This window comes from Arvicanthis niloticus, chromosome 2, assembly GCF_011762505.2.
Source record: "Arvicanthis niloticus isolate mArvNil1 chromosome 2, mArvNil1.pat.X, whole genome shotgun sequence".
NCBI classification, from domain to species: domain Eukaryota; kingdom Metazoa; phylum Chordata; class Mammalia; order Rodentia; family Muridae; genus Arvicanthis; species Arvicanthis niloticus.
In genome coordinates this window covers 122,240,160-122,365,334 of record NC_047659.1, presented here as the reverse complement: position 1 = coordinate 122,365,334, position 125,175 = coordinate 122,240,160, and the positions used below count along the sequence as shown (strand labels likewise).

Genomic DNA, 125,175 nt, shown 5'->3' with positions numbered 1-125,175 from the left:
AGATCACTGCCCTGGTGGTCTAGCAGAGGGCTTTATGTGACTGTTTAAGAGGCACACTGTGATTGGCCCAAATACCTCTCCTCTGGCCTTATACACAAGGTGCCAGAGCTCAGTGAGTGGGCCGGAAGGTCCTCCCTGCACTGCCTGTTGTAACTGTAGGCATTTCTTGCAGCCTTTCCTCATCTACCTTCAGTGGTGTAGGCTGAGCTGGAAACACAGGGATTGAAGCAGCTGAGACAGAATCATGGCAGCAACAACAGAGGTGGTGGGCACAATGACACAGTGGGGTGGCAGTGGCAGCAACGGGCTGAACAGGCCAGCTGTAAATGTGGTTAGGCTGCTAGCTGCTCACCAGCTGAAGCAACTGAGCAGTTCAAGAGTCACCTGTTAATGTAAGCAGTAGGGATGTGGAGATAAGAGGATCAGGGGTTCAAGACCAGCGTCTAATGCATAGTGAGTTTGAGTTCTGTCTGGGGTATTTGAAACCTTGCCTTAAACAAAGACATCATCAGAAGGAGCATGCAGGAAAGGACAAAGAAGGGTAGTAACCACAGAGAGACAGCAGGGGAGGGACAAGAGCGAGAGGAGAGACTGCAGGCTCTGCTTGCTGGAAGAGTTCCAGAGAGCAGTGAAGTCTTTGGAGCCAAATGTCTCAGACCCCCGAGGCAAGAGCTGTGGCCAGTGTCAAGGGCTAATACGGAGTCTCGATTTGCTAGACCTGCAGAGCTACAACACCCTATACTGTCAAGGACCTAGCAATCTATACAGTTCAGGCCTGCCTGGAAGCTGTAATGCCAGCCATAACAAAGGGCTAAGGTATCATTTTTTTCCTAGGATGTCACAAGCCTGTAACATTTGTACAGATGAGGCCTTACAGAAGGCCTGAGTGAGAACAGTGACACTGGAGGGCACCACTTGCCACTGCTCCTGTCTGCCCCTGCCATGCACATACACTATGTGGGTAAAATACTTCCATGTAACAAACAGAAATCAGAATGTACAAGTTTTAAATACAAGAAAAAGAACCTGTGGAAGGTAGAGAGATGGCTTCTTCCTGCTAGGACCCGAGTTTGACTACCAGCACCTATGTTGGTAGCTTATGACCGACCACCTGTAACACCAAGGAATCTGAAACCTTGGCAGAAAGACATACAGACACATGGTTTGTGTTGTTGTTTGTTTTTGAGACAGGGTTTTTCTGTGTAGCTCTGATGTTTCTAGAACTGACTATGTAGACAAAGTTGGCCTTAAACACACAGAGATCTGCCTACCTCTGCCTCCCAAGTGCTGGGATTTAAAGGCATGCACCACTGTGCCCAGCCATGGGGATTTAAAAAATAAAATAAAAATAATTTGTGTGACACAGGACAAAACTTAACAGGAAAAAAAAAAAGTGAAAACAGGCAGTTCTCAGGAGAATATCTTCATGACATCAAAGACATTTAAAAAGCCTGGCATGGTGGCACTCTCCTATAGTCCCAGTTCTCAGGAGCTTAAGGTAGGCCTGTGTGTCCCAGGCCAGTTTGGGCAGCACAGCAAGACCCTGCCTCTGTCTACTGAGTACCGAGTGTATAGGCACGCTCAGTATAAGAATGAGATTTTGTCCAGGGCTAATTGTTAGGTCTCAAACCCATGACAAAAGGCTGAGATACCTATTAACATATCAAGGTGGACACTGGCCACCAGTCTACCTGTCACAGGGTCCTCCTAGCTGGCAAACCCCACCCACTATTCAAAACTCTCTAGCCCAGTAACTGGGCTGGGTTTTCCTTCCCCCAGCTCCTCTGAATCCTATATAAGTCAGTTATTTGGGCTGAGCTGGCCCCTGGGCCTCTTTGCTCTTGACAGCCACTCTTGGTTCATGGTCTCCTGGTCTCTTGGCTTCTGGCTCTCCACTGCCACTCTTCTCACATGGCTCCATTCAGTCTGCTGGTCACTAATAGTAGTAGAAGGGCTGGAGGGATGGCTCAGTGGTTAAAGCACTTGTGGCTCTTCCAAAGGACTGGAATCTTTGCACCCATATCCAGAGGCACATGGTCGCTGTAACTCCAATTCCAGGAGATTTGATGCCCTCTTCTGACCTCCTCAGACATAGACTCAAAGAGACACATACAAATACATTAAACATTAAAAATACATCTAACGTCAACACATTTTTTAAAGTAGTGGTAGAGGCTGCAGAGGTGGCTTAGTAATCGGTAGCACTCACTGCTCTTCCAGAGGCCATGGGTTTGATACCTAGCATCCACATGGAAGCACATGAAATTACTAACTGTAACTCCACTTCCATGAGATCTGATGCTCTCTTCTGGCTTCTGCAGGCACCAGGCTCTCTCATGGTACATAGCTAAGCATGTAGGTAAAACACCTATACACATAATAAAATAAAATTAAATAAACAAAAAAAAATCACTTTTAGCCAAGTTGTGGTGGTGCATACCTTTGACCCTACCATTCAGGCCAGGGCAAGTGAATCTCTGTGAGTTTTAGGCCAGCCTGGTCTATAGAGAACAGCTAAGGCTAAACAGAGAAACCCTGTCTCAAAAAACCAAAAATGTAAGTAGTGGTAGAATTTGGGGGTGGGCAGGAAAAGTGTAGTCCTCCCCTCCTGTACAATAAAGCCTTTAAATTCATTGTAATAAATAGATGATTAGGTAGCTAGGTAGATAGATAGATAGATAGATAGATAGATAGATAGATAGATAGATAGAGTGAGTAGTGGAGAGACAGGTTTAGCTATTTTACAGGGAAATTGTCATGTACTAAAAGACCAGCCATAAGCTGGGCAGTGGTACATGCCTTTAATTCCAGTCCAGGGAGACAGGAAGATGAATCTCTGTGAGTTACCAGCCATTCTGGTCTACATAGTGAGAGGGTCTCTCTATTTGGTCTTGGCTGTCCCAGAACTCAATGTATAGACTGTGCTGGCCTCAAATTCTTAAGAGATCCTCCTGCCTCTACCTCTGTAGTGCTGGGATTAGAGATGTGCCACCAAGTCCAGTTTTATTTCCTATTTCTTTTATTCTTAGACAAGAATAAGTGTTTCTTCACAGGGGTGGGGGTAGGGGTGGTAAGGAGGAGACAAAAAAGAAAGAAAGGGAAACCCCCAATCTCTGTCCTTATGGTGCTGACATTCCAGTGAGAAGATAGATCTCATACATGAGAAATAAGTAATTGTAAGGGATGAAGTAACTTAGGAGGTGAGCTATGCAGCACACGCTGTTTTGGCCTGAAGGATGTTAGTCAAGATGAAGAAACTGATTGGGTTGGGTACAGGCAGTAGGCAAGAAAGGGCAAGGTCTGCCTAGGCCATGGCTGCCCATGGACATGCAGCACTGAACCAGCAGGTACATGCAAGGCTGGGAACAAAGGGAACCTTTGTTTTTTTTGTTTTTGGGGTTTTTTTGTTTGTTTGTTTTTTTTTTTTTTTTTTTGGTTTTTCAAGACAGGGTTTCTCTGTGTAGCCCTGGTTGTCCTGGAACTCACTCTGTAGACCAGGCTGGCCTCAAACTCAGAAATCCGCCTGCCTCTGCTTCCCAAGTGCTGGGATTAAAGGCGTGCGCCACCACCGCCCAGCAAAAGGAACCTTTGTTAACAGGGAAGGTGCAACAGATCTGTGCGTTCAGGACGTTCAATACTCAGCAAAAGGTGACTGATGGAAAGAATGAAGGGAGGAAGGAATGAATGAAACCATTCATTTGTTCATACGGGAAGGCCCAAGTTCTTCCAAATTAAGAAATAAGCCAGGCCCAGGGGACTCATTCTTCCATGTCCACTGAGTTCTAGAACTCAGCTCAAATGCTCTTCCTGGATGATCAGGAGGCAAGGAGGTCTGGAATCACGGAAGCAGAGTTTTAGTGCTGGCAAGAAACAGGGGGCACATCTGGGCCACCTCATCTGCAATCTTAGCATCACTAAGGGGGGCAAGAGCAGAAATAAGGAAATCAGTGGCCAGGCTGCTGCATTATACAGTAGTTTGTTTCAAAATTGGAAACCACCTAAATCTTCATAAGGGAATATTTCATGAAACTGCCTAGAATGCAAGAGTAGGTAGCACTTAAAGTCTTCTGTGAGAAGCCGGGTGGTGGTGGTGGTGGTGGTGGTGGTGGAGGAGGAGGTGGTGGCCGAACATGACTTTGATCCCAGCACTTGGGAAGCAGAGACAGGCAGATCTCTGTGAGTTTGAGGCCAGCTAGGTCTACAGAGTTTTAGAGCAGCCAGAGATACACAGAGAAACCTTGTTTCAAAAAACCAAATAAAGTAAAAATAAATAATAAAATAAAATAAAAACACACCCCCGCCCCCGACATTTTCAAGTTAAAACATTAATTGAAGGTACAGGCGTTTCCTGCCGACCCTCACAGCCTGGATTTCATGTCTGGGACCCACAGAGTGGAAGGAGAGGACCAGCTTCTACAAACTGTCCTCTGATCTCCATATGTGGACACACACACACACACACACACATTTGGTTTTTTTGTTTTTGTTTTTTTTTGTTTTGTTTTTTGTTATTTTTTAATTTTTTTATTTTTTGTTTGTTTTTTTTTTCAAGGCAGGGTTTCTCTGTGCAACCCTGGCTGTCCCAGAACTCACTCTGTAGACCAGACTGACCTGAACTTACAAAGATCTGCCTGCCTCCACCTCCCAAGTGCTGGGCTTAAAGACGCGCATCAGCCGTCACTGTCCAGCAGCAAATAAATCCTTAAAAAGGTAAGAAAAAGAAGTTGGCTGGGCAGTGGTGGCGCATGCCTTTAATCCCAGCACTTGGGAGGCAGAGGCAGGCGGATTTCTGAGTTCCAGGCCAGCCTGGTCTACAAAGTCAGTTCCAGGACAGCCAGGGCTACACAGAGAAACCCTGTCTTGAAAAAAACCAAAAAACCAAAAAAAAAAAAAAAAAAAAAAAAAAGTTAAATAGAAAGACCAACTAAAAAACAAGCAATATAAGAGCATTTACCACAACTAAAAGTATAATAAATTGTTCAATTTCACTCACAGTAACAGTCAATGAAAGGTTGCTTTTCTGTTGTGTTTTGTTATTATTGTTTTGTGTTGCTAATATTTTAAGGGTTGCTGATTAATAGTCGCAGGGTTTCTTGTAGTGCTCGCTGGACTGGAACATCCTTTGCCAGAGGATGACCTTGAACTTCTGAGATTACAGGCCCAGATGCCTTTCAGTTTTAACCTATCCCACTGGCCAGGAATGAAACAAAATAAAACTGGGCAAGGCTGGGGCACAGTGATGAAGAGACAATCCGCTGTGTGGGACCCTGGGACCCCACGTGTGTACACATCATAACACACTATGACCCGTCATGTGGCAAGCGAGACAACTCATATTTTACTAACGAAGCTAAGGGAGTACAGTTGCCACATGGAACACTTTGCTAATATTTATTAAGGTCAAAACAGATTAATCTGCTCACACACTGATAATTGGACTTCTAGGAATTTTTATCTTACAAATGCCAACATATGCAGAACACAGATTAGACAAATTATAGTATTATCTGTAACGGGAAAAGATTGGAAACTACCTAAATGTTCCCAAAGGCGGGAAATGGGTGATCAAATATGTATTCTTACAAAGTTAATGTTTTTATGTTTCTAGCTTTTTGATTTGTTTTATTTTTCAAGACATGGTCTCACTCTGTTGACCAGGCTGGCCTCAAACACACAGAGATCCAGCCTCGTCTTCCTCTCAAGCGCTCAGACCAAAGGTGTGCGCCACTGGAGCTCACCATGTTCTGTGGGGTTTGTTTGGTTTTCGTTTGTTTGTTTGTTTTTAAGAATTTAGAAAAACAGGCCAGTGAGACAGCCCAGCACGTAATAACACTCAACCGTGATACCCTAAATTTGATCCCCAGAACCCACGTTCAAGCCAGATGTGGCCATTTACATGTGTAATCCCAGCCAGAACTTTGAGAACAGCCACAGAACAAGAGAGACCTTGCCTCAGAAACAAAGAAAACAAGCAAGGTGAGGAAAACCCTACTCTCTAAATGTTGTTCTCCTATCTCCACGTCATCAACATTCTCTTTTCTTTAGATTTTATATGTATGAGTGTTTTGCCTGCATGCCTGTGGTGTACCACATGTGTGCCTGTGCAATGAACCTCAAAAGAGGATGTCACATCTCCTGGGACTGGAGCTACAGATGGTTGTGAGCCACCATGTAGATGTTGGGAACTGAACCTGGGTCCTCTGAAAGAACAAAATAAGTGTTCTAAACCACTGAGCCATCTCTCCTGTCCCACATAATATCCAACGATCAAATAAAATGAGTCACCAGAGAATCACTGGTTGTAATGTGCTAAACATTTGTACAAGTTCCTTTTTTAAAAATACAATTAAGGGCTGAAGAGATGGCTCCACGGTTAAGAGCACTGACTGCTGCTCTTCCAGAGGTCCTGAGTTCAATTCCCAACAACCACATGGTGATTCACAACCATCTGTAATGGGACCCAATGTGTCTGAGACAGCTATAGTGTACTCACATACATAAAATAAATAATTATTTAAAAAATACACTTACTTGCCAGGTGGTGTGGCACGCGCCTGTAATCCCAGCACATGGGAGGCAGAGGCAGGCCGATGTCTATGAGTTCAAGGCCAGTGCTAGACAGACCTTGTCTGGAAAAAACAAAAAACAAACCAAAAGAAAAAACCCTATCTATTTGTTAAGAAGACAAGATTATTAGTGGTCTGGTCTGGGGAAGGAGCTGATTCAGAATTCCTCTTCTGACAAAGAGCATTGTAGACGGTGGGCACACAAGCACCAGACCATGGTCAGGCCTTATAGTAGAAAAGCATTGAGAGAGCATTGAGGGTCATACTAGAGGCAGCGAGACAGTGCTGGGAGGCCAGCACAGAAATACTAAAACGTTAGCTTAAGGTAAATGGATAAAAGGGCCGCTCTGGAGGAGAGAGGGAGAATGAGAAAAACCGAGAACAAAACAGCCAGAGAAACCTTTACAAGGCTTCTCTAGAAGCTAAAGAACCAGGCTATGGCTCAAGGAAGAAATGCAATAGCATATTTATTTACAAATTCCTGTTGCAGCCTTACAATAGAGCAGCAGGAGGGGAAGGGAGTGGCAGATCAGGTCCCATGACTTAACACGTGTGCATGTGCGTGCGTGCCTGCTTGTGTGTATCTTACCAGGAGCTGGAGGGTGGGGGAACAATTTTGAGTTAGTTCTCTCCTTTCAATATGTGGGTTCCAAGATGGAAGTCCAGCTGTCAGGCTAAGGGGTGAGCATCTTTACAGGCCGAGTCACCAGCCCGTCCCTCATTTAACAACTTCAGGCCATTGCAGCAAAGCTGTTAGGCCTGCGACTGTGCTAACAGGAGACCATGTGAGGTTGACACAGGTGAAAGCAATGTGGGACACACAGGCCATTCAGATCCCATGAGAGATACAAGATCATCCAGTTGGTTAAGCCATGACTTTGGTTTTAGACCAGCCTGAGTCCACTCTGATCCACCTGACACTCCCCCCCCGCCACACACACACAGTCTTTCTTATTTCAGGTAATTTATTAATTTCTTTTAGTCTCTGCATCCTTTGGCTGGTTTAATCACACCCACCTGGGATCTGTACGTGGCTCAGAGACGATAATGAGTTTGAAACAATTCCGGTGCGTCCTTCTCCACACGGGCCCCGCTTTCTAGCACTCACCACGGCTCCAGTCAAGCTTCCCAAAAAGATAACATGAACTCTGTGGCGGCAGCATATTCTGCCACATCTTCTGTGAAAGACCACTGTCTCGGGACTGTCAGGTGATGTGCAGAGAAACAGCTTCTTCCTGATGCCATGTTGTTCCACAGCCAGGAATCAGCAGAAAAAGAGAGCTCCTGTGTTATGTTGTGGACAGTGGTCATCTGCACGCCAGGAGGCTGCAGAAGCTGAATGAATGCTATCAGTTCAGGACAAGCCTAAATTGTATAGTGAGCTCAAGTGAGCTCATATAAGGCCAAGGGCAGCCCACGTTAAACAGCTACATAAGGAGACCATGTATAAAAAGAAAGAACTTGCCTCACAAGCTGAGGATCTGAGTTCCACTCTTGAACAGAATTAACTTCTAAGAGTTGTCCTCGGACTTCCATATAAACATGGTGGCACATACACACCCACACTCAGGTGCACATACCCCCAAATAAAATAATAATAATTTTTGAAAGAGTTATATCTCATTTGGTAGAATGCCTGCCTACTATGCACAAAGCTCTGGGTTCGATCGCCAGCAACACATAGTTAAATAAATGTCTTTCTACTGTATTGGTCAGCGAGAGTCGGCGTTGGCATTTTTAAAAAGAGCACTCACCCTAAAGCAACTCACGTTTCACAGTCACCACAATGTCAAAATTTTTTTCCCAAAGCATTAAAGATTATCTTGTGTATTTTCCTACTTGGATACTGTCTCCGCCCCTAAGGTATAAGTCTTCATAACCGGTTGTCTTCAACAATCCGAACAAACTATTCTTTTCTATTCTTCAATCTTTTCGAGTAGTTATTGATACACAGCCAATGAAAGGTCAATACTTCTACCTATTTTTAAAGTGAGGGGAGAAATACACAAGTTGAGAAACCTATCCGATGTTGGACATCCAGGAAAAAAGCACTTTTTCTGTAGAATACAAAGGGATAGATGGATGAAGGAACTAGATTGAATGAATGTGAACGGTAAGCGTCCCATGCGCCTGCGGCTGCTCAAATCGCTCGCCAGGTGGCGCTGCTGCCCCACTCTCGACGCCAGTCCCTCCTGGCGCGCACTCCTTTTGCGTCTCGGGCTCGCGCGCGCTGCCGCGGCACCGGAAGTGACTGCGCTTGCAAGTTCCCCCGGTCTCTTCAAGGGAAACTGAGGCCGGCTTCTCCGGGAGATTCAGCACGAGCAGTCAGCCAGGTAGGCCGGCCCAAGTCCGCGGCGTACTTCCCAGCTGCAAAACGCCCTCGTGTCTAGAAGCCACCGGGCCGATGAAGGGGGGATGTGACCCCCCACGGCTCGCTGGGCTCGCAGGTGAGAGCGCCGCCTCCCCTGTGCCTGACGGGCGCTGCGCCCAATGGGAGCCTTTGCCGTCCCGCTTCCGTGCCGACTCGACCCGCGGATTGGCTAAGCTGAGGCGGGCCGCGGGGGCGAGACCCCTCCTTCCAGAGAGGTCTAGGGGGCGCCCCTGAGGGAGGGCGGTTGCCTAGCAACGGGGCGGTGGCTCGGCGGGTACCCGGCCTAGGGGAGCGCGAGCAGTAAGCGAGGCCTCAGCCCACCCACCCGGGGCTCCGGCGCGTAGCGGCCTCCGGCCCTCGAGCCCTGCAGGGGGCTCCAGGAGGCCGCCTTGGGCCCGGCCTCAGGAAAACGAGGTCTCCGCTGTGGGAGCCTCGACCTTTCTTCCTGGCCGGTGGCGGGGCTCAGCGCCTCCCTCTCACCCCGTCTTTGTGCGGGGTGCCGGCGGCCATTGTGTCCGGGCGCGGAATGGAGGACCTGGCAGTCCCCCAGTGCTATGTCCAGGGTCTTTGGGGAATTCAAAGACAACTAGCGGTGTTTGTGGGGGGTCTCCAGCATACGCCTCTCGGAAAAGCCCGGGAGTGGTCTTTCCGAAATCAGACCGCAGATCCGAAGCCGTCTCCCCCTCTCCGCGTCCCTGCGCGAAACCTTGAGATTCACTGAGAAGTCCCTTTAGGGTTTCGGAAGCCTCATCCAGGGCTGGTACTTAAATAGAAAGAAAGAAAGGAGGGGTGGGGGGGAAATTACACTAAACCCATACCTCCGGGAGAGTTCTTCTGACTCCCAGTAGGAGGCAGAGAGCCAAGGGGCGTGCTTGAGCGAGGGGGTTGGGCTGGGGTGGCTGGAGGCTTCGGAACAGAGAGGCAGAGAGGCAGAGAGGCCGCCCTCGATCCGGGCGATGGAGGAAGCAGGGAGCAGGTTCCTAAGCTTCGCAATTCCTCTGTAGCCTCCTGAGCTGCCTACCAGGTTGCATGGTTCCTCCGGCCGGGGGGGGGGGGGGGCTGGTTTTTTTGCTGAGTTACCGGCGACCCAGTCACCACCTCCTCACGACCTATGATACAAAAGACCTTCCGGGGACTGCACCTGCTTGCTGTCGCCGGAGATAGATTTGAATGTAGGTGGTGGTGGTGGGTATATGCCAGTGGGGGTGACTTTTGGAGAAAGGCATTTCGGAGAAAAAGGGGTGGGTGGTTGTAGTAATGATGAAACAATTCAAAGCTTGCTGGTCCTTTCAATTTGACTTCATTGAAGTCTCTTAGAACCCGGACTCAGACCTTCATAAGAGCCACAAAGAAACCAATTCTGGTACCCGGAGGAGGAATGGGGATATTTTAAGGTAAATGACATGCATATTAAATTTTTCTCCTGAAGCTCTTTCTCTCTCTCCAGAACCTTATCTTGCTTGGCTTTGGATCCTGGAAGAGAATCGCTAAACACAGAGCAGACCCAGTGAGTGAGCAGGTGTTTTGGACAATGGACTGGTTGAGCCCATCTCTATTATAAAAATGTCTCAGAGCAACCGGGAGCTGGTGGTTGACTTTCTCTCCTACAAGCTTTCCCAGAAAGGATACAGCTGGAGTCAGTTTAGTGATGTCGAAGAGAATAGGACTGAAGCCCGGGAAGAAACTGAACCAGAAAGGGAGACCCCCAGTGCCATCAATGGCAACCCATCCTGGCACCTGGCGGATAGCCCCGCGGTGAATGGAGCCACTGGCCACAGCAGCAGTTTGGATGCGCGGGAGGTAATCCCCATGGCAGCAGTGAAGCAAGCGCTGAGAGAGGCTGGTGATGAGTTTGAACTGCGGTACCGGAGAGCATTCAGTGATCTGACATCCCAGCTTCATATAACCCCAGGGACAGCATATCAGAGCTTTGAACAGGTAGTGAATGAACTCTTTCGGGATGGGGTAAACTGGGGTCGCATTGTGGCCTTTTTCTCCTTTGGCGGGGCACTATGCGTGGAAAGCGTAGACAAGGAGATGCAGGTATTGGTGAGTCGGATTGCAAGTTGGATGGCCACCTACTTGAATGACCACCTAGAGCCTTGGATCCAGGAGAACGGCGGCTGGGTAAGAACCACGCCCCTTGTGTGTACGCCCCTTGTGTGTCTTGTCTCTGTGGAGATCCCTAACTGCCCTTTTTGGTCTCTTTCTGTTGTATGGCATGGTTGTTGAAGATTGTTCAGGAGACCTTCCTGGCTTCATTTTAATAGAAGAGGTTAACTTTGGAATTATAAATGACCCAGTTTTTAAGGGACCTGTATCTTTCATTCTGGCTACCCTTGTGGCCCCACAGTTTCATAGTTTTGTTCCAATTTCTCAGCATAGAAAAATAGCCAGTGTGTTTACTTGGCTTAAAACCTATGAGAGTAGCAAGTTCTCCCTGTGCTCTGCTCACTCTCACGTAATGGGTCACCTTGGCTGGGGGTGATGAACATAATACCCAGAGAAACTGCAGAGCTGATAATCTCAGGCTCCTGTGGACTTGCATGCATGGTACTCAGACCATTTGGCCAGGCAGGAGCCCCCACTGGCTCCAGTGGCTGAGTATCATCTGATTTTAGAGGAGGGTGGTCTGGGCCAATTGTGTTTGTGCTGTGCCCCTAAGTTCATTTTCCCCAAAGTGTGCAGGTTTCTGCATGGTTGGCTTGTCTGTGGAGCCCTTGCTGTGCCATGTATTGAGCCCCAGGACTTTGCACCTCACTGCCCTGGAGCAGTTGGGGATCTCCAGCTGCTCTGCCCAGTGTTTTTCTGGTCAGGGCCCTGGGGCCTCTTTACTGAAGCACTGTTTGCTGTCTGAGCAAGAACCTGGTTTGTGAGGCTCCATAGGAAATTAAGATTTGGTGACAGACTGGATGTGGGTGTGAGTCCTGGCCCTGTCATTTAACTAGCCATGTGACCTTGGACAGGCTGGTTTACCTTCTGGAGCCTTAATTTCTAACAGACTATTGTGACTCTCAAAGTAAAGAGAGCAGAGGCTGACACCAGTGAGTGCCTGTTCTTCAGAGAACCCTTCTGCTCGCCACAGGCAGTCAGGTGAAACAGGCGAGAGTTCCCTTACTGATAGCTACTGTGGTAGGCAATTATTACTCTTCAGAGTGAACAGCATTCTGGAATAGGGGATACTGTGGCTTCTGAGATGTAGTCTATCCCCTTAGAACATGTAGAAAAAAGACAAACTGGAAAATAAGTCATCCATTGAAGGAAGTGAGGTGGAAAGGGCCATGCATCATGGACTACGGAATGTCAAGAATTTAGTTGTCCATAGGCTGGGCCTAGGGCGGGGCAAGAGACCTCCTGGGTTTGCCCTGGGACCCTGTCCTGTCTCTAGTTTCTCATTTCTTCAAAACTTCACCCCTCTTCCCTCCAGTAGCTCTTAAAAAGGCAAGGAGGTCACTTGTCAGTAGAGGTCAGATGACCAGAGTAGAGTTGGCTGAGGTAAAGGTGGGTCCCCTTGAGCTGGGGGTTGCCAGACTTGAAAGCCCATCTGTAAATGAACTCCCTGGGGAGATAAATGATTAAATAGTTCCTGTTGGTTTGTGCTGTGACCTCTTCTATTCATTCTCTTGCTTTGATTCTCTTTTGAGGCAAATATTTGTTCAGCTGATTACAGGAGGGACAGAATTCCAGCGCTTCAGACACACCCTCTGAAGCATCTCCTAGTAGATGTGAGCCCTTTGCCTTTATCACCTGCTGACTGTCTTTAGCTGACTGAGTGGTCCTAACAACTGGTAGGGTCTTGCCAGTTACAAACAGTAGGCAGGTAGAAGAGGTACCTTGCTGGGCCAGCCAGCCTCTTGTCTGCAGAGGCTACTGGGACCTGAGAATTGCCAGCTGCCCCACACTACAAGTCTTCTTTCAGTCACCTGGAAAAATGCTAAACCAACCTAAGGCAGCAGTTTGGGGGCAAATTCATTAGATCTCCACTGACTAAAATCTCACCTTCCAATGTCTCTTGACTCAAGAATCTCCAGAGCCTGTTGGGCAACATACCTGATAACTTGCCACTTCTGCTTGGTAAGCAGAGGGGGAATGTGTGCAGAAGAGCCGGTTATGGCAGAACCATTTCTCGATATGCATTCTTTCCGAGACCAATGGGTAAGGAACATTCCCCTTGGTGTTATTTGAGCCTTGGTGGAAAACGCCTGTCCGTGTCCTTTTAGGTACAGTCTCCTCTGAGGTACAGATGTTCCTGTAGTGACATCCCTTAACTTCCCTGGAGGCTGCAGCTATGAGGTTTTTTGTTGTTTGTTTGTTTGTTGGTTGGTTGGTTTTTTTGTTTTTTTGAGACAGGGTTTCTCTCTGTGTAGCCCTGGCTGTCCTGGAGCTCACTCTGTAGACCAGGCTGGCCTCGAACTCAGAAATCCACCTGCTTCTGCCTCCCAAGTGCTGGGATTAAAGGCGTGCACCACCACCGCCTGGCAGCTATGAGGTCTTTGAGTTCACGTAGTCAGGGTATGCCCCAAATTTAGCATCCTTTAGGAAAGGGGAAAGAACTTTGCCTTTCTTGTACCTTGAGTACCTTAGGTGTTTTATCCTTTACTTAATGAGGCAAATTTACTGAACAGCTACTATAAGACAGTGTGCTAGGTGGCTTAAGCTAGCCACTATCTTTCCCTCATGGAAATATGTAGTCATTCATATGTTCCATACAGTAACTTTCCAAGGTATATGAATTTATTCCCAGGTTGTATACAAAGCTCCCAGTGGCTAAATGACAGAGCTTAAATATTTCTCAGCCAACTTAGTGTCTTAAATTGAGGTTGGCCTAATTTCAGAGTCCAGACTCTTTCCATCTATGCCTTGTTCAGGAAGGAATAATCCAGACAGACTAGCATAGACACTCAGAGCTACTGTTGGGCTGAGAAAAGCATGCTTGTAGAAGGTACTCATTCCATGTTGCAACTGTAGTATTGTTGGGGTATCTGAGAACAGGGCTTTTATCATCAGTAGCAAGTTCCCAAATGTGTGGAAACCTCCAATTGTGGTACTAGTAAAACTCAGGCATGGCAAGTGTTGAGTGGCATCAGGAGTTTGCCCAGTCATGATGGGCTTCTTGTTAGTGTTTTTCTTGTTAAAATCTCAGCCTTGTCAATCATTGAGCATGTGTGCAAGGAGACAGATGACCTGCCCCAGAATCTCTGTTAATTGTAGGGTGATGTCGTAAGGATTGGAACTCCAGCCTCTGGCCATACTGCCTGCCTACCTGAGTCACCTGGAAGAATGTTGTACCTGTTTGTGTCTCTTGTCTTTTGTCTCTCCTACCTGTAAAATCGAATAATGATACCAGCTGCCAGAATAAAAGCCCTTCCCTAACCTTAATTGTAGGGTGGATGCATGGCCTCTCCAGAATGAGCTTCCTCCCTCAAGGCTCTGAACTTTACCCCCTGGCGCGTTACTCCATAAGAAACTAATCCTGTTCACTGAGACCTAGGCCCCATCAGATGAAACTCTTTTTTTTTTTTTTTTACTTTGAATGTGGGTGAGGCTCCAAGTGGGCTAGTCATTTTGGTATAACCAGCCCTGGAGATACCCTTTGCCCAGTGGAAACACCATTGTTAGGAGCAGTGAACGAGTGGTACTGGGGAGAGCACCTAGCTTGGCCTTCCCCAAGCTGCAGCTCTCCTCTTAGCTGTTGTGGTGTCTTCAGTGAAACACCAAGACAGACATGTGCTTAGTTGAAGCACCTCAGCTCCATTTGCAAATTCGGCAGTTCTGTGGTTTTCTTGGGGAAGCCCCATCAGAAACCCCAACACAGAAATTCTTAGTAATCTCATTCAGGTCTCCAAATGAAGTAAAGTGTCTCAGGGGCTCCCCCTTGGAACACCTACTTTTTTTCGGTGTCCTTTTTTTAGGTGGCTCTTAAAACTCCTTTGCCATCATAGGGTTTTCCAGACTCCCTAAAGCAACATCCCCAGCAACCACATGGAGCTCTTCATCTTCTGCTTGAAAATTACCCAGGTATTTTTAGGGGGCCCCAGTGGAACCTGGAGAGTTTGGCTTTCTTGTGGGCAACCACCAATTTTGTTTGGGCTGTGTGAAGCAGTATTATTAACTGAACCCTCTCCCAGCAGACTCCTGTCCTAAGGCCAGTGGGCTTGGGCATCCTCCTGTGCCCAGCCTCCTGGTTTTTCCCCAGCCCTCAGCCTCCCGCCACAGGTCTTGCTTTTTGCAGTTGCTGCCTTGTCTGGGTTAGTGTGCTTTGATTTAAAGGTAGTTCCCAGTGAGCTGCCTTTCACCAGAAACAACATCCTCAACAACCTAAGTCTATCAGGATTTCTACCCCCAACCCCAGCCTCCAACCAAAGTCTGCAGGGTCTTCCCTGTGACTCCTCTTTTCTTGAAGGAAACACTCTGGATCCTGTTGTCCCTGCAGGTCCAGTTTGTCTTCCCCACTCCCACTAGGCATCTAGTGATAAAGAGAGTCCTACTGGGTTTTTGTTTCACCTAGTGAGACAAATTGCCACCAGGTTGATATTCAACTTTTATATATTATTCCTCACACTTTGTATAAAGGAAAGAAGCTGTTAGTTTAAGTTACTGCAGAGAAGGCATTTCTAACGGCTCTATTCTGTCAGGAGTTGAGGCAGAGTCTGCATCTTACACTGGTTATCTCAGCCCAGAACATGGGTCTTGAGCATAGCAGTCACTGATGAGATACTCTACTCTGCTAGGCTCAATACTAAACAAACTAACAAATACTAAGCAGAACTAAGGTTTTGTCTCATGTAGCTCATTCTGATGGAGAGACAAAAAATACATAATGGAGGCTGAGGCTCAGTCTGTAAAATGCTTGCTGTGCCAGTATAAGAATCTGAGTTCAGGCTAGCCCATGCTTTTAATCCCAACACTTGGGAGGCAGAGGCAGGCTGGTTTACAGAGTGAGTTCTGGGACAGTCAAGGCTACAGAGAAAATCCATCTCAGCCCCCTGCCCTCCCCCCCGACTTCCAAAAAAAAGAATCTGAGTTTGATCATTAGAATCCAGAATCCATTTTTAAAAAAAAAAAAAAAAAAAAAAAAAAAAAAAAAAGGCTAGACACAGTGATGTGCACTTGTAATCCCAAAGCTGGAAGGTAGAGACAAGGGATCTCTGGGGCTTACTGGCCAGCCACTCTAGACTAATAGACTAATGTGTGAATGTGTGAGTTCTAGGCCAGTGAAGTAGATAGCTCCTGAGGAGTAATACCCAGGATTGACCTCCAATCTCTGTATGCATATGCATAGAAATGCAAGCTAAACTGAGTGTATACACACACACACACAATGTATCCACAGCAGTCCATTGATATTACAGCCTGGGAGCTAGAGAGATGGCTCAGAGCTCTTGCTGCTCTTCTAGAGGGCCCAAGTTTGATTAGCACACCCCTTTCTCTCTCTCTCTCTCTCTCTCTCTCTCTCTCTCTCTCTCTCTCTCTCATTCTGTGTATGTGTGTGTGTTTGAGAGAGACAGAGAGAGAGATGCATCAGCTGATACTAGGAACTCTGAAGAAAATAAGGGAAAAAGCAGATTGGTTCATATATAATGCCTAGCAAGGTAGGGTAGGGCAGCACTTTAGTGATAGTGATCAAAGGACCTATCAGGATAATTCAACTTGTAAAGGTGTATGCTATCAAGCCTGCTATCTTGAGTTACATCCCTCGTTCCCGCTTGGTGGAAGGGAAGAAATAATTGTGAGTTGTCTTCTGACCTCCATATGTGCCAATGGCATGGCCCTCCCCAGTGAGTGAGTGGATGGATGGATGGATGGATGGATGGATGGATGGATGGATGAAATTTAAAGAGTGATCAAAAAAGTGAACAACTAAGATACAGGGAAATGAAGAATAGCTCACCCCTCACCTGTTGGGTGGCTAGACTATGAATTAACTTGACATAAGACAAATTAACAAAAACCCCAAACATTTTGATAAGTCATCTGTGCACAAGAACCAAACTCAAAGAATGGCTAGATTCATGATTGAGCCTTATGTAGTATCCTGAACTACATAAAGGAATAGGAGACTGAGTGTGATGGCACACACCTCTAATCTCAGCACCCATCAGACAGGTAGATCTTGGAGTGGGAGGCCAGCTCTCACCAGGGCTACATGGTAAGACTCTGTCTCAAATCAATTAATCAATCAATAAATGGAAGGAAGGGATAGGATTTTGGGATTCATACAGTGACTTCAAGTTATGGGAAGCTTAGCTACGAATTATAGTGAGTAAATATTGTAAAGTGTCTCAGGTAATAAAAGTTGTAGAGCAACCTGACACAACTGATAGAAATAAATACTTTTGTGACAGATGTTTCTTTTATGAAAACAGCTTTTCTCCAGATCAGCTAAGGCTGCACAGGGGATCCCTATCTTCAAAAAACAAAACAAAACAAAAAAGAAAGAAAGAAAACCCAGCTTTTCAGGGTTACTTCTATGTGTCTCTGAGTATGTATTTCTCAGAATAACCAGCTTCCAATATGCCACATATTAAGTTCAGGTCTCCCAGGTCTGTTCTTAGACTATTGTATTTAGAACCCCTGAAGGTCGTATTTGAGCCAAGATCTGAAGAGGAGGAGGTTCACTGTGTGGGTCCATATAGAGAGCTTTTCAAACAGGGGTGGACTGAGGAGGAAAGATACTTGGCATTTTCAGGTATGGCAAGAAGTCAGTTTGGCTGAACAAACATCAAGGAACAGAATGTGTGGTAGGCAGTGTGGGTAAAGAAAGCTTGGGGAAGGATGGAGAGGAGGTTGGGGACCAGAGCGCACAGGGCATTGCAAGACAGGTAGGCTTTGGCTTGGAATGAGAGAGAAGCCAAAAGTAGGTTTGTAGCAGGGAGGTAATGCTCAGAATTCTGTAAAGGTGGAAGCAGGTTTTCACCTTTTGAAGAAGCTGGTGCCTAACAGATGAAAAGGCATCTTGGCTTTAAGTAGGTGTGCAAGTAGAGAGAGGAGAACAGCTTTGTACATGGTGTGTTGACTGGTCTGTCTAGCCACATTGGAAGCCATGGGGGTTTTTTTGTTTGTTTGGTTGGTTTGGTTTGGTTTTGGTTTTTTGGTGTTTTGTTTTGTTTTTTGGCTGTTTGGAGATTCTAGATGGACTAAGGACTGAATAAGCTGTTGGCTGGGTGTGGTGGTACATGGCTATAATCCTAGCACTTGGGAGGGTGAGGCAGAAAGATTGCTTTGAGTTTGAGGCCAACCCAGACTACATCGTGCATTCAAGGCCGATCTGGGCTATACAGAGAGCCCCTGTCTGATGCCAATAAATAACCTAACCCTAACTCTTCTTCAGAAATACTTGTCTCCAAATATACTTTACAAATCCTTTATTCTTCTGTTTCTGCCTGAAAAACTGCACCTTGTCTAAGTAAAAATCCTACTACCACCCCTATCACCCCCAAGCCCCCCCACCACCACAAGCTCTTTTCGCCTTCCTGAATCTTGAGCACAATGATAAAACATTGAAGTATGCCTGGGGTCTGGAGAGCCTGACAGCATGTTGCTGTCATTATTTTTATTATCTGTCCTATAGAACTCTTGACTCATTCACAAAGCATCCATTCTCCTTTTGTCTATAGTCATCCATTAGCACATGCCCATGGCAGCCTTCTGTCATGGTATGAATTCTAATATATATTTGCCCTGGTGGACCAAGCTCTCCCTGGTCTTAGGGTAAAGACCCAAAAATCCACTCTCTTAGCTCTCTATATTCAGTCTGTCAGCAGATCAGGTCGGCCCCAGACCTCAGTTTCTTCCTCATGATGGGATATTGAAGTTGACATCCTAAGATTCTCACAGGCCTCAGTTCTGTGGCAGATATCACCAAGGAGACTATTCCGCAGCAGTCTTTAGAGTGGCTTTCTTCTTTCCAACACAGTGTCATCATAGAGTCATTTGTCACTGGCTCCACAAGAGTAAGTCTCCATGCACATGGACCAACACATTCCAGGTTACAGAGCACTTGCATAGTTATCTTGTCTTTGTGATACCTTTAGCCATGCAGATGGGTGATGAGATTAGTGAGTTCACTGGTCACCCATGTGTTACCTGGGCTTGTTGGGAAGGCTCAGAAAGTCAATTCTTGGTCTACAGTGCTCAGAACCATGACAGCCATCCAGGCAGTACTGTCATGATCCTTGGGCCCTTCCACTCACTGTTTTGTAGAGAGAAGCCACCTTCGGGAACTTGTGCTGTTTGGTTTCATTCCCAATGAGTCTCAGGCCAGGCCTACATTGGTTCCAAGATATAGAATTCTCTGGGTAGAGAGCAGAGTTCCCCTCGGAACTAGAGCTTTTCTCGTGCTCTTCAGGAAATGCCATTGCAGTGACTTCCATAGACTGTTTCCTGTCCCGGCCCAGCAGCCGGATTCCTGCTACAGAGTGTGGAAACTGGAAAGTAATGTCCCGAGAGGCATGCCCCTACTTTTTTTGTATGCCCTTCCCTTTCCTCTTTCAGTCACTTTCTCTGCTCTCATTCCCTTCCCCTTCACCTAGTCTCTCCCTCCAACCTGCCCTCCTCCCTTTAGAACTGGGGATGGATGCCTTTCTAGTAGTTCTGCCTCTGATGCTAAACTGTGGGGTCAGTTGGAAAGAACTCCCAACTGGTCTCCCTGGCTCCACCATCATTATAAACTCTCCCCTAGAGGGGCATTAGACCTGTCACTTGGAGTGCCCTGTGTCATCCATGAACTAACTTCTCCCACAAGATCCTACCCATTGGGCATAGGACAGAAATTCCTAAGAGAGGTATCCAGGGTTCTGCACTTAAATCCTGCTTCTTGGAGATTGATGACTGGGTGGAGTGACAGAGCTTGCCACCCCTTCCCAAGTCACCTATCAGGAGGAAGCTGGAAGGTTGAACCTTGTTGGACAGTCATCTGAAGAATGGGAGCTGGCCTGGGAGGGGATTGGAATGCACTCAACTATGCCTCAGATCCTTTGTTCCAACTCTTGAAAGGGAAACATTCCCCTCCCTCCACCCTGGCCACACACATGTGCCTTTGTTCCCTAAGTCAGAGTCAGGCAGCGCCTGGAACACAACCGCTGGGAACACAGTGTCCCTTCAGAGGAACCTGACTTGCCTCCCCAGAGGCTGGCCCTTGGTCAGTGGGACTGGGACTTAGGAGCCCAGCTTCATGCCCTTTTTACAGGAGCGTCTCCCACAGGCTGAAAGCTTGCTTGCAGACACATGTCCAGGCACTTCTTTGGAATTATTCCATGGGATACCCATGTCCCAGGACTAAGCACCCCCTCCTCTTATTCCGCTTGGTGACTAATATTATTGTTAACATTGCTATTAATAGCACCTAACATTTATTGAATGCTTACTCTCTGCCAGGCATTGTCCAGTATGCACTACAAGTATTCACTGATTCCATTCTCACAGCAGCACTCTGTGAAGTCTTACTTGTGCTGTTGCCTGTCTCTCTTAAAACTGCATTCATTTAGTTTAAATTAGTAAATGCTAACGACGAATACCTTAGATGGGAAAACCATGGCTGTGGTGGTGAGTGAGACTACGTGCTTCCTGGTGGCTAGTGGCCTTGCCCTTTGAATCAGTCTGTGTGATCATCTGTCCCCTCAGCTTCTAGACATTTTAGCTCACTATTTCAGAGCTTTCAGATCATGGCCCTCGTCTCCATTGTCCTGATTTATGAGTGGTGAGGTAGAACTTTATGGCCCCACAAATGGTGAAACAGACAGAGTTGCTTACCTCATGGCAGCAAAGAAGCAAGTGGCACAAGAGAGGGAGCTAGGAAGAGAATGTGCCCATCACTTTATGTCCCTAGTGATTTACTTCCATGCACTAAAGCTCATTAAGTTATGAATTTGCTCTTTAATGATGAGAAGAGGTCTGGGATATCTGCCCTGCTGGTTGATAACAGGTTGAGCAGACCTTTTTAATCCCTCCCCACTTTCAAGTCTCTGAATAAAATGGTTTGATCCCAGTCAGTCAGTAAACCCATGACCGCTCTGGACTCAGCATCCAATTACCTTCTGAAGATCCTGTGTCAGAACACTGTTGCATTAGGGACCATGTCTTTAACACATGAGATTTGGGGGGGGTTGTTTTTGTTTTGAGACAGTCTCACTCTGTAGTCCAAGCTAACTCGAAACTTAATGCAGTCTTCCTGCCTGGAAAGTCCTGGGATCACATTCATATGTCAGTGTGCCTGGCTAACACATACATTTTTGAGGTATATTTCAAAGCCAGTGTTTATTAATCACTTTTAACAAATTTGTAGACAACTCACATGTGAAGCAACTTCCAATTCTCAAATCCATAAACCTGAAAAAATAATGCCAGCCTTACTGGAGTAAGCAAGGCATAAGTCAGAAAGTGAATGCCTGAGTGTTGTTAGGAATAATAGCAGGTGTTGTGTGTGGAGTGCTTGCTTGCTTTATGCCAGGTGCTGTGTTTATGCCCTTGACATAATCGTCTTATTCGGTCTCCACAACTGCTCTGGTGTGGAGAGGGTACACCTAGGACTCCGAGACCTCTGTAGTAACACATCTTCTAAGAGGCAGAGCACAGTCTGACAATATGCCTTGTGCCAAAATCTATCCTTATGCCACTATGTTGTTGGTTTTTCTGCAGACGTGGACTGGTTTATTTTATTCCGAGTGCCTGGCACAGAGCCCAGGCTTCGGCAGGGGATTGGCTAGGGTCTGTTCAGAGAACAGGAGGGTTGTTACTACTAGCTGTAGTAGTACACTGTCAATCCCTGAAGAAGCAAACACTTCTGAATCAGGAGTAGGCCCCAAACACTTGGTGAATGGCTTGTGCCAAATCTGTGGTGTAGACTCAAAAAGTGGAGGAGGCCAGACCACTGATTACATCCTACAGGTGGCCTGGGCCTCTGCCAGATGGTCTTGCTTCTACCACCACCACCACCCATTAGATTACCCATGAGAGGCCTCCACCCTCAGTCTGCATCGCCACCTTCCACCTGGCCCCTGGCCAGCTAGATTGCCAGTCTAGACTCTTCTGCACCTCAGTGGAAAGGGTCAGAGTGGGGAACGTCACTGGGAGCTTAAGTAACCATAGCTCTTTCAGCAGTGTGGCTTTGTATGCTGAGGTCTCCCATTTCCTCATCTGTATAATGAAGATAATGGTAATGGGTCTCTTCCTCAGAGGCCCCATGTTTTTCCTCTGCTGAGAGTCACTCTGCCTGCCTCTGGTCTGATTAGGACTCTCTTTTTTATCATTCAGGTCTCACTTCCCCAGAGGCTATCCATGTTTACATGTTTACTGTCTACTTCAGGGAAACTAAAGTGCCCAGAGTATTTGCTTTTGTCTTGAAAGTTTTCCTTTATTATCAGCGTCAAGCAGACTGTTTGGAATTTGGTAACATTTGGCCAATATTTTTTTTTGAGAGAGAATGACTGTGTACAGCTTTCTGCCTGACCTACAGTAGACTTGGTCAGTTTTCAGTGCTATCACCTGTTTGGAGGATGTGGAACATGAAGGCATCTTTGCTCCATCCTACCCTGTATGCTGGAGGTTGAACCCAGGGCATTAAGCACGCAGTGCAAGTGTTCTTCAGTCTATAGTCCCAACCATTTTGGCTTGTTTTGAAACAGGGTCTCTGTAGAGCCCATCTGGTCCTGACCTCAGTCCTCCTATGACACTTTCCTGGGGTTATGGGCTTGCACCACCACACCCAGCTCTCAAAGACTAAATAGGTGAAAGGAATGTGACTGGGACAGGCTAGATGGGTAAGAACCAGCCAGACAGATCTGAAGGGTGCATGTGAAACACTAGGAGATGGTGAGCTACCATGGCTTTTACTGGGTTGGGTAAAACTGGTCGGGCAGAAGGAAACAGAGACTGAGTAGGCCTGGGGGCACAGGGATGGGAGTATCTGATAGTAGTGTTGGACTCAGAGGGGAGAGTCCCAAAGCACCCATGGGATGCAGTCAAGTCTCCAGTAACCCCTAGGATAAAGGAACCCTTGCCAGGTGGGACTCAGCAGGCAGAGCTGCAAGGAAGGAAAGGCACCTGGGACCTGCAGACCAGGTAGACCGCCCTGGTTGTTATTTGGGGCTCAGAGCCAGGTGCAGACTCAAAAGATTGATTGAAGCCTTTTGGCAACTCTAGCCTTTGTAGGGTAAACATCACCTGTCTCCTGCCACCTGCTATGACTGTGCCAGCAAGGTACCCTGGCAGTCCCAAAGAGGCCCAGCTTTCTTGCTGCCCTGGTAGAGCAAAACTACCCTCCTGAGAGGCTGGTAGCCTCTGAAAGTCTCAGGTGACAATAAGGTGTCTCCTACTAAAGGGCCTTTCCACTGAGGAAGGCAGAGAGGGGCCCTGGGAGCCCAGACAGCTGGGCCAACTAGGGGGAGGGGTCAGGGCAAGAGCAGGTGCAGATTTCAAGGAGGTGTGGCCTGAGGGGAAGTAGGGATCTTGGTAGGCTACAAAACTTCCCTCCTCCTCCCCCAGGCACAGCTGGCTTCTCCAGGAACCTGATGACCTAGTTACAATGCTTAGAAAATAGTTAGCTTATAGTTCAGGGCTGTGCCAGTCTATCATCCTTGAGACTTCTTGGGTCCAAAAGGAACCCTGGAATTTCCCCAGAGTAGTTCCATGTAAAGAACATGCACCTTGTCACATGTGTGGGGTTGTTGCCCAAGGAAGGACACAGTCAATAAGGTTTCCTCTTTGCTGTGCCTCCTGCCAAGCCCAGGGAGAAGTCTCAGCAGCCCACTCCTTCCACCTCTCTCCAGGGGGTAGTGGATGGTCAGAAGAAGCCACAGACTCCCTGAGGCACACAGAGGGAGAAACTCCTGTTGCCTTGAACAGGAGTCCTTTTTGTTGTCTCCTCTCAGTAGGACGGTAAAAGCAACTACCTGGGAGGATGTGGCAAGACTGAGATCAGGACCAGCTGGACTCCACACACCCTCTTTCAAAACATGTAGGAAATGGTTGAGACTATAACTGGATGAGTGAGAGAGGTTCTGGGGGTCTCTGGAGGCCTTCACCCTCTCTGGTAGCAGCTGCTCCTGGTGTTTGTGATACTCACCTTGCCAGTGCCTCCTTGGGAGAAAATTGGTGATCACCGTTGAAAGGTACAGAAGGGTTAGGAGTATATCTAACTCATTTGGTAGAGTGTTTGCCTAGTATGCAGGAAGTCCTGGGTTCGAGTCCTAGCACTGCACTTACCCAGGCTTTGTAACCCAGACCTAAAACTCAGTATTCAGAAGGATCAGAAGTTCAAGATTGTCTTTGACTATATAAGGAGTTATAAACTAACCACCGAGCCCTGCCTCAAACTAACAAAAAGTAATTACTAATGAGTTGGATGTAGTAGCTGGGCACAGTAATTCCTGCCTGTAGCCCCAGTACTTGGGAGGCTAAGACAAAAAGAATGACATCAAGGCTAGCCTGCACTATAGAGTAAAACTTGTTTGAAGGGAATAAGGGGTAAGGGACAATATTAGGTGAGATGGCTCAGTGGATAGAGGCATTGCTATAAATCCTAATGACATGAGTTCAGACCCCAGAACCCACATGTAGAAGGAAAGAAGCCACTTCACCAAGTCCTCCTCTGACTTGTAATAGGCATGCCTCCCCCTTCCCATTGCACATAAGAAAGAAACAAATAAATAAATGGTTAAAAAAACAACAAGGAGATAATAACTTATAGTGCTTTTCTGGAAACACTCTGCTGAACTTGAAAACAACTATTAAGATGCCTGGAGCCTGGCATACAGTAACTACTCAGTGTGACAGCTACTGCTATTGCTGTCATCCTGTTGCTTTCACAGGTGGTCAAGTTGCTTTGATTGTTGTTGGAATTTCTTACTTTTCTTTCTTTTCTTTCTTTCTTTTTTTTTTTTTTTTTTAAAGACAAAGTTGTAGCCTTGGCTGTCCTGAAACTCATTGTATAGACCAGGCTGGCCTTGAACTCAGAGATCTGCCTGCCTTTACCTCCAGAGTGGTGGGATTAAAGGAGCTACTTTCTGAAAGCAAATGTTTGGGCTACAGAAGATGTGACTAGCCTTTGGCCCAAGAGTTAGGAAAACAGGGACCTTTGGCTTACAGCCTTGTGCCTGCCTCCCTCAACAGGGAGGGCCTCAGGTCAGAACTGGTACACAGCTGGACCACGTTGTTGACTAGATATTTGGCAACAGAGTGAATTCTCTCTAATCTTTGCCAGGGTTCTCCAAGATGGCAGACCCCTCCATATTTGATGACTGGAAGATTATGAGTTGAACATTTAAAGTGTATGGGAACATGCAGTGGGTGCCTCTACATCTGTGTACATAAACTGTGTGGGTACTGTGGAGTTTCTCTGGGGTGGCCTCATTTCTTGTTTGTTCAATAGCCATAAGCCTCTCGCCTAAGCTCTGCCTGTCGCCTCATATGCTGAAGAAAGATAACACCCACTTTGCCTCCCTCCTGTGCTAGCAGGGAAGCCCAAGGAGGAGATAAGTGAAAAAGCACTTTGAAAACTATAAATGTTTGGTCTTGTTGCTCCTCCTTGACTAAGGCCACAGCCATAGATATCTGTGTCATTCATTCATTCACTCATTCACTCATTCACTGAGCCAGTGACCAGAACAGAGAAAAGAAACAAACCTTGACTTATTTCTGTGAGTTAGGACAACTTATTTTTCCAAGCCTAGACATCATTAAGGAATAGTTCTTTCTAGACAGGCTGTTTCACAAGGGAGTTATTTGGTGGGGTTAGGGGGAAGCTAAGGTGGAAGCACTGTGTTGAGCATAGGATCACCTTATTCACTCTTACCAGTTACCATTGGTCCTACCACCTAGTGGCTAAGCATCTAGCAGCCAGGTCAGCAAGCATTGCTCATCATGGCTGGTGTATGTAGAATGCCCCATATACTCCCTTGTGGAGAATAAGCTCACCAAATTCTAGGTCTTTTCAGTTTCATTCTCTGTGTAGCTTGGTTACTCTCTCATTTGGCTATTGGTTGCCTTCTGCCATGAAATTACTAGGCAAGCTCAGACTGTTGAATATGACTCAAATGGGTATTAGCTACCCCAGGATGTTCTTGCCTGCCCAGCTACAGTATTATTGGGAGCTTGGGCCCCACCCAGAACAATCTCACTCACTTACAAAATCCATGCCACAACCCTCCTCACCCCACACTCACCTTTGGTTTGGAATAAGAATAGCCACCCCTTGTTCTACCAAGGCTCCATCTGCTCCCTTTACTCACAGCACTTAAATGCAGATGGAACCTTGGGGGTGCCATGCTAGAGAAGTCTTTAGGGAGTCACTCAGAAATGACCCTTGGAGGCAAGGCCTAGGGAGGAAGCCCAAGTCTAGGGTTCTGGGTCTCCTGGGACTGAGTCAGGCAGCAGGTGCAGCTATGAGACCCCAGGCTAGTGGCTTGAGTGTGAAACTGAAAGGTGTATAGGACCAGACAAAAGTCTGTCCTGCCTGCCTGTCCATGCAGGTGGTCTGCACCTGTAGCACTTTCTCAGTCTGATCTGGTCATAGGAGACAGGGGTCAATATTGGTACCTGAAGCCTCAATAAGAGAAGTATGTGGAAGCTCAGAGCAAAGCCTGCAGTTGACATCTGACCCTTTGGGCCCATTTCAGAGCCCTTCATGGTGAAAGTTCTCTCCTTTGGGCTTCTCGGTACCTGCCTTGGGAAGGGTCCAGAGATAATGACCTGATGACCAGGTCTTCCTTTGTGGGGTCTCTTTATCTTCTTTCTGTTTCACTTTATCATCATGGTTATGAGTATCATCATTATTCTTGTGTACCATAATAGCAAGTGTGTGGAGGACAGAGGGCACTTTTATGAAGTCAGTTCTCTCTGTTTGTTTGTTTGTTTGTTTGTTTTTTGTTTTTTCGAGACAGGGTTTCTCTGTATAGCCCTGGCTGTCCTGGAACTCACTCTGTAGACCAGGCTGGCCTCAAACTCAGAAATCCTCCTTCCTCTGCCTCCCAAGTGCTGGGATTAAAGGTGTGCACCACCACCACTGCCCCTATCTTTTTTTTTTTTTTTTTTTTTTTTTTTTTGTAATAGGGTTTTTCTATGCAACAGCCCTGGCTGTCCTGGAACTTGCTCTGTAGACCAGGCTGGCCTTGAACTCACAGAGATCTGCCTGCCTCTGCCTCCCGAGTAGTGGGCCTAAAGGCATGGACCACCATGCCTGGCTGTTCTTGCCTATCTTTTTGTGTGTTTGGAAGATGGAACACAGGTCTCATGAGATTTGATTGACAAGCACGTTTTGGTTTTGGACACAGGGTCTCACAATATCTCTGGCTGGCCTAGAACTTGCTTTTAGACCATGTTGACTTCAAACTCAAAGAGATCCACTAGCTTCTGCCTCCTGGGTGCTGGGATTTTACCTGACAAGCCGTCTCTCTGGTCTCTTGTGTTTGAGCTTTAAGAGAAAGAGATGACTTAGTTGAAAACATGGACTGTAGAATTGTAGCTATAGGTTTGAGTCTGGGCACTATCACATATTGCTGTTGGGCAGTAGCTGTGTTTCTTTTTTTTCTGTGTATGTTGTATTTGTGTGTGTTTTGTAGGTATGTATGTTTGTACTTGTCTATGTGTGCAGATGTTAAGGAAGCCAGAGATTGGTTTCAACTATCCTCCTCTGTCATTCTCCACTTTATTTTGAAACATGGTCTCTTGCTGCTCAAACAGCTGGCCACTGAGGCCTAGGGACCAGCCTGTCTCCATCTCTCAAGTCCTATTGTTACAGGTGCATACCACCACACCTGGCTTTTCACATGAATGTTAGGAATTGAACTCAGGTCATGAGACACTGTCTCAAAAAAACAAACTCAAACCAGGAAGAATTAGTCTTTTGATTTCATTTTACAGAGGAGAATGAAGGGACAGAGAAGAAAACATCACAGAAATGTAGCTAGTAAGTGGTAAAGTCATTCTTTGAACCCAAGCAGACTGCCTCAGAAGCCCTTTTGTCCTATTTGGGGGTGAGGTAAGGAGCACTAGCCAGTGTTGCTGTAGCTATTGTATCCAGCACTGTAGGTCTTTGATTTTGTTCTCTCTGCCGATTCTGAGCTCAGAAAAACAAAACAAACAAACAAAAAAAAACCCCACCAAAACTAGAAACCCACCCTAGTCACCCCAAATCCCCAGAGACCAACATAGGACTCATAGTACTTACTAATATTTGCTTAGTGGCAGAGAACACTCCCTTTCCTCATTAATTAGTCAGTAGCTCGTTATGGACCATTTCCTGTAGGCTACCTCTGAACACATCCTGGGAGGACTGCGAAGTACAGGTATGCTTCTGTGAGAGAAAGAGCATGAGTGCATGTATGCGTGCGTGCGTGCGTGCGTGCGTGTGTGTGTGTGTCCATGTATTGAGGGGGTTACATTCCAGAGCTTTGTGTCATTGGCAGAAATTACCACAAGGGAGGCAGATACAGTACAGGTGGCCAGGTGGCTTAGGGATACTTTCCAAGCATGGATTCTCACCCCTCCCTGAGTGGGCCACTCCTTCTTTCTAGAGAACAAGACACCACAGATTCCTTACCCTTTGACCAGGGCAGAAATCACTCCTATCTCCTCAGCGCTTCTGGAGGTTTTCTTATCTTTCTTGTTCAGTTTATGAGCATCTAGAAGGATAGGATAAAAGGCAGGAGAACAAGACCATAGAAAAATCACACCTGCCTCAATACTGCAGCCAGAGCGGCTTTTTAGAACCTAAGTTTAAAGTGAGGTATAGTGGACATGTACCTTATAATCTCAGTGTTTGGGAAGGAGTTCAACAGCATCCTCAGCTACACAGTGAGTTGAAACCCAACCTGGACAAAACCCTGTCAGTCTCAAAACAACAACTAAACTGAACCTACTGAGAACACGATTACTAGCATTCTTTCAACCTACCCTTGTTTATCTGGGTTGGTTGGTTTGGTTTGGTTTTTTTACAGAGTTTTTCTGTGTAGTCCTGGTGTCCTGGAACTTTCTCTTAGGCCTTTTGAATGCTCACTAAGTAGCAAGTGCTGTTCTCAGTAATTTATATGCATTCTTTTTGCCAGGTATCTCTAAATACTTGTTTAATGTGTATGTGCATTTGTGTGTGTATTCACTTGGATGCCTATGAAGGGCAAAAGACAGAACCTCAGGTGTCATCCCTAGGAATGTTATTTCCCTCCTTTGAGACAGGTTCTGTCATTTACCTGCAACTCTCCCCATCAGGCTTGGCAGACTGGCCAACAAGCTCCAAGTAAGAATGTCCTTGTCTCTGCTTCCCCAGCACTGTGTTAGAAGCATATACTTGAGCAGTAAGTGGCCCTACCTTCTTTCCAGTGAGTAAATGAGACCCAGAAAGATGAAATTACATGCTTAAGGTCCTCAGCTTGTATAAGATAAAACCTAGATTTGAACCTAGAGAGGTCCGTCCGCTCCAAAGCCAGGTTCTCTCTGTTGCTCTTCTCAGTGTGTTTGAGAATGTCCAGAAGGAGGGCTGGGGAAGCATCTTGGAATCCGAGGGATACCCACTGCCCAGCCAGCTGAGAAAGTTTGTCTGCAAGGGGATGCTCTAGGGCTTAGGGTTATTGTAGGATTTGCCACAGGCATGTTTGAACTTAGCCATTCAGTATCCTCTAATTTCCTGCTTTTACCCGCTCAGCTGCTAGTCAGGAGGTTTGTGAAGGTGACATCATGTAGCTGAATCAGCTGTTGCTGTTCTTACGGGAACTGAAAGTCATTGCCCCTTCCTGCTTTGCAAGTCTCTCCAGAATGAAGTTAGGGCATGGGAGTCTTCCACCTGTCTACAGGGTCATGGCTAAAACTCAAAATGCTCACTGTTTTAAGAACTACAAAGGTAGGTCAGGTGGCACTCACCTATAATCTCAGTGCTTGACAGGCAGAGGTAGGTAGATCTCTATGAGTTCCAGGCCAGCCTAGACTACATAACAAGTTTCAAAATAGCCAGAACAGCATAGTGAGACCATGTATACTTATTTATTTATTTTTGAGACAGGGTTCTCTATATCACCCTGGCTTTCCTGGAACTTGCTATGTATATGTAGACCAGGCTGGTCTCAAACTCAGTTGTCTCTGCTTTCCAAGTACCCGGTGAGACCCTGTTTATAAAATAAGATAAAGCAGAATGCCAAAGAATGCATTTCCTTTCTCCTCTTCCTCCAGACAGTCTTACTTTGTAGCCCTGGCTGGCTTCAAACTCATAGCCTTTTGTAGTGGGATTCTAGGTTTGTGCCACCATGCCAGGCTTAAAAGGTTCATTTCAGTGGGAAAGCAGTTTTTTGAGGGACTGAAGTATCAAGGTTTTCTTTTCTGCCTTCATTTAACCTTGTGACTCTTGATCCTTTTGTCTCTTTTTGCCTAAGTTCTAAGCTCAGGCCAGCACTGTAGATGGGCAAACAAAATTTATTTGTGGATTTTGATTTTGAATTTAAGCCTTTTAGAGTCTGATTAAGAGAATTCAAACAAACAAACAAACTTGTATACTTCAGAGTAGAGCAATGCCACAGTGTAATCTGTTGGAGCTAAGTTATGTATATTTTCTTCAGAAAGAAAGAAGTGGGAAGCTAGAGATGCTTCAGAAGTTAAAGAGTGCTTCTTGTTCTTGCAGAGGACCCCAGTTCACTCCCCAGCACCTCCTGTAAACTCCAGCTCCAGAAGATTCTACACCCTCTTCTGACCTCCACAGACACACACATGTAACTTAAAAATTTTTAAATTATTATTATTATTAACATTATCATCATGATTATTTTGGTGGCTCCTACCTGTAATATCATTACCTAGAAGACTGGGGAAGGAAGATTGTTGTAGAGAGAATCTATTGTGAACTATATGGAAGCATCACCTGTCAGTAACAAACCGCCTGTGACCAATGAGTTAAGGCAGGAAATAGGAGGTGGGAGTTCCAGCAAAGAGAAAGAGGAATTCTGGGAAAGGGTCAGGCACGTATGCTGGAGTAGACAGATTCATAAAACTAAGAAGGTAACCAGTCATGTGGCACTCAGAATAGAGTAAATGTGGAGATTCTGCCCAGATGCTGAAGGAGATAGTCACATGGAACTGAAGAGAGGTAACCAACCACATGGCAGGACTTAGATTAGAATGAATGGATAAATAAGTTACGAATCAGTCAGGAACAAGCCAAAGCTATTGGCCTAAGCATTTATTCATGAAATATTAAGTCTCAGAGTCATTATTTTGGGGAACTTGTACACAGAAGGAAAAGCCCTACATTATAGATTTGAAATTAGGCTGGGTTATGTAGTGAGTTGAATTCCAGGATAGCCTTAGCTGCATATTAAGACTATCAAAAACAAAACAAGTGAGGGAAGAGTTAGTTCTGTGACAGTAAGACATCATACAATTTTGCCTGTGACTTTGCCTCTCTCAGTCAGTGGCATATCACATGAGCTATCACATTTAGAGCTAGGTAAATAGGCAGTAAATAGGCAGATAGTCCTGGCTACTAGAGAGGCCCAGGCAGGAGGATTGCATGACCCATGACTTTGGGCAACAGAGAAGTGCACCCGGCACCTAAGGAACACTCGGTGGATGGTAGCCCCTTTGATATGTTCTTGACAGGGAACAGGCTATTGGATAAGTTTGGGTGAGACTTTTAGTGATAGATTGGCTTGGAACTAGACTTTGAAGCCTGGTTAGGATGTTGATAGGTGTAGCCTGTCAAGTAGATAAAGAGCACCACTGGAGGCTGCTGTTTACTGTGTAACTTTTTTTTAAATTAGCACACAGTATTAGATATCATTATGGAATTTTGAACAGTGGGTTGTAGTAGATTCTCCTTCCCTTGTCTAACCTTCTGCTTCCAGTCTCTTCTTTTTTCATGTCTCATGTGTTCTTCCACCCACCTCTGTTCTTCCTTACCACCTATATTATCTCCACTTGGTCTCCTTCCTAGATTTTTAGGCTTTACCCACATTTACACTCATTTATACACACATACACATTGGTATATTACAGCCTAGGATCCATTTATCAGAATGTGATTCTTTTGTCTTCCTGAGATTGTGTCATATTTTGTTTTTATTTATTATTTTTAATATTTTGTTTAATATTATATTTTGTTTAACATTATAATTCCTTGATTCATCCATTTCTTTTCAAAGCTCATAATTTCAGTTTTTATTATTATTGAACAAAATTCCATTCTGTGTGTATACACGCACACACAAATGTATGAGGGAGAGTATAGCATCTGGAAGAGTTCAGACTAAACTGGACAGTGACGGGGCAGGGAAGCAAGAGGAAGAGAAAAGAGGGGAACAAGAGCCAGGGACCAACAGAACACATGGCCCAAATGGCAGGTTCAAGTAGGAATGAGAAGCTAGGGAAGGGTATGAAGAGAGGGCTGGAGAGGTTTAGGGTAGGGGACCGGATGAGGAGTGCTGGGAGGAGCCACAAATTCTGAGTGAGCACACACTCGCATATACATGTACAATAAGACATACAGATATGTATATGCACACACGGAGTGTATTTGTGTGTACACATAAACACACCACATTTTCATTATCCACTCTTGTTGATGGACATATAGACTGGTTCCGAGTCCTTGTTAGTAGAGCAGCAGTGACTGTGGATATACAAGGACTTCAGTTGTAGGATATAGAGTCCTTTGGGCAGATGCCCAGAAATACTATATATAGCTGGGTCATATGTAGCTCTATTTTAAAATTTTTGAGAAACATCCTATGATTTCCATAATGGTTGTACTAGCTTCCATCCTTATCAGCAGGAAATAAGGGTTCTTCTCTCACTAGACTCGTGCCAGCATTTGTCAGATTTCTTGATGATTTACTGCATAATCTGTAATAGGTGACTTTGTGTCTCAGAGCTTCAGATTTCTTCTCTGTAAAATGTGGAGTCTGCTGACACCTCACCAGGGTGCTGGCAGAACAGACTGGGTGCCATGAGAGCAGCTGAATAGAAGCGCAGGATGTGCTTTCTGCAATGGAAATAGCCAGGCCAAGGCTAGGAATTAAACAGCTATTGCTCATTCTCTCTTTCACCAAGTCAAGGAAGTGACTTCCCATGGTCTCCCTGCTCTGCCCTGGCTCCCTTCACACAGCAAATGTGAACCTTTTAAAACTGTAGGTCAAGCTGTTATTCCTTGACTCAAAATCTTCCACTTTCTCTCCACCTCCACCCCCATCTTGGTATACAGCCCAGGCCGGCCTTGAACTCAGTCATCCTGCCTCAGCCTCCTGAATGCTGTGATTACAAGTGTGTATCAGCCCCCTCAACTGTCCAGTGACTTTTTATTCATGAAGATAAAAGCTGGAGTGTGTGTAGTATAGGGGCCTTTGCAGGGCGGCAATGACAAGATAGGTGCCCTAGAGTTCACTTTTCCTGGTCTCTAAGTGCCTATGCTCACTCCCCTCCTAGAACCAGTCTTGTGTTCCCGTTTCATGTCCCTGTGTGTGTACACATGCCCGGAAGCCCAAATGGATGACATGGTGATGATGGTATGTACCCAGGACATTTTGTAACAGGGAAGGACATTGACCACTGCTCTGGGGCTACCAAAGGTCACAAGGCTAAGAAAAAGCCAAGGGTATTTGGACAGCCTTCCTCTCTAAAGTGAGTCATTTCCTGAGGGATGTTGGTCATTCACTCATTTGTTCATTAACAAATACAGAGTTCCTGCTGTATGTCAGGCATTGAGCTAAAGGTTGAACAAATAGTGTGAGCACCATCTTGTCATTCAGCTGACATTCTAGTAAAAGAGAAAGTACTTAACATTCTAAGTACTTAGCATATCAGGTATTTAGGACCACAGGAAAAAAATACAAGAAAAGAGAATTTTCTGTTGCTAGCTAGTGTCGTCAAGAAGGCCTCTGATAAGGGCTTCCTTGGGCCTGACTGCAGAAAGGTGTGATCCATGCAAGTATTAGGAGAAAGAATGTTGAAATAGAGGGGACAGCAAGTCTGTAAAAGACTTCAAATATGTTAATATCAGAGAGGCAAAGAGTGTGTAGAAATTGAGCCTGAAGTAACCTGCAGATGCACATAGAACGTTACTTTTATTTTGACAGGCATAGAGGGCTTTTGAGCCAAGAAATGACCACACCCAATTGAAGCTTTAGGAGAATCTCCGCTCACTCTGGAGCTGGGGTCTCAGCCTGTGAGTTGCCACCCCTTTGGGGGTCGAACACCCCCTCTGTGTTTGCATATCAGATATTTACATTATAATTCATGGCAGCAAAATTACAGTTATGAGGTAGCAATACAAATGGTTGGGGGTCACCACAACATGAGGAACTGCATATTAAAAGGCTGCAGCGTTAGGAAGGGTGAGGACCACTGCTCTGGAGAATGAAGTACGCAGGCATGAGCAGGAACAAGATGGCGGTAGCTGCTTGTACCACACAGATTTATGGCAGACGTGGGGAGCAATGGTCATAGCTTGATAGACTGGTTTTGCTGCTGCTGCTTAGTGGAAAGAAGGAGGAAAGAGAGAGGGTCCAGCAACCAAGCCTGAACAACGAGGAGGTACTTGCTCCCATAAGGAGAATACACTATAGCAAATAATTGTTTTCTGCTGGGGCTGTGACCTTTTGTATTCAAGTGTTAGTTACTTGCTCTTTGACGCTGGACAAGTGTTTAACTTTACTAAGCTTCAGTTTCCTCAATTGTAAGACCCATGTCTAAGTTTTAAACAGTTGGGTGCTGTAAAGGCTAAATGGGAGTAACTCGTATGACAGACTATGGACCCTGCCTACTCTGAATAAGCTCTGACTAAAAGCACAGGCTGAAGTTGTTGGAAGGCAGGGAATCCCAAGGCTAAGCAGACTTCTGAAGAGCAGAGAGCAGGCTCCACCCCATTTCCACCATTCCCGCAAGAAGCCCACACTCCAGCAGACAGCTCAGACACCATCTGTCCAGCAGAGAAAAGCCACCGAGAGACAGGCTTTCAAGGGAGCATTAGATAGAAGAGCCCTTCCCAAGAAACCTAATCTCACTCTCAGCAGGTGATAATCCCTGTAGCCTCCCCTGGTATCTGAGCCCAGCCCACCCACTTCCTTCTCCTCCCCCACCCGCCACCTAGGCTCTCTCCCCCTTCTCAACATCTTCAGGGTGCCACCCGGAAGATTTAGCAGCTGGAAGAGCTCTAATGGAGGCCCGAATCTGATTGGATCCAACCCTTCACATAGATCAGGTCACCAGGGACTGTAGGTACCACCTGTCCAGACCCCTCCCCCAGGTGCCTGTTCCTGGGCGTGGAGCTTGATCCCTGCTGAAGCCAGCTGGAGCCAGGAACTCCCACTGTGGCCCAGCTGCTGCCTTCCCATCCTTTTGGCAGAGAAATTAGCTTAACCCTTCAGGTACCACACATGTAGTCGTTTATGGTCGCAGTTCTTCCTTGCAGTGTTTGTTGTAGTGGCCCTGTACACTCTGAGTTGTTTTGTAAAATTAATTTATTACAAATACAACAGAGAATTGTTTGGCTTTAGTCTTTTGAGACAGGATCTCATTGGTAGCCCAGTTTGGCCTGGAATTTACTATATGGCTCAGACTGGCCTTGAACTGGGGATAGTCTTCCTGCCTCAAACTTCCAAGTGCTGGGATTTGTATGATATGTACCACTTGCCTGGCAACAACAACAAAAAAAAAACAACAACAAAAAAAAAAACCAGCTAATGCATATGTGTACTTTCAAGAAGAGAAAATATGCATAAACAAACTTTACCCAGCTTTTAAAAAAAGTCAGAATATGGAGAGCTATACAGTGAGACCCTCTCAGGGAAAAATAAATAAATAAATAAATAAATAAATAAATAAATAAATTTTTAAGTCAGAATATGGCTTGGTGAGACATCTCAGATGGCACTTACCAGCAAGCCTGACAACTGGAGTTCCCCTCTCTGGAAACCACATGGAGGGAGAAGAGAGCTGACTTCCGAAATTCTAAGACCTCTACAGGTGCAACAGAGTGTGTGAGCTCTCTTCCTCTCCCTTTCCCCACCCCCACACTAAATAAATAGAAATAAAAAGCAGATTCTACCATTCAGGAGTAATCACCCACTGCCGGTTCTCCTGAGATTTATTGGGCTTTGTTTTGCATGGATCTATAGAGAAAGAAAAGCTTCCTCTATCCTCTGAGGGTCCTATAATTGAGTCTGAGATCAATCACAGTGGACAAGCTTAACAGATGAGATGGTATGTGGCTTTTACAAGTTCATTGCATATACAGGGTCATGCAAGATATGAAAGAAAGTGAATGCCCAACCCACTTCATAGGAAAAAGGTGTCGGGTATAGGCACCTGAGCCCTCATAGAATAAAAGAGAGGAGCCTGTGGTAGAATGTGTCTGGGCTGTGTTGTGGTCAGCTCTTCTTAGTTCAGTTTTTCCTGCTTGTGAGATTGCCAGGGACTAGGTTCATGACAGTTCTTTAACTTTTCCACAGGTCTGCCTTTAGGTTACGAGGGAAGGTAGAGAGCCCTCTTGCAGTCCTCTGCTATTCTCCCAAGTGCCCTCAGTTTGAGATATTAGCATGCTCCAGCAACATTTTGGAGTGGTAGTTCCTGAGCTTCAGTTTATATCCCCAAACAATATAAACTCTCCTTCTCCATGCCTTTAAACTTTAAGTAAAGCTTAAACATGTGTGTTCCTATGTAGTTTGCTTTTTTCATTCAGCATTGAGATTCATCTATGTTATATGTATAGATGTAGTTTATCCATTTTTTCTTTTGGAAGGTTGTTTTATTTTTAGAAGCATTTTTTTAAAAAAGATTTACTTATTTAGTTTATGTATGTAAGTACACTGTCGCTCTCTTCAGACACACCAGGAGCCGGCATCTGATCCCATTACAGATGTTGTGAGCCCACCATGTATGTAGTTGCTGGGAATTGAACTCAGGACCTCTGGAAGAGCGGTCAGTGCTCTTAACTGCTGAGCCATCTCTCCAGCCCTAGAAAAAAGTTTTTAAGGGACAGGGCCTTACTCTTCAGTCCAAGCTCCTAGAACTTATTCTGTAGTCCAAACTGGTCCCAAACTCATAGATGTCCTTCCTCCGCCCCTCAGTGCAGGGATTGTACAGGCATGAGCCACTTTCCCAGCTCCGCATCCTCACTTTGCATGACTAAGTCTCAAGGTATGTGCCCAGTGATCTGTTTAGTGGTTGTTCAGGCTGTTGGGTTCCTTGCTTTCACTATTTCTTTCTTTCTTTCTTTTTTTTTTTCTCTCTTTTTTTTTTTTTTTGGGGGGGGGGGGGAGTTCAAGACAGGGTTTCTCTGTGTAGTCCTGGCTGTCCTGGACTCACTCTGTAGACCAGGCTGGCCTCGAACTCAGAAATCTGCCTCCCAAGTGCTGGGATTAAAGGCGTGAGCCACCACTGCCCGGCGCTTTCACTATTTCAAACTTGTACTTGTGTGTGTCTTGTACTTACGTACATACACGTTTAAAAGCAGCAGTTCCCAAACTTTAGCCTGTCAGAATCACATGTAGGGTTTGCATAAGTCAGGCGGTGCTGGGCTCCTCCTTGTGAGTTTGATTGTGCCTGTTTGGTTTGGAGCCCTGAGTAGTTGTCAAGAATAGTCAGTGCTCTTAACTGCTGAGCCATCTCTCCAGCCCTCTATACAATATTTTTTATGCCTAGATTTTTTTTTAAGATTTATTTTTAGTAAATGTGTATGTTTATGTGTCTGTGTGTGTGTATCTGTACAGGTTTCAAATCCCCTAGAGCTGGAGTTACAATAGCTCTAAGCTACCTAATACTGGGGCTGGCAGCAGAGTTTAAGTCCTCTCTAAGAGTAGTAAGTGTTCCTAGCCATCAGTATTTCAGTGGAATTGAATCTTTTGTGGTTTATTTAGACTTTCCCTTTCTTCTCTTGTGATCCCTAAAGACATTGTCAATATATTCTTCTAAAATATTTCTTAACTTTTTAATTAAATTGGTTTGTTTTATGGATGTGTCTATGTGTTGTGTGCACATGTTCAGGTTCAAGGACAAAGTTCAGTAATCTGTTCTTTCTTCTTACCACATGGGTCCTAGTCAGGTCATCAAGCTTGGCCCAAAGTAGCTTCACCCCACAGCCTCCTCCAAAACAGCTCTCTTTTAAAAGTTTCAAAGCTTTGTTCTCCTCAGTTAAGTCTAATAAATCTGGAACACTCTGTCTCTCTTTCTGTCTGTCTGTCCGTGTGTCCTTCCTTCCCCTCCACCCCTGTCTTGTACTTTAGTGCTTTTTTAGGTGGGATGCCTTTATTCTAGTGGCTTTTAACTGGCTATAAATCTAAACTATTTATGACTTGAGTCATATATATACATACACATACATACACACACACACACACACACACACACACACACACACACACACACACACATATATATGCTCTGTCCTCCTCATGCTGAGCAAAGCTATCCTCTCTAGGAAAGTTTGATCACATTTAAAACTTATTTAAAACTTTCCAAGACTTTGGTTCTGGGGAAGGTTCAAATTTTAGTCATAAATTTTTTCCTGAATGTACCTTGCTTCTCAGAAATGTAAACTGAGTGCATCTGGAATTTGCCTCACAGTGCCACAGGGTAGAGAGCGAGCGGTTGAGGAACGGTTGGCACTGAATTAACAGTTATGGAACCTCAGTAGTGGGCTCATTTTGCCACTCTGTTTTGGTTTTGTTACTTAGAGAATTCTTCTAATTTCTGTAACCAAACCCCTCTAGCTAAGGTCTTACTAATACTGTGTGTTATCCTGTATAAATGGAAAGAATAGTTGACATTTATAGGCCAGTATTGCTATTAATTTCTGTATTGTTTTGGTTTTGGAGATGGGAGTCTTGCTGTGTTGTCCAGGCTGACCTCAAACTTGAAGCTCGGGTGATGCCCCTGTCCCCACTTGCTGAGTGCTAGGATTACAATGTATGCAGTTTCCTGCTTGACATCCCCTGGCACTCTCAGCGATTATGATGATGATTATGATTCTCTATAGTTAACAGCCCTCTGTGTTTCTTAGACCATCTGTGAATATAGTACACTTTTGGGAATAAATCACTACAAGTAGATTTGTTGGCATACAACTTTAAATCCAGCACTCAAGAGGCAGAGTAGGCGGATCTTTGAGTCTACACAGTGAGTTCTGGGACAGCCAGATCTAAGATGATTGTAAGCTGCTGGCTGCAGGTGCTGGGAACAAAGCGCTGGTCCTTTGGAGGAGCAGCAAGCATCTTTTCTTCTGTACATACATTCTCCTTTGGCGGTTTGTTTGGTACTACACATTTATAACAGGGATACAAAATAACCTTTTCCTGTATCAAGTGAAACTCCTGAGTGTCCAGCATAGTATTTTATATGTTGGTTCTCAACCAGCCAACAGAGATGTGTGAAAACTTAAAGGCAGAAGGGTTAAATATGTGGACCAGAGTCTCTGGCCCAGCTAGGTAAGTGATAGAGAGCCAAAACTAAACCCGGGTTAATTCTCATAAAATATCCCCCTTTTAAAGTTTTTCTTGTGCAGCGAAGTGTTGGTTGACAAATTCTCACTATGTAACTTTGGCTGGCCTGGAATTCACTATGTAGATCAGGGTGGCTTTGGACTCAATAGCCTTCTGTCTCAGCCTCCTAAATGCTGGAATTAAAGACGTGGACCACCAGGATTGCACTTACAGTCGTTATTGTTTTTTAAACTTAATTAATTAGTTAATTTGTTCCCTTGTTTGTTTGAGATGGTCTCACTATATAACCTTGACTGGCCTGTAACTTGCTATGTATACAAGGCTAGTTTCAAACTCACAGAGATATGCCTGTCTCAGCCTCTGTCTCTTGAGTCCTGGGATTAAAAGTGTGTGCCACTATGCCTGGCCAATACCCGTAGCACTTTTTAAAGTGTACTCTCTATGTTATCAGGAATAATAAAACGTGGCCAGGGAGTCTCATATTGATGAGGAATTAGGCTTTGAGAACACAGGTGAGCTCACAGCTAGGATCTATGGAGCTCCCAGGAGAAGGCCATATATGTCCTCTATGTCCTGCAGTGGTTATGCTGAGTTGCCAGCCTTCCCCATGGAAAGTTTCCAAATCTAATTAGGATTCTGTCGGTTTCTATATCCCAACTTTGTTGCTATGGAGACCTTCAAGTCATCTCTTTGCCATCAGAGGGTCTCTAGGAATGACATATCTATAATTAATATAACGATGACAGTGTAAATACTACTGTTATATGAATGTGCAGGATACTGTAGGTGCACTGTCAGTTTTAATCTCCACAATAGCCCTTCATGGGAAATGTGAAGTTCTTTTGAATGGTATATTTTTTGTGGGGTATGTTGTTTGTGTTGGGAGTGGATTCTAGGACCTTGTACGTGGCAGGTAAGCCATCTACACTAAAGTTATATTCTTCCTTTTCATTGTCTGTACTAGAACATGGGGAGTGAGCCAAATTAAATAATAGTTACAAGGTTTAATACTAATAAACACCAATAAAACTCAATCTAAATCCAGTCTGTTAGACTCAAAACATCATTCACTTTTTTCCAATTTTATTTATTTATTTATTTAATGTGTGTGAGCTTTCTGTCTTCATATATGTCTATGTACCATGTATTTCTGAAGTGCCCAGGAAGGCCAAAAGAGGATGTAGACCTCTTAGGACTGGATTAACAGATGGTTGTGAGCTTCCATGTAAGTGCTGGGACTTGAACCTAGGTTCTCTGGAAGAACAGCCAATGCTCTGTTACCCACTGAGCTCTCATCATCCACTCTTTCTCCGTTGCTGTGGTTCTGGGCTTCCCTCAGCTCTCCTTCTACCCCATGCACTTTTTCTTATTGTTTGATGTCCTTTCTGGTATGGGCATCTGGCTTTTGTCTTGGCTCCAGACCGTATGCCAGGTGCTTAGGACAGGCAGCAAAAGAATGGGCTCACAAGTGATGCCTGTGGCTCATCAGCTATGGATGGTCTATGCTGATACCACCATAGGACAGACACATCCCTCGGCCTGGCTCTTGGCAGGCTCTACAGTCAAACATATCTGGGTTTCAACACTAGCTCCTCATTTTGTGTCTGTGGAATCCTGAACAAGTGAATTCACTTAGTGACCTTCCACTTCCTCATCCGTAGATGTTAATTTTAAACACATATACGAGCCCAGCTCCTGCCATAAATTTCACAAATTTCATTGACATCAGAAGGAAGTTGGGGACCAGATACAATTCCACCCAGTTCCTGTATTACAGCCCATTCTCAAGGATGAGTAAGCTAGTAGGTAGAGGCGGCACAAGCCAAGAGCATTGGGGAGCCAATGATATGCTCATGGGTGAGCAGCATAAGGCAGGTGCAAGGGCTTCTTAAATGGCTTTCTCAGTCTTCTGTCAGCACTTTGGTTTATAAAGGAAGAAAATCAGATGGTTGCCACAATCTAGACCCTCACTGGGGTAATGAGGGGATGAATAAAAGACAGGAATACATTTAAAAAAGCTGGGATGGGGTGGGCCATCACTCTAATGGGACTCTTAGAGCTGCACTAGCAGCAGCCCAGAATCCAGTGTTAGTTTTCTACATCTGACATGGGTCTGTTGTATACAGCTGGGCTGTCAAGTTTAACTAATCTCAGTAGGAGGTCTCTACTGTGTGCTGTCTCACACTAAACATCCAAGAGCACAAAGCTATGGTCAGGATTTTCTGTACATGAAGGCTTGAGGTCCTTGATATGGCCATGCTCAAAAGCAACAATACATTCACTGAGTACATGATCCATTCCTCACAGCTGCCCCTAGAGGTGAAGGGACTTAAGGGGTCACACAGTAACTAAATAAATACCAGTACTGAGAGCTGAGCTAGAGCTTAGTAATAGAGAACTTACCAGGCCTAGTGAGGCCTGCCTTCCATATTCAGCACCACAGAAGAAAAGACACCGCTGATATTCAAACTTACTTTCTAGTCAGCAAGATGGCTCATCAAGTGCACGCACATGCCATGCAGATGTTGTAACCTGAGTTCCACCTTTGGAGCCCACATAAAAGTGAAGGAGAAAAATCAACTCCACAAGATACACTCTGACACACACATACAAAGGCAGAGGGTGGGGCTGGAGAGATGGCTCAGTAGTTAAGAGCATTGACTGTTCTTCCAGAGGTCCTGAGTTCAATTCCCAGCAACCACATGGTGGTTCACAACCATCTGTAATGGGATCCGATGCCCTCTTCTGGTGTGTCTGAAGACAGCAACAGTGTACTCATACATAAACTAAATAAATCTTTTTTTTTTTTTTTTTTTTTTTTTTTTGGTTTTTCGAGACCTAAATAAATCTTAAGAGAAAAAAAAAAACAAAGGCAGAGGGTGATTTTTTTTTTTCAGTGTTGAAAAGTTTTTGCAATTAAAAAAAATTGTTTTATTTATGTATGTGCACTTGGGTGTATGTATGTGTACCATATGCACAGAAGAGCCTGTGGAGGTCAGAAGAGGCGTGGGTTCCCTGGAGCTGGAGTTACAGGCAGCTAGAAGCCACCATGTGGGTACTGGGAATCAAACCTAGGTCTTCCATAAGAGAAGCAAATCCTTTTAACCACAGGTCATCTTTCCAGCCCCGCCCCACCCCCAATTTTTAAATTAAAATATAATTACATCATTTTCTCCTTTTTCTTCCACCAACCTCTCACTCCCTTGCAAATTCATGGCCTCTTTTTTAAAATTATTGTTACATATATATATATATATATGATATATACATAACAATATGATTTCAAGGTGACCACTTAGTACTGGATAACCAAGTAGGGGACACCTCCCTGGAGAAGAACAGTTCTCTTTACCTCACCAGTGTTTTCCCATGGTCCTTTTTTTAGGGTTGGATTTCTCCCTTCCATGTCAGCATGTGCATTGGTGTTGATGTTGTTCAGATCTTGTTTAGGCAGCCATATTGTTAAGGTATCATAAGTATAGCTTTCCTGTTGTTTCTAGGAGACACACTTTCAAGATTGACTTCTTCATCTTCTGCCTCTTAAAATCTTTCCACATCCTCTTCCACAGTGTATCCTAGGTCTTAGATGTGGGGGTTTGATTTTTGGATGTATCTTTTGAGGCTATGTATCCCAGTGGTCAGTTTCGCCACATTTTCACCAGCTTTGGCTTTCTGTAATGGTTTCCATCCTCTCCAAAGAGAAGTTTCTGTGATGAGGGGTGTTATGCTGTGGTGTGCCAGTGGGTAAAGGATAACTGTTTAGAATGCAGTTAGGGACTGTGCTGATTTAGTAAAGTGGAGGCAGTGTGTTAGTTCTTCTCTAAGATTCATGAGTTCATTGGTTCCAGATAGAATCTTTTCTTCTAACGTAAAACCTCAATCACTTTCCTTACATCCCACCACTCCCTTGAGGGAAGCAAAATTCCCAGGAAAGGGTCCTAGGGCTTTGGAACCAGAGAGAGAGAGCTCTACTGATGTAAGGATGTAAATAGAGCCCACCTCATTGAGATGATGGTGCCTGGGAGTATCCTGTCTCCTGACTAGGTCCTTTCCACGAACCAGAGTCTTACACAGCCCCGGCTAGCCTCTAATTTGCTATGTAGCTGAGAATGATCTTCAGCTTCTGGTCTTCTGCTTCCACCTTCCATGTGCTGGGCTCATAGATGTACTTGCCACTCCTAGCCAGAACTTTTAAATTGTTGGGGTTGGTTTGTTTGTTTGTTTCTCTGTGTGTGGATTTTTTTGTTACTGTTGTTGTTGTGCCCCTCCTCCAAAAAAACTAAAGCCGCTTTTAAGTGCCAGTGGTTTGTAAGAAAAGCAACTGTTCAGTTTGGGAAGTTTTTTTCCAAGTAAATCATTGAGTACTTCCCCCTCCCACCCCCCATCCCCACCGTGTGTGTGTGTGTGTGTGTGTGTGTGTGTGTGTGTGTGTGTGTGTATGTGTGTGTGTGTGTGTTTTCTTAATAAGGATAATATATTAGAAAAATAAGAAAGCTTTAGTGGGAACCTTGGTAGAAGGAAGATTGTAATCTCTGAACTCTACAGAGGTCCCCAAAGCCAGGTCATACTTTGGAGGCCAGCCATCTTGCCCTAGTCTTGACAGGCCTTCAAAAGGCTCAGACTTCCCTGAACCAGCTGCATCTAGTGAGCACTAACGGAAAGCCCTGGTATTTTCTTTCATGCAACCAAGCATGGAGATGTAGGTCAGGCACTGCTGGCCTGGCAGTTACAGCAATTCTGACTGTGCCCCTGCACCTGCAGCCATGTTCTCAGAGAGCCAACGGGTAGGGAAGGGATGTCACTCTCTAAACAGGGATAGGATCTTCATGAGCTTGTGGGTGGAGCTGGCTAGATCAAGCAGAGGGTCAGAAAAGACCATCTGGAATATGGGGCCTGAGAAGATGGCTCTGCCCAGGCGTGTCTGTGGCTTCTGTTCAGCTTAGTGTCATCATCATTGATGGAGGAGACTGGGGAGGTCCCATCCTCCTGCTGAGCTCAGCTGGGTCCCCAGACCTGCACCTGAACCCTCCTCTGCTTCTCTGGTGTTTACAGAGTTGAAACTGCTGCCCTTTGGGACCCAGCCTGTTTTCATTTTTGCTCTCAGCTGTCTGATCTCCATGGACCTCACCTACACGTTTGTGCGTGCCCGTCTTCCACGATGCTGCCTCACTAGGCCCCTCAAGCCTGGCACACTCTGGCCTTTGTTCTCTATAGAACTGCCAGCTCTGTGCCTGGCACTGGGGTGTCTTTTCTGGCCTGAAGCAGGCTCCACTGCTCTGCCTAGCCACACCTTTCCTGAGACTACTTCTTTCTTTAGCTGCATTCTGGGGGCAAAGCTTGGCCACAAGGCTGCCCTTGTATATCATCTGTACTTATTGGGTTTTGTATGTTTGGTTGGTTTTTTTTGGGTTTTGGTTTGTTTGGGTTTTGGGGTTGTTTTTGTTTTATTGTTGTTTGGTTTGGTTGTTGTTGTTTTGGTTTGGGTTTGTTTGTTGAGACAGGGTTTCCCTGTGTAGACCAGGCTGTCCTTGAACTCACAGAAATCCACTTACCTCTGCCTAGGTACTAGGATTAAAGTCATGTGCCACTACAACTGACACCTCTAGTTATCTTAAAGCCCACGCACAACCTTGGTTCAGCATCTTTCCTATGGAGATATGTTAGGCCTAGTCAGAAGAAGCTCAGGGCTCAGGCCCAGGGAACTTTGACTGGCCCACTGCTCTGTCCCCAGCTCATCCGTGCTTACCACCTGCTACTGTACAGACTGGATAAATGAAAGCCCACTTGTCTGGACCTTCCTGCTACTAACTCCAGGCAGCCTAACTTACAAAGAGGTCCATACAGATGGATGATGGGTGGTGGGTAGGCAAATTGGAACAGAACAATCACTATGTCCTTTCTTTACTCTCTCTTGAGATGTGGAGGGAACCAGAGGATATATAATATCTCGTCATCAAAATCATCTCCAACTTCCAAGCCTAAGAGCATTGGGTGTGGAAAAGGGCAATAAAAGGAAGAACTTACTTCACGCTTGTTCTCTGAGCACTTGAGAGGGAATAGAATCATTGGAGTTCAAGGCCAGCTTACAAAATGAATTCAACTCCACCTGGATTATATAACAAGACTTCTGGGAGGGGTACTAGCTGTTATAAGTAAAGTTAAAACTAACAGACTGTGGGAAGTGCCAGTCATCTTTAGCTGGAGTCAAAGTGTTTATTGGGCATATACCATGGACCATATGATTCTGCTTCCATGCCCGCGGAGTGGGTGCAGCTGTTCTTGTACCCTAGCACACCAGGCTCAGCAAAATCTTTGCCCCAGGAGTTGGGAGACCTAAGACCAGGCTTTGACTTATATCTGGTGGTCTTTGGGCATGTACCTGGATTTCAGTGTCCATCTTTTTGAGACAAATTGATCTAGGCAGGAGCCACACATCATGACACTAAGATTTCTGAGGAGTCCATATACCTAAGCAGATAGTTAGCTGTTCTGGACTAGTTGCTTGGATAGCACACCTTTGGGTGGCACTTCCCTGAGTGTCTGCAGCCTGCAGCTCTGCACTGTGAAGGGCTGATGAACCTGGGCTGTTTGATGTGGCCCACAAGAACCTCTAAGGTTTCAGATATTTGGAGGGTGGGGTGCAGTCATATGTAGCAGAGGGGAAAGAGCAGAAGGGAAGGGCATTCTAGAGATTTGCACCCATTGCATAATCCTCCAGATTGCTTGCCTTCAGCCAGTGGAATTCCAAATATTTCTAATCAGATAAAGGTGGCTGAAAATACCCAGGACTTGTCCAGACTAGTTGGAGGCAGTGCTAGGGTGAAGAGGTCGAGGCTACAGTGCTTGAGCAAGATCTGACCACTTGAAAGCTTGCCCTGGCTTATAGAAGAGCCACTGTCCTCTTCCCCTCAATTCCTCAGGATGGAGAGCAGAGCCATTGGGCTTTTAGGTAGAGGAGGTACAGGCTCTTTTGCAGCAACACATCCTCCTGGAATGTTGGGTCTCCACCTTCACACATCTGGTACTTAGCCTTTTGGATGCCTCTGAAAGGACCCAAATGAGTTACTTTCTTCTTTTTTCCAGTATCCCTTGCAGAATTTCTGTGATGGGATCACTTTCACTTATTTGTTTGAGGTTTATTTATTTTTAAGTGTATGAGTGTTTTGCATGCATGTATGTCTATGCATTCACTATGTATGTGTCTGGTACCCTTGGGGATCAGAGGAGAACATTGGATTTGGAGTCTCTGGTACTAGAGTTATGAATTGCTGTGAGCCACCATGTGGGTGCTGGGAACTGAGCCATCTCTTTAGCCCCTCCTTCACTTTATAGGTAGGGAAACACCAGACAGGGGAGTGGATTTATCTCATGCAAACTAGCAATGGAGCTGGGAAGAAAAACCCACCCTGCCCAGTGTTTTTCACCAGCAGCCGAGACTGAGCACCTCCAGGAGAGCGGCTGAGCATGACTGAGGGGAAAGAGGAGAGGCTGCTGTGGACCCCAGTTGTCTCAACACAGTGCAGAAGATGCTGCTGCTATTATTATCATTATTGTTGTTGTTGTTGTTGTTGTTGTTGTTGTTGTTGTTTACATGTATTTATCTGGTGGGTGCACAGGTGCTACAGCACATTTATGGAAGTTGGCTCTCTCCCACTGTGTAGGTTCTGGGAATCAAACTTGTCAGATTTGGGCAACAAGCACCTTTACCTGCAATGCTATCTCACTGGCCCCCAGAATGTGGTTGTTGATTTGTGTGCTTGTGTGCTTGCTTGCTTGCTTGTTTTGATTTTTTTGTTTTTGTTTGTTTGGTTGGTTAGTTTTTCGAGATAGGGTTGCTCTGTGTAGCCCTGGCTGTCCTGGAACTCACTCTGTAGACCAGGCTGGCCTCGAACTCAGAAATTCGCCTGCCTCTGCCTCCCAAGTGCTGGGATTAAAGGCGTGTGCCACCACCTCCCAGCTGCTTGCTTGTTTTGAGACAGGCGTCTTACTATCATCTTGGCTGGCCTGGAACTCAGTATATAGATTAGGCTGGTCTCCAGCTCAAGGATCTCCTGCTTCTTCCTCCCATGTGCTGAGACTGATGGTGTGTGCTCAGAGATGTCTTTTCTAGTACTTTCCCATACACTTCCCAGCCTTCTGCATGAGCCACTGAGGACTTGGTGTCTGGAGAATGCCAGGTTTCTGCCTAGTTGCTCGATATTGCAAGGCCTTCTTGTGGTATTGCCAAGAAGATGAGAATGAAGAGGGAGCCAACTCTACTGGCCTCTATTCTTTTCAGCACCTTCTCTGGGCCAAGCACCAGCCTAGGCCCAGAACTTATGGATAAATGGAAAAAGTAAGCAGATGGCTTCCTTGAAGATGGTCCCTGTGAAACTAAGAGTAGGAGAAAGCTGAGCTGGAAGACCAACATGCCAAAGAACCTGAGGAAGAAAATATGGCACATTAGGAGAGAAGCAGACTGGCCATGGTTGAGGATAAGGAAACACACACACACACACACACACACACACACACACACACGTCATGGGGCATTCAATCTGTGCCTTGGCTAGTAATGAATCTATTACTAGTAGTTCCTAACATTTCCTCAAAGTTGACTGTGTGTCATGATTTGCATGTGTGGTGGTGAATCCTTGTAGTAATCTGAATTGAGGTCATTTTTTTATCCCATTCGTAGATATGATGTTCAGAATTAAACATCTTAGTCTACTTGCCAGACTTGCTGGCTATGTATGTAATCTGCACTGACAGCCTAGCTTGGTGGGGAGTAAGTCAGCCTTATTCTTAGCCAGGAAGCACCTCCAGTTCACACGTGAAGAAGCACTCAGACAGGAAGCTGGCCCAGGCCCACAGCTACCTTTCTTGGTAGCTGGAACAGCAAAGATGAGAACTGATCCAGATCTTTGCATAAATGCTCGCTCCCTAAACGCCATTTTCCAGCCAGTGTACAGTGTTCTACACAGAAAGGAGAGACTGCCATGGAATGACTGTAATCTCCTACTTGATATATTGATATATTGTATTGTATATGATGTAGATCATATACATCGGACAAACTCTGTGTGACCATGGCAGTTTATCTCTTACTCTGTCAGAGAGATGGTAATGTTGGGGGACCTCATGCAAAGGTGGATAGAAATGTTAATTCTAAGGCTGGATCGATGGCTCATCTCATCAGAGGACCACATTCTGTTCTCAGCACCCAAATCAGGCTGCTCACAGATCCAGGGACTCAGTGCTCTTTTCTTTCCTTAGCAGGTACTTGCATGTGTACACACACAGTCACACACAAGTCACTCTTGACTCTGAGTGTCCTTCTGGCCTGGAAGACTGGGAGACAGATCGCTGTTATCACATACTTGAGAGTGGATAGGAAGTCACCATGCTTGAGATGAGAGGACTGAGTTGAGAAAAGAGGCCTCACAAAGCATGCTGTACTGCCCAGAGCAATGATTTTCTGGGCTCTAGAACCAGGCTACTAGAATTCGGCTTCACCCCAGATGAGTGACATGACATTGGGGACATTGTGCTTCTTTACTCCTGTGTCACTGTCTTGACATTAAGAGTAAAAACAGCATTTACTCTTCAGGATTTTGTTTGGTTTTATTGTCGAGAATGTCATATGCAGTCCTGGCTAACCCGGAGCTCATTATATAGACCATGCTGTCCTCAAACTCATGGCAGTCCTGACTCAGCCTCCATTGAGTGCTGGGATTACAACAGGCCTTGTACTCCTTGTAGCTGTTGTGAGGTCTGGGTGATTTCTTAAACTCCAGACACTGGTCTAATGCACACTGGTTGTCATGTCACCGCCCCTCTGGGAGCCGGTGGTTGCAAACTCTGTTGAGCAGGTCTGCCCCAGAGAGTGCTTGTGATGCTCTCCTGATGCCCAGCTGAGTAGCCTGTTTCAAAGCTGGCCAGATGGATGGCCTCCCTTGCTCTGCAGGATACTTCTCGATTCCCCAGCGAGGTGTTATCTCCTCCCTGCACAGCCGCTTCCTGTTCTGAGAAATGAGCACATCTGTTAGGCTCCTCTTCTTAGAACTAATGGTGGGGGAAGGGGAAGGAGAAAAGAGGCTGACAGATGACCAACAGAGTTAGAGGAAGATGTGAAAATGATTCCCCAAAGATTCCCTGGAGCTCACATGGCCTCAGCCACATAGACCCTCAACCAGGAAACCATCAAAAGATCACCTTGTTTCACTGAGCATTTGCAATCCTGTGTCAACACTGCCCAGCACACCAGAGCCAGCTGCCTCTGCCCCACTCCACCCCACTTACCTGCCTGTCTAGAGCACCCACATCCAGGTCTCTGTTCCCCAGAGTACAGGAGAGCTTATTTCCCTCCCATCACACAGGTCAACAGCTCCCACAGAAATGCCAAGGGAAGTGGATTCCAGCCACAAGCCTCACTCCTACCAAGAGAGAGATAAGGCCTCTGTGTGCTACCCCTCCCCCACTGCCTCCCAGGGATCTTCTAACAAGGCTTGTTTGTCTGCTCAGCTAGCATGTTTTCTGCTTCTCTCTGGGAGAAACTGAGGCTAGGAGCAGAAGGTGACTCAGCAAGTGACTCACAACCTATCCACATGGGACATGCCAAGGCCAGGGAGAGGCACACTGCCACTGTTTCTTGTGAGGTGTCACTTTGCAGAGCCCCTTCCTCTTCTCCACCCACATCTTTCCTGAAATAACTGAACAGGAAGGAAGCAGTGGGCACAGGTCTGGTGGCTTTCCAGAGTCACCCAGGAGGAAGGAAGCACTGTCTGGCACAGGAGCTTGCTTGTTCCTCACTGAAGCCAGGATTGAAGGGTTTCACTTTCCCTGGTTTTCGTCATGTCCTCTCCCTGTGGCTCCTCTCAACTGATTAGATGGGACTCATTCATTTGGCTGATAGCTTTAAACCACCTTACTCTCTTTGAAGGACCCAGACCCTGACCGTGGCCTTGAATATGGGTCTTGCTGCCTGACACATTGGGCTTAAACTCCCTTACCCACTTTGGCAAGGTCTCATAATGACTCTGAGCCACAGTTTACTTACTACTTTCCTTCACAGATGTGCACGGCCCATTATCAGGGCAGCAGAAGGTCTGTTGTTTGGAAATTGAGAAAAGGCCAGCCTAATTGTTGCTACAGATCTGTAGGCCTCAAGTGGGCAACAGTGGTACCCAGTGGCAGTATGTGGGACAGCTGATGAGCTAACCCATAGAAAGGGCAAATCAGAGCACCTTACAAGGGACATCAGAATGAATAAAAATCCCAAACCCATCACCACTTATATATGGATCTTGAATGACCTAGAGCTTCCACGTTAACATTTGCAAGGGTTATTAAGAAATGCCCTGAACATTAAACAGAAGTTTTCATTCATTTATCTATAGTAAGGTCCTTTATAGCACCTGCTGCATTCCAGATGCAGTGCCAGGCTCTAGAGATAACAGGTGAGAAGCTGCTGGGGGAGACAGGACAAAGAATCATCTTTCAAGTGAATGGGAGTGTAGATGGTTGGGGAATATGGGCTACCAGGGGTAAAGTGCTTTAGCTCAGAGTGGCATATACACAATAAAGGACTAGAACTAGTGACACAGGTCTGCAATTCCAGCTATTTGAAAGGCTGAGGCAGGAGTATCTCAAGCTCCTGGCTAGCCTTTGCTGCAGGTAAAGTTCAAGGCCACCCCAGGCAGCGCAGTGAGACCCCATCTCTTAAACAGAAAGTAAAGCTGCAGTGGTGGAGCACGCCTTTAATCCCAGCACTTGGGAGGCAGAGGCAGGCTGATTTCTGAGTTCGAGGCCAGCCTGATCTACAGAGTGAGTTTCAGGACAGCCAGGACTACACAGAGAAACCCTGCCTCGAAAAACCAAAAAAAAAAAAAAAAAAAAGTAAAAAGTGCTGGGGAAGTACAAGTCTGTGGGGAGCACTTGTCTAGCATGTACTAGGCTCTGCGTTCAGTCCTGAGTACTTCAGCCAGCTGTCACATATGGCTTTATTCTTACCTGTTAACAAAGGAGGACACCAGAAACCCGAGAGTTGGATAACTTTGCTCATAATCACATTTTGGAAGAAGGAAGCATGTATATAGGTGAGAGAGAAAAGGGAAGAGAGGTCTATTCAAATTGGGACTGTAGTCAGCCTCTGGTGAGACCCTGCCCTCCAGACATCATGTCACCATGACATCCTTGGTATTGTAGTTAGTTGTAGAGGGAAGTTGAGTCATTCAGTTAGCTGCCTTTGGACAGAAATCTGTCTAAAAGTCAGTCTACACCTGATTCAAGGTCTGGTTTAGGCTTGGTCCTGCTTACACTCTTCCCTAAGACTGATAGGAGAGACCAGCACAGAGATAGGGGGCTTCCCTTTTCCATCCTGCCAAGATCTTTGTGCCTTTAGAATTTCTGGTGGAACCTGATTTTTTTTTTTTTCTTGGTGCTACCCATAAAATTGAAGACATTAAGTATGCCAGGCAAGTGCTCTGTCACTGAGCAGTGTCCAAGGCCCTGGGAGCATGTTCTATTGCACCTAAGGCATTTTAATCCTCCCATGGCTGGCACTGGCATCATCGGGGCCTCCTCGGCTTTCCTGATGGTTCTACCCACAGCAGGTACACTCACTCTTGTCTTCTAAGCCTCACGGTCTATACAGTGACCTTACTTACTGGGTTGTTGTTTTGTTTGCTTGTTTGTTTTGGTTTTTTTTGTGGTACTTTCTCTTCTTGTTTTTCTTTTCCTTTTTCTTAGTTTTTTTATATTATTTCATGTGTATGGGTGTTTTGCTTGAACTGTTTGTGTGCCACATGCATGTAGTACCAGCAGAGGCCAGAGAGAGCATCAGATTCTCTGGACCTAGAGTTACTTGCATATGGTTGTGAGGCACCATGTGGCTGCTAGAAATGGTAGGCTCAGGACCTTTTGGAGAGCACTCAGTGCTCTTAACCACTAAGTCATCTCTCCAGCCTCCACTCCACCCTCCTCCCTTTTCTTTCAAACCTTTCCTCAAGAATCTCTTGGGGCTGGAGAGATGGCTCAGCAGTTAAGAGTACTGACTGTTCTTCCAGAGGCCCTGAGTTCAATTCCCAGCAAACACATAGTGGCTCACAACCATCTGTAAAGGGATCCAGTGCCCTCTCTTGGTGTATCTGAAGACAGTGACAGTGTACTCATACATAAAATAAATAAGTAAATAAATCTTAAAAGGAAAAAAAGTCTCTTTAGATACTTCCCATGAAATTGGGTTTTTTGTTTGTTTGTTTGTTTGTTTGTTTGTGTTTTTGTTTTTTTGTTTCTCGAGACAGGGTTTCTCTGTGTAGCCCTGGTTGTCCTGGAACTCACTCTGTAGACCAGGCTGGCCTCGAACTCAGAAATCCGCCTGTTTCTGCCTCCCAAGTGCTGGGATTAAAGGCGTGCGCCACCACCGCCCGGCTTCCCATGAAATTGGAATAGCACAGTGAAACGCTGTTTTTATGCACTATGTAAAACCACAAACAATTAGAATATCTATGAATTTTTTACAGGGTCCCTTTGGAGGTAATCTCACTACTGCCAAGAATGTACTAGAACATAAAACATCTGGAAGCCCTGTTTACTCCCTATCTCCAGGGCTGGACTTGAAGCATGGTAGTTGCTTTGTGAACATTAGTAATGTAACTAACTGAAAGTGCAAAGATGCTGGAACACAGAGAGAAGTTGGTTGCAGAGTTGGGAAGCGATGAGCAGGGAAGAGGGGACCACACAGTGGGGTCTTGTAGACTGGTTGAGGAAGAAAGTTTTAAAAAGAGAGTGAAGACTACAATGTCAGGCCCCTTTGTGTGTGTGACCATAGCTACTGGAAACCCTGTAATGTTGGAGGGAAACACCTTTAAACTGGTCCTAGACTGGACTACTCCTGGAGTGAAAGTTAGAAAAACTGGAGTCTTAGTCTGAGCTCTGCTCCAAACCTGCTGTGGGTTGAGCCTCTGGATTTGTGAATTTGTTGTGCTTGGATGGGAGTCTGACTGTGGTATAGGTCATTAGCTTTTGTGTCCCCCGTTACACTAAGACTCCCACACATCTCCAAGGCAGCAGTCAACTCCTAGGAATTTCGCTCACTTCACTCTTCCAGTAGACCTCAGGCCTGGGTTTCCTGGGAGTATCTTTGACTTCAGTCCCTTGTCTACTGGGTAGTAAAATCGGTGGGAGCCCTGAGGTGTGGTGGGATCTTATCTTTGCTTTTCCAGACCTAATAGCTCAACAGTCCTGTTTATTTACCCAGAGCAGCCGCCCACTGAGAAAATGGCTGTTTGTTTCCAAGTATGTGTGTGAACTTGGGCTAAATATACCCACACCACAGCCTCCCCAGCCCCCACCTCGGGAACAGCATGCCCCATTCTGTCCGCTCTCTGCAAAAGCCACTACCAGGATCCACGCCCTTGAAAGCCCTGCTCCCCTTAGGAGAAGGAGCTCTGGAGCAAGATCACCCTGGCCAAAAATGCAGCTTAGGAATTAGAGACAGGAGTGGTCAGTGCCTTGTTCTCTGTGTCCCCTCCTCCCTGCAATGACTGTTCCTGGACAGTGAACGCTTTGTGCCTTCATGGGGACAAGGCCTGTTTACTCCAGCCCAGCCCCAGAGCCGAAAATTTCCTGTGGCTGTCAGCCCTTTACTTCAGGAAAGTTCCAGGGCAGGAGCCAGGCTCAGTGTTTGGGCAACCACCCCAGTGTCCCTGATTCCCTGTGGCCCCTTGAGATAACCAAAACTTCTTTCTCTTCTCTAGCTGTGGCCTCTTTTCTTCCCATAGCCCAGTACTCTATTCATACTTTTTGTTGCTTTACCTGGGCCTACTTAATTGACTGGCCTCAAACTCTGCATGTATCTAAGGATGACCTTGAACTTCTAATCTTCTTGCCTCCATCTTCCTCATGCTGGAGTTATATGCATGTGCCACCAGACCAATTATATGTAGAGTATCAGGGACTTAAGGCTGCATGCATACTAGCCAGACACTCTACCAACTATGCTACATCCTTAGTCTTCATAACTCACCAGGACAGATGAAACAGAAAGGCACAGCCAGCCACTGCTGTGCTGGAATCCCCTTAGTTCTGCTGCCACAGTTCCTTTGCCTTAAAACCCTATGGCACTGTGAAAGGTCTTCCATTTCCAACAGATGGAAACTGGAACAGAATTTACTAATGATAGATCTTAGGGCTTCATACGTGCCGCATATTGTGTGGGATGCAGCAACCCCGCCCTGTGAAGGCAGGCCATCCCTGCAGTCTGGCGCTGTTCTGCTACCTGTTAGTTAATGTGTTCCAAGCCTCAAGCACCAGACGCCTTACCTCGGTTGGGAAATGAGACTCTCACATACCTCTGAGGGCCCTACAGGAAAATGGAGCAATACCCGGGGCTTAGCAGACGTGCACTGTGTTTGTTCTCCTCATATGCAGTCATATGTTGCTTAACTTCTCAGGGATGAACTCGGAAATATGTCATCAGGCCACTTTGTTGTGAAGATCAGAGTGTACTTAACAAACCTGGAGGCTAATCCAAGAGAATACGATACAGCAAAGAGCTGTATCTACCAGCCTAACTTACCATCTGTGTGTAGTGAGCCTTCTCTGTGCCAAACTGTTTCCTAAGCACAAGACAAGATCTCAGCCCTCAACTAGACATATCTAGTATAGAAGGCAAATTGTAGCAATATAACGTATGGTGTGGTCCTGAGAAGTGCTGAGGAGATGGGTGTGGCCACCTGTAACCTTAGTGCTCCCAATACTCTGGAGGCTGAGGCAGGAGGATTGAGAATTCAAGGGCCCTGTCTCTGGAAAAGGGGTAGGAGAGGAGAGGAGAGAGGAAAGAAGATGTATGCTGAGAAAAAGACCTACAGCAAGATTGGGGTGGACACAAGTGTGGATGCTCTAAACAGTGTGGTCACAAAGACATCAGATAGCCAGAGTAGGGGCCAGAGAGTGTTAGAGGATATTTGAACCTGTTTCTAGTTAGGGTGTGGCTCGGCCCTTGGCACACACCTTTTAATCCCTTTCCCTGGAATACAGACATACCCTTAGTTTGAACCTTTAATACCAAATAATGATAGTAAAGTTAGTTTGTAGAAGGAAGCAGCCATATTTGAAAGTGATGTCTAGCCAGGCAGTGGTGGTGCACACCTTTAATCCCAGCACCTGGGAGGCAGAGGCAGATGGATTTCTGAGTTCGAGGCCAGCCTGGTCTACAGAGTGAGTTCCAGGACAGCCAGGGCTACACAGAGAAACCCTGTCTTGGGAGAGAGAGAGAGAGAGAGAGAGAGAGAGAGAGAGAGAGAGAGAGAGAGAGAGAGAGAGAGAGAGAGAGAGAGAGAGAAAGTGATGTCTAGGTGAGTGGCAGACACAGTGACAAATCAAATAAAGATTTGACAGAAGAAGATATGCCCAACTCTCACGAGATGAAAGGAAAGGGAAGCCATTTAAGGGGGAGACAGTACAGGAGAATACAGTAGAGTTCCTGGAGAGCAGGACAGTAGAGTTGAGAGGGAGGAGGCTGCTAGAGTTAGTTTGAGGCCAAGCAGAGCAATTCAGAGGCCAAGAGAAAAGCTGTATTGAATCAGTCAGCTGGGAGAGGAGTTTGAGCCAAAACAGCTGAGTTGAACCAGCCAGCCAGAGTTCAGAAAGAACAAGAAAGGGTGAGCTTATTCAGCAGCAAATCTCAGAGAATGAAAACATTCTAGGCCTAGATTAGATGGCATGGAGACTAGAATCTTCCAGGATTAGGCCTAAATTAGCAGACAGGAGCAGTAAGCCTCCCAGACAACAATTACAAGTGAATAAAAGTTACTTTTACAAGAGAGATTCACTCACTGGTCTACAGATATGGGGAAAGAGGCATATGGCTCTAGTGTGAGGACACCTTGAGAAGATGAAGAGTTTGGAGAGCTGCATGCATTGTGATCAGAAAGGACTTCCCATCTGCTTGCTGCTTCTGGTTCTTTTCTCTTAAGTGGATGAGGAGAAGCTTTGCCACAAGGGCTCATGGTTCACTGTTGCCTCTTCAAAAGCATCATAAATATTGATCTTTCCGAGTCAATCTGCTCAGAGGTTGTGACATCCTACTGCTAGGTACCAGGATGCAAAGATGTCCCCCTAAGTATAAAGGAAGCTGCTAGAGCAGAGAACTGTGTGCAGTGTACAGTAATCTGATCAGTGTTCTTAAGCAGTCTTCTCTGCAGTGCGTGATGAAATAAGAAATGGACCAGGCTGCATCCTGAGTGAATGCACTGGGAGGTGGGGCCCAGAGCCACTTGAAGTCTTATTGGGGAGCCTCCACTCAGCCAACTGGGACCAGGTGGAGACTGACAGACCCCCATAGAAGCAATAGTAGGGCTCTAATGTCAGCATTCAATTCCACAGAAACACAGTAAACACTTATTTCTGGGAGCCAAGTACCAAGTTTGGATTCTGTTTGTATCAGTGACCTGGTAGGGTGACCTTAATCAGGTTCCTTGCTTCTCAGAGTCCTAGCTGCCTGAGGAAGAGAGGCCTGCTGGCTGCAAAGCTATGATGTCCATGTGTTGACTGGGCCACTGAGTCATGTGCTCTCCTTATAACTAAGCTTCATGGCAGAGATCTCTCCTCCTCCTGGTTCAAGACTGACAGCCCTGGGGTGGGGATAGGAATGGCCTCTCTATGTCCATGTTAAGTCTTCTGCTATGCTACCCCACCTACCAGCCAGCTCTGGCTGAGGCCCCCTTTACAGGGGGAAGAATCTTCTGTCTGAAAGCCGCAGTACCACTAACTGAATGCCTCAGGGAAACTGCTCTGAGAACCTCACCTCCCTAGCAATGAGCAAGCCAGAGCCTGACATTCCTCTTGGCCTCCACTTAGCCTCTAGTACTATGTGATGATACCCCATGTGCCCTGTCCCACCTCCTGTACTCCCCTGTCTCCTTGTAGTCCTTGCTAGTGTTCTCCAAGCTGTCTGTTGCATCTTAAGGCAAAATTCACTCTCTCTGCACTTGAGTTCTCAGCAGTAGGCTGGATTGGTCTTCCCCCAGCTGGGGTTCAGAAGGGCAGCCTTTAACCTTTTCTCTGGCCATGATGGGCACAAGTGCTATAGCTTTTCAACTCACCAAGGCATGGAGATGCCCCGTTCTGCCCATTCTGTGCAAAGATTCATACAGTGTCTATCTTTACTTCTCTGTCCCTACAGGACACTTTCGTGGAACTCTATGGGAACAATGCAGCAGCCGAGAGCCGGAAAGGCCAGGAGCGCTTCAACCGCTGGTTCCTGACGGGCATGACTGTGGCTGGTGTGGTTCTGCTGGGCTCACTCTTCAGTCGGAAGTGACCAGTCACTGACCATCTACTCACCTCTCACCTCCCACCCTGCCCCCACCACTCTCCTCGGCCACCATTGCTACCAGGAGAACCACTACATGCAACTCACACCCCTTCCCCTATCACAGGGTTGGGTCTAGACAGCGTCCCCTGCAGTTAGCTTTCTAGAATCTACCACGCTTCTGTGAAAGCCACCTTCCCCCACATCTCAGTTCCCTTGGCCTCAAAACTCACAAAGTTTTTCCCCAAACTAGCTCCTTGGAGGCTGGCAAGAGTGGGAAGGGGTGTGCTAGAGGGAGGAGAGCCTGCCTTGTTGGTGGGACCCTAATTACCCCTGAGCCTCTTGGGAATGCTTTCTGGCAGGGAGCTCTTCCCCTGAAAGAGACTAGATTGCCTTGGTTTTGATGTGTGTGGCCTCAGAATTGATCATTTCCCATCCCGCTGTGTCCCTGGGGCGGCTCCTCCTTCCCATCTCCACCCCCCAAGAGCCATTGAGTGGAGGGCTTTTAGCCCTTTTGACTAATTAGAAATTCAGGCTGCTTGGGATAATGAGGCAAGGACCAGACCCTCCTCCCCACCTGTGGCCTGGCCAGAGCCCCCACTCCTGGTCTGAATGTTCTCCTGAGGCCTCTGGCTAGAGTCTAGCCCCACCCAGGAGGAGGGGCTTAGCTGCTGAAAGTCCACCTTGCTAGAGCTAGAGTGGCTCTTGCAGCTTAACACCACCCAAGATCCTTGTCCACCCTCCCCTGGCTCCCATGACCATGACTGAGGGACCAACTGGGCCCAAGATAGGTGCCCCAGAGCTGTTAATGACTTCAGCTGCCTCACTTCCTGCAAGATCGGCCTGTGGCATCTTTGCCTTGGGTGTTGGCCACAGGGTCCAGGGACTCTGGCCTCAGCCAAGAAGTGAAGGGAAGCTATACAGAGCAGCTGTGGGAGCCCCAGGGGCTTCCCTACCTCAGGCAGGAAGGGCAGGAAGAAGAGCCTGATGCACAGGTGAGGAGGACTGCAAGGGCCTGTCTTTGAGCCCTGCCCCCACCTAGCCTGGGCAGCAGGGCTGCCAAGGTCAGAATGGCCTGGCCAGGAGCTCTTCAGGCCTCTCTCTCCTCTGTTCCACCCTTGGCCTGTCTCATCCCTGTGGGTCCCAGCTCAGCTCTGGCCACCCCGGGCTCTCTGCTGTACATATTCGAGACTAGTTTTTATTCCTTGTGAAGATGATATACTATTTTTGTTAAGCGTGTCTGTATTTATGTGTGAGGAGCTGCTGGCTTGCTGTGCGCGTGCCCGTGGAGAGCTGGTGCCCAGACTGGCAGCCTGATGCTCCCTCCCTGCCTGCCTGGGGAAGCCCACGGGGTCCTGGCCTCTGAGGGGCACCCGTCCCTCCCCTCCCCTCCCCCTACACTTGTTCCAGCTCTTTGAAATAGTTTGTGTGAAGGTGAAAGTGCAGTTCAGTAATAAATGGTGTCTGTGACTCTGTGAACCACAGCCTTGGCTCTGCGCCGCTCGCTCGGGTAAGGGAGAAGCTGCTGGGCTCTGGGCCTGCTGCCCTTGGGATGGGGTGACTCATCAAGTTCCTTCAGCCCCAAACTTGTTTCTGGTCTCTACATTCTGTACATTACCGGGTGAAGGGGTATTAATTGAGCACCCTTAAGAGCTAACACTCGCCTGGCAGTGGTGGCGCACGCCTTTAATCCCAGTACTTGGGAGGCAGAGGCAGGCTGATTTCTGAGTTCGAGGCCAGCCTGGTCTACAGAGTGAGTTCCAGGACAGCCAGGGCTACACAGAGAAACCCTGGCTCGAAAAACCAAAAAAAAAAAAAAAAAAAAAAAGAGCTAACACTCTAGTGATCCCAACAGTCAGTTGCTGAACGAGTGTTTCCTGAGCCCTGTCGTAGCAGACGTCTTCCTTTTTAAGACCAGCAGAAAAGATAGGTGTGGAATTCGGTGCTGGTTGCTTAGGGCTTTCATGAGAAAGCCACTATCTTCTGACAGACATGATGACAGACTTGAGGGTGAATAAAGCAACCAGATCTGAGGTGACATTAAGATAGGTCTCAGAGTTTGACATGAATTAGAGATGACTAGAGAACAGGTGATGTTCAGGGCTGCAGTCGTGGCTCAGAGACTGAATGCTTGCTGCACAAGCCTGAGGACCAGGATTTAGATTCTAGCATGACTTAATAAGCTGAGTATTCCCCAGATACATGGAATTCCAGTACCAAGGGATGTGATACCCTCTCTGAACTCTGCCCATATGCAAGCACACCCTCACACATGTGCATATTTATTCAGACACAGGAATTTTTTTTTTTAAGATGGCACAGAAGCCAGGCATAGTGGCACGCTTCTTTAATCCCCTGCACTTGGGAGGCAGAAGTAGGTGGATTTCTGTAAATTTGAGGACAGCCTGGTCTACATAGTCCCAAGACAGCCAGAGGTACACAGAGAAACCCTGTCTCAAAACAAACAAACAAACAAAAAACAAACAAACAAAAAAACAAGCAAAGAGGTAGTAACAGTTTGGAGTTATTGAAGCATCCTGAATAGAAAGCAAGCATTGGGCTCCGTGTGGTGGCTCACACCTGTGATCCCAGCACTCGGGAGGCAGAGGCAAGTGGATCTCTGAGTTGAAGGCCAATCTTGTCTGCATAGAGTTCCAGGCCATTTTGGACTACATAATGAGATCTGTGTGGAAGATAAGGACTGTGCAGAATCCCCACAACTCAAGAGACTCTCAGGAGAGCTGAGATTTGAACAGTGAGAAAGAGTTAACGAAGAAGGGAGCTCAGGTTCCTCTTTGGACTGAACAAAAGCTACTGTGTCGGCTTTGTATTTAGAAGCCAGATAAACTTGGCCCTGGGCAGGTAGCATATGATCCTTAAAGCTCCTAAAATCTCTAGATGCTATGAGAACCTTCTAGAAGGGAGCTGTGGAAAACCCCATAGACCAGTAAGAAGCCATTGATTGATTACTCTGAACTTAGGGGTGTGTGCTCTGGGACACCATAGGCCTTATGGCATGCCCCCCCCCCCCCAAATCTCTATGATAGCCTTCCTCTTGGAGAAATGGACATAAAGTAGAGCCCCCACCATTTAGTCACGATCAAATGGGGTGACCCCAGCATCAGGCAGGCAGCCTCTGAGGCAAGGAAGTGCTACTTCCAAGTTTGATGTTGCTACTGCTGGAAGTAGGAGGGGTGCTACTATTAGATGGTTAGTTTTCTGAGCAGGCTTGACTACCTCCAGTGACTTCATGATGGGAACTGAAAGCCGCCCCAACCCATAGGGCTCTTGCTCAGTGTCAGAGGACAGCTTTACCCAGGGTTCTCCCACCTTGCTCTGATCACTAAAGGACTTCTGCATCTCCCATCACATGGGTGTGGAGCTACCCAGCTCTCTTGGGCCAGTCAGCATTCTCCCACCAAAGCCTCATGCTGCCCACTCACCTTTCCCCTCACAGCTGCAGGCCTGTCAGTGCTGAGCTTGGCTGCCCTCTCCCCACCTCCCTAGTAGTGGAACTGCTCCCTACCTTAGGCACTCAAGGATGCCACACACACCCCCCCCCAGATTCTCCATATGCTTCCAGAAACATCTTTCACATAGACAAGTGTACATATATAAAATATGCTTTGATTCTACATCCTTTTGAGGGGGCCATTTTTTTCTTTATGTTATTCTTGAGACAGGAACTCACTATGTAGCCCAGGTTGTCCTTGAACAGATTCTTTTCCCCAAGTGCTGGGATTACAAGCAAATGCTACAAATGGTTAGCACATACCTATAATCCCAGCATCAGGAAGTAGAGACCAAGAGTGTTGGAAATTCAAGGTGGCCTTAAACTACATATAGCAAGTCTGGGGCCAGTACATGAGATTCTGTCTTAAAAATAGCAAAAGTAACAACAACAACAACAACAAAAAAAAAAAAAAAAAAAAAAAAAAAAAAAAAAAAAAGAAGAAGGAGAAGAAGAATGCCGGCGGTGGTGTTGCACGCCTTTAATCCCAGCACTTGGGAGGCAGAGGCAGGTGGATTTCTGAGTTCGAGGCCAGCCTGGTCTACAGAGTGACTTCCAGGACAGCCAGGGCTATACAGAGAAACTCTGTCTTGAAAAACAAAAAACAAAAAAACCAAAACAATGGTTTTTGTTTTAGAGACTACCTCACTATGTATCCCTGGCTGGCCTAGAACTCTGTATAGACCAGGATAACCAGAAAATCACAGTGATTGGCTTTGCCTCTGCCTCCTGAGTACTAGGATTAATTCAAGGTGTGTAAAGCCAGCTAGAGCTACATAGTAAGACCCTGTCTCAAAATAAAGGCTTTTTTTGGGGGGGGGGGGAATCCTGAAGATCAAGTGCAGAGCCTTGCATGTGCAAGGCCAACATTCTGTCACTGAGAGATACTTCCTAGCCATTAACTGTAATATTTAATACTCTATATCCTCAATGAACTAATTGTAGTATAAGCCCAAAGTTGCTCTGCTTATAGCTACAGTTCCAGGGGTCTGACACCCTGGCCTTTGAGGGCACCAGACACATAAATACATGCAAGCAGAACACTCACACACTCTAAGACAGAGTCTCATATCCCTCTAGAAACAAGAATCACCTTCTACCTCCACTTCTTCATTGCTGACATAGTTACAAGCTGCCACACCCAGCTCCAAATCGACTTCTCAATGGCATTTGAGAAATAATTCCCTTTTAGTTCCCCAAGCCCCAGGTCCCTGATTTTGGGACATTTTCTGATCAGAATGGCTAGCTACCTGAACATCTCCTGGTAGCTGTGCCTGGGGCTTTGTGCTAGAGCCCTCTTTCCCTCCTGTCCGCTTTGACCAGATAAGAACCCATGGGGGATACTACTCTTCCACAAGCATCTGTTCCCACAGCTCCCATGGATTCAGTGGTACAGTACGCCCACAGCATTTCCGCACCACCACAGAGCTGAGACCAAAAGCTGATGTGCTTGTCTGTTTCCCTACTTAACTAAATTCTTCTTTTTCTGCTGTCCTGATAATCATCCCAGCACCTGGAATGTGCTAGGCTATGCTTAGCCATACCCTACTCTAAACCTAGGTTGCTTTGGAATTCACTGTGACATTCAGGCTAGCCTCTAACTTGTGGCAACCCTCCTGCCTCAGTGTCCTGAGTGCTGGGATTAAAGGTGTGAGCCACTGTGGCTAACTACTTGATCAAATTTTCAAAATTAGCAAGCCATGCAGTAAACCCAGAAGCTAATGATCAACTTCAGAATGGGGGCTAGCAAAATGGTTCTGAAGGTAAAGATTCTTGCTGCCAAGGCTGGCAGCCTGAGTCCACTCCCCAGGACCACATATGGTAGGAGGAGGGGAACCTGAGGTCTAAGCCAATAGGCTTCTGAGTTTTACATGCTGTGGTACACACACACCCTTGAAAAAGGATATTTAAGCTAGGCGGTGGTGGCGCATTCCTTTAATCCCAGCACTTGGGAGGCAGAGGCAGGCTGATTTCTGAGTTCGAGGCCAGCCTGGTCTACAGAGTGACTTCCAGGACAGCCAGGACTACACAGAGAAACCCTGTCTAGAAAAGCCAAAAAAAAAAAAAAAAAAAAAAAAAAAAAAAAAAAAAAAAAAAAAAAAAAAAACAAGAACTTGCCCTTCATATGAAGAGACATGAAGGCTGGGACTGGAAATGTAGCCCAGTGGGTTAATGCTTGCCTAGCAGGTCAACCCTCCAATTTCAAATCCTGGTGCCACACTGTAAGTGGTGGGTGTCTGCCTATGACCCCAGCACTCAGGAGCTAAAGGCAGGAGGACCAGAAGTTCAAGTTCATCCTCACCTACATATTGAATTCTAAGCCAGGTTGCTACATGAGAGCAAGGAAAGGTGTCTTTATTAATGTTCTATTGCTGTGAAGAGACACCATGACCAAGGCAACTCTCATAAAAAAAAAATAAATAAATAATAAAAAATTTTTAAAAAGGAAAAAAGAAAGAAAAAAGAAAAAACACTTTTAAAATTTTATTTTATTTTGTGTGTATGGGTGTTTTGCTTGCATGTATGTACGTGCACCACATGCATGCCTGGTGCCTGAGCAAGTGGTGAGCCTCCATGTGGGTGCTGGGACTCAAAACATGGGTCCTTTGCAAGAACAAGAGCTCTAAACCACTGAGCCAACTCTATAGTTCCCCCCACCCCCAAAATCATTTAATTGGGAGCTTGCTTACAGTTTTAGAGGGTTAGTCCATATCATCATGGTGGAGAGCAGACAGGCAACTATAGCTGAGAGCTTTACATCCTGATCCCCAGGTCACAGGCAGACTGGGCCTTGCCTATGCTTTTGAAACTCAGAGCTCACCCCCCAGTGACACACCACCTCTGATAAGGCCACACCTCCTAATCTTTCCCAAATAGTTCATCAACTAGAGATCCACACCTTCATACAGATGAGGCCATGGGGGCCGTTCTCCCACCACAAAAGGAAAGGAAAAATGGCTAGGATGTAGGATGTAGTTAGCTCCACTGTATTGTTTTCCAGACAGGGTCTCAACTGTGGTAGCTGTGGCTGACCTGGAACTCACTCTGTAGACCAGGCTGGCCTTGAACTCACAGAGACCTGCCTCTGCCTCCCAAGTGCTGGAAGTAAAGGTGTGCGTCATTACAGCCAGCACACTTCTTTCCATACCTCAACAAAATGAATGTATGTGAACTAAATTACATGTTCTTTGATTTTTTTTTTTTTACTAAATATCCACACATTGATGTTTGAGAGCTAAGCTCATAAAGTCTTTATTCTCAACTAAATTATATAAGCCATCTCAGTCCAATAAGCCTACACATGAATAATTTTAATATAAAGGTCCTTGTGAATTCTTAAGGAACTTAAAGGGTTGTATTATAAAATTTTAGCCAGATGATCTTACAATTTGAAAATGCCTTTTTTGAGACAGAGTGTAGTCCTGGATGTCCTAGAACTTGCTTTGTAGACCAGGCTAACCTCTAACTCAACGATCCACCTGCCTCTACCTCCTGAGTGCCAGGATTAAAGCTGAAAGGCATTCGGTGCTGCCAACCACCCAGCTGAAAACATCTTTTTTTTTTTTTTTTTTTTTGGTTTTACGGGACGGGGTTTCTCTGTAGAGTCATGGCTGTCCTGGAACTCACTCTGTAGACCAGGCTGGCCTCGAACTCAGAAATCACCTGCCTCTACCTCCTAAGAGCTAGGATTAAAGGTGTGCACCACTACTGCCCAGCTATGAAAACGTTGTTCTTTAAAATACTCAGATTATAAGAATGTAGATGTAAAGTAAGAATAGTGTCTGCTGGAAATAAATAGTAATATAAACGTAACATTGCAGGGGTTTTGCACTTACTGCTCAGAAGGAAGTGACCCTCCTCAGGAAGTCCCAGGTCAGGCTCAAGTTGAACAAATGTAAAAGCAAACAGCCCCATCCCCAAAAGCACTTACAGCTGCAGTGCGATAACAATAACTAGTGTCAAACACGGATAACAGTAGGGGAGAGTAACAAGAAGGCTCGAGAACCATGCTGACAACCTGAGTTCAGTGGAGGGAGAGAACACTCCTCTGACCTCTGCATATGCACCATGGCACTGGCATACACTCACCCATGCATGCATACAGAAATAAATAGATATAATAAAAATACTATTAAGAAATAACTAGGTAGGGGAGGTCTGGGAAAATGACTTCAGTGGTGGTTTGGAACATCTGCTGTGCACACATAAGGAACCGAGTTTAAATCTCTAGTGCTAACATGAGCCTCTGGGCATGGTCCTGGGGGGTGCCTGGACCCTCCATAATGTCCTCTTCTGGCCTCAGCACAAGTACACACAGATATAAATACACATCACACACACATAAAATAGTTTTGCAGGGTTTCTCTGTGTAGCCTCTAGCTAGCCTGGAACTTACTCTGTAGACTAGGCTGGCCTCAAATCCAGAGATCCACCTGCCTCTGCCTCCCCAGTGCTGAGAAATGTGCAGTGGCTGAAAGGACCAGAAGAGGACGTGAAATGCCCTGGGACTAGAATTACAGATTATTGTGAGGTATATGGTTGCTAGGAATTGAACCTGAGTCCTCTGTAAGAGCAGTTAGTGCTCTGAACCACTGAACTGTCTGTGGCCTAGGCAGAGGTCACTTTTACCCTAGACTTTGTGCCAAGCCACCTCAAGACAAACAATAAAGAAAGAGTGGTCCTCACTGATAGTGCTCCTCACTGATGGCCACGCTGCACAGCTAACCACCGAAGGTATGGCCAGAAGAGAGGAACCCATCTCTGGCTGTGCCCACCTCATGGGTAGAGCAGCTAAGCCCAAGGACAGAGAACAGGGTAGTATTTGGGAGCAAGACTGCAACACATGGCCTGCGGTCAGTAAGTCACTCAGAGTGCCAGGGTTTCTTTACCTGATAAGTGTGAGGGCATCCTGGCATGGTGGTATATACCATAACCCCAGCACTTGGGAGGCTGAAGCAAGAGGTTTACAGATTTGTAGAGGTGGAAATAGAACTCAGTGATGGAGTTCTTTCTAGCATGAGCAAGGCCCTGGGTTCATCCCAGGACAATAACAACCAAAGCGGTTACACCACGATGGTCACACCAACCCTGTGTGGGGGTATCACATGTCATGCTTACAAAATGCTCAAGAACTCACCTGGCAAGTAACCACTACGTCAGAGTTGTCAGGCTAACCTATCTCTACCTTAATGTGGATTTCCCCAAAGTGGGCTAAGTGGTAAAATGAGGCAGGGAAGACTGTGGCCAACTGCTGTGGTTCTGAGGTCAGATCTCACAAAAGGTCACATATCAAAGGCTCCACCCAAGGCAGTGCAGCCAGGAGGCAAAGGAACTTTTGTGAAGAAGGGCTTATCAGATGTCCCTAGATCTTTGGGATGTGACCTCAAGGGGGATTATAGAATTCCTCTTCCCAACAGCCCCCCTCTTTCTGTGGTTGGTTTTGTTTGTTTTGTTTTGCTGAGATAGAGTCTCATGTAGTTGAGGCTAGCCTCCAACTTTCCATGTACTTCTAAAGATAACCTCAAACTTCTGATCCTCCTGCCTCAGTCCCCTACGTGTGGGAGTGTACCACCACTTCCAGATTTAAGTGCTGCAGATCACTGGGCGTAGTGGTGCACGCCTTGAATCCTAACACTTGAGAGGTTGAGGCAGAAAGATTGCTTTGAGTTTGAGGCCAGCTTGGTCTACAGAGTAAGTTCAGGACAGCCAGGGCTCTGTTACACAGAATAACCCTGTCTCAAAAGACTACAAAAAAATCAATTAAAAAAAAAAACCCAAAAATTAAAAAAAAAAAAAAAAAAAAAAAAAAAAAAAAGGTCCTTTGGACATAACCCAAGGTTCCATGCATTATGGACAGTTCTGCCACCTGAGCTACATCTGAGCCCCTAGTCCTTCTTTTGTGCTTCTTGGCTGAGGAGGGTGGGTTACTTTGTTTTGTTTTGACCTAGGGTCTCACTGTGTACCCCTGTCTGGCATGCAACTTGCTGTGTAGACCAGGCTGGCCTCAAACTCTGTATCCTGAGTGTTGCAATTAAAAGCTTGTGCCACCGCGCATGGCTAAGTGTGCACCCAATGTAGAAAGCTGAGGGACACATGAGGTGGAGGCTAAGGCTGAACCACTGTGTCGGTCTCCTTTGCTGTCATCCCAGAAAGTCGGACTCTGCCCAGCTCTGATGTGGACACAGTTGGTCATTTAAGAAAATGTTTTCCCAAGACTGTAATGCAAGGTTAACTTGACCTAGTGCTGTGCTCACTGGAGCGAGGGTGTGTCTTCTAGCCTGCTCTTGGTAATCTTGGGCTTTCTTGGCATCTAAGCAACTACAGTTAGTTCCTCAGCCTTATCACAAGGTTCAGACCAAACCCTGCGATTCATAACTTCAGCCACAGAAGGGGCTGGACAGTTCCTGAGTTAAGTCACCACCTGTTAGTCTAACAAGAAAAAGGCCAGAATTCTTTTGTTTTTATTATTATTTTGTATATATAGGTGTATTTCCCGAATGTGCCTGTACACTGTGTGTGTCCCTAGTGCCTGTAGAGGCCTGAAGAGGGCATCAGTTCTCCCGGGACTAGAGTTTAAGATGGTTGTGAGCTGTAACATAGGTGCTTGGAATCGAACCCAGGTTTTCTAGAAAAGCAGCCATTGCTCTTAACTGCTGAGCCATGTCTCCATCTCCGAGGCCAGAATTCTTTTTTTTTTTTTTTTTTTTTTTTTTTTTCGAGACAGGGTTTCTCTGTGTAGCCCTGGCTGTCCTGAAACTCACTCTGTAGACCAGGCTGGCCTTGAACTCAGAAATCCGCCTGCCTCTGCCACCCAAGTGCTGGGATTAAAGGTGTGTGCCACCACCGCCCGGCCGAGGCCAGAATTCTTGATTGCAAGAACAACATCCTCTTTAGAAATTATGTCGGGCACTGTTGGACAATTATCCCATTTTTGCGTAATCCTAGAGGTCAAGCCAAAGCATCCTGCTACCTCCATGGAGGGCATCTCTGCGAATAGAATCCCTTCTGCTCCCAGTAGAGCCGGTTTGCCGGCTGGGGGCAGGGGCAAGGGGTGGCGTATACAAGGCCCTGCCTTCTACCTTCAGCATTACATAAAATAAGTAAATAAACAATACAAAAAGAAGCATCGCCGTAGCTTTACCTGCCGTACTCGTGAGTGAGCCTCGGCTTATGTCTACTGTTTGCACGCCACAGATCCTACTGTTTTCAGGGCTGGTTTGCTGGCGACTGGAATCTGCATATCGAGACCCTGTCTCAAAAAAGCAGCAAACACGGTACTCACTTTCTAAAGCCAGCACTTGGGAAGCAGAGGCAGGTGAGTCTCTGTGAGTTCAAGGCCAGCCTGGTCTAAAGAACAAGTTCCAGGACAGCCAGGGCTACACAGAGAAACCCTGTCTCGAAAACCCTAAAAAGGGGCTGGAGAGACGGCTCAGGGGTTAAGAACACTGGCTGCTCTTCCAAAGGACCCAGGTTCAATTCCCAGCACCCACATGGCAGCTCACAGCTGTCTGTAACTCCTTATCCATGGAGTCCAACACTCTCACACAGACATATATGCTGTTAAAATACCAATGCGCATAAAAATAAACTTTAAAAAAAGGAAGCAAACAGGCTGGAGAGATGGCTCAGTGGTGAAGAGCACTGACTGCTCTTCCAGAGGTCCTGAGTTCAATTCCCAGCAATCACATGATGGCTTTCAACCATCTGTAATGGGATCTGATGCCCTCTTCTAGTGTGTGTCTGAGACAGCTACAGTGTACTCATATAAATAAAAAATAAATAGTTTTTTTTTTAAAAAAAAAAGGAGGCAAATCAAGTTCTACAGTGTTTCCACAAAATTCTGAGTAGTGTCCCTACTCACTCCTCTTTTATGAGTAGATGCCCCCTTGCCCACATGGAATAAACCTGAGCCCAGCTAAGGGTTGAATCATAGTCCTTAAATCCACATCTTCAACTCCTAGCTCTCAGCCCTCAGAATGTGACTGCATTTGTAGATAAGGAAAGGTAGGTGTGGCTGCTTGTTGGAGTACTTGCCTCACACGCAACGCACGCAGGAATGCACGCACGCACACACGGTATCCTAGGCTCCAACTCCAGCAGCTCATGTGCTGATGAGACAGTGTTGACCTGTAATTCCAGTACTTGGGAGGTAGTGGCAGGAGGTCATCCTCAGCTACACAGTGAGTTCCAGGTTTCAAGTTAGCCTCCAAGAGACCTGTCTCAACAACGACAAAACCAAAACAAACAAGCAAAGCCACAAACAGGCTCTCCTTAGGTGAGAGAGATGGCAGTGCTGCTCTGCCAGGGACCAGACTTTGGCTCCCAGCACCTACATCAAGAAGCTCACAGTATCTATAACCCCAGCTCCTGCAGAGCCAATGCCCTCCTCAGGCCTCTTCAGGCCTCACACTCATATGTAACAGACATGTAAACATGCACATATGTAAAATCATAAGAAAAGAGAGATTCCCAAGTACCTGAATAACTGAGCACGGTGGTACATGCTTGTAGTCTCAGCACTCAGATGGCTGAGGCAGGAGGATGGTAACTCCAAGGCCAGTCTGAACCCTAGGTTCAAGTGGAATGATGGCAGGAAGCCCCAAGGGCTACACTCCCATCTATCTCATCTGCCTGGTGTTGCGGTGGGAACTGGAGGCCCGGACTCACAGGGACACCAGAGTAGCTTAGGCACACAGGACCACAAGCACGACCACATGCAAGCCATGGAGACAGGCCTGGAGAGACCAGCCTTACAGACTCCATAATCCCCAGCTTCTGGCTTTGAGAACAGCGAGAATGTAAACTTTCATTGTTTAAACCAAGCCTGTGGATTATCATGGCTGCCCCCAAAAACCAATGCAGTGACCAATAACTATGGCCTCAGAGAGAGCCTTGGCATCCACAGGAAAAAGTGGATGTTGGTTGTCTGCAGCATAAGCCTTTCTCTCTCTCTCTCTCTCTCTCTCTCTCTCTCTCTCTCTCTCTCTCTCTCTCTCATGAGGTGGTGGTGGCAGTGAAGTTCTAATCCAGTATCCTCCACTGAGCTGCACCACCCTGTTGCGGGGAGAGACTGAAGTACTGCTTTCAGTTCCCCTGAACCACATTTTCTCTACTGTCCAGTAATTCACTAAACAAACCAGTTCTGCCTGTGCGTTTAACCTGTTCAGCTACGTCTAAACCGCACTGCTGGAGAAGCAGAGTCAAATCTGGGCTGAAATATGCCATATCACCAGGCCAGCTCTCTCTCTCTCTCTCTCTTCCTTCTTTGTTTACTTGAGATGGGGGCTCACTATGAAGCCAAGGCTGACCTGGGAATTTGCAGCCCTCCTGCATCAGCCTCCCAAATGCTCAGATCACAGCCAGACACCACCATGCCAGTTGCAACAGAACATTTCTAGAATTTCTACCTCATTACTCCCACCTGTGGGCTCTACCCAATAAGACGGCAGTTCTGGAGGGTGGGACCAGTCCAACCATCCTCTCTATTCCCACATGGATGGGCCCAAAGGCAGTGAGTGGAAAATGGGACTCATACCAGAGCGTGGCACCTAGAGAGCTGCTGGGCTGTGCTCCTGACACCTCCTCAGACGGCTCCTCCCATGCATTCCTACACACTGCCTCCTCGGTAAAAGCAGCAGAACCTGTAGGGCTCCAGGGGACTGTCCAATCCTGCCTTTCTTGCTGGCTGCCTCTCTCCCAAACATGTTATAGACCTCACCACCAGGGGGCTTTTGCACATGACTCTCTACCTAGCCTCTTTCACGGAGCTTACATCTATCTGGTCATCTTTCACGTTGGAGGATACTTTCTCCGGGAAGCCCTCCCCGCCAAGCCCCTTATTAGCCATCCAAATACCACTTGGCTTCTTTACTTGTCTGTACTCTGATTTACTAGACTGGCCATCTGACTGATGTTGCTTTTCCTGGTCCAGACTTTCAGATTCACAGTAGCAGAATTAATGACCCTAGTAGGATACCTCACTCGCCGTGCCCCAGAGCCCGAGACATGGTTGGTATGCAAATTTGTTGGTTGAATGAATATCGTGGCTGTTACTGTTTCCCTAAATTCTTCCTCTAACATTTTGGGGTGTGTTTAGGTACACCCCTTAGATGTCTTCAGAAAGCTTGTCCAAATCCCAGGAGTGGTAGAGCACGTCTGTGATCCCAGCCCTTGGGAGGTGGAAGCAGAAGGCTCTGAAGTTCAAGACCATCCTCAGCTATTACAGTGAGTTTAAGACTAACCAGGCTAGAGCTTCCTATGATTCTGTCTGGGATTGACAAGGTGGCACATGCCTTTAATCTTAGCACTTGGGAAGCCAAGGCAGGAGGATCCTGTGTGTTCAAGGCCAACCTGCTCTACGTGACAAGCTACTGACCAGCCAAGGTTACACGACAAAGCAGAACAAGAAAGAAAGAAGAAAGAAGAAGAAAACCAAAACCAAACCAAACAAATACAAACCGAGTTGCCAGGAGTGGGTCGATCTTGGCCAAGGCAAATGGCATTACAGGCAGGGCTCTTCTGTGGGCACTGGGGCACTGTGTTCTCCAGGGCACCCACTCGTCTCCCCAGTATGTCTATTGATGCCATATACCAACCAGCACTCTGCTGCCTCTCAGCTTTAAGTTCACACCCATGCTCGGAAGGAGGTTCACAAGTTTGAGGCCTAGATAAATAGACCCTACCAAAATAGACTGGGAGCGGGAGGGAGGGAGAAAAAGAGAGGGGAGAGAAAGAAGAGAAAGAGATACCCATACCTTTAACCCCTAGCATTAGATAGCCAGAGCAGAAAGTTTACAATGAGTTCAAGGACAGCCAGAGCCACATAGGGAACCCGTATCTCAAACGAACTAATGAACAAATACTAAACAAATGAACCAACGGAAAAACAAACGAGAGAGAGAGAGAGAGAGAGAGAGAGAGAGAGAGAGAGAGAGAGAGAGAGAGAGAGAGAGAGAGAGAGAGAGAAAGAAACTGGGTACTTTCCTCAGTACTGGTGGGCCTCCTATAGTTCAACGTCTGGCCTGCACTCAGGGAATGATGATGTCGAGCTTTGCCGGTAGAGGGCGCCAGAGAGCACGGTGGGCAGAAAGTTCCTTGCCCGTGTGTGTCCATCTAGAGATCACCACCCCAGCCACAGCGCTGAGTAGCTGTCAGCGCCTTCGGAGCCCCCCTGCAGCTCTCCCCGGGGTAGAGGCCCCCCACGTTGAACCTCACATCAACAGATGTCCTCGTTCCACCAGCCTCAGTCCCTGCAGCTGCGGTTGTCCTGACGCCCAGTAACTATGGAACAGCTGTGGCCGAGCACCCACGCAACTTCTCCACATCCATTCTAAGAAACCTAGAGCCCAGCAATAGAGGAGCACCCTGCTTCCTCTAGGGAACTTTAAAGTTCCCTTTGTGTCCTTGTTACCTTGCCATGTAAGCTTGATCTTTTTCTGTATTAACCAGACCCGGGTAGTTTTCTGTTTGGTTGGTTTGGTTTCTTTTGGGGGAAATACTGGAAGTTGAACCCGGGGTCTTGTACATGCTCGGCAAACACTCCATTTCTGGGTCATATCCCTGCCCAATCAGCCCATTTTAACCACAATGTAGTAACTCTGGATTGAATTCAGGTTTCAGGATGCTCCACCTCCAGTGCTCCTAGTCTCCACCCACCCCAGGTGTCAGACTAAGGGACTCTCATTCCCTCCCCCTCCATCCCACACAATCATTGCTCTCAAATCTCTTCACATGACTAATTCCTTCTTGACATCTGTTCCTCGGAGGCCCTAAACACCGACGCTCCTCCATCATGCTTAGAACACAATCTAGTGGGGCTCCGTGTACCCTGCTCCTCCTGCTCCTCCGCTCAGGACCAGCTATTTTCCAACACACGTCCTTTCTTCTCCATCTGATCCGGAACCTCCTTCAGTCATTGTGGCCTCCTTTAAGTTCAGACTGGCAAATCAGATCCCACCTCAAGGCATCTGCGTGCATGCATGTGTGTGTGTGTGTGTGTGTGTGTGTGTACTCCAGGTCTCACACACAAGTAAGAGAGGTTCTGGCTGGGGGAATGTAGCTCAGTGGTAGAGCATGCGCTTTGCATGTGTGAGGTCCCGAGTTCAATCCCTGGCATCTCCAAGCAGCCATAAATTTACTTTGCCGGGCAGTGGTGGCACACACCTTTAATCCCAGCACTTGGGAAGCAGAGGCAGGCGAATTTCTGAGTTTGAGGCCAGCCTGGTCTACAGAGTGAATTCCAGGACAGCCAGGGCTACACAGAGAAACCCTATCTTGGAAAACCAAAAAAAAAAAAAAAAAAAAAAAAAGGGGGGGAGGGGTTCTACAAGCTGCACAGCCTCCATCCTCCACCCAAGGCCTGTTCCCTGATTCCACTCTACCCTCTTCAGAAGAGCCACTTCCCTTAAGAGACTCTTCACCTGCTTCCCAGACTCCTTAGCCTGCTTTGTGGCACTTGTCTCCCACAACACAATATTTCACTCCATTATTATTCACTGTATTGGCCTCCACAGAAGAAAGGTCTCCTCTGTGAAGCCAAGGACTTGGTCACATATACTGCAGCATCCCCAGGGCCTGGAATCTTGCTGGGTATACCGTGGTGCTCGTTAAAGATTTGTTAATTGAAGAAGGGTGTTTTGTCTTTGCTACTGCCCTTGAATGCCTTCTCCATCCTGCCTTCCCCCACTTCATCCTGCCTAATGCCCAGCCCCAACCCACTTCTCTAGGAAACCCTCCATGACTTGTTCCTGCCTCCACCCCCATCTCAACGGTTACATTTAGATAATAGATATAGTCCAAAGGGGACTCTGCAGGAAGAAGAACGCAGGCTGCTTTTATTGGAGCAGAAGGGAGCTGAGGAGACAGGACAGGAGGAAGAGTGAGGGGAAGGGAGGAAGGGAGGAAGGGAGGAGGGGAGGGGAGGGGAGGGGAGGGGAGGGGAGGGGAGGGGAGGGGAGGGGAGGGGAGGGGAGGGGAGGGGAGGGGAGGGGAAGAAAGGGTCTCCTGGACTGCAGAAGTGGTTTGCAGGGGGCAGGCGGCAGACTGTGATGTTGGTCACTTTTTCCACTCTTTCTTCTCATAATCCCAGTGGGCAGCCAGGCCCTGTATGGGGTTGCTCTTCATGTCGAGGAGGCGCTGGAGCTGCTGGGCTTTCCGTTCTTCTGTCAGGGTGACAACCTTCTTAGGGAACACTGCAGAGAGGGCAAGGGTGAGACGGTGGCAGCCCAGGTCCCCAGGGCCGCTCCGTCTCTGAGCCTGGTCTACAGCCACACAGTCAGGGTTCCCTGCACCTAGGGTGTTCTTGCTATCTCCAGGCTGCCCCCCACCCCTCTGCTTCTGTCTGTCTCTGTCTCTCTTTGTGAAACATGATTTTACCATGTGGCTCTAGCTGTCCTGAAACTCACTATGTAGACTAGGGTGGCTTTGAACTCATGGAGATCCACTTGCATCTGCCTCCCCAGTGCTGGGATGAATGGTATATACCAGCAGGCTCTCCAGACTCTCTTGAAAAGAAAGGTCCAGGACCCGGGCTTTGCCTTAGACCTATTGCAAGCTCCTTCCCCACAGGGAGTCTGTTTCCTCGTTTATCTCCATGACCAATGGCAGATTGATTTGAGGACTGCCTGGTCACTCCCAATCCCACCACTTCTGCACTGTGTGGCCTTGAACAAGTTACTTCACCTCTCTAGGCTCTGCTTCCTCAGCAGCAGGAGTAGGTTCTGTCTGGAGTGCTGTGGGGATGGAGTGTGAGCAGTCGTGAGGGTCTCTGACTGTACAGATAGGAAGCCCTGGCTATAGCCTCTCCCTAGACAGGAAAGGCAAGGGAGCTCCTTCCATATCCTGTATCCTGCAGGAGATCCTGGGGAGTAGAAGGTAGGTCCCCGCTGTTCACTTTACAAACTAAAGGAGAGGCAGGAGCGGGAAAACAAAACAACAAAACAAAACAACTAAGGGAGCAGCCAGGCAGAGGTGCAGGCCTGTCATCCCAGCACTTGGAAAGCTGAGGCAGGCTAGACAGATTAAGGACAGCCTGGGCTACATAGTAATGATAAATACCAGGAGAGAACAGCATTTTACCCAAAGGCTAGACCCTCAGAGAAGGACTTGAGAGACCCTTACCTATGGACTAGAGAAGGCCCAGGGGCTAGAGCTCCCAACCTATATACACTGCTCCCTAGGGTGACCCTCCTAGCCTAGGCTCTATCCTGGATACTTAATTTTCTCCTCCATTCATTTACTCATCAGAGGGTGCACAGTGTGAGCTTGCATGAGCTACAAAGCATATGTGGAGGTCAGAGGAAGTCGTTGTCTCCTTCCAGCACGTGGCTCTTGGAAACTGAACTCAAATTGTAGACATGATGGCACACACCTTCCTTTACCCAGTCCCACCAGACAGAATTCTTCACTGTCCCCAGGGCTCACTGGTCAGCTAGGCTGGCTGCAGGGATCCTGCTGCCTCTACCTTCCCAGTGCTGGAATTACAGATGTGCTCCACCACGGCCCAGCTTCAAAAATAATAATAATGATAATTACAATAATTATATATAACATATAATTATTTATTATATATTTATAATATAATTTATCTTTTAAACTCATATATTATACAATTATACACTCGGTGTTCTGCCTGAGTGTGTGTCTGTTCACCATGTGTGTGCCTGGTGCCTGAGGAGACAGGAAGAGGATGTCAGATCCCCTGGAATTGGACTTACAAACTGTTGTGAGTTCTTGTTTTGGTACTAGGAAAGAACTCAGGTCTTCTAGAAGAGTAGCCAGTGTTCTTAACTGCTGAGCCCTCTTTTTGGCCTGACATCTTGGCTTTTTGTGTGGATGCTGGGATGGGATGGGAACTCAGGTCCTCATGCTTACTTGGTAAGAGTCTTTACTGACTGGGCCATCTCCCAACCTCATCACTGATACTCTGTATCCAGCGGTGGACAAGAAGGGCCCCAGAGACACAGCAAACCCTGAGCTAGACCATTTCCCAAAGATGTCCCCATGTCTGTGCAAAACAGGAACCCCATCAAGTTCCTACAAAAATCACAGCAGGCCACTCCCAGTATTTGGGAGGCAGAGGGAGAGGCAGGCAGGTCTCTGTCAATTCAAGGTCAGCCTGGTCTACAGAGAGAGATCCAAGGCAGCCAGGAGTACATAATGAGACCCTGCTTAAAACAAGTAAATACCCAAAGGACTGGCTAATGGCTTAACGGGTGAATGTGCTTGCCATCAGGCCTGACTCTGACACCCAAAAGCTGTCCTCTGACCTCCATACTAAATACAATTTTAAAAGAAAGAAATGACCCACCTCCAAAAGCAGACGAACAGAACCAACTGTGATGACTCTTAGTGTTCTCAGCACTTGAAATTTTACAGCAGAAGGATGATTGCTGAGGATCTGAAGCCAACCTAAGGCGACTCGGTGGGCTTCACACCAGCCTGGGTGTGGTGCTTTCAACAAGAATAGCTCCCATAGGCTCCCAGATTTGAATATTTGGTTATTAGGGAGTTGCCACTATTTGAAAAGCATTGAGAGGCATGGCCTTGGAGGAGGTGTGCCACCAGGGGTGGGCTCTGAGATTTCAGAAGCCCAAACTAGGCCCAATGTCACCCTCCTTCCCTGCTTCGTGCTGATCTGGATGTAGAACCCTCAGCTACTTCTCCAGCACCATGTCTGTCTGCATGCCACCATGACAGTGGACTAAACCTCTGAAGCTGTAAACGAGCCTCAGTTAAATGCTTTCTTTTATTAGAGTTGCCATGGTCATGTTGTCTCTTCCCAGCAATAGAACACTAAGACATTGGGGTAAAGAATAAGACCTTACTTATTTGGTTGGTTGGTTGGGTTTTCAAGATACCATTTCTCTGTGTAGCCCTGGCTGTCCTGGAACTCACTCTATAGGACCAGGCTGGCCTCCAATTCAGAGATCTGCCTCCTGAGTGCTGGGATTAAAGGCATGTACCACCACTACCACCCAAAGACCTTGCATGGGGGCGGGGGTGTGGATTCCCAGAAAAGGGACACTTCCCACATTTCCTAGCTTTCCTTGTAGCTAAGCAAGGACATGTGATCATCTGTAGGCAACAGGACACGAGCAAAAGTGGCTAGTCATGGAAACCCCATCTTATACATCAAAGGCAAGCTTCCCTTCCTGTTAAGTGTGATGAAGCAGAGGCTCTGTGGAGCTGCCCTCCTGCCTGGATTGCCTCACTGGCCTTTTCCTGTGAGAGAAGAATTAAACCTAGCAGGAATGTATACCTAACCCTACTCTCAGAAAGGGGACTCCCAAGTCTGAGGTCAGCCTGGGCTGCATAGTAAACTGCGGTCACCTTTAATCCTAACACTTGGAAGGCAAATGGATCTCTGTGAGTTTGAGGCCAGCCTGGTCTACCTAGTAAGTTCCAGTCCAGCCAAGGCTAAATAGTGAGACCCTGTCAAAAAAAAAAAAAAAAAAAAAAAAAAGAAAAAGACAATAGACTCATGTCTTCTAATTATTGAAAATATGTTAAGAAATATGTAGTTAATACCCTCTTGGATCTATAGCCCTCTCATTACATCCTCCGGAGAGCACAGAGAGCTGGGTGTTGCTAGTTCCCATTTTGCGGATGAGAAAACTAATGCCCAGAAGAGCTAACTTCCCTACATCCCCCACTAGGTGGCCATGTTCTATGTTCTATTCTTCACCCTCTCTGTGGAGACTTTTCAGTACCCTTCAGATGAGTCCTAAATATGGTCCCATGAGAACTCAGCCAGTGGCCACAAACACAAAAGACAGAGACGGCCTACAGCCATATGACCCGTCCACTCACCATAGACCCGCTGCCACCAAATCACCAGAGCCGTGAATCCGATGAAAAAGAAGACGCAGCCCATCACCGTCTTCCATTCGTTGGAGCGATGGTTCATCTCTGCGAAGGTTTCATGGAACTGGAGCCGGTACACTGGAGGCAGGCAGTGTGTGGAAGGGGACTCATGCGTAACCATACCAAGGACCCTGGAGCCAGCTATTGGCCCCTGAGACCCTTGGCTGTCACTTCCTGCACCATAAGCCGTTCACTCAGCCTCTGTGTGTGCTAATGTGGGCACATGGACATGTATGTGAAGGCTGGAGGTCATGCCTCATCTTCAATTCCTTAATCCTTCTCTATGTGTATTTTAAGAGTCTCTTACTAAACCTGAAGCTCGCCGATTCGTCTAGACCAGCTGGCCCGAGAGATTCTCCTGTCTTGGCCTCCCTACAGCTGGGAGACTGCAGAGCAGCACTTGCCACCCAGTTTGTTTGTTTGTTTGTTTGTGTTTCCTGAACTCCATGTGCTCACACTTGCATGGCAGCACTTTATTGACTGAGCCATCTCCCCAGTGCCCCAGTCCATTCTTGTTTGCTTCTATGTTTTGCTTGTTTTGAGCTAGAGTCTCACCCCTGTCTCTGCTTCCTAAATGTCGCACCCTATAGTCAGCTCATCCATCAGATCCTTATTAAACACATTCTGTACACAAAGCATGGCAGCCCTGTGCACAGCAGTGACCAAGTTGATCAAAAATTCCTGGGCTGAAGAGATGGCTCAGTAGTTAAGAGCACTGACTGATCTGCAAGAGGTCCTGAGTTCAATTCCCAGCAACCACATGATGGCTCACAACCATCTGCAATGGGATCCAATGCCTTCTTCTGATGTGTTTGGAGAGAGTGACAGTGTACTCACATACATATAAATAAATAAATAAATAAATAAATAAATAAATAAATAGTTAAAAAAATTTCCTACCCTCATGGAACTTAAGAGGGGAGACACCAAATGTTTCAGCAAATGTATTAGGGGTGGGGTGGGAGAGCTGCCTCCATTAGGGAGACTGGGAAAGCCTCTAAGAGATCTTGGAACCCAAGTTTGGGAACAGAGAAAGTCAAGTTGAAATTAAACAACAACACGGGGTGGTGGCACATGCCTTCGGTCCCAGTACTGGCCAGGCAAAGGCAGGCAGATCTCAGTGAGTTCAAGGTCAACCGGGGCTACATATTGGATTCCAGACCATTCAAGATATATTCTGAAACTCTTTGTTCAAACTCTTTTTCAAAAAATCAACCTAAATGTCCCAGAACTTCTACAGATGGGGAAAGGCCAAGGGCAGGGCGGGGCCTTAGGAGCAGTGAGCCCCAGCAGGAGGCAGATCCCACAGGACCTGGCTGGCCACAGGGAAGACAGGCTTGGATCCATTCTTTTGGTTTGCTTTTTGGGGGGGGGAAGGGGCGGCGGGGGGGGGGGGGAGAGACAGAGTTTCTCTGTGTAGCTTTGGCTATCCAGAAACTCACTCCATAGACCAGGCTGGCCTCAAATTCAGAGATCCACCTGCTTCTGCTTCCCAAGTGCTGGGACCAAAGGCGTGTGCTACCACTCACTGCCCGGCTGGAGTTGAGTCCATTCTAACTGAAAAGGGAAGGTGGATTTCTAACACAGGACAACAAAACCAAACTTTTATGTGACAAATTGTTATCAGGACTTTCCTGCCTCTCCTCCTCCTGCTGAGAATTTATCTGCTTTGTAGCGCTTACCCTTTGGAAGAACAAGGGCTCTGTTCGCCAATGTTCCCAGCACCCAGATCGCTGGTTGCACACAAGAGGCTCTGGTTTGTATCATTATATATTTAAAACTATAAAATATTAGTTTATTTTGGGAAAGAATCTCACTACACAGCCCAGGCTGCCCTTGCATTTGCCATCCTCCTGCCTCAGCCATTCCCAGGGCTGGGATTACAACTGTGTATTGCCATGCCAACTTAAAAACTTTAATTTTGCTTAAGCTGTATACCTTCTAGTAATTATCAAAACATAGTCACAGTCAGATCCCTACCTAGGCTCTGGTATGGCTACTGGGAGATGTGTGGATCAGGCCTATTGTGGTCCACTACCCAGCATGGTGCCTCAGCTCAGACCAAGAGTCACAGAGTGAAAAATCAACAGAGGGGACAAGGAATGTCTGTGTGCCAAGGACCTGGTCTCAGGAGGACTTCAGGAAGGACGCTGACCCTATGTTCCTTCTTTTCCCCCTTCCTTCCTTCCCTGCCTCTCTTCATTCCTGGTCACCCCTCTTTCCCTTCCTCCTTACAGTTCTTTAAGGGTGTCGGCCCCAAGTGAACAATGTTTCTCTGTACTTTAAATAGCTCTGAAACGGCTGTGTGAAGGAAAAATGAGAGCTGGCAGGGCTTCCTGGGCAGAGCTGTCTTGGGCTGGGCAGTTTGGCTGCCACAGTGACTCTACCCAGAGCAGCAGAAAGAAGGGGGGAGGTGGGTGAAGGTGAGAGCAGGGGAAACCATGGCAAGAAGTCCAGGCTCAGCTGCTGTTTGCTGAGGGCACTGGTGCCATCCTGTAGCTCACCAGCCTTCCCAGAGTGTGTGGTGTAGCTGTGGTAAAGTCCCAGAGCCTTCTGTGTGGGAACAAGTCCTGACCAATCTCTAAGCTAAGCTGTGTGGTAAAGCTGTGTGGTAAAGCTCACAGTGAGTGAGTGACTTTATCTTCCTGAGCCTTGGTTTCTTATGGTTGTGGGACCAGCTGCTGGCCAGTTAATGGTGGGTACGTGGACATATTTAGTGTGGTGACATTTGAAGTAGGAAAGACGGAAAGACCGGGGGTGGGGGTGGGGGGGAAGAGGGTAAGCTGGAGAGATGGCTCAGTGGTTAAGAGTACTAACTGCTCTTCCAGAGGTCCTCAGTTCAATTCCCAGCAACCACACGGTGGCTCACAACTGTCTGCAATGGGGTCTGATGCCCTCTTCTGGTGTGTCTGAAGACAGTGATAGTGTACTCACATACATCAAATAAAAATAAGTAAATAAATAAAACAAAAGAGGGGTACTCCCTTTCTGATACAGAAGGGAGAAGGAAGGGAATGAGGGAGGGAGAGGAGGGAGGAGCAGAGAGGGAAGGAGAGTGGAGAGGAAGAAAGAGGGAGGTTGGGGAGAGGGGGAGCAAAAAGGAGAGGGGGAGGGAGGTGGAGAGCGGTGGGGGATGTGGAAGGAAGGAAAAGAAGTCAGGCAGAACACTGGGCATTTAAGCTTACATGGCAAGGGTGCAGCCTGGCTTGTCTCCAACTGGATTGCCAGGGTCTGCATTTGTAGTGGATGCCTAGTAAGACACCCAGTCAGTGAGTGAGTGAGTGAGTGAGTGGGCCAGCTTCTGTCCATTGGTACCTCCCGAAGTAAGAGATGTCTGCCACCCCAACTAGAATGAGGCAGATAGCCAAGGTTAGCCCAGGGCCACATAGCCCTCTTACCTCTGGGCTCCCTACCACCTCAACTGCCACTCTGTGCCCTACTTAGTGTCATAAGGACCCCTCCATACCTGTCACCTGCTGTGACACCTTTCTCCATGTCACTTGGATTCCCCATCTGTCTTTTGGACCTGTATTCCCAGGGACACATCCAACCTTAGCCACACATCCTGTCTCACACCATGAGGTCAGTTCAGGTGACTCTCCTCATGTCCACTATGTCACTAGCTTCAGACATAGGCTCAGTGAATAAAAAGGGTGAGTGGAACTTCACCTCCCTCCCTGCCTTCCCCTTCTCTCCAGCCAGCCAGCCTCCCTAGCCCAATACTTACAGGCCACCTTCTCTGCTTGGCTCAGTTGGGTCCAGCTGCCCTTCTCTTTCTCCTTCAGGGCCCGCTGCTCCTCACTGAGCTCTGTGCAGAAGGGTTCATCCGGCATGGGATATGAGCGCTGGGCATAGCAGTCAACGTAGGGAGTCATCCTCCGCTGGCTGCCAGCTGCAGGTACAAGGGAAGGAGCTGTGTCCAGGCTTCCCCAGAGTCACCCTTCCTTAATCATGACTTTAGTTATGGGCAGGCAGTACGTTCCTTGTTCACTGTGGGCCAGCTTAAGGCTTTCAGGTGAATTGCTGCTCATTTGCCACATGTCACTCTGAGCCAGAGGATGTGGTCGTCTCTGTTTCACAGATGAACACATTGCTCTTTCAAGCAAGGACCACAGCCAGGGCTGCAGGTCACCACCTCCTCTTTGCTGCAAACCTTGTTTGGGAAGGGTTTGAGAAGAAGACCTAAGCCTGAGAGGAGGTCCAGTAAGGCAGAGGCTAGGCGTGAGGAAGGGCTTAAAGAGGGAACTGAGATCCATTTGAAGCGGCACACAAACTATAAAGTGCCCTGTGCGTGGCTTTACACGTGCCTAATGGGGCTTCATTAGAGACAGCTGGGTTCGCACTGCCACTTAACATGCAAGTCACTGTGCACAGTTGAATCTGAGCAGCCTCATCTAGAAGGTATGGGTGAGAAAGAGATTGTTTCACACCTCAGTGGAGGCTCCCAGCTAAGACATCCAAAGGTCCTCTGGGGGAAGAGAGACCAAGAATATATCTCAGTTAGTAGAGTGTTTGCCTAGTATACGGGAAGCCTGGGAGCCTGGGGGTGTGAGACGATCTGAACATGGTGGAACATGACTGTCATCTCATCACTTGGGAGGACTTAGGAGGCAGAGGCAGGAGGATTAGAAGTCCAAGGTTGTCCTTAGCTACACAGCAGTTCCCAAGTCAGCCTGGTACATTGACAGCCTTTCTCAAGGAAAGAAAGAAAGAAAGAAAGAAAGAAAGAAAGAAAGAAAGAAAGAAAGAAAGAGAAAAGAGAAGGAAAGAAAAGAAATAGAACAAAAGGAAAGGAAGGGACCTGCAAGTGACTCAGGGTAAAGGCAGCTGCAGCGGCCTGACACCTGAGTTTGATCCCTAAAGTCTATGCAAATGGAAGGAGCAATTCCACAACGTTGACCTCTGACCTCTACAAGCATGGTGTAGCAGGACCCCATATATCCTGCATGCATGCAGTAATACATTTAAATCACCCCCATACATGGTGCAAAGAAGCAATGATAATTTTTTAAAGCACCAAAGGCCTGGCACATTGCAGTATTCAGTGATCATCAGTCCAGAGAGGACAGTTTCCTTCCCGCCTCTTCCAGAGGCTTTCCTTGGTAACTAGCCTTCTTGCAGACTACTGGGTGATCCTGAGCAAGGCTAGGAGGTGGAAGGTCTTGCTAGAGCTCTCTCTCTCTCTCTCTCTCTCTCTCTCTCTCTCTCTCTCTCTCGGTTTTTTGAGACAGTCTCCCTCTGTAGCCCAGGCTAGTCTCTAACTCACAATGATCCTCTTCCTTCAGTCTTCCAAGTACTGGTGTTGTAATGGATCAACAAATGTTATTGACATTATTCTCCTAAGCATCAGGCAGTTCCTCCTGCTATCTGGTTGAAATCTCTCCTGCTTTAGACCTCTTTCTTCTGACCAGTCCTGACACCAAGGTCTGGAAAGAATTCAGGGTCCCCATCCTGTAGCAAAGGCCTCAGAGGTAAGATGTGGCAGCCGAGCTCTAATGAGACCTGAAATGAAGGGGGTCTGCCTCTCCTTCCTCAGCTGCTCCATTTGCTGGAGAAACTTGGTCCAGGACCCAAGGACAGGATCAAAGGAAGTGACACAAACTAGTTAACAGGCCTCCCTGTCAGATCTCTGGATTTGTGCTGGGCACTGGGATCTGAGACTTACCAGCACCTCCTGGGCTGTGTGTCCCTCGAGTCCTGAGTCCTCCTGTCCTCATTACCAGGCTCCGGGCAGCTCTGGAAAACATCTGCAGGACAGGAGACACGTCTGGTTCAGCGCTCTCTGACTGCCCCTCAGAGTCAGATTCTGATTTGCTGGTCCAGATTTGTTTAATACCAGCATGGGAGTTGATGGGGGCTCTAGACCAGTGGCTCTCAACCTTCCTAACGCTGCGGCGACTCCTTAATACAGTCCCTCATGTGGTGGTGACCCCTAACTGTAAAATTATTTTAGTTGCTACCTCATAACTGTAAGTTTTGCTACTGTTGTGAATCCTAATGTAAATATCTGGTATGTCAATGGTCTTCGGAGACCCCTGTAAAAGAGTCGTTCAATCCCTGGTTGATAACCGCTGCGCTAGATCTTTGGAGTCCTCTTGGGTTCTCCATTCATCGTTTGGGAAGTGGGAGAAAGTCGAGCCACTGGGTTTGAGCTGAACAGTTTAGGACGAGAAACCCTTCGCTCTGATGCCAGCCTCCCATCAGCCACGTTGGGAAGCTCCACTAATTGTCTGCCCCCAGAAGAAAGTCCTGCGCCTCCTCCCCGCAGGGCAGTTAACCCAGACCTCTAAGCGGATGCTCTATGCCTGGTTCCAAGGTCTCCTTAATTGACTGCCTACGTGCGCTCTGCCTGCTCCGCTGCAGGAGGAGGGGGCAGGCTGCGCCTTACCATCTCTCCGGACTCGGGACACGCAGAGTCTGGCATCCCAGGGACTTTAGAGTCCAAGGACCAAACTGGGTCAGCGGGTGGGAGAGGCAGCACTTACTTCTAGGAAAAGGGCCAGCCCATCCTCTGGAAAGAGACCCCACTTCTGGGGCGGGGGGGGGGGGGGGCGGCGGGGCGGTGATGCTCGGGACTGGGACCCGACTTTAAAACGGGTCAATGGGGAGCCTCAGCAAAAGACGGCGGTGTGATGATGGGGTAAAGGCTTAGGGTGGCCGCCAGGAACTCCCCACCCCCGCGACCCTTCCCTCAGGTGGGACTCACAATTGCAAGCTGGAGGCGGCGGAGCTACCCAGAGCTGCCCTGCTGAGCGACTGGCAGAGAACCGCAGACCGGGCTGAGGGGACCAGAGCACGCCCCGCCTCCGCCCGCCACCCCCACGTGGGAACATCCCGCCTCGTTCTCTTGTGCTGGGCCACGTCCCCAGGGGCTCAGGAAAAGAGAAAGGTCTGTGGCTTCCCGCCGGGTCCTCACCAGTGAAGGGACCTCAGCAGACCTCCAGCTGACAGAGGAACAGGAGGAGAACCCTGACACTACACCTTTCTCGGTGCCATCCCCACCAGGAATGCTCTCTGGTTTTATTGAGTCAGGGTTTCCTATAGTCCAGGCTGGCCTGGAACTCACTATATAGCGGAGACTGGCCCTGAGCTACCTCTTGCCTCCACTTCCAGGGCGCGGAGATTGCAGGTTTGACTCCAGTGTCTCATCAGCCTTCAAGTACCACGTGGGCTCTCCTGGGCCCTCCACCCTAAGAGAGGTGCGGTAAGGGGAGAGGGGAAATCCTCCTTCAGTCACAGGCCACCAGTGGTCCCAGGATTCTAGAGGTAGAGGCAGGAGGATCACAAAGTTGGCTTTGCTACAAGACACTGTCTCTAAGGAAAGAAAGATAAAGCCTCCTCCCTGGATTTCTCATCTGAGCTGTGACTCTCAAGAAGTGGCCTAATGGCTCTGAGCTCCGGTTCTCATTCCCATGTGAGAGACCAAGGTTGGTTCCTACCTCATGTATCTTGCTTCACAGGCTGTGATACTTCATTACCAGAAAATCCTCAAGTACATTAATAAGTAATTACCTACTGACCTAGCACTCTGAGGGCAGAGACAGGCCTCTGTGAGTTGGAGGCCAGCCTGGTCTACATAGCTAGTTTCAGGCCAGCCAAAGCTACATAATGAGACATCACCTCAAAAATAAAAACAAAGAAAAAGGAATCATGTATTGATACTGTGCTACTGAAGCCGTTTAATCCCAGCACTTGGGAGGCAGAGGCAGGAGGGTGTCTATGAGTTCAAGGCCAGCCTGGTTTACATAGTGAGATCTAGGACAGACAGGGCTATGTAGAGGGACTTGGCCTCAAAAAAAGACAAATAAAGAAAATAGCCGGGCAGTGGTGGCACATGCCTTTAATCCCAGCACTTGGGAGGCAGAGGCAGGCGAATTTCTGAGTTCAAGGCCAGCCTGGTCTACAGAGTTAGTTCCAGGACAGCCAAGGCTATACAGAAAAACCCTGTCTCGGAAAAAAAAAAAAAAAAAAAAAAGAAAAAGAAAATAAATTATTGTGTGTATGTATGAGTGTGCATCCCCACTGTGTGAGCATGTATGTGCTATAGTAAGCCTGTAGAGTTCAGAGGAAGGTTTCCAGGAATCATGGGTCCAGAACCAAACTTGTCAGAGTTGCTCAGCAAGTGCCCTTTTCTGATTATGAGTTCAAGACCAACCTAGGCTACAAAGTCATACCTCTCTTCAAAAGTGGGCAGTGGAGATACATGGCTTATAATTCCAGCATTCAAGAGGCTGAGGCTGAAGGATCACACTGAGTTCAAGGCCAGACTGGGCTACATATGGATTACCAGGCCAGCAAGGGCTACATTTAAAAAAAAAATCTTGCTTAAAAAAACAGGGCAAAGCAAAACAAAAACAGTGGAGGGATGGGAGGCAGGTGATACAGCTCACACAGAATGCTTGCCCAGAATGAGGGATGGGAGCCAGGTGATACAGCTCACACAGAATGCTTGCCCAGAATGAGGGATGGGAGCCAGGTGATACAGCTCACACAGAATGCTTGCCCAGAGTAAACACCTGCAGGTTTGATCCCAGCACTCAAAACAGAACTTTGTCTTTTTCCTTTCTCTCTCTCTCTCTCTCTCTCTCTCTCTCTCTCTCTCTCTCTCTCTCTCTCTCTCTCTCTCTCTCTCTCTCTGAATGTATTATTGAGACTGACCCAGTGCAGCTGCATGCATTACCAGTCTACAGTGAGAAGCCACACATACTTCCTGCTCTTACAGGTTCACAGTCCAGTTCCAGGCAGAGGCAAAGACCTGTTAGAGCCCAGAGACGGAAAGACCTGAGTGTTTTTTCCAGACCAAAAGAGAGGCTGCGGTGGACAAGGCAGAATGCAACAGGCAGGCTAAATGATGGCAAGGGATGAGCACAGTGAGGATCTTGAATTTTATTCTAGAGAGGGGACTGGGGCTAGAGGTGAGAGCTTGGCCTACATATTCAAGGCCCTAGGTTCAATCTCTGGCACCTAAAAAAGGGAGTGAGAGGCATCCAAAGGCCTGAAGTGGAGCACTGTGGAAACTGAGGAAGGCAGGAATTCAGTCAGGGAGGCCGAGGATTATCAGCAGACTGGTAGGTGGGGGCTGGGGTTCCATTGTGTCCATGGTATATGCCCATCCCCAGACCACCCATCAGGGTACCAGTTAGCCCATCCAGCCCAGTTTACTAAAAGGAAGGGGTCTAGTCTTCAGAGAAAGATACAAGGGCAGACACTTAAGGGAAGATACTAGAAAGAACTTATAGGCAAGATACAATGTTCTGGACCTGGGTAGCAGGGCCTGAAGAAGGCAAATATGTCATTGTGGGATTCCAGTAGCCCTCTGCCAAGTGCCAAGGGCAGGCCCTGCCAGGTTCTAGTGGTCATCCCCTGGGGGCTGCCCTTTCCATCCAAAGTAATTCTTTTTTTTTTTTTTTGGTTTTGTTTTTTTGGTTTTTCGAGACAGGGTTTCTCTGTATAGCCTTGGCTGTCCTGGAACTCACTCGGTAGACCAGGCTGGCCTCGAACTCAGAAATCCGCCTGCCTCTGCCTCCCAAGTGCTGGGATTAAAGGCGTGCGCCACCACCGCCCAGCCCAAAGTAATTCTGTATTTGAGAGATACCTACGGACAATTTCCCCCTTGGAGACTGACAGAGTGTGCTGTGGAGAAGCCCTCTGGAGCAGAGGGCAGAGGAAGACCCACAATCATACCGCCTTGAAGAAGCACACGTTACATCTTCACTGCCACGGCCCAGCAGCCCCCATCCCCACAGTGCTCTGCTCCCCTGCCCTTCCCCCACCAGTGATTTAACCTAGGGTCTTACCACCACACCCAGCATGCCTTCAGCAGCGTCCCCAGATGGGTGGGTAGCTGTGCTGGGAAGAGTAGCTTCTGTGTGGGCTCTTGGGTGAGCAATGCCACTTCTGGGCCTCAGTTTCTCATCTCTCACAGGGCCTCCCTAGGGAAGGCTTATGTGGACCGTGACCCTCTGCTCTTCCCTGTCCTTTCCCAGCAGCCTCTGTGGGAACTCCAGGCTTGTGATGTAGTGAGGTTATGATGAGGAACATCTGTTTGGAAGCTCTGCCCAGGGCTGAAGAAAAAATAAACACAGGACCCCTTCAACAGGCATGGTAGATATGGTGGCTCACTGTGCCTGAAGGGCCACTGAAGAACATCCTTTCTGGGCCTGTGACAGACTGTCTGCACATCAGATCACTCTGGGGTCCAGGCCAAGGAGTGAGCCTACCCCTGAGATGCTGCATGAGACTGGCACTGGTGTGCGTGTGTGCGTGTGTGTGCCTGTGTGTGTGTGTGTGTGTGGTGTGCATGGTGTGTGTGGTGTGCATGTGCATGTGTGTGTGCACGTGTGTGTGCATGTGTGTGTGTGCATGTGTGTGCGTGCGTGTGCACATGTGTGAGGCTGTGGGGTACATGTGTGTGTGCATGTGTGTGTGGTGTGGTGTGTGGTGTGCATGGTGTGTGTGGTGTGCATGTGCATGTGTGTGTGCACGTGTGTGTGCATGTGTGTGTGTGCAAGTGTGTGTGGTGTGCATGTGCACATGTGTGCATGTGTGTGTGGTGTGTGGTGTGCACGTGTGTGGTGTTTGTGTGCATGGTGTGTGTGGTGTGCGTGTGCACGTGTGTGTGCATGTGTGTGTGCATGTGTGTGTGTGCAAGTGTGTGTGGTGTGCGTGTGCATGTGTGTGCATGTGTATGTAGTGTGTGTATGCACATGTGTGGGTGTGGTGTGTGGTGTGCACGTGTGTGGTGTTTGTGTGCATGGTGTGTGGTGTTTGTGTGCATGTGTGTGTGTGTGTGTGTGTGTGTGTGTGTGTGCATGGCTACTAGGGTGCCAGAAGAGCGGACTTCAGTAAGTTTGTGTCTTTACTGAGACATCTCTCCAGCCTGGTTAAGAAGTCAGTTTCGGCGTCTCAATACTAACCCAGAGACAGAGTTCTTTGGATTTCATCTGCTTTCTGACTCAGGTCTTTTTCCTGTGATTCCATCTAAGACCCAGCATTATGTTTAGTGTCACATCTCCTTCACCTCATTGATCTGTGACAGTTCTTCAGGCCTCCTGGTCATGACCTTCATTTTACTCTGAAGAGAGTCTGTTGTGCTATAAGAAGCGACTGCCTGCTTGGATTCCTGTAGGCATAACGTTTTTTTGTGCTGTATGTAAATATTATCCTTGTGTTATCCAAATGCTGAGTTCTCTGTCCTCATATCTCATTTCAGTCTGGACGCGGCACTGCAATGCTTACATCAACAGTGCCCTGTCTCAGATTTGTGTAAACAGATCTTACCATTTACTCTCTGCCTTGTCAATAGATGCTATCACCCAATGGTTGGGCAGAAGAGAGACTAGAGCAGAAACTTCTGCCAGCTGCGGGGTAAGGAGAAGTTTCAGACTGAGCCAGAAGGAGAGGGTCTGAGAAGACACCATGAGAGAAAAGCATCTAAAGCCCAAAGGTACGAACATATTGAGCAGCAAGCATCATGGAGATGGGGCTAGGAGGTAGCCAGACTAGCTTAGAGATTAGTAAAAATAATTTGACTGCCCACACATTGATGGGCAGCTTGAACTAAATCTTGGTTTTTCTGTGGGGTTATCGGAGACTAGCAAGGGTAAAGAAATACAGAAACCAGATTAATTCACTGGTGACACTTATATTAAAAATAATTAATTTTACAGATTCCCTGACGTTTTCTTCATGATCCAATTAAAGTTACACATTGCTGGGGAAAAAGTCACAGAGGTGGGGAGTGGAGTCTTACCTTTCTCCATGCATCCTACCAGGGCATTTGATATTGAGTCACATAACTGCTGAGGTGAACCCTGACCAAGGCTAAGGTACTCTCTACTGATCTTCTTAGAACACAGAAGAGAATTATTTACTGTTGTTGTTCAAGACAGGGTCTCTCTGTGTAGCCCTGACTGTCTTGGAACTCACTTTGTGGACCAGGCTGGCCTTGAACTCACAGAGATCTGCCTCTCTCTACCTCTAGCCTTATTTTTAATTTTATGCCTACGAGTACACCCCCCCCCCACACACACACACCTATGTCTGTTTCTTTGGAGACATGGATGTCTGGTGCCCTAGGAAGCCAGACAGAATCGGATCTCCTGCAACAGAAATAACAGATTTCTGTGAGCTGCTGTATGGGTTCTGGGAACTGATCCTAGGTCCCTTGCAAGAGCAGCAGCCTTTAACCTTTAACCACTGGGGCACTGAGCCAGCCCTACTATAGAATTACTGTTTATTTTTAAGACATGGTCTCACTCTATGTAGCCCTGGTTGATCTAGAACTCACTATGTAGACTTGGCTGGCTTTGAACTCACAGAGGTCCATTTGTTTCTGCCTCCCAAATGCTATGGTTAAAGACATGCACCCCTATACTCGGCCCATTATTATTTATTTTTAATTAAAAACTGTATTTACTTAGAAGCATTCAGAATGTCAACAAAACAGCCACATTCTTTGCAATTATAGAACAATTATTTTTATATAAACTGCATCAGAAATAACTGAAAATGACTGCCCCTCCCCCCCCAAAAAAAAGAAAAAAAAAAAAAAAAACCAAACTACTGTCTTCATATGTAACTAATTTGTGCTGGGTACCAGCAAGAACCTGCTTTAAATTTTCATACCAATTTACAACTCCCAGACTGTACCAGGCAAGGTTAGTAGCTACTGAAAACACCAGGACGGGGCTATCTAAAGACACATTCATTACTGTATAAACTATACAAAAAAGGACACTGTGCAGTTTAAAAACAAATCTTACACAGCCATACATTTCAATTTTTTTCCTTAAAAGGAGTGAGTTGTATACAGGGAGAGTTAAATGTTTTATAGACAAGAAATAAAAACTTCCCTAGAACTAACTTATTCATTATCCTCCTCTTCCTCCTCCTCCTCCTCTTCCTCCTTTTTCTTGCTCTTTTCAGCCTTGATCACCCCCTTTTTTACTACATCAGATTTTCCTTTAGCTCTGTAGGCAGCAGTATCCTTTTCGTGCTTCTCGTAGGGCTGCTTGTATCCTCAGCGGTGATGTTCCACATCACTGCTAGTATCTTTGCGGCATCAACGATGGATAATCCAGGATGCTCACTTTTGACTACGGGTGCTCAGAACAGAACAAGAAGAAGGCCGAAGCAGGCCTTTTGGGTCACTGGGGTCCTTTGAACTTCTTTTTGGTCTCTCCTTTGGGAGGCGGGGTGTAGGTTTTCATTTCTCTTTCATAACGAGCCTTGTCAGCCTTTGCCATGTCTTCAAATTTCCCCTTTTCTTTAGCAGACATGTTCTTCCAACCTCTCTGAGCACTTCTTGGAGAACTCTGAAAAGTTGAGAGAAGCATCTGGGTGCTCCTCCCGGCAGGTTTACACAAAGAATGCATATGAAGACATTTTGCCTCTCGGCTTCTTAGGATCTCCCTTGCCTGTGTTTAGTTTATTTTCCTCTGAGAGGCACAGAGTTGTCCAGTGACTGTCCGGCTCTCGCTTGCCCCGGCGCTGTCTCTATGAAGCTCAGTGTACTGCAATGGCTGTGAGAGCAGGAGCCAGACGCCCCATTATTATGTTTTAAAGATGTGTCTTTGTCTTTATTTATGTGTAGATGCCAATATGAGTGTGTGCCGCTGTGTGTGGGAACCTGCAGAGACCAATAGCGAATGTGGGATCCCCTGGAGCCAGAGTTACAAGTAGTTGTGAGCTGCCCCTCGTGCCTGCTGGAAAGGGAACAGCAGGCCCCTGGAAGCCTCTTAACCACTGAGCCATCTCTCCAGCCCCAAATACTATTATTTTAATTTGTGAGGTGTATGTATATGTATTTGTATGGGTGTGTGCATATGTGTGTGTGCGTGTGTGTGCGTGTCCATGTGCACGTGTGCCAGAGGTCAGCAGCAATGTGTCTTTTATTACTCTTATTATTTGTCATCTTATTTTGCAAAACAGGGTCTATCGCTGAACCTACTGTTCATTGACTGGGCTTGGCTGACCAGAAAGCACAGAGATCCTTTGGTTTCTACCTCCCTGGCAGGAGAGTTATAGCACGGTTTCATACTTCACAGACACACACATACACACACACACATACACACACACACACACACACACACACACACACACACACAGAGAGAGAGAGAGAGAGAGAGAGAGAGAGAGAGAGAGAGAGAGAGAGAGACTTGTCTCCTTGACTGGAGATTGACCATGGCTTTGCACATGGTAAGTGCTCTTCCACTGGGCCACAACCACAGAACTTTTTTTTTTTTTTTTTTTTTTTTTTTTTTAAAACTTTTCTATTTTAAGACAGGATTCTTAAGCCAGGCTGGGCTATGTCACATAGATAAAAGGCTGAGGCGACGCCACCATGGTCCAGTCACCCGTCAGCAGTGTCATTAGCTAGAGACCAAGGCCTGAATTCATGAAGCTTTTGAAAGGTTACTTCAAATCCATATGATAGCCTCAGGGGAGCCTTTGAGAGTTTCCCAACTGGACCTGCTTCCCTGAGGAGGTGAAGTCAGATAAAGGAGATTTGGCAAACATTGTTTGAAGTTTTTTTGTGCAAAGTCTACAGGTCAGAACAAGAAGATGCATGTGAGCACATAAGAGCCCACATACCAGTCCTGGGCTTTTTGTAACCAGAGCTCTTCTCAATGCCCTTGTCCAGGCTTGTGGACTCTAGATGTCCACAGCTTACATACCCCTCTCCTCAATGATAGGGTCTCTTCAGGACTGTCCCAAAGTCCACCCAGTTGGGTAAGGAGCTGGACACTAGTATGGTAGGTTTGTATCTATTTACCTACCTTCTTTTATGGTACACATGTTTACTGAGGGGTGACTCTGTGCCAGCCAGCAGACAGGGGGCAGCAGGTGGGACGCTCAGGGAGGGAGTCCCAAGTCTAGATACAGAAGCACACTGAACAAGTGAATAAGAGAGGTCACCCCAGCTATGCTCACTCACAACCCCAAACTTAGGGTTCCAAATCAACTGGGAACAGCCAGACATGATGGCTGTAATCTCAGCACTCAGGATGCTGAGGCAGGAGAATTATCCTGAGTTCAAGGCCACCTGGGCTATAGTGTGAATCCCAGGTCAGCCTGAGGCATACTGAGGCCCTGCCTCAACACCAACTAACAGAAACAAAACTTGGAGTGGAGACCAATGGCACACTTTAATCCCTGGAAGCAGAGGCAAGCATTTCTCTGGAGGTATACATAGCAAGTTCCAGGCTATCCAGGGCGACACGGGGAAGTCTCAGAAAACAAAAGACAAAAAACTGGGGTCACTCAGTTGGTTCTATCTTTGTTTTTTATTTGGTTTGTTCCTGTGCTGGACCTCACTCAAACCTAGGGCTTGGAACATGTAAAGCACGTGCTCTACCTGGAAAGCCTGTGCTCCACCCCAAGATAGACCATTAACCCTACACAGTTGGTTATGAGACAAGGTCTGTGTTATGATTTGAATAGAGGTGTCCCACAAGGTGTGGTATTATTTTGGAAGGTTCTGGGAACTTTAGGAGATAGGACTCGTTGTAAATCAGGCATGCTCCAGCAGACTGCCTTTCAGCAACTCAGCTTACATCATCAGCCACTGCCATTGTCTCCAGGTGCAGTGCATTTCCAGTCATGCTGCCACAGTCCCAGAGTGATGTGGACTCCCTTTAAAAGGGCCAGGGCCATCCAAAGTCGCTCTGTCTGTCTTGTTTGTTCTGACTCTCTGTTTCTCTCTCTCTCTTTGTCTGTCTCTTTCTCTCTCTCTCTCTCTCTGCATCTATCTTGCTCTCATGTCTGCATTCCCAGAAGGCCTTTCACTCTCCCCCTCCCCCAATAAACCTTTTGTATTAGATCTGTTGTGCCAGCTCTTAGTTACACACCTTGGCCCTGACCCCACCAAGGTATCTTTTTGCTGCTTTATCCTAACAGGACCTAACTGTAAAAAAGACAGAAACAGGTCCTTGTGAATATATTATCCCGGCTCTAATTTTTTTTTTTTTTTCCGAGACAGGGTTTCTCTGTGTATCCCTGGCTGTCCTGGAACTCACTCTGTAGACCAGGCTGGCCTCGAACTCAGAAATCTGCCTGCCTCTGCCTCCCAAGTGCTGGGATTAAAGGCATGTGCCACCACTGCCCTGAGGCTCTAAGTTTTTTTAAAGATGCATTTTATTATTGAATTATGTATATGGGTGTGTACTCCCGAATGCAGATGTCTCCTGAACACAGGTGTCTGAGAAAGCTGGTAGCATCAGATGTCCCTGGAGCTGGAGGTAAGGGAGGCCATCCACCGTAAGTGCTGGGAACTAAATTCAGCCAAGAATAGTGCCTGTTCTTTACCAAAGATATCTCTCCAGCCCAGATACATAGGATCAGCTGTGGGTGAAAGTTTCTGGATTCTGTAATACAGTTATCTGAGTACCAGGACACACATACTCATAAACCAAACAATAACACACACACACACACACACACACACACACACACACACACACACACACACACACACACGCGCGCGCGCGTTTAATACTCTCACATTCCATTAGAGGCCGCCAGGGTTCAGGCTGTCTCTAACTGCGGGGCCTAGGCAGGGTTTCGCGCCCATGCGGGCGCAGTTCCAGTTCTTCCAAGAGGGGGCGCGAGTGGACAGAGAAAAGGCGGATCCCACACAACCCAGGATTGTTCCGTGAGGGCCCCTGGGGGGAGAGAGGCTCCACTGATTTCTCTCTCAGAAGTTTTCCTCATCCTCCTCCTGGCTTAGAGATCCTAGGTCTCAAACCCAAGAATGGACACAAACACAACAGACACAATTGTCTTGCCTCTCCTTATATACAGGCACAATCTAGGTTTTGTGGAGTTTTTAACAAAAACACAGCATACAGTTTACAAACTGCACAAAGAAACCTGTGAACTTCAAACTCTTAAGAGCGAGGAGTCTTGTGGGTGATGGCACATGTCTTTAATCCCAGTACTCGGGAGGCAGAGACAGATAGATCTCTTAGTTCCAGACCAGCCTAGTCAACAGAGTAAATTCCAGGATGGCTGGGGCTAAACAGGGAAACCCTGGGGGTGGAGGGAGAGAGAGAGGGGGAGGGCAGGGGGAGGGGAAGAGGGAGTGAGAAAGACATTGAAGTTTAAGCTTCTTGGGTAATTTCAGAGTAAATGAACCTCTGGTTGGGTGTGGGAGGGTGGGTGTGCGTGCACGGTGTGTGTGTGCGTGTGCGTGTGCGTGTGTGTGTGTGCGCGCGCGCAAGTATATTCATTCACTCCAACTGAGAATGGAAACTCCTAGACAGTACGGAGTCTTGTTGGAATTCTTAGTTACTGCAGTCTGTCCCTAGTGCATGGGAAGGGGTTTCTAACTACAAGATAATGACGGTTGGAAGTCTTATGCATTTCCAGGTAGAAGTGACTGCCGCTTAGCCTGCAGCTCAGAGCTTATCGATTTGCCTTTGCAGGAACCTCAGAGCAGTAGATAGAAAGAAAGCACAGGATGCTTGGAAGCCAGACAGAAGCAGCAGACATCCGATCAGAAGTGGCACTGGGGCCGGCTCTCCCGCTTCCTTCTTGGCCCACAGCCATCTCTCATCCTCTCCTAACCGCTCCTTGCACAATGCCCTGATGCAACCCTGTAAGGGCCTGGGGCACCTCTCTTGGGGGCAGCTCTGCAAAGAAGGAGGTTTTGCAAGAGTTAGGGGCAGGAAGCAGAGCCAGTCAGGGTGGGGTCAGAGAGATAAGGGAGCCAGGCCTGCTATCCCCAACCTGTGGTTCCTCCTAGCCCTGGTTTCCTCTTCCCTTCCTTTTCCAGGAAAGTAGCGCCTGGTCCTCACCCCAGCCTCACCCAACTCCTGCCTGGCCTTGTGACTCACCTCCTTTCACTACAGCAGCCAGGCAGAATCTGAGATCTGCCTTCCACTTGTGAACCCAGCTATGTGACCGTGGGCATTGGGTAACCCTCCCTGGTTGGCAGTTCTGGTGTTCAGTAAGAGTAAGTGCTATTGCTGGGTGCAGTGGCTGGATCATACTTACAATCCCAGGAGAACTGCCTGAAGTCTAAGGCTAGCCTGGGCCACAGAGTAACACCTTGTCTTAACAAACAAACAAACAAACAAACAAAAAAAATAACAACAAAACCCAAAAAAATCCCCAAAACCCAGATGTGGCATCACATGCCTTTGATTCTGGTACTCTGGAGTTTGGAGCTAGCTTGGTCTACATAGTGAGTTCCAGGACGAGCCAGGGCTGCATAGTGAGACCTTGTTTCAAGAAAGAAAAAAAATGAATGAATGAATGGACGAATGAAAACAAGCAAGCATGCAAGTAGACAAAACAACTGGCATTAAGAAAAAAAAAAATCACCGTGAGGAACCATTTGAAGAGTATAGCCAGAATCAGGATAACAGGCGATAGCAGAGCACTGGCCTAGCTTATGTGAGGCCTTAGCTTCAATCCCCAGTACTATAAAAAATAAAATGAGTGCCGGGCGGTGGTGGCGCACGCCTTTAATCCCAGCACTCGGGAGGCAGAGGCAGGCGGATTTCTGAGTTCGAGGCTAGCTGGGTCTACAGAGTGAGTTCCAGGACAGCCAGGGCTACACAGAGAAACCCTGTCTCGAAAAACCAAAATAAATAAATAAATAAATAAATAAATAAATAAATAAAATGAAATGTTGGGGGGAGGGGAGGAAGCGGGTAAAGCAGCACCTGCATCAAGCCAGCGCTGCAGCACTATGCCTGGATGATGTGCTCAGGACCCAGACAGGAGTGGGCTTGTATATGTGTAAGAAGGACCACTGGCCCCTGGGGATAATAATGCACGTAGACGTCAGAGCTTGATGACCTCTCATAAGACATTTGTTCTCTCAAAGGCAAGTCATAGAACCTAACCCAGGACATCTTGGATCCGAGGAAGCCTGGGCTATTCTGCCTTTCTTGGTTTGTTAGATGTTGTTGCTCTTGCTGTTTGAGACAGGATGTCATGAAGCCCAGGCTGATGACTTCAGATTTGCTCTGTAGGTTAGGATTACCTTGACTTCCTGATCCTCCTGCTCAGTTTTAATCCTGTGAAGAGGATGTAGTCTCAGGTCAGTTTACATACAGGCAAGGCTACAGAGAGATGAGGTCTCAAAAAAGAAAGAGCGAGGGATGTGCCTGGTCACGGGGCACTTGTTGAGTGTGTTTGAGGCTCACTCAAAAAAAAAAAAAAAAAAAAAAAAGATTAGCCAAACCATTACTATTGTTGTTATTAAAATGAGCGTAAGGGGTTAGAGAGATTGCTGCGCACTGAAGGCTAGGCTCAACCAAAATGAGCCTAAGATTGCATTGGGCCACTAAGGAGTTAAAGAAGTTGATACTTTTAAAAGTATAGTGTAGTTAGTGCCTAATCACCTTTTGGCCTTTTGTCTAAGACCCAGGATAGGATAAGGGCATTGAATACTAAGCACTGTGTGTTTGTTAAGATAAAGGTAAGCAGGACCCAGCCAAGGAACTTGCCCTGATCCTAGCAGCAAGTCTGTCTGGGAGGGGTTGAGATATTAATGATTTCCAAAAGAGGAGGGTTTGGCTTTTGCACACACACATAAGCATACACACACGTTGGTGGCTTCTGTCCCTAGGTTTGGGGTTCTCTCTCTTTCATACTACAACACACACACACAGACACACACACTGCTGATGGGTCTCTGGCCCTTGGTCTGGGGTACACACACACAATTGGGGATATGTGCACACACTGGTGGCCTCTGGCCCCCCTCCCTCCTTAGTGCCTCTTATGCAAGCTGCGGAGCCCGCCCCGTTCCCAGGCCCGGCTGCAGCTGCGGGCGGAGGGGCAGGGCGGGGGCGGCCGCTGTTTGTCTAGCGCGGCCGTGCCAAAGTCGGCGGGCCCAGACAGCCAGGCGCCTCCGTACACCTGGGGATGCTCAGGTTAAATAGCTCCGCATTCCTCGGGCCCAGCTGATGGAAACGCTCCCAGGCCGCTGCGGAGCCGGCCTCCAGATGGGCTGGGTCCGGGCCAAAGAGGAAGAGAGGGAAACGTGGAAGCCAGAGTGTGCCTGGATGGCGGGGGAAGTGGCCAGGGGCGCAGCGGCCCCTTTCTGGGCTAGAAGGCTCTGGAGGGTAGAGATGCACGCGAGGACACGCCCGCGTCCCGGTGGGTGGGCTTGCAAAGGGGGACTCACACAGGCGGAGGAAGTGGGCGCACACGTGTGCCTCTGATTAATAATTTCTAAACTGTCTTATGTACCAGGCTGTGTGCTACAGTCTGATCTGGGTTTCATTTATTCCGGACGATTCTGTGAGGTTAGTACTATAAAACTACCCAGGGGGAGAGGGCACAGCAAAGAGTTTAATCACCTACAAATAAAACTACTACCGAAGTGAAGTCCATCAAATGCTTGAGATCATTTTATGTATCTGGCTTAGTGTTCAAGTTAACGTAACTTAGTCAAACTTAATGTAAGTGCTCGATAAAGAAGTCCACATTTTATTTTTGTTCAGTTTGTTTCTTCCATGGTAAAACTGGGCTCAGAATCCTACCTTTAGCCCCAGGGGAGATCCTTAAGTCTTCCAGCAATGGAGCAGTCTGGCTCCTGGTTCTAGATGTTGTTTATTTGGGTTTTAATTGTTATTTCATCTTGTGAGACAGGGTCTCCCTCTCTAAGTTGCCTGGGTCTTGCTAACAGACCAGGCTGGCTGGAGTCTGCCTTTAGTACAACTGGTTTATTTTGTTTAGTGACAAACTATATCAATAGTTCTATTGGGGACAAGGTCTTTGCCCTTTCTGGAACTCCATTTCTCCGAGGGGAGTAGCTTGGCAGTGATACTTGAAGGATGGTGTCCTCAAGAGCTAACTCACAATTGGCCAGGGAAGTGGGAATTATACTTTTTGAGAACTGGTTTGCTGCCCTGGTCCTGCCCTAGACCTGCAGTGGCCAAGGAATGCCAAGCAATCTACAGTTACAAAGGAGCCCACTGTGGCTCATCAAGAGCCAGAGCCAGGTAGGTGTGAGCGCAACGCACCCAAGCAAAGTCCCAAGGGCTGGAGGGCACACAGTAGTCTGAAGAGCCCATGTGTGCCTTGCTACACACATACACCCCCAGTTCCTACCACTAGACACTTAGGTCACACACAGGAAAGCCCTGATATTTGTGCACTCCCCTTGTGAGCACAAAACCACATGTCCAGGTAGACAAAACCTAAGGAAAACCTTTTTCCTTCTCAGGAGTTGGGGACATGACTCGACCACACAGTAGCCTGGGGGTGGATGTTGATCTGCTAACAGAGCCAGGCCAGAGTGAGGGGGCTGAGTCCAGACCCAGAGCAGGTGGCCCTGCAGCTGTGTACAGCCTAACCCTGCCAATTTCATCACCCACTTGGACAAGGCAGGAGCCTTAGGGCAGCCTGCTGGCATCCAGAGAAAGGTGGCTCAGCAGGGAAGAGGGGGCAACAGAAGTCCTGCTTCAGGAAAGCTATGACCTTAGGCAGGCCCTTTTCACCAGGTCTCATCACACACAAACCCCTGCCCTTGGTAAGGAAATGAATGGTCCAGTGACCTGCTTCTCCAACTTGAATGGCTAGAATTCTCCCCAGCCCAGAGCAGGGGACCCAGCAGGTCCATCTGCATTTTAACAACCTCCCTGGGTGATCCAGATGGCCTAGGGACCGCATTGAGAGAAAGCCCCACTAGAAGCCTAGAGGATTTAATTTTATGACACTAGGAAACAGGAAAATGGCTAGAGATGAGGGAAAGAATAGACATTAAAGACACCGGAAACACTCATTCAGGTCGGGAAGAATGACAGCCCAGATGTGGCCATCCAATCCCCCAGATTCTCAACACCAGCTGTGAAAATGGTCAGAGGTCACTCCTGCCCCTCCCCCCCCCATCCAAGAAGTCACTGCAACGTTATCTAAAGTGTTTGTTTAATAACAACAAAAAACCCATCCCCATAGAACTATTGTAAAACAATATTCTCAGCCAGTGATCATTGTAATATACAATACAAAACATTTCCTCAGAAATCTGAGAAGCACGAAATGTGACCATTTAAAAAAAATGTCTGCTTTTTTCAAAAAAAACAGAAACACACGGGGTTAATTAACCCCCTCCTCAAAGTCTCTGGAGGCTGAAAGGTGGAGAGGGTGAGACTCCGTTGATCAGCCCTCTACCCCCTGGACAGATCCGCCAAGAGTCCCATGGCCACGGTAGAGTCTTTCTCCGGGCTCCCCTAGGGAACCGAGAACACTTTTTTCCTCTTGCCTCCTGAAGGGCTGGAGTCCATCTCGTCCCTCAGCGCGCTGCCTCAGCGACACAAGATGCGATCGTCCGCTGGAACACATGCCGCCTGTGAACACCAGAGCGAGATAAGGCATGAGACCCACTGGAAAGGGCAAGGAGGGGAGAGGCGTTCCCATTTCTCTACTCCAGGAGGCACGATCAAAGTGCGAGCTTTTTCCTACTAGTCGCCCCTAAATAGCTATGCGCCTGAAAAGGGGGAGACCCGCCCCCCGTGGCCTCAGTTTCCTAACGGAGAATAATGTAATACTCTGACTCGGACCTCACCTCGGCGGCCAAGGCACTGATCTCGCCGTTCAGGGTGCTGAGCGGGGCGCGGACAGGCAGTCCCCGGCCTCCGGCGGTCCCGACTTCAGACTCCGAGTTCAGTTCCAGCTGCAGGTCCCTGATGTAGTCGATAACATGTTGCAGGATCTCCACCTTGCTCACTTTGCGGTTCTGAGGCAGGGTGGGCACCAGCTCCTTAAGGCGTGAGTAGCAGCCGTTCATGTCGTAGAGCAGGACGTTCACCTGCTGTTCGTCCAGCAGGGCAGGCAGGCGCGTCCCAGCGCAGCGCGAGATGGCCACGCTTTGCTCCGACAGACCAAGCACCACCTCGCCCGCAGTCCTGCCCGCCTTCAGCGAACAGCTGGGGCCTGCAGCGGCTGCGGCACTGCCACTGGCGACCTTCATGATCTTGAGGACAGGCGGAGAGGAGTGTGAGAACAGAGTGCAGGAAGAGAACAAGAAGTTTGGAGAAAGGTTGTACAATGAGAGGGTTGAGCGCTCGGGCCAGTCTTTTTATAAGGGCGGACCCAGGGCGGGTTCAGAACGTTCAAAAGCAACCAATAGGCTGCGGGAGGCGTGGCTTAGCGCGCCCTCGGGTCCCACCTCTGGATCCACTAGTGCACCTTAGGTTGATGGAGAGGTGGTTAGGCTCAAGAACTGAGAGGGTGGGAGGGCACGGGCAGAGCAGCTAGTGGGCTCTTTTTTAAGGAAGCAAAGAGGCTAAGCTAATTTTGCGTTAACAAAAAGACCCCAGGAATCAGCTTCTCACGGTCTCTCACTTCTTTAAGTCCATTTTGCAGATTAAACAGGAACGGGGAAGTGGCTGGCTCTGGGTTCGCCAGTGGCTCAGGACTAGCCAAGGATTCCCAGATGCTGTCGGAAGATTGGACTATGATCTCTACTTATTAAACGCCGAATTTTATTTTTATATTTATTTATTTTTGAGGGTTTGCTGATTTTTTTTAGAGTCTCATGTAACCCACGCTAGACTCAGAACTTGCTGTGTAACGGAGGATGACTTTAAAATTAAGACGTTCCTTGCTCTGACTCCCAGATGCTGCGATTATACAGGTGTGCTCTGCCACATCATGTTTTGCGACATTTCAAAGCAGGCTCTCTTTTACTCTGAACTCCGTGCCTGACTCAATATCTAGAAAATAAACTGTAAAGTCCCTAGAACCAGAACCTACGTCAGTTGAACTGGGAGAGATACTAGGAACCTCTTTAGCGTGGAAGACAGAATCTGAGACCTGTACTAGATAGAGGGTCGCGGTGGAGGGGGACTGCAGCCCCCAATTCTACACTGGATTTGCAGCCTCTTGAAAAAAGGTTCCAAATCTGCAGCAGCTGGTGATTTATTTTTCTTTTTTTCTTTTTTTTTTTCTACTCTTTTTTGCTAGATTTTTTTTTTTTTTCCTTCTTGAAGGCCTCCGAGCAAGCTCTCCCTCCCTCCCACGGCGCAGCAGCTGCGGAGATCACCCCCTCCCTTTCCTTTCCCGGGCTGGTCTGTGTCAGCGTCTGAACAAGCGGCTCAGACCGTTAGACGCCAGGCCCGTGACGTCACCCATTCATAAAACCCGGACGGGCTGTCAGGCTGGCGCCGCGCGGGCGGTCGCCATGGAGACGGCAAACTGGGCTGGAGCATTCTCCGCTCCCCCTTCCCAACCCCCGCCCCTGAGCCTGTCACCTGCAGACTTAGGGCGGGAAGCCTGGGAATGCTTTCCTCGTGGGTGCGGTTGCTGACCAAGGGTCAACTTACCTCCCCGCCCCACACCTGCCGAGTCTCCCCACCCAGCCCCACAGCTCGGGCGGTTTGGGAGGTTTTCTCACACCCTGCCACCTCAAACCCCTCAGGAGCGAGGCCCCTCCCCAGCTGAGTTGGATTCCTTCGCTGAGATTACAGGTGTGCTCCGCCACATCACGTTCATGTTCTGAGACAGATTTGAAGGCTGGTTCTCTTTTATTCTGGACTCCGAAGCTGACTCAATTTCTAGAAAATGAACTGCATAGTCCCTGAGACCAGGACCTAGGTGTGTTGAACCAGGAGCGAACAACAGTTCAGGTCTCAGAGAACAACAGAGTCTGAGTCTGAGACCTGAACTAGATCGAAGGGTCACGGTGTAGATGCTTCTCATACTCTCTGAGCTCTACCTTGCTCTCTGCCTGGTTCCTATAATAGCCACTGCTCGCTCAGAGTTAGAGCTGTGTGAAGTTTGTCTTTGTCTATTGTAGTTCTCTTCACAACACTAGACAGACTTGTCTAGTTTATTTACAAAAGAATGGGTGCCTTAAGACCTCCCAGGATCCTTAGCTGTTGCCCTAGAAGCATTGTTATATTTGGACACGGTGTCACCCAGGGGATGTAGCTCAGTTGGAGGACAGTTTGCCTAGCGTGATGGAAGCCCTGGGTTCTAGCATGGTATAAAACCTGGTGTGGGAGCACATGCCTACAATCCTAGCACTCAGAGGCAGGAGGATCAAGTGTTTATCTTTAACGGATGTCAGTTGGGGGTGTGGGGGGAGGCTGGCACAGGCCTTCAACTCCAGCAGTCAGGAGGCAGAGACCGGTGGATCTGGATCTCTGTGAGTTCAAGGCCAGACTGTTCCAGAACAGCCAGGGCTATTACACTCTGCCTCAAAAACAAAAACAAAAACAAAACAAACAAACAAAAAAACAAACAAAAAAACAACAACAACAAATGAATGAATGATTGAATGAATGGTTTGAATAAATGAATGAATAAATAGTTTATCTTAAACCACACTTCCTCAAGGCCAGCCTGATGTATGGTATAGGTGAGGGCCTGTCCCTCACTGTGCCTCCCAAAGACTGACTCCAGAGCCCTAGACAACCAGAAACAGGAAACAGAGGTTCAGACTTGTCACTCAAGACTACACTGAGAAACAGGGGTAAAATACTATATGCTCCCTAGGAGAGCATTATAGTGTCCTTAGGTGACATTATAGTCCCTGTTCCCCACAGCAAAGAATTCATACAATATTTGGTGGAACAATGAACAGCCCAACGCCTGCACCTTAGAAATCCAAGAAAATGTCCTAATGAGACCAGCTTCAAAGACCAGACTATGACATCTGTAATCCCAGCATTCCCCAAAGGATGAGACAGAAGGATCTAAGGCATGAGAAGTTTAAGGTCAGTCTATTTTAAAAAGAAAAAGCAACATATTGATAATAAGCTGAACTCCTCCCTCCTCAGCTCCTTATACACTCCAGTGTTTGCCAACTGCTACCAATCCTACCACAGTATGTTTGAACTTTGCACTACTCAAAAGAATTGTGAGGTGTGTGTATGTGTGTGTGTGTGTGTGTGTGTGTGTGTATGTATGATATGGCTCACCAAGCAAAGACACTTGCAGCCAAGCCTGATGGCAGGAGTTCAATACCCAGAAGCCACGTGGTGGGTGGAGAGAATTGAGCCCTGCAGGTTGTCCTCTGACCCCCACATGCTCATCATCCATGCACATGACACCTCCTCCTATACGAAAAAGAAATAAAAACATAAAATTAAATAAGTAATTTTTAAAAAAGACTTGCTTAAAGGACTGGAAAGGCACTGGGCAGCCAGAGAAGAAAACCGGAATACTAATCAATAACAACTAATGATTCATTGCCCCAGACATTCTACTGGCTGCTGTCAGTTCTAGAGAAAGCTATGCTGACAGGCATAGAGCTCCCTGCAGTGCTGCTTCAAGAGGGGGATGCCACCCTAGCATTTGGGAGCAAAGGAAAACAGATTGCAAGTCTGAAGCCTGTCTGGACTATAGAGTGAGTTCGGAACCTGATACCAACAGTTGGAGCAATTGAGAAAGAGCCCGTCTCAGATTTTAAATTTTAGGGAAAAAATACACACTTAAAAAAAAAAAAAGCTTGCTTTGTTTGTTTGTTTTTGTTTGCTTGTTTTTCGTTTTGATGTGGCTCACTATATAGCCCATGCTGGCCTTGAACTCACAGAGATACACTTTGCCTCCCAAGTGCTGTGATTAAAGGAATGTACCAGCCTACCTGGCCAAAAATGTAAACATTGTTAAAAGGTTAAGCCTGATGATTGACACCTGTAATCCCAAGCACCCTGGAGGCAGAAGCAGGAAGATGATTCTAAGTGGGAGGCTGCTTTTGACTACACAGTGAGGTCCAGGCCAGTGTCGAGAATGTGTGTGTGTAAATCGAAGGCTGGGGATGTAACTCAGTGGTAGAATTCTTGTCTAGCATGTGCAAGGACCTAGATTCAACTCCCAGTACCACCAAAGAGGGAGAAGAAAACCTTTATAACTAATAGGATTGATTGCCATTGTGAATAGGTGTAAGATGACAAGATCTCCTCCTCCTCCTCCTCCTCCTCTTCCTCCTCCTCTTCCTCCTCCTTTTTCTTCTTTGTTGTTGTCCTCCTCTTCTTTGACAGAGCCTTATGTAGCCCATGCTGGCCCCAAACACACTATGTAGCCAAAGTTTAGTCATGAACTCCTGACCTCCCTGGCATCTCCAGTGCTGGGATTGCAGGTGTGAGCCACCATACTGGGTTCTGCATGCATGTGTTTGCTTTGAGACAGTCTCCCACGGTGTGGCCCTGACTGGCCTGGAACTCTCCGACCAGGCTGGCCTCAAACTCAGAGATTGGAATGCTGAGACTAAAGTCATGTACTACCCTGGCTCTGATTGTATTTTTGAACAGAAGCATATGTAGGGCTCCAGGGGTAGCTTAGCCATGCAGCAAGTATTTACTGTGTCACAGTCGCTGGGCTCAATCTCAGTATAAACAGAGAGAAGGGAGAAAGAAATAGAGAAGGGTTTTCTGTACTGAACTATGTGAGGGTTTGTAAGTGCTGTGAGCATGCCCTGTGCATGTGGAGGTCAGAGGACAACTAAGGGTTCCTTCTTCCACTGTGGCCTCCTTCCACAGCAGCTTCTGGGGACTGAACTCAAGTTGTCAGGATTGCAGGTCAGGCACTCTTACCTGCTGCTCCCTCTCCCCCTCCCCCTCCCCCTTCCTCTCCCTCTCTCTTGTCCTGAAACAGTCTCAATACCTGTTCCCTGCTTACCTTTATTCACCTCACCCAGCTGGACCACAAAATCAACTCACCTTACTAGATGCCCTAGAAACAGCAAGAGTTCTCTTTTCTTCTGTTCTTTTCCTTCATGAGACAGGGTCTCACTTGCCCAGGCTGGACTCCACTTAACCATGTAGCCTTAACTTCTGATCTTCCTGAGCTCTGGAATTATAGATATGTACCACCAAGCCTGCTTTCTGTGTTGCTGGCGATCGAACCCGCAGCCTTGTGCATGCTAGGGAAGCTCTCTCTACCTTCCGAACTACAATACCAGCACTCCTCTCAGTTTCTATTTTACATAAAATATGGATTTTTATTATTACTTATTTATTTTTTGACTTGCATGCATGTCTGTGTACCCACCCGGTGGGTCCCTGGTGCCCGTGCCCTCTGAGGCCAGAAGAGGGTGTCAGATTCTCTGGAATTGGAGTTACAGAAAGTTGTGAGCCACCATGTAGATGCTGGCAATTGAACCTGACCCTCTGGAAGAGCAGTCCATGCATGCTCTTACCTCAGAGCTATCTCTTTATTCCTAGCACTCAAAAGTTGGTCTCAAACTTCCTAGCTGGGACTGCAGATGACCTAACCGTCACTACACTGAGACTATCAGAGTGGCCTGTGCTGGGACTATAGGTGTGTGTCACTGTGTTGGAAGGTTCCTGGCTGGGGTGATTTATTCTTGCATTAGTTACTTTTCTCAGGGCTGTGACAGAGTATCTAACAAAACAACTTAGGGAAGCACTGGTTTCTTCTGGCCTCAGGTGAAGAGTGGGAAAGGCAAGGTGGAGCCAAGGTGAAGGCTGGACACATTATATCCAGTCACGAAGAGGGCAGAAACAATGCGGCTGCAGAGTTGAACCTCTCACTTGCCTCTTTGTATTCAGTCTGGGACCCTGGGTCTTTCCAGCTCAAGGTTTTTGAAATGGCTCTCACCGACACGCCCAGAGGTGTGCCTCTTAAGTAATTCTAAATCCAGTCAAGTTGACAATCAAGATGAAAACTTAGTCTCCGTGTACTCTGGAGAGGCACAGGAGAAATGTACTGAATGAAGGCATGGTGCTATTAGGAAGGGCTGCAGGTGTGCAATCACACCTGCTAGGGAAAGCTTCTTCAGTCTGATTCCTGTCATTGTCTGTCATCAAATAGCTCAGAGTAACTTAGTGCTCCCTCCCTCAGTATCACTCATAGTTCTAAGCACTAGCCTAAGCCTGCACTCCAGAAGGCAGGCATCCAGGTCTTCTATCCAGCCTGTAGCTCAGGGTGCTTTGCAGGGTCTGTCACATCATAGAGGCACAGGGAATAGTCACTTAATGGGGAATCAGTAGCCCCCGGAGGTAGCAGTCACTTCTAGTCTCTGTATAAGGGGTAGCTTCAGATCACACAGTGTGGAGGTGTTGTTGTCTCCCTGTGTGCGGGTGGGGAGACCTTGCTTATAAGTCCACACTGCAAAGCATGTTTATGTGGACATGCGCACTTCCAGATACTCTTCAACTGCCCTTTCCCAGAGACTTGGCACTGTAGGCTCCAGGGCGGGCCTATTGGTGCCACGTGATCTACTCTGGCCCTGGCCCTGCAGCTGCTCCCCAGATGTGCCCACAGTGAAGTCTTCCAGCAGCCAGGCCGGCGCCTCTGGGCTGGGACTGAGGGAGCTTTGGGGAAAGACCTTGGGCTCTGGCTGTCCCCACTTCTGATTGTAACCAGAGAGCATCCTCCATTCCACCCCAGGATTCTGGCCTGGCCAAACACTGTATCTGTGCCCATCTCCCTGAGAACAGAACCCTTACTCACCACCTCCACCCCCACCCCATGTCCTGTCCTCTCCAGTGGCTTGACTTCCTCTAACCAGCTCCATCAGGTCTCAGCCTCGAGGCCCTTACCCTGGATGTGCTCTCAGCCTAGAGCACTTACCAACCAGACCTCTGCTAGTTTGTCACCCTGAGGTCCTAGGTCAAAGGTCCCCTCCTCGCTGGAGACCTCTGAACACCCTTGGCTATTTTCCTTTCCTATCTAAAGTGATCTTTGTCTTGTGCTGTTATCTATTTCCTATTCCCATCCTCCACCCTTGAGGCTGTAAGCTCTAGAGAGCAAGTAGGACTTACAGGACACGAAGAACCTGTAATCCCAGGACTAAGGTAGAAGCAGCTGGAGAATTGAGGTTTGAGGTCATCTTGGATTGCAGAGGACAACCCTCTTGAGGAGGCCAGGGGGAGCAGGATTGGTGAGCTCATAAAAGCTTAACAATCTGCTCAAAGTCACACCGCATAATACTCGGAGCTGTATAATTTGTAGACAATTTTCGTTAACTGATGAATTGTTCCTCCAAGTCCTTGCTTTCTTCATTTACAAAATGAGGATAAAAGTTGAACTTGGACCTGTGCAATGGCTCAGTGGGAAAGGTGCTTGGGGTCAGGCCTGACAACCTGAGGACCTATTCCTGTGACCGTCGGAAAGGATAGGAGGAGGGAAGCAGCTCTTACAAGCTGTCCTCTGCCCTCCATGTGAGTACTATGACAAGACTCCTCCACACCACCACATGCACACTAAATACACAAGCAGAACGAGTAACAAGATACGTTTAAAAGTTGAACCTAGCCGGGCGGTGGTGGCACACGCCTTTAATCCCAGCACTTGGGAGGCAGAGGCAGGTAGATTTCTGAGTTCAAGGCCAGCCTGGTCTACAGAGTGAGTTCCAGGACAGCCAGAGAGAGAAACCCTGTCTCGAAAAACCAAAAAAAAAAAATAAAAAAATAAAAAAAAAGTTGAACCTAACCCAGAGTTAGGGTTAATGATTAACCCACCAAGAAGTATTCTGAAATGGGAGCCAGCAAAACAGTTCTGTATCTTTTTGGGGTCTCGTTTATCTAGACCCCCAAATTCATCAGGAGGCTGGGGGGTGAGCACAAGAGGGATGTAAAGGTTGTGACCTCTCTGGCCTTTCCACTCATGGAACCATCCCTTTCTGCTCTGAACTCAACTTCTCCATCTGCACAATGGACCCTTAGCCAGCCTCACAGTAAGGGTTCCAGGCTGCTTTCCCAGTGATTCTAGGGAGTGTGATGGCCCAAGCCTGGACCCACCTTTTGCCTTCCACCCAGTTTTCCAAAGAGGCCCTAGAACAATGGGAGGGAGTTTGGAGCCTGGTAGTCTGGGCCCCTCCCAGAGTCCCTGCAGATGAAGGGGGTGGGGCCTTCCTGTGACTGGACAAAGGGCTGCTACCCCCATCCCCCAGTCTCCAGCGGCCTGGAGAAAGGGCAGAACCCCTGCCAGGGGAATCCTATCTTAAACTACCAAACCTTAAGGCAGCACACACCCACACAGCAGAATATGGATGTACTGATCCAGCACCACATGAGTGTGCAACAGACACAGCCAGCATGACAACAGCACACTCATACATACAAACAAAGGAGTACCTCACTAAGATGCACACTACTATGCATTAACGTGCACACACAAACACCCAATTTGCACAAAGCCAGCACACTGGAAAAGACACTAAGGAGGGGACTCGTAAAACCACAGAACAATCTTCGTCATCCCAGCCATTCACTCACACAGCACATGCACAGAGACACATAGATGCATAGACACACACCCTCCTCCCCTGCACTGGAACCATCAGTGTGACACACACTTCTGAACTGTGCAGTGCATTCATACCAAAGCACCATTCACAGAGCATGGCTGGAGCACATTGGAGGCCCTGGGTTCCATGCCGACACTGTACAAACCAAACCAAAGCAATTGGAGCATAGGCCTCACATTCCCAGCATGGGGAGGTTTCTGAAAGATCACTGAAAAATCTCTGAGGCCTACCTAGAAAGTCCCAGGCTAACGGGCTACATACAACAGGAGATCCTGTCTTCTTCTTCTTCTTCTTTTTTTTTTTTGGTTTTTCAAGACAGGGTCTCTCTGTGTAGCCCTGGCTGTCCTGGAACTCACTCTGTAGACCAGTCTATCCTCTAACTCAGAAATCCGCCTGCCTCTGCCTCCCAAGTGCTGGGATTAAATGTGTGCACCACCACTGCCCAGCGAGATCCTTTCTAAAAAAAAAAAAAAAAAAAAAAAAAAAGCCAAAATGAAAACCTCTCAGATACACCAAGGCCTATAGTTGTGACAGAAACTCCTCTTCTAGGCATCCACCATAATGCTTACGCCAAGCTACTGCCGACCTCTGCCAAGATAAAGACTTCATGTTGGGTGATACCATGCAACTAGGATCCCAACTACTTGGAAGGAGAAGCAGGAGGATCTGTCTCAAAACAACAATACACACACACACACACACACACACACACACACACACACACGGCAGTTTGATGGATTCTATGGAGTTTAAAATTAAAACAAGCAAAAGTCCCACCAAGACCCCGATACAGTCACCCAGCCCAGTGTGTTTAATCGTACACAGCCTCTGGACCTTCAACATGAATATTCACTTCAACAGTCTACAAAAGCCCCACAAACACCCAGCTGTACAGATCCTGACCTTAGGAGTCCCACACCCACGCATACAGGCCTAGCCTTTTCCCAGGACTGAGGTGTAGGAGTTAGCATGACCTGGAGTGCTTGCTCTGAGGCTGGCAGGCCACAGCCTAAGCAAAGCCCAGCAGAGTTTGGAGGGTGGGACAGGGAGATGATTGCACAAGAGACCTCTGGGTGGAGCCTCAGTGGTTTTTTTGCTTGCACCGGACAGGAGACTCCAGAGATTCCCCTCCTGGAAGCAGTACCCCTCCCTCTCTGGCACATGACCTGGCCTTTCTTTGACTCACCTATTTCCCATACACCTGGCTTCGCCCTCCTACTGCTCCAGGGCCTGGAACCAGGGGAGCAGCTAAGGTTGAGGCTCTCATAGGACTCCACCCAGCTCCCTGCCCATCCTTCAAAGCCTTGAGCACCCCCTTCCTGTCCTGTTCCACCCAGCCCTGAGTATCTTGTCACTAGGGTTGACATCTCAGGCCCCAAGGAAGGACAGCTGGATTCAGACACTGTGTGACTCACCGCATTGCCTTTCCTACTTTTCTTTTTAAAACTATCATTATCATTTTACAGAGGCCAAAGTAGTGATGTGCTGATTGAAAGGAAGTTAAGACATCCAGGAAGTTGGGCTTGATGGCTCACACCTGTCATTCTTCTGGAACTTGGGCAGCTGAGTCAAGAGGGTTGTCTTTAGTTCAAGGCTAGCCTGGGCTACATAGTGAGTTCTAGCCAGCCTAGAATTGGACAACAATTTGAGAGCTAGTCTCAAACACCACTACTACAAAAACAAAAATAAACAAACAAAATAATAAAAAAAAAAAGTCATCTGGGAACACATAAGGATGAAAGGGACCTTTTCTGGGATGTCTCAGAGGCCCCAAGAGGCCATTTGGCTTCACTTCTTATAACCAAAGGGACTGAGCCACTTCATTTCTTTGTGCCCTTGTGTTATTATCTGTGTGAGGAAGGCAGTGCTCTCACTTCTGTGAAGGTGAGTTGATTAGGCCAGGGAAGAACTTGGAACAGTTTCCAGCTAAGGCTGCCTTCTTTAGAAATAGCTTTTTAATTGTTCCCAGATGACACTGTCTCTCTCCGAGGCCCTACCATGGCCATTTACCTCATATCAAGTGGCTCACACTTGCACCACAGGGAATGACTTGGCCTCATGACTTTAGGAAGCCCCATTCGTTCCACTGGAGTAACCAAATGCAAACACTTTGCTAGGGACACACAGATGCTATCTGTAGTTGGTCATTGTCACCTCAAGGGCACACAGTAGAATAATGAAAGCTCTATTTTCTGGGTAGGGGAAACTTCTGCAAGAACACTATCTGTAGTGTCCATATATCCATCACAGCTGATTCAGTAGCCCCCGAACTGCTGCCTGCCTAGGGAGCTCATAGTCTGGTGGGAGAGCCAGACTGTAATGAAGTTGTCATCTTCCAAATTCCAGGGCTGTGAGGAAGACACACAGGGAACTATGGGAGACAACCTACAGAAGACTGTTAGGGAAGTCAAGAGGGTCTTCCTGTTAGAGGAGGCTTCTGCCCTGCTGAGGCAGGTGTTTCTAGTTCTAACATCTGCTGAGCCTGCAGAAATGCCCACAGGAGACAATGGCCCATCACACTGCAAAGCCCTTTTCAGTCAGGTAATTTAAAATGCTGGTGCTGATGTGGGAGAAAAGCTCTAGTCCTCTGCAGGTGGGTGTGGAAACTGGAAGGATCGCTCCGAGCTCTGTGTGGCAACGGGAGTAAAAGTGAACGTTCAAACACCCAGTGACCCAGAGGTTCGCTCTCACGCCCACGGACAAACCCAGAGAGTCTTGCACACAACCCGTTGCAGATGTGGGCTGGAATCTGCAGCGCTTGCCTGGCAGCCTCAAAAGGAAAGCTCCCTGTCCTCACAGAACAGAAATAAAGTGACAATGGCCAAATGTACAACACTTCATTGGAGTGAGCTGAGTGGGGGATGGGATCACCCCCCACACACGCAGATGTAGAAGGGTATCTTGCTAAGGGCAACCAGAGAATGACCGAGAAAACCACATTAAAAACCTCACTGGCAGCCTGGCGGTGGTGGCCCACATCTTTAATGCCAGCACTAGGGAGGCAGAGACAGGTGGATCTCTGTGAGTGAGCCCAGCCTGGTCTACAGAGCGAGTTCCAGGACAGCCAGGGCTACACAGAAGAATCCTGTCTTGAAAAACTCAAATGAACAAACAAAACACACCTTGTGAAAATCTAAAGCAGTGATTCTCAACGTGTGGGTCGCGACCCTTTTAGGAGGTCAAATGACCCTTTCACAGGGGTCACCTAAGACCATTTGGAAGCCAGATATTTACATTATGATTTATAACACTAGCAACATTACAGTTATGATATAGCAACAAAAATAATTTTGTAGTTAGGGAACCACTAAAACATGAAAAACTGTATTAAGAGTTGAAGCATTAGGAAGGTTAAGAACCACTGGTCTAAAGAAGGAGGCATGAGGAGAAATAAAAGTGGAAGCGAAGGTCAGGTGTGGTGGCACACGCCTTTCCTCCCAGCTCTCAGGAGGCAGAGGCAGGTGGATCTCTGTGAGTTCCAGGCCAGCCTGGTCTACAGAGTGAGTGCCAGGACAGCCAAGACTAGGGGAAGAAACCCTAAACATTGTCTTTAAAAAGAGAGAGGTGGGTGGGGAGGGAAAGTATGAGGTGTTTAGGGAGGTAGCTAAGTTGACAGAATGCTTGCCTAACGTGAGGGAGGACCTGGATTTGACCCCCAGCACTAAACAAGACTTGGCGGTACCTGTGTAATGCCAGCACTTGGGAAGAAGTTCCAGCTTATCCCATCTACCATGTAGCTAGTACTTGCATATGCCAAAGCCCTGAGGGTAGGGTGGGAGAGAGACCCAGTGCAAGACAAGCTAATAGTACACCCGCCCTGTGCCTCCCCAAAAAACAACTTCAAAAACCTACAACCAAGGCTAATGTCTCCTGCAGATCTGCAGTGTTAAGAACTAAGGCAGAGCAGGGCATGGACTTTGGCCTGAGCTGCTCCTGCAGCGATTCGGGACGGAGTAGGACCCCGCCTGGAAGAGGCTAGCACCAGGGCTTTGTTCTATGCGCGCACTTCCCGAAAGCATCCCCCGCCAGGGCACCCGCCCCGGCAGATGGGCGCCTGGACTGCGCGCGCTGGACCGTGGGAACCGGCCCGCAGCTCAGGAGAGGCAGGGCACAGATGGGGCGGGCGCCGGGGGCGGCGGCAGATGGGTGCGAGGCTGGCCCCGGCTGTGCGACAAAGGCGAAGGGCAGATGTTTGTGACCAGATGTTCGGGAGAGTGAGACGGGGGCCTGGGAAAAACCGACAGGCCAGTTTCCTGCATCCTTCCCTCACGGCCGCAGGGGAGAGCCTGGGAAGCCAGAGAAGAGGTCCGGGTCTCACGGCTGATGTGATGCTGTGTCTCAACCTGGGTCCACCGCACTGCATCCTGCACCACTGTCCCACACTGATGTAGGGTAGCACAGGAGTCTGTGGGCGCAACCATCATGGGCACAGCGGAGCTCCAAATCTCCTACTGGAGGACCCTATGTGGCAGGTTCTGGCCAGTGTTAAGATATCACAGGGAACAGAACCAACTCAAGTCTTCATCCTAGGCAGCTTTTATTTTGGAGGTGGGGACAGGGACACATGCAGTATAAATGAATAACATTATCTCATATGAGAGCAATTCTTACTATTACTATTTTACTAAATATGAGATAGTCTTGATATAAAGCTCAAGCTGGTCTGGGGTCTCAGAAAACCCCTACCTTGCTACCCCAGCTCCCAAAGGTAATTTGTCTTTTTTAAAAAAAACAAAAAACAAAAAACAATTTATTTGTATTTATGTGTCTGAGTGTCTTTCCTGCATGTATGTATGTAAGTGTACTGTATATGTACCTGGAGCCCAAAGAAGCCAGAATAGGGCTGGAGTTACCAATAGTTGTAAGCTACCATATGAATACTGGGAACCAAACCCAGGTCCTCTGAAAGCAACAAGTGCTCTTAACTGCCATCTCTCTAGATCTGTTTGTCTGTCTTTCAGTCTGTCTGTCCGTACTGGGGAAGTAGTGAGAGGAAGATCAGAAGCTTAAGGTCATCCTTAGTTATATAGGAAGTTTGGGGCCTGGGACCTGGCTGGGTTGCATGAGCCACTATCTCAAGCCCTTTTAAAAAGGCATGTGAGAAGGCTCAGCAAGTAAGGGTGCCGGCTACCAAGCTGCGTGGACTTATTTGCATCTCTCAGTTCCAGGGACTCACATGATGGAGAAGAGAGAACTGATCCTCTCCTGCCCCGCCATTGTCTTCTCACCTCCAAACACACACACTCTCACGCATGCATGCATGCATGCATGCATGCATGCATGTACGTGTACACACACACACACACACACACACACACAAACACACACACTTTAAAATTCAGTTTTTTACAGTCAGGTTAATTTGTTATGTTTGTTGGGGAAAGGAAGCACACAGCTGCTTACGGGTGGCCAGAGCCTGTTTGTATCAGCTTGTTTGAAAGAGCAACCAGAAGAAGCCCTAATAAACAGCCACTGGAAGAATGGTTGACTGAACTGTGAATTCCTTGTGGCTCTAGGACATCATGAGACACACTTTCCTTTCAAGAATGCGTTTTAAGGATATCCTCAAATATGGGAAATAATGTCTATGAGAAGGGCAGCCAACTGGAAAAGCCACACGGCCGTGGCCAGGGCACGTCTCAAATCATGGTGGTGTAGTCACAAGGGGATGGGGAAGAGTGGGCATGGGATGTGGCCTGTGATTTCAGCCTTTGGGGGGCAGAAGCAAGAGAATGGGAAACTGGGCTTATCTATGCTACAGAGTATTCTCTAGGCCAGCCTGGGCTACATAACAAGATCCTGTCTTAAAAAAGAAAACAATAGGGGTTGGAGAGGTGGCTACTGGTTTAAAGCAATTCCTGCTCTTGTAAAGGACCCAGGTTTGCTTCCCAGCATCCACACGGCAGCTCACAACCACCTGAAACTCCAGCTCCAGGGTTCCGATGCATTTTGGCTTTTTCCTTGGGCATCTGTACATATGTGTGTACACCACATACATACACTCAAATGAAAATAAAAGATAAATCTTTTAAAGAGGAAAACATCCAGTGTGCTGATTTCCTTTTAAAACTCTAGCTTTCAAGAGGCAGAGACAGGTGGATCTTTATGAGTTGGAGGCCAGCTTGGTCTACACAGTGAGTTCCAGGACAGTACGACCTGTGTAAACCAAACAAACATCAAACAAGAAAACCGCAGGCTGGGGCTGGGGCTCAGGATTTGCCTCAAATGCATGCAGTCCCCAGTTCAATGCCTGGCACTGCAAACATCAAAACCCTGGTTTGTGCCCTAAGATGGAAGGTAAAAAAAGACTGACTGTTCTGAACTTGATGTACATGGAATTGTTCAGTATGGATCTTAGTGGCCTCTGCTTTTATTTATTTGGTTGGTTATTTATTTTTGCTTTTGAGAAGAGTCTCTTTACATAGCACTGGCTGTCCAGAAACTCACTATGTAAACCAGGCTGGACTTGAACACACAGAAACCCACCTGCCTCTGTCTCCTGAGTGCTGAGATTAAAGGTGTGCACCACGATGCCCAGCTTGCAACTTCTTTTATAGCAATAAGGTTTTCAAGATCCTGTCTCTCCCGCTCTCTACTTCCTCCTTTCCCTCCCTCCCTTTCTCTCACCCCACCTTTCTCTCTATTAAGCAAGGCTAGGATAGATACTCCAGGATCTTTCTTGATGCTTGCAAGGCAAGGGATTTTTCACCACTGAGCTACGAGCTGTACATGCAACAAAAGTGAATTTTCTTCCTTTATACTTAGATTTTTAAAAATGTGTGTATGAGCGTGCATGTGTGTGCGTGTGCATGCATGCATGTGTATGTGTGTGTGTGTGTGTATTCCATGTGTATGTGGGTGCCCTTGGAAGTCAGAGATGTCAGATCTTCTGGAGCTGGAGAGGCAGGCTATTGTGAGCCACCATGTGGGAGCTGGGTCCTTAGGGGCAGCAAGTGCTCTGAACCACTGAGTCATCCCCCTAGCCCCTTTCTTTGACAAGGTCTTCTGTAGCTCCAGCTGGCCTTTAATGTGTAGCTCAGGGTAACCTTTTCCGTCTCAACAGATGTGTGTTTCACTATACCTGGTTTTATTATGCTGGGGACCGAACCTAGGGCTTTGTGCCAGCTAGCCAGGCAAGCACCTCACTAAGTGAAACCCATTTCTAGCCGTAGATCTGTTTTTGAGACAACCCTGGGTGGCATGAAACTAGGTATGCAGACCAGACTAGCCTTAAACTCACAGAGATCCACCTGCCTCTGCCTCTTGAGTGCTCGTATTGAAGGTGTGTGCTATCATGCCCAGCAGAACCTTTTTTTAAGGGCACAGCTGGGCACAGTGGAATACATTTTAAATCCCAGCATTTGAAAAGCAGAGGCAGCTGAATCAGGAATTTGAAGCCTTCTTATCTATCCTACAGAGAAAGTTTTAGGCCAGTCTAAGACCCTATCTCAAAAACAGCAAAACCATAGAGACAACAGCACATTGTTTATTTATTTGTTTATTTATCTTCTCTTTTCAAGACAGGGTTTCTCAGTGTAGCCCTGGTTATCTTGAAACTCCCTCTGTAGCCCAGGCTGGCCTCAGAGATCCACCAAGGATGGGATTAAAGGCATGCACCACCACGCCTGGCTTGGCAAACTGTTTCAGTGGGAATTTGGAGGGTATTCTATGAATAACTCAGATTTCAGGTCACCTTTTCTTGTGTTGTCCATGTTTCTACATCCTTTGCTTGTCTGTGATGCTTCATTGTTTGTATTGTTGCTGACTAAATAAATAACGGCACAGCCACAGTGGAACACTCAGAATGTTTTGGCTTTAAACAGGATGCCATCTTTCTCAGTTCTATGCCCTGAATGCCCTGAGATAACTAGCTTGAATGTTTGAGGGTGGGCAGGAGGAGTTTGGGAAGTGTGAAGATGCTCCTTTACATGGGGAATGGAGAGCTGGGGAGCTAGTGACTCCCAAGATCTCATGGGAATGGACAAAGATTCTGACTCTGTTTACAGCTGTCATTGGCAAATATCCCCCCCCCCCCCGTCCTCCCCCCCAGTCCTTCCTTCCCCCCCCCCCGTCCTCCCCCCCTCCCCATCCTTCCCCTCCCCATCATCCTTCCTTTGTATTGAGTGGAACTGCATATTTGGGGATTCATTTAGTTCAGGAGTATTTGAGTTCCTGGAGGCTATAAAGCAAATAGGAAAATGGCTTCAACATCACTTAGAGACCTGGCAAATGAACTTGGAAGCAGCCTGAGCTCAGTGCCTTGATAAAGGAGACCTTTGTCATCCATGGTGTGACATCTGTAGAGTGTGTGCTCATCTTCTGGGCATCCCATCCATCTGCTCTTCAGCTGTGTTTTGCTTTTCCTAGACCGGGTTCAGACTGGACTTGGACGTTATGATTCTGGGCAGGTGATGCAGCTCAGTTTGTGTGTGTCTAGCATTTAGGAATTCCTGGCTCTATCCCTCATACCAAATAAAGTTGACAACAGCCCTCAGGAGGTTGAGGCAGGAGGATCATCTCTAGCTACACAGCGAATTCAAGGTCAATTTGGGTACCTAAGATCCTATTTCAAAGATATAACTTTTTTTTTTCTCTCTTTTTACAAAGCAAAGAAATTGTAACTCAAACCGGGCAGTGGTGGTGCACGCCTTTGGGAGGCAGAGGCAGGCAGATTTCTGAGTTTGAGGCCAGCCTGGTCTACAGAGAGTTCCAGGACAGCCAGGATCGTGCCACTTGTAGGGGTGTGGTGGGAGATGTACAGGACAATGGTGAACTTGGCATTCCTTCTGCCCAGCTTAGTCCAGCTAAGTGCTCAAGAAGCCATGAGCACTGGAGTTTTTCTTGGGGCTGAAACCCAAGGTTTTGTGCCTGCTGGGCAAGAACTCTATCAGAAAAAAATTAACTACATTAGTAAAAAACATTAAAAGATCGCTATTACCGGAGTCAAGCAACTAAGTTGCAAACAAGCATCACCTCTGTTTGCCTCCGAGGAAACAGTGCGGAGGAGGAGGGCTGCCCGCCCAAGGGGAGCATGCTCTGGTTGGTTGATTCTCAGGATCAGGGTCCAGGAGCAGGAAGCTTAGGGCTGGGAGCTGGGGCTCCTCCTCTCCGTTGGCTCCCCTCCTCTTCCCTGGGAAAATCCAACAGGTGGTGGGGCCACTGTGCTGGGGCCATTGTGTGGCCTTAGAGGGTCCTGAGCCTGTGTGTGGGAAGATGGATGTCTTCATTACCATGTGAATCCTGGGAAAGCCCAGGGCTGGAGGTGGGTGGGTGGGGCACTTGGCTAGCCCTGGCCAGACCACACAACGGCTGAGAAGGGGGTCCCTGTGAACCCTGAAAGAGCCTTTTAAATTCCCAGGTACTGGGATTTGTCCTCTGGTTTAATCCTTTATTTTTAGAACATTTCCATCTTATGAATTGTAAACAGGACAGTGACAGAAACAAGAATTTTTTTAAAAGGGAGAAACACTGTTGTTTCCCACCCATACTTTCTCCGTTGCAATTTCCCACCCCCAGAGCTGCCTATTGCAGCAAACTGTAGCCCTGAACCTCGGTGGAACATTTCCCAGTGGGGCTCTTTCTGACCACTCCTCAAATATGTCCTAGGTAGCTCCAGAGTGATTAGTGACTGGTTGGTGAGCAAACTGGTAGAGGCAGGGTTTGGACTTAGAAACTAGATGTGGTGGGTTTGCTCGGAGTGGAACGGGTGATTGGTCTGATGATGGGAAAGGAGGCAGGGAAGAGATGGCACTAGACGGGCAGCATGCCCGGTGACCACGAATCCCCCACTTTACAGATGATGAGAATGAGTCTGCTGACTAGAGTTCACACCCAGCAAGAACTGTGGCATAGTCAGGATTGGCTGCAAGTCCTGTTACTCTAAGACAGTTTCAGTTTCTGCTATTTCTGGAGTTTTTCCTTGGGGGCAGGAAAGAGGAAGGCTACTTAAGAGTTAGGGTGGGTTAGGGGACACAGAAAACCAAAACTGAGGAGTGACATAGGCAAAGAAAAATGAGGACCCCAAGTCCAGATCTGGCACATACAAGCAAGCACACAAACAAGTGCACAGATACATATACACAGACAGACACACATGCACACAGAGACACATGCACACAAATACACATGCACAGACACATATATACATACACAGACATATGCACACAGACACACACGTACACACAGAGAGACACACAAAACACACACACAGAGACACACATGCATACAGAGACACACACGGACACACAAGCACACGCATGTATACTCACAAAACATACACATACAGAGGCATGCACACATAGACACATATGCACACAAACACACATACACATGCATGCACACTCACACAAACACTCACCACAGAGCAGAAAGAAGGCAGAAGAGCACAGGTTCACAAGTTGATACAAATGGGCTTAAAACCCTCCACAAGCCAGTTCTCAGCTAGTGTGCGGCCTCTCCACCAGGCATCCTGCCACAAGCACTCATAAATGAACGCACCCTTAAGTGCACCAGAAACACAAAGGCATGCACAATGGGGAGAAAAGAGTATAGGCAGCCACAGGTTTGGCCTGAGTTCTGGCACTAGACCAAAATAGTGAAAGCTCATTTGGCAAACACAAATAATCAAGATGCTTATCTGACTGTCCAAGAAATGAGGAGAGTGGAAGCCAACCACTCAGCAGACCGGTTCAGCTGAGTGTACCAGTGAGGCCTCTCTATCCCCGTAACCTTTATGACAGAAAGTAACTTCAATTTTTTTTTTTTTTTAAACAAGGTCTCTCACTGTAGCCCAGGCTGGCCTACAGTACCACTGTCTTCCTGCCTCAGCCACCACACCCATCTAGGGAAGTAACTTTGAAATGACTAACTCACTGCTTGCAGTTTCTACATCCCTTCCTTGCACCATCTCTGTCCATTTCTTTTCTACCTCTTTCACTTACCCCCTTCCCCCACCACTCACTCCCCCACCACTTACTCCCCCACCCCTCACTCTCCCATCCCTCACTCCCCCACCCCTCACTCCCCCATCCCTCACTCCCCCATCCCTCACTCCCCCACCCCTCTTGTATTCTTTGTGTGATAGAATCTCCCTGTGTCTCCCTGGCTGGCCTGGAACTTGCTATATAGACTAGGCTGGCCTTAAACTTGAAGTTATCCTCCTGTCTCTGCCTTCCAAGTCTAGAATGAGAGGTTTTGCGCCACCACCTGCAGCCTGAAGGTCATGCTATTTAATAGAACAGGTGCTGCCAGATTACAGAATCACACAAAAGCCAGCTAAGATCTGAAGGACAAGGTTGGCCAGGTGTAGTAGTCCATACCTTAAACCCAGCACTCAGAGGCAGAGGTAGGGAGGCAGTCAGATCTCTTCTGAGTCAAGGTCAGCCAGGTCTGTGTAGCAAGTTCTAGGGCAGGCAAGGTTGGATTAGTGAGACAACCCTGTCAAAAAAAAAAAAAAAAAAAAAAAAAAAAAAAAAAAAAAAAAGGAAAGAAAAGAAAGAAAAGGTCATGTCTCACTACTTAGCAGGAAAGACGATTGTGGCCCGCAAGACCCTGTCTAGGGGAAGAAAAAGTCAATGTCAATTCAAGGCTGGTGTAGCTCAGTGGTAAATCACTGGCATATGTATAGGTTTGCTTGATGCCTTAGGATTGAGTCAGTACAGCAAACAACACAATAAAGCTAGTTTAGGTTCTGAAGACAGGCTGGAAAACTGCTGAGTGAATGACACTGGCTGCTTCCCAGGGAACCCAGGTTCGATCCCAGCACTCACATGGTGGCTCACAATTTACAACCTTCTGTAACCCTAGTTCCAAGGGCCTCTGTGGGCAGCGGGCATGTATATGATGTAAATACAGATACACAGACGAAGCATAAAATAAGTTTAGAAAAAAAAATTGGGGGGGCTTTTCAAGAAAGAAATATTTTAAAGATAAAGTTGTTATAAATTTGTCTTTTCTTTTTCTTCTTCCTTTCTTTTTCTTTTCATTTTTTTGAGACAGGGTCTGTATAGCCTTGGCTGTCTTGGAACTCACTATGTAGACCAGGCTGGCTTCACACTCAGAGCTCCATCAGCCTCTGCCTCTTCAGTGCTGGGATTAAAGGCTGCACCACCGCCCCGGGTGTTTGCTTGTTTGTTCTTTATTTATTGGGACAAAGTCTCATGTAGCTAAGGCTAGCCTAGACAGCTTTAATCATGAAGCACCCACCTCCTGGATATTTGGATTAGACATGGACTACTATGCTCAGCCCCCGCCCCCATTATCTTTAACATGCTCTCATGTAGCCTAGGCTAGACTGAAACTAGAAATAGAGTTGAGGCTGGAGGGCCTTGAACTCCTGACCTTCTTGCCTCCACGCCCCAAGTGTAATCATTACAGGCAGAGAGATGTCCACTACTATTCAATACTCTTCCCCTCTCCCTGGCTACCTCAGTGGCATAGGACTGGATTACTCCATGAACTGAGGACCTGGAAGAGATGAGAGCGTACTTAGGGTCTCACTCCCAAGGCAGGGTTTTCCTTCATATGTAGATAGCCTTTTATATCACCAATACTGCCTCAAAATGACAGAGGTTGGGCCCTAGCTGGTATTAGATAAGATGCAAGAAACTAACGGGTAAGGGAAAGTAGCAAAGCAAATGCACTGTGGATCAGATTTGAGCTAGAAATGGATAAGTAGCCAGGTTTGGCAGCACTCACCCTTAATCACAGCATTTAGGAGGCAGAGGCAGGCTGGCTTTGAACTCAGAGATCCGCCTGCCTCTGTCTCCCACGTGCTGGGGTTAAACCACCACTGCCCGGCAGCAATATCACTTCTTAAAAAGTTTTTTAGTGTTATGTAGCCCTCTCTGTATCTAATCTACCTTCCCTATAGAAACCTACCATAGATGCTTCTTACACACACAGAATTAAAATGGAGTTACCCTGTGATGGGATAACAATGTGCCTATAGACAACCTGTAGACTGACAGATTAAAAAGCCCAGTGCCAGGAATGGGTTATCTCCTTTGAAGTTGTTGGCCAATGATGTCCCATAGACACTCAACTACAGGCTACTGCCAATGCTATGACATTAAGAGACTTAGTGCTATGACACTAGGTGACTTGACAGTAAGTCACCTATTGTGGTTATTTAAATGGGAATGGCCCCATAGACTCAAGTGTTTGAATGCTTGGCCCATAGGGAGTGGCACTATTAGGAGGTGTGGCCTTTTTGGAGTGGTTGTGGCCTTGTTGGAGGAAGTGTTTCATTGTGGCAGCAGGCTCTGATGTCTCATGTGCTCAAGTTACACCCAGTGTGGCATACAGTCTCCTTCTGCTGCCTATGGATCCAGATGTGCAACTCTCACCTACCTCTCCAGCACCATGTCTGCCTGCACGCCATCAGTCTTTCTGTCACGGCGACAGTGAACTAAGCCTCTGAACTGTAAGCCAGCCCCAGTAAAATGTTTTCCTTTATAAGAGTTGCCATGGTCATGGTATCTCTTCACAGCAATAGAAACCCTACCTAAGACACCCATTGCTGATGACACTATGTACTTGAGTCATAGAATGTGGAGACAGACATCAAGCTGGTACTGACCTGGAAGCATCATCCCTACTGGCCAGTTTCATAATTCTGGAAGGTACAGTCCATGTTACCAAAGGAGAAAAGTAATCATCAGTCTTATCCAGCTGTGAATCGTGCTCAATAGCAATAGTGCCTCATACATTATGGGAATAACCAACCACTTTCTTTCTTTCTTTTTTTTTTTGGTTTTTCGAGACAGGGTTTCTCTGTGTAGCCCTGGCTGTCCTGGAACTCACTCTGTAGACCAGGCTGGCCTCGAACTCAGAAATCCGCCTGCCTCTGCCTCCCAAGTGCTGGGATTAAAGGTGTGTGCCACCACCGCCTGGCAACCAACCACTTTCTTATTAGATTTAAGTGAACCCCATACCTAACACTATTATCAGGCTATATATATAACACATGTTATATATTATATATAATATAGTATTTTCTGTTATATATAATATAGTATTCTCTGTTATATATAATTAATATAATATAGTGTCATATATAATTAATATATTATATTAATTATATACTATAGTATTATATAATATATATTATATGTATATTTATATATAAAATATTATATGTAATATATTTGTATATATAAAATATATATATATGTAATATATTTGTATATATAAAATAACCTGTGGCTAGATAGGTCATAGACCCTAGGGAAAACCTACTACTCTTCTGCTAAATAGGCACAATATTCAATTGACTCCTAATGACTTATTGTTATACACATAGGTTAGCATATCTCTCAACCCTCATCTGAGAAGTTTCTATTCACAATAGACGGCAATTAACACAACTGGCCAAGGTACAGAGAATAAGAGACTGCAGAATGTTCAGCACTAAGTAGAACATCTGTATCACAAGGCTCAGGGCTCATTGTGGACAAGGTGGTGGAAGTCTGTCAGAGCAAAGGCAACGGCTGATGACGATGTGTTTCCTAGACACAGCAGGGCAGCTGCACATATGAACTCACAGTGGCTGTGACAGCAAGCACAACGCCTGTACAGACTCACCCCAGACAAAAACCTCAGTATAGGAGCGGAGGTGTCATGAAGCCCCACCCCTAGCTGGGAAGGTATTGACCACTGATGTTGCTGGGAGAGGGAGAGTTGATTTTCCTCAGGTGTGGTTCCTGGGAGGAGCATCACATTGCAGGGAAGGCCGCACATCTAAGATTATACGAGCAGCACGATTTGGACTAGATGGGGAAGAAGGAGCCAAAGCTGGGGGTCCAGAAGTAGGGCAAGGGTAAATGTGATAAAAACGTATTGTGTGACATTCCCAGAGAACTGGTATAAAAATGAGAGATAATAACAAAAACAAACACTACTAACAAGGCCTTGTACTTGTTAAACAATACTTTATCATTAAGCCACACTCCTAGTCCCAACAAAAGTCGTTTTTTTTTTTTTTTTTTTCTTTCCCTTTTTGTTTTCTGAGACAGGGTTTCTTTGTGTAGCCCTGGCTGTCCTGGAACTCTCTATAGACCAGGCTGGCCTTGAACTCAGAGACCTGATTACCTCTGCCTCCTAAATTCTGGGATTAAAGGCATGAGACACAACCACCCAGCTGCCTAGCAAGTTCTTAACAAACTGAAATCGAATGACATGAAAAATAAGTAGGGTACTGGACCAGCCAGGCTAGGTGAAGTCTGTGTCCTCCATGTGAGACTTGGGAAGGTCCATGATTACTATTTGGCCTTAGGCAGATCCTTTCCCATCTGTACCTTTATTTCCCCATCTGTACAATGGGAATTCACCCTATGGAATGGAGCTGATGTGAGCCTTAAGGATATGAAGCACTCCCATACCTGGAATGCCGTCAGCACACAGTAAATAGAAATGGCAACCACTGTTGGTATATTTCTTACATGAAGGTTCATGTCTGTGGTACCCAGTTCATATTGGCACCTCCTAGACGGGGCCATGCATGGAGGTATATTCAGGATCACACATGGACATCTTTGTGTATATGTGTACCGTCCTGAATTTTATGTCCGATTGACACAAGCTACAGTCATCAGAGATGAGGGAACCTCAACTGAGAAAAAATGCTGTCCTAAGATGGGGTTGTAGGCAAGCCTGCAGGACATTTTCTTAGTGATGCTTGGGAGAGGGCCCAGTCCATTGTGGGTAGGGCCATCCCCTGGCTGGTGGTCCTGGGTTCTATAAGAAAGTAGGTTAAGCAAGCAGTGAGGGACAGGACAGTAAGCAGCACTCCTCCATGGCTTCTGCATTAGCTCTTGCCTCCAGGGTCCTTCTCTGTTTGAGTTCCTGCCTTTCCTCCATGGACTGACTCAGGGTGTGTGAGCCCAACACACCCTTCAAGTCGCTTCCGTGTGTGGTATTTCATCACAGTGACAGAAACCCTAAGATATGTCCCTCATGCACATCCGAACGTGTAAATTGCAGG

At 47.3% G+C, this 125,175-nt stretch overlaps 3 protein-coding genes across 11 annotated transcripts; 1 reads left to right on the top strand and 2 right to left on the bottom strand.

The window, feature by feature from the left end:
* The first annotated feature begins 8,783 nt into the window (after positions 1-8,783).
* Positions 8,784-59,115, top strand: Bcl2l1 (BCL2 like 1). Of its 7 annotated transcripts, none has more exons than XM_034495446.2 (3): positions 8,784-8,899; positions 10,385-11,064; positions 57,508-59,115. In XM_034495446.2, exons 2-3 carry the CDS (start codon positions 10,501-10,503, stop codon positions 57,643-57,645), a joined length of 702 nt encoding a protein of 233 aa, XP_034351337.1. In that variant the 5' UTR covers positions 8,784-8,899; positions 10,385-10,500; the 3' UTR covers positions 57,646-59,115. The 7 variants fall into 7 exon arrangements, with proteins under 7 accessions (XP_034351337.1, XP_034351339.1, XP_034351340.1 ...); XM_034495448.1 differs by having other exon boundaries at positions 8,799-9,013; XM_034495449.1 differs by lacking the exon at positions 8,784-8,899 and adding an exon at positions 9,180-9,697.
* A 14,996-nt stretch (positions 59,116-74,111) lies between these two features.
* Positions 74,112-84,813, bottom strand: Cox4i2 (cytochrome c oxidase subunit 4I2). 2 transcript variants are annotated; one of them, XM_034495809.2, is made up of 5 exons: positions 84,717-84,813; positions 83,676-83,757; positions 81,738-81,902; positions 77,957-78,088; positions 74,112-74,337 (listed from the first exon to the last, which is right to left on the bottom strand). In XM_034495809.2, the coding sequence occupies exons 2-5, from the start codon at positions 83,755-83,757 to the stop codon at positions 74,201-74,203; spliced, it is 516 nt and encodes a 171-aa protein (XP_034351700.1). In that variant the 5' UTR covers positions 84,717-84,813; the 3' UTR covers positions 74,112-74,200. The 2 variants fall into 2 exon arrangements, with proteins under 2 accessions (XP_034351700.1, XP_076786102.1); XM_076929987.1 differs by lacking the exon at positions 84,717-84,813 and adding an exon at positions 84,399-84,417.
* A 15,071-nt stretch (positions 84,814-99,884) lies between these two features.
* Positions 99,885-101,045, bottom strand: Id1 (inhibitor of DNA binding 1). 2 transcript variants are annotated; one of them, XM_034495230.2, is made up of 2 exons: positions 100,537-101,045; positions 99,885-100,323 (listed from the first exon to the last, which is right to left on the bottom strand). In XM_034495230.2, exons 1-2 carry the CDS (start codon positions 100,944-100,946, stop codon positions 100,269-100,271), a joined length of 465 nt encoding a protein of 154 aa, XP_034351121.1. In that variant the 5' UTR covers positions 100,947-101,045; the 3' UTR covers positions 99,885-100,268. The 2 variants fall into 2 exon arrangements, with proteins under 2 accessions (XP_034351121.1, XP_034351122.1); XM_034495231.2 differs by having other exon boundaries at positions 100,542-101,044.
* Positions 101,046-125,175: the final 24,130 nt, after the last annotated feature.

What these genes read in the sequence shown, in the direction of transcription:
- Bcl2l1 (XM_034495446.2), top strand. Translation starts at nt 10,501, where the DNA reads ATGTCTCAGAGCAACCGGGAGCTGGTGGTTGACTTTCTCTCCTACAAG. An exon ending in TCCAGGAGAACGGCGGCTGG is followed by an intron (nt 11,065 to 57,507) that starts GTAAGAACCACG and finishes CTGTCCCTACAG; the next exon opens with GACACTTTCGTGGAACTCTA.
- Cox4i2 (XM_076929987.1), bottom strand. An exon ending in CCAAGCAGAGAAGGTGGCCT is followed by an intron (nt 78,089 to 81,737) that starts GTAAGTATTGGG and finishes GCCTGCCTCCAG; the next exon opens with TGTACCGGCTCCAGTTCCAT. An exon ending in TTGGTGGCAGCGGGTCTATG is followed by an intron (nt 74,338 to 77,956) that starts GTGAGTGGACGG and finishes CCCTCTCTGCAG; the next exon opens with TGTTCCCTAAGAAGGTTGTC.
- Id1 (XM_034495230.2), bottom strand. Translation starts at nt 100,946, where the DNA reads ATGAAGGTCGCCAGTGGCAGTGCCGCAGCCGCTGCAGGCCCCAGCTGT. An exon ending in GCCTTGGCCGCCGAGGTGAG is followed by an intron (nt 100,324 to 100,536) that starts GTCCGAGTCAGA and finishes TGGTGTTCACAG; the next exon opens with GCGGCATGTGTTCCAGCGGA.